This window comes from Heterodontus francisci, chromosome 27 (genome assembly GCF_036365525.1).
Source record: "Heterodontus francisci isolate sHetFra1 chromosome 27, sHetFra1.hap1, whole genome shotgun sequence".
In the NCBI taxonomy this organism is placed as follows: domain Eukaryota; kingdom Metazoa; phylum Chordata; class Chondrichthyes; order Heterodontiformes; family Heterodontidae; genus Heterodontus; species Heterodontus francisci.
This window is the reverse complement of record NC_090397.1, coordinates 41,755,567-41,899,745: the sequence shown is the minus strand read 5'-3', so window position 1 is coordinate 41,899,745 and position 144,179 is coordinate 41,755,567.

Below are 144,179 nucleotides of genomic sequence, written 5' to 3'. Positions count from 1 at the left end.
AATGAGGGATAGAAATGGCAAGATTAGGGAACCATGGATGACAGGTGAAATTGTGAAACTAGCTAAGAGGAAAAAGGAAGCATACATAAGGTGTAGGCGGCTGATGAAAGACGAAGCTTTGAAAGAATATCGGGAATGTAGGACCAATCTGAAACGAGGAATTAAGAGGGCTAAAAGGGGTCATGAAATATCTTTAGCAAACAGGGTTAAGGAAAATCCCAAAGCCTTTTATTCATATATAAGGAGAAAGAGGGTAACTAGAGAAAGGATTGGCCCACTAAAGGACAAAGGAGGAATGTTATGCTTGGACTCAGAGAAAATGGGTGAGATTCTAAACGAGTACTTTGCATCGGTATTCACCGAGGAGAGGGACATGACGGATGTTGAGGTTAGGAACAGATGTTTGATTACTCTAGGTCAAGTCGGCATAAGGAGGGAGGAAGTGTTGGGTATTCTAAAGGGCATTAAGGTGGACAAGTCCCCAGGTCCGGATGGGATCTATCCCAGGTTACTGAGGGAAGCGAGAGAGGAAATAGCTGGGGCCTTAACAGATATCTTTGCAGCATCCTTAAACACGGGTGAGGTCCCGGAGGACTGGAGAATTGCTAATGTTGTCCCCTTGTTTAAGAAGGGTAGCAGAGATAATCCAGGTAATTATAGACCGGTGAGCCTGACGTCAGTGGTAGGGAAGCTGCTGGAGAAGATACTGAGGGATAGGATCTATTCCCATTTGGAAGAAAATGGGCTCATCAGTGATAGGCAACATGGTTTTGTGCAGGGAAGGTCATGTCTTACCAACTTAATAGAATTCTTTGAGGAAGTGACAAAGTTGATTGATGAGGGAAGGGCTGTCGATGTCATATACATGGACTTCAGTAAGGCGTTTGATAAGGTTCCCCATGGCAGGCTGATGGAGAAAGTGAAAGCGCTTGGGGTCCAAGGTGTACTAGCTAGATGGATAAAGAACTGGCTGGGCAACAGGAGACAGAGAGTAGCAGTAGAGGGGAGTTTCTCAAAATGGAGACGTGTGACCAGTGGTGTTCCACAGGGATCCGTGCTGGGACCACTGTTGTTTGTGATATACATTAATGATTTGGAGGAAAGTATAGGTGGACTGATTAGCAAGTTTGCAGACGACACTAAGATTGGTGGAGTAGCAGATAGTGAAGGGGACTGTCAGAGAATACAGCAGAATATAGATAGATTAGAGAGTTGGGCAGAGAAATGGCAGATGGAGTTCAATCAGGGCAAATGCGAGGTGATGCATTTTGGAAGATCCAATTCAAGAGTGAACTATACAGTAAATGGAAAAGTCCTGGGGAAAATTGATGTCCAGAGAGATTTGGGTGTTCAGGTCCACTGTTCCCTGAAGGTGGCAACGCAGGTAAATAGAGTGGTCAAGAAGGCATACGGCATGCTTTCCTTCATCGGACGGGGCATTGAGTACAAGAGTTGGCAGGTCATGTTACAGTTGTATAGGACTTTGGTTCGGCCACATTTGGAATACTGCGTACAGTTCTGGTCGCCACATTATCAAAAGGATGTGGATGCTTTGGAGAGGGTGCAGAGGAGGTTCACCAGGATGTTGCCTGGTATGGAGGGCGCTAGCTATGAAGAGAGGTTGAGTAGATTAGGATTATTTTCATTAGAAAGACGGAGGTTGAGGGGGGACCTGATTGAGGTGTACAAAATCATGAGAGGTATAGACAGGGTGGACAGCAAGAGGCTTTTTCCCAGAGTGGGGGTTTCAATTACGAGAGGACACGAGTTCAAAGTGAAAGGGGAAATGTTTAGGGGGGATATGCGTGGAAAGTTCTTTACGCAGAGGGTGGTGGGCACCTGGAACGCGTTGCCAGCGGAGGTGGTAGACGCGGGCACGATGGAGTCTTTTAAGATGTATCTAGACAGATACATGAATGGGCAGGAAGAAAAGAGATACAGAACCTTAGAAAATAGGCGACATGTTTAGAGAGAGGATCTGGATCGGCGCAGGCTTGGAGGGCCGAAGGGCCTGTTCCTGTGCTGTAATTATCTTTGTTCTTTGTTCTTTGTTCTTTGAAATCTTGTGTGTGATTTTTGTGTCTGCTATATCATGTTTGTGTCAAGTTATTTTCTCTGTTTCTGTGCTCCGTTCATGTGTGTTCTTTGTCCTGTGCTGTGTTTCTCTTTGCTCTGGTGTTTGTTTCTGCATTTTGATCTGTGGATGCGATCTTATATTAATTTGTGTTGTTTGTTTATGTACATGATCTCTCTATTTGTCATAATATGGCTACTGTGTGCATGTCTGTTTATTTGGTAATTCGGTTTAGTGTAACTATGGATTTTTGTGCCAGATCTATGATGTTTTTCTCTGCTTTTGAGTTATATTTGTGTTTTTTGCACTGATTTTCCCTTATATTATTCTGTGTGGTAATGTATATTTGTATATATCATGTAGCTATCTTTATGTGCCGTCATTCTGCCATCTGAAGTAATGGTTTGTGTGCTTTTGCTCTAATATGAGTCAGAGAGGGAACCAGGTTAATTTTAATGTGCTACATGCAGCACGAAACTCTCCTTAGCAGGATGTTCTACAGACTAACATAGTGACTTAAAAAGATGAACTTCAACTACTTGCTCTGGGGGACAGCTGTGTCCACCCTGGCAAGAGAGATCGGTGCATCTATATTGTGCAACATTTCATTTCTCTTACAAGCTAGCCTTTATTCCCCGACACTATCTGTCCATTATTCCTCACTGCTCAGAACCTATAGACCAGTGCTACTAGCAGTTCCAAACCCTCATGTGATAATTTACAACAAAGAAGTAGTACTTACCTGAGCTTTGTTTGGTTGAAACACTTGCCTCTTTTGTCTTTCAGCTGGAAACACTGCAATAATCACCAATAAATTCCAGCTGGACTATGACAATGTGTCTGTTGCCAGGTTCTATACATTAAATGTAATAGTTACAGACCTGGGAGCTAATACAGCAATGTGTAACCTGAATGTATCATTGATTCCCATCAACGAAGATCCGATATGTGATGCTGTATTTGCAGCAGGGACAGGTGAAGATATTTAACTTGACCTATAGTTAAATACTGATTTCAATGAATTGGAATTTTCTCTGGAAATAAATTATGGCCGAATCATCAGTTTGACCCTCACGCACCAATTATCAGTCTAGAATGCATGTAAATCCATCCATTGGTGGGGTGGTGATGTGGCAGCCATTTTTGCACATAACACCTATTGTGTGTTTTTAAGTGGGTAGGTCCATAATCTGTACACATCATCAGATAGGATATGATGTTGACTGTCACATGACACAGTCGTTGGAATGTTTTAGTTGACCAAGCAAGACGTGCTAGTAAGAGCTCTCCAGAAATGTGTATATACTGCTGCAATCTTTGAATAAAGAAATTACAGTATAGTTTACCAGTCCTACTTGAATGATTGGTGAGTTTGCATTTGAAGGATAGCAGACAGTAGAAAATCTGCCACATTGGAATAATTGCAGTCTCTTTGTTGCAATCTCATGCTATGTTGATGCATAGCTAGAGTTCTATCCTATTGAGGTCAGGAGTCCAGTCATGTCCAAGAGGTCAGGGTCTTTAAAATAAATGGTGCCAGCATGTTCGGGTAAAAATATGAGTTAATTGTTTCCAGCAATGGTCTACACTCGAAAGGAACTCCAATCAAACTGACCCCGTACAGTTAATTTGTAAGAATGTGGGACCAGTAAATTTACCCTGATACTAACTGTTGGCCTACTATTTTAAAGCTTCATTTTTGGGAAATGAAAATGAATTCTGTACACCAATACTGATTCTTCTGTTTCAAATTTTACAAGCGACGGGGGAGGTGACAAACAGCCCACCCCAGGCCAATTAAGGCCCTAAAGTGGCCAATTAATTGCCACTTAAGGGCCTCCTCCTGCCACCATTGGTATATTACCAGCAGTGGATGGGTATTTTGCCAGCTGCGGAGGCCGTCCAGTAAAACTGGGCAGCTTCCTTGCAGGCTGAGGGCCACACAGAGGGCCCCCACCTTGGCACAACTGCCCCCACTGGAACACCTCCCCCCACCTCAATAGGGCCCAGCTGATTGTCCCCAGTGAGGCCAAACACACATACCTCTATTCTGGGGCTTCTTCATTGCTGCTGCTGTCGCTGGGTGCAGTCCCAGCAGTGGCCACCACTCTCGACACTGCTGGGACTAAAGAGCTGCCAGCCCTCTTGCTTCAGAGGGGTGGAAGTCCTGCCTGAGGCCAATTAAAGGCCTGGGCCAAGTAAAATCACGGCATAGTTTCCAGCACGGCAGAGGCAGGCTCACCCCCCGACTTTTTGTCCGGTGTGCGGGGCCCCGTCCCGACGTTGAATTCCAGCCAATGTATCTGCAGTCACCATTACCATCAAGTGCAAATTACTTTAAAGTAAACAAAATGACAAAATCAAAATCCCAGCCTCGGGTGGTTGAAATCCTGGTCTTTTGTTTAAAGCTGTTATTTTGTCTCATTAACATGATAAAAACAAAGATTTTGCACATGAAGTAATTAAACAAGAAGCACAGAAAACCTGCCTACTGTTGAAATTGCACATAGTAGATATTATTTGAGGTAAATTAAAACAGAACAGTCTGACACTGGATCACCATTAGTCCAGTTCTGACTGTTAATAATGTGTAACAGTTTTGTAAAATGCAATGTCTATTTTCCCTACTGTTGATTGTTAGAACTTTCATTAAATGATAGAAATTACTGTTTGCAATATGAATGCTCAGAGGAAATTACTTTGCCCCCTATTTTAACAAAGAGGTTAACTTGTTCACAGCATTAACAATTATAATTTAAAAATAAAGGAGTTTGTTTTTATTAGCTGCAACCCTGCACTGATAATCAATACTGTAGAACTATATTACTTTTTAATTACTGAAAATATTTAATAAAAAGTAGATAGTGGTAGTTATACAGTCCCTACTAGATCTGATGCTATTTTCAGTGGTCAAAGAGAAATAACACTGTTTGGAGTTGCATGCTGGGTCAACCATTTTCTCCCAAATGCTGCTTCTGTCCCAGCCTTGGTCTGATTCTGAGTTTCCTAAGCATGCACCAGTGTCCAGAGCTACAAACTTAAGTTTTTCAAACCTCAGCCACTTCACAGAGCTGAAGCAGGTTGCAGTCCGTATGACATCCAAACCTAGAAATCATGGAGCCGCCCCTGACAAATGGGAGAAATGGTCACCAAGAATCCTCAGTTAAATTTACAATTTTTTTTCATTTGTTTGTGGGACTTGGCCAGCATTTGTTGCTCATCCCTAATTGCCCTTTACAACTGAGTGGCTTGCTCGGCCATTTTGAGGGCACTTAAGGGTCAACCACATTGCTGTGGGTCCGGAGTCACATGTAGGCCAGACCAGGTAAGGATGGCAGATTTCCTTCCCTAAAGGACATTATTGAACCAGATAGGTTTTTACAACAATTGACAGTGATTTCATGGTCACCATTAGACTAGCTTTTAATTCTGGATCTATTAATTGAATTCAAATTTCACCATCTGCCGTGATGGGATTTGAACCCATATCCCTACAGCATTAGCCTGGGCTCTGGATTCCTACTCTAGTGACATCATCACCGCCTCCCCGCACTGCCAAAAGTGGCCCTCCTGTTGCATCCAACCAGTCTTCATGGCACCATGTAATGATACAAAGGACACTTGCTCAGAACCCTGATACTTGTATCACTGCTCCAACACACATCATTCCTTGTTGATGAAAAACTCTAGAGTAATTGATACAAACTTTCACATGTGGACAGTGAGGACAGACAGCTGAACATGTTTGAATCATGTGGACCAATAACAGAGATGTACTGACTTCTCTATTGTCACTGTTTTAGAGCCAAGGAAAGTAAGCACTGTATTTGAAGTGACACTCTGAGATACACACACATACAGAGGGGCCGATTGCATATTTTAGATGTAGAAATATCTTATGATCGAGCATTTTCCTACTCTTGTTTGTTCTTCAATTTCAGCATCAGTAGATATTAATGAGACGCACGATGTTCTAACAGCCATCTACAAAGTTCCTGCAATCGATCCAGATTTTGAGGACTCTTTGACAGTAAGGTTTTATTTCTATATTAGCTACATTAATTGTATACAAATTAATTTCATTTTTATATACCTTAAAGTAGCAAACTATATGAATAGGGTAACGAATGAGTCACAAAATAAAACCATTGGCCAGACATTTTAAGGAAAAGGAAGCATTTGTGCTTCACATTGAACCACATATTGCAAATATAGAAAACTCTAAAGCTATAAAATAAAGGAAGCCAAAGAAGTGTTATTAACTTAACTCTGTCATCTCTGAGATAAATATACTGCCTGTATGATAATGGACAATATCTGGTCTGTACTCATTTAACCAAATTCAGCCGTGACCAAAGTTGGTGCATTGCAATTTGTCTCATTGACCCCAGGCTAGAAGGAGTTAATAAAAAGAATCAGCCAGAGATGATTGATCACTATCTAAAGACCCTTCTGGAAAGTATGGGGGTTAATGTGATTCTTGGCGATAGTGTAAAAAGTGCAATATCAGACTGGCTGCTTGTAATAACCCCTCTTCCAATGTCAGTTGCCATTTAACTCAATGGAAATGAAAATTGGGAGAGGCATTTAATGGGAAGCTGATCCAATATTACTATCACCCTAAAATGATCCACTATGTAAGTGGATGTTGGATAAGTGTAGGATCAGTCTTCATAGCGAGTTGTAACACTCACATTACAGCTCACACATGATTCGGGCTGGATTTTGTGGTGCCGGGAACAAAAAGACAGGAGGAACTCCCACCTCCGACCCCGCCTCAGGGGATGCCCATAAAGTTCAGCCCTTCGAGTGGCTGCTTGGGTGAGTTACCAGGAGTTTCTGGCACCGATCCACTGTTCTGAGGTGAGGAAGGAGAGAGCTGGGTGTGAGAAGTTGATGGAACTCTAACATCCAATAACAGAAATGTCCTTGTGAAGTTTACATGAAAAAAATTAATGCTCTCCTTACCTTTATTTTCAGTTTGATATCATATCCCAGGTGTCTGGCCCAGCTACAGGAGGAAATTTCTTCAGTATTAGTTCAGCAACTGGCGTTGTCTACCGAAATTCTTCAACACCACTTGATTATGATTCTGGATATCATGTAAATTTCCATAATAGTGAATGCTATTAGAATAAATTGGAGGTGAAAGTCAGCCATTTTGTATTGGTGATATTCTAAACTATGAACACATGTTCAAAAGGGAATTGGGTGGAGGTGGGTCTAAATCGCTATCTAATCCACAAAATTATCCAAACTGTGATAGCCAATCATATCCAACTAGACAGCCTGTTTCTGTTTATTAATGAAGGAAGGATATGGGTAACTGTGCAAACTGAACATCTGACTCATTGTTTCATGAGGAGAAAAGGTTCCTGCTCAGAACTGGTTTATGGAATTTTTCTTTTCATTCTTTTCTCATAAATTGGTGCATTGCAGCAGTAGCTGCAGGTGAACTGAGTCAGTGCGCTTTCACCTCTCAATGTATTGATTCATTTATATCACAAATCAGGAATTCTGTTCACGTTGAATCCAGTAGTGAACAAATATTGGATTAGAGAGAACATAAGGCTTTCAGGAAAGCACTGCTGGAATAGTTATTTAGCAGCACATTATGGCAACCACAATACAATCAACAGTAAAGATAATGGCTTGGCTATTGTGATCAGCAATGAAGGAACAGTGCTCACCATTCTTTGCACTTACAGCTGACCATATACTTTTGTGTGGATTTTTGAGTGGCAACTTATGGTTACCACAGACCCTTTTCAGTACAGCATCTTCTACAGGGGATTTGTGGAGGCAGATTTGGAGAGGAATTTCCACATCTGTTGTTTTAAAGTCACAGCTTTATTTTTTTTAATAGGTTCCCCACCCACTAGGCAGCCTGATTGACATATTTGGCTCCTTGTCAGGCAAGGAATGCTCCAGAGGAGCAGGTCAGGAGTCTGTAGCTGGATTAGCAGCAGCATGATAAGTGGGGGGGTGGGGGGGTGGCTGGTGGGGTGGTCCAATGTCTGATCCCAGTGGGGGAAAGTGGCAGTCTTTTCACTGATCCCACAGGGAAGCTCTGATCCCAGTGAGCGATCTGGGGATCTTTGGATTGGTAAGGGTTGTATGATGGGCAGGGAAGCAGGTTATTATGGTGGACTGGGAGGAAACACACCTCCACCTCTTGGCCCACACGCTGTGCTATAAAAGTACTTACCTCTTGCACAAAGCAGTCCTCACCTTCCTTTTGCTTCCAGGTTTCCCCAAGGCATGGGAAACTTGGCTGGCCAGAGTTAAACCTGAAAGCTTGGTTAAATTTGAGGGTCTCAGCCTCATTATAACATTTAAATAGCCAACTCGCCTCCTAAGAGTTGGTTGCCATCGCTCCTGTTCCACCTCCATTAAAACTGGAAATGGGTTGGTTGGAGATGGTTGGGGTCAGATTTGAGATTTTCACATTTTAGCAAATCCAAATTCTTGTGTTCTGGGATTAAAATTCACCTGCAGAAACTAAACCAGGATGTATAACTTAGAATATTTAATTCAATATAAAATCATGTATAGAAAGCAAAATAAAAAGAATGGGAATGAAATATGGGATTAAGAAAGAGGAATAAAAGAAACAAAATAAAAGAGAAATAATTTTTAATTTTCTTGTAAGTCTCCAACAATAATTAAATTCTGAATGTAAGAAACTGCACTCTTATAATTGCCAGTAATTTAGACTGATCATAATATTAAAAATTCATTTACACTTGAATGCACCAACCCTAACTTTTTCTGTCATGTTTAGTGGGTGACCAGTGGGTAAGTACTCCAACATCACTCTGTTCCATGAATTTCAGTGCCGAATGTATTGGCTCAGTATCAGTATAGTGCAGATTGTGGAGGATCAAGGAAAAAAAAAATCAGACAACTTCCAGATTCCTGTGTTTAATAGTACATTTGCAGACTCCAGAAGTTGCAGTCCAATTTACTCCCTACTAATGGTGAGTACTGATAGCCTCACCATAAATTTTGATTGCAAATCTAGGGCCATTAAATTCTAGTTATGTTTAAATATCCATAATACCAAAATCTGACACTGAGGAAGACTTTTGGGTTGAGTGCCTAATGGGGGTGATATTGGTGGTGTACCCATGACAGTCAGGAGGCTCAAAGCACTTTTAACTTTAGGCCTCACCAATCTTTCCTTGACCAGCTGCAGGTGTCAGACAGGCAGTCTGTGGCAGGCTTTCACTCCAGTGAGGAGGAACATTGGCTGGCTACAACACACACTTGGTCGGCAGATAAGGAGGTTATGTGGGATGGGGTGCAGTCTTTGAGAATAGGTCAGTACTGAGCCAGAAGGTATTTGTACACTCTGCACTCTTCCCCATGAAAATATTCATGAAAACCAAAACTCTTGGGGGGAGGCCTCCAGCAGTCTTCTTCTGCACTTCTGGTTAGACCTCCTCACCTGGAGAAAGTGGGGTTGGCATGTGCCACAAATGCTTTGCTCATTTTTCCCTGAAAATTGCAATCGGGATCCTACAACAGGCATTGGACCCTGATTTGCATATTTAAACAGTCTCCGCCTGTTTTGCCTGCAATTCAGCTTGGCAAATTGTGTGCAGAAGGGATTGCGTTATGACAAAAGTAGTAGGCATTTACATTAGCAGAAAATATCAGCATTACCACCCATTTCTTTAACAATCCCCAGGCTTTAATCTTGACTCATTAGCAAGTGATTTTTTCAATACAGTATTTGCTTTCCACAAGACTCGTATTTGCAATATCCTAACCAGTGATTTAAAGGATGTGAAAGAAATATTATCTCCTAGCACATACAGTGTGCAGGGTGGGGTAAAATCACGGGAAGAAGTTCAATTACATGAAAGGTTAAACATGAGGCAGAAAACTGGAAGGTGTTATATTTGTCAAGTAGAATCAAAATTCAACAGATAAAATGGGATTATCACAGTCATTGTTTTGTAGCTGCTTTATTGATCATGTGGTTATGCGCAGGTTTTCACGTTGGACATCACAGTGAAAGACGCAGGGAACCCAGCACCGCAAAAGTCCTGTGGAGGAACTCTTACCATTAATATCATTGATGAGTATGACGAAGTCCCTGTTGTGAGGTAAGGTGGATATTGAGAGGCCAGCTTGAACATGCAAGATTTCTAGAAACTACTTGGTCTGAATTTTCACACTGGGGGGTTGGAAACGGAAGTCGGGACTGTTTCTGGGTCCCAAACCTGCCCCCAGAGGGAAACAGAAATAAGTCACGATTTTCAAGGGGGCAACCGCTTGATTGGTGCGGAGACGGGTTTGGCGGCCAATTAGTGGCTACAGGGGCAGGAACGGAAGTGGACCTGATTTGCGCTCACCACAGCAACCATTACTGAGGCTACCATGTGAGTGGTGAAGGAGCACAGAGAAGATTCCCACAGACTTGGATTGCTGTCCCAGGAAACTAGAGGCCTGATACCAGGGGCAGGGCAGCCACTCATCTTTCTAACAGCGACTTGGAGGTCATGCTGGGGGCCGTGGGGTCATGCCAGGGTCATTCTAACAGTGAGATACATGCCTGAATTTTACATTGCCACACCGTAAAACGGATCACTTGTCATGGAGCTGCCATGATATTAAACATGGCAGCTCATTTAAATGGTTGGGGCGGACCCCCCCCCCCCCACTCCCACTCCCACCCAATGACGTAGCGGGGCTGGCCGGTTCGCCCTCAGCAACGGCGTCTAGTACTACTGTGCAGGCACCAACGCCATTTGTAAAGGGCTCCGACCCCTTCAACTCAGTTTAAATATTTAAAGAAATAGCAATGTTGAATATATGGACAGTTCAAGTTGCAGGAGAGAGGACAGGCACAGCCCTGCTCTACTGGGCACAGATGCAGGGCCTCAGGAGCCACAGGAAAGAAGGTTCCACCTACACCAGCAGCAGGAGATGTGCGCCCACATGGCAGATTTCCCTGAGGCAGTGTGGGTTCATGGCAGAGAATGGGGGAGTCCATCCATCCAGCTCATGTGTGCCACATTGGCACATGGCTATGAGTGCATGAGTTCCTCCATTGAGAGTGTGGCTAACCTCATGGAGAGCCATATGCAACAACACCTGGAGTGCCTGCAGGAACTGTGCACTGACATCCACAGGATGCATACCACACTGTCTAGCCTGGACAGATCAGTGGGCTGGTGGTGCAGATATGTCTGGAGGGGATACCAGTTGCACCTCAGCTGGTGCTCCCCTCCAGCCATCTGGAGTGCCAGCCAAGGGCTGATGATGTCACCAAAGCGGATGAAGGTGCCACTCCTCACGGGACATCTCCATCATCCTCGGCCTCCTTGGCTCCTCCGTGCTGCAGGGCCAAGTGACAGAGGCTGCCCCAGCAATGATGCAAGTACAGCAGCCTCTCCGGGCAGCTCCACCATGAGGATGACCACCACGTGTATCTCAGCTACAAGCAGAGGCAAGTGAGCCAGCTGCCTCCACCTCCTCTGAGGCCACAAGGGTGCACCGCATCAAAGAGGCTGAGCATAGAAATGACCCCATCGTGAGGAGCAGTGAATGGTTGACTGGGGTGTCCTCTTACTGTACCTGTGCACTGTTTTCCTTTTTGAGCACTATGTTAATAATGACACATTAAACCATATGTCTGAGACTCCTTTTATTGATGATAGAGCAACAAAAGAGGTATGAGGTGGTGAAGGAGATCAAAGGTTCCTCAATGGTGAAGGGGAAGCCTTTGGGCAGATGTGGCTCCTTCTTTGATGCCAAGAATTTAGATATTCCAGGCTGCATTTCCCATCCATGTGTTTGCACAGGTACCTCAGAGTGACTTGCGTACCCTGTCCTTCATCTTGGAATCAGTTGATACCTTTCTGAATAAGATGATCCCTGACATTCATGGCACCCAGATTAAATCTTTGCGCCGCGCATGGTGCCCGTCTACCTCCCTGTGCAGCCGGCGTACCTCAATGCTCTGCATCCTTCTCTGCCACCTCCTCTTCCTCCTTCTGCTGTCCCACCTCCTGCCACTCCTCTTCCTCCAATGAGCTGTCACCTGCCAGGGACTCATTGACCTCAAGATCCACACACCTATCTGGAGGGCCATATTATGGGGTGCACAGTAGACTACAACAATGCACGAGACCCTTGCAGGAGTGTACTTCAGGGTGCCACATGACTGGTCCAGGCACTGGAATTGCATCTTCAGATGCCCGATGGCCTGTTCAATGGCTGTCCTAGTGAGCAGTGGCTTTAGTTGTATCACCTCTGGGCCTCTGTCTAGGGCTCTCGTACCCTAGAATCCATCTACTGACTTTGGGAGGGTGGAGTGAAGAGTTGTGGCAACCTGGACTGGCGGAGGATGATGGAGTCATGGCAGCTGCCAGGAAAGCAAGTGCACACATAGAGGAAGCTCTTGCTATGGTTGCAGATTAGTTGAATGTCGAGGTAGTGGAAGCCCTTCTTGTTGATTAATCTGAGTGGGTGGTCCACTGGGTGCCTTGATGGCTACATGGGTGCAATTCTTGATGTCCTGTACCTGGGAGAGTCCAGCAATTGCAGCAAAAACCCAATACCTCTGTGCCTGCGAGGTCTCATCTATCATGAAATGAATGTACTGTCCAGCCCGGGTAAAGAGGGCATCAGTGACCTGCAGGATGCAGTGGTGTGCAGCCATTTGTAAGATGCCACCAAGGTCTGCAGCTGATTCCTGAAAGTAGCCAGATGCGAAGAACATCAAGGCCACAATGATTTTGACAGCCACTGGAAAGGCATGGCAACTAGTGTTGTGAGGTGTGAGGTCTTCAGCGACAAAGGCACAGATGTCTGTGACCATCTGGCGGAGAGTTGTAATCTTCTTTGGCATTGGTTTTTGGTCATCTCAAGGTAGCTCCATCTTCGGCAGTAGATCCTATGCTGAGGGTTTGGCCTTTGTCTCCTTCCTGCCCTTCGTTCCTCTCCCCATGCTCCCCTGAAGCCCGAGACTCTGTTCTTCCTTTGGAGGATGTTGATCCTCATCGCCACTGGGCTCAAAATCTGACAGTCATGCTCCTATTGCCAGATGCTGCCTTCCTTGTGATCAGGTAGCCACCCCCCACAGTTGTCCTGGGCAGTCTTGCCTCCTGCCCTTCTGCCTCCACAATAGCAGGAGGGTGATGATTCCCTAGAATACCCAAGTGCTTACTGCCCATTCTCCCCATTCCCTGTGGCGAGCCAAGGACAACTGTTTCCCAATGGCCAAGGCCCCCACTGCATTGTGCACCCTTTTTGGGTCGGAGGTAATTCCCTGGAGCAGTCATGACTGGCTCCCCACTGTGTACCCACCTCCCTTACCTGGTAAGCCCCAGACAGTGTATGCAGCCCATTCAACCCCCATGGAAATCTCAACACCCCACCAGTGAATGAGCTCTTGACAAGCTCTTCAACCACCTTAATTGGCCTTAATAAGGGATTGAGCAGGATCCCCTGCCCAGGTGAAAATGGTGGGGGCCGAGAATAGCGTCAGGAAAACTAGCATGCCAGCTGGCACCAGAATTTTCAGGCCCCATCCGTCTCTGTTCCCGCCCCTCGCAGGACCCGAAAATTCAGCCCATTGAGTCATTTAGATAAGAAATAACCAAAGTTAAACCTTAAGGGTTGGATGTAAAATACTTATACTGAGAAGTTACTCTTTAGGGACAAGCATGTTACTGAAAACTCTCCTGTGGCAGAACCATGTGTATTATTAACCTCAGTGAGAGACCTTTAAAGACTTGATCCTTAATCTTAAGTTTCAGCCCTGAAAATCCAATTAATGTGACAGACGATCATCCAAATGGAACAGTGGTATTGCAGATGAATGCTACTGATAAGGATGCTGGTGATATCGTGTCCTTTAAGTTTGCTAGCGCTTCTGAAGATTTTTCCATTGATCCAGGTAAGGACATTGCTCATATAAATGTATTTAGCTAATTTGCAAAAACCAGATTATAGGTGGAACAGACTATGATGTGTTCCAATATATTCCCACAAATCTAGCCCTGTTCTCCATGTACACTCTCAATAACCTCCCTGAGGCTATCCCAGTTCTGTTACTCTCTATCACTGTTACTCTCCTCTTCTAATACCATTATCTTTCCCAAGGCTGAGATAGTTTCTCTCTCCAATTCACATGTTGCCTACTCGATATTGCTGCCACTCTTTCTAAAGCCAATCTAACCCTTCAGAGTAAACACAATGCATCGGTATTACAAGATATCTAAGGTCATGCCATGCTTAGGAAATAATGTATTAGTTTAGAGATACAGCACTGAAACAGGCCCTTCGGCCCACCGAGTCTGTGCCGACCATCAACCACCCATTTATACTAATCCTACACTAATCCCATATTCCTACCACATCCCCACCTGACCCTATATTTCCCTACCACCTACCTATACTAGGGACAATTTATAATGGCCAATTTACCTACCAACCTGCAAGTCTTTTGGCTTGTGGGAGGAAACCGGAGCACCCGGAGAAAACCCACGCAGACACAGGGAGAACTTGCAAACTCCACACAGGGAGTACCCAGAATTGGACCCGGGTCGCTGGAGCTGTGAGGCTGCGGTGCTAACCACTGCGCCACTGTGCCGCCCATTCTTCTATCCTTCAAACTATTCTTCTTATAGTTTTTAAAGATGCTGCAATTTCATCACTCTGCATTGTGCTTGCTTGCATAGGGGCCTTTGGTAAGAATGTGATTGAATCTGTAACACTGATATAAACCACAGCAATGCTTCGCTGCTTTTTAATTGTGTTTGTTTGGTTAGTTGAGATGTTTTATTGTGACAGTTCAGCTTGTAGATTTTTATGCAATTTGAAAATTAATTGATAACACTGGAAATTAATCTTTCCTTGTCTTTGTAGTTACAGGGATCATGACTACAACAAAAGTACTTGATTATGATAGCAGCACTGCAATAAGATCCTATATACTCCAAGTGTTTGCCATAGACAAGGGTTTCAACACTGTCACAGTGACCCTGACCATTTTACTGCAGCCAGTCAATGAACCTCCAGTGTGCTCTTCACAGTTTGAGCAAGGAACAGGTGAGTATGAGGATATCTCTTTTTAAACAGAAGCAAAATACTGCAGATGCTGGAAATCTGAAATAAAAACAGAAATACTGGAAATACTCAGCAGGTCTGGCAGCATCTGTGGAGAGAGAAACATAGTTAATATTTCAGGTCTGTTTGATGAAAGGTCACAGAGGCCAATGGTGGCTGAAACTCTCACTCTACTTCACTTCTAATGGCTCAATGAAGCCTCTGGAATTTCGGGTCCCTTTTGCCTGCATGGAAGTGATGAAGTGATGTAATGCTGTAGTGTTTTACAGCCTCTTTGACCAATCAGACTGCAAAGTCTTTTTAACATGTATCTTTTTCACTAATGACAACTAGACCTTAATTTGAAATTAACAAAGAATATTATAACCAGTGCTGCACTGTAGCCAACCGTTAAGAAGTATGTCAGTATGGCTGGGCTGAGTAAACTTTCAGTGGTCCTGTAGTGTTCCTCACAGCAGCATAACTGAGAACATGCCTTGTGGGGAACACTTGGCACAGCTAGATGATGGTGTCCTTCAGTGCTGATGTACACATCAGTTATAGTTGCTGGACATAAAGATAAGTGAGCAACTGACGAGGACGGTACCAAGGTCAAAAGTGAAGACGAAGAGAGCATTGGAGGCAAAGACCATGTGGGATCAATTTTGGTCATTGGGGTGGAAGAAAAACAGAAAGATGAAATTCACCATAACAGTTCAGGCCAATGGGAGGAGATGGTGAGAGGAATGAGGAGATGCTATCCATTTGATGTCCTGCAAAAATAGGAACTCTCTAGTATCAAATAAATTGTGTATTAGATCTATAGATGTCAAAAATTGTGTTTACCTTGCTATATTGCAGCCACTGTGTACATTGATGAGAACTACTCAAGCCTGGAATCCATCTATCAAGTTACTGCTACAGACCCTGATATCGGGGATTCAATGACAGTAAGTTATTTGTAATATTTGAATTACAAAAAGAGATATAGATGCAGGGCAATTTTAGACATGTGGCCTATAATGTTGCACACCTTGCCTTCCAAAAAATGTTTAACCAAATTCTACATGAAAAGCTATAATTTACAGAGAATTAGATACAATTTACAGCACAAAAACAGGCAATTTGGCACAACAGGTCAACGTTGATATTGATGCTCCACATGAACCTCCTCCTACTTTATTTCAGCTAATCTCATCAATAAATCTTTCTTTTCCTTTCTCCTTTAAAGTCAATGTGATGGGGAGTCAATTCAGCTTCCAGCTTTGTACTAACTACATATATATATGCACTCATCAGGACAGTTCGCAAGAATACCAATATAAGGGAAAGCAATTAATTTCTACTGTATGAGAAGAGAGTGCTGATTGGTTGGCAAGTGAACTCTGATTGGTAGAAGCGTTGCCATGGGGAATGCACCAGTTGATGGTTGTTACTGATTTTGAAATTTAAACCAGGCAGCTTGACACTGATTGGTCAACGCATTGCCCAGAGGAATGAACCAGTGTATGGTTGTAACTTACTTTGTTTTGTTGAAACAGGTGCAATGTGTGTACATGTTCTTTCCGTTTGCAAAGAACAGGGCCCTGTGTATTAAAATATGTAGCTTCCAGTATGCACAAATGCAGCACATTGAAAGCCCGACTGACAATCTTAAATTGGTTGTCAGTGTAATACTTAGAATACTGAGGATTATTTAGCAAATATTGTCCAATCGCAGAATTGTTCCTTATGTTAGACACTGTATTTTGAGTTTTGCAAGCACGGGCTGATTGGGTACAGTCTGTACTTTCCCCTTCTGCTGTTCACAACGGGCAAGGTACAGACCGTAGCCAACCAGCCCATGTTTTAACTGGCAGTTCACTGTCAGTCACCATAAACTGGTGCATTCTCCATGCAATGTCTCTACGAATCAGAGTCCACTTGCCAACCAATCAACACTCTCTTTTCATAAGGTCCCTTACATTGGTTATTCTTCTGATTCTTGTGATGCAAGAAGAAGAGCTGACAAAATGTCTCTTTTTTTCAACAATACTCAAATATATATATATAGTATAATGTCATCTGGACTAAATGCTAGTAACACTATTAATACTGAATAACAACAAATGAGAATCCATTTTTGCTTTTGTATCAGTTTAGCATTGTCTCCCAGGAATCTGGTCCAGTTACAGGAGGGAACTTGTTCAGCATTGATCCCGACACTGGAATTGTGTACAGAAACTCTACGACAGTATTAGACTATGACAACATGTATCATGTAAGACAATAACATATTAAGAGCGTACAAACAGTAAATGATTTTATTTTTCTGCGCAAAGCATTATTGTCATTTACTAAACTGAAAGGAAACATTTCTCCTGAAATGATCCACAGGGAGCCCTTATTTTTTGTGCATTAGTTAAAACTGAAGTGCACATATAGGATTGAGCAATCATTCACTTACTCAATCAGACTTAATATTTTATCCTCAAAACGGCGCAGACCTAACTAGGCCTGCACACACTTTTTATAAATAATTAATTGAATATAACTGCACAGTTTATGTAGATTCTGGCAGAGGCCCTGCCATGCATTTTCTGCCCATTGAAAGTGGGTATTAAAGGCCAGAAAAGTTATCCCATGTGGGCAAGGGAGCTCTGAACAACTATATTTCTGTAAAATTAGATTTCCTTTCAAAGCATCCCTCCCACACATTTTCATGCTAGCAGACATTGAAAAGCAAACGAGGGTGGCCAGGGAGATTACCTAGCACCACAGCTTGACAGTTCAAACCTCAGAATATTCTACCATCTACATCTGCAAGTTCAGCCCCTCAGGCTCTCAGTCCGCATGGATGCAGTGGCAGTCAAGGTAGTCTGGTCATCTCCCTCAGTTATTAAGCCTCTAATCCCCTGATGTATCATTCAAGTAACTGGTATTTTATTGAGCAAGGGCAGCATCTTCATTTCATTTTCTACTGAACAACAGCAGCAACATGTCAAATGTCACTGCACTGCTGCATTTGACAAAGCACAGTGGGGGACACTGTGTCCAACCTGTAATTCATCTGATGTATCAGGAGCTGAGAGAATATGGATCTTGCAGTTGGAATGCGAGGAATTTTTGTTTTGTGTGAAACTCTGATAATTTCAGAGTGACAACAGCTTTATTTATAATTCATATCTTGTTAGAATGCCATGTCATATATCTTCAATGCTATAAGGTTGTAAGGCTATTTGATGAATTTGAAGAAGTAGACATAATGATAATAGGTTATGATAGCAAACTTGATGTCATGCATATTTGAGACAAATACTCTTGGAGTGTGCTGCTTGGCAATATTCAACATCTTCCCTCAAGTGTGTTACCTTCTTCTATATTTGGGACGGCACAGTGGCGCAGTGGTTAGCACCACAGCCTCAAAGCTCCAGCGACCCAGGTTCAGTTCTGGTTACTGCCTGTGCGGAGTTTGCAAGTTCTCCCTGTGTGTGTGTGGGTTTTCGCCAGGTGCTCCGGTTTCCTCCCACAGCCACAGACTTGCAGGTTGATAGGTAAATTGGCCATTGTAAATTGCCCCTAGTGTAGGTAGGTGGAAGGAGAATGGTGGGGATGTAGTAGGGAATATGGGATTAATGTAGGATTAGTATAAATAGGTGGTTGTTGGTCGGCACAGACTCGGTGGGCCGAAGGGCCTGATTCAGTGCTGTATCTCTAAATAAATAAATATTTGCCACCAGGTCCTCTAGGTGAGGTGCAGAGCAATCACTTTCTCCGAAGTGTCTTGCATGAATCTTCTCTGGAGGTGGAGCCCCGGAATGCCAATTCACTCTCCTTTGCCTTATTGCATTCATAAGAACCACAAGTGTGCCAGCTAGAAACATGCGTTCCCTCCATAGGTGTGAAAAGGCGTCAATGCCTCATAACATTGGTGCATCCTTAATGGAAAATCAATTTCCTTCCATTATCTCGTCCGTCTGAAATATGAAGAATATTTCATGGAAATGACATGGTTGGGAATGAGATGGATTGCCTACTTATGGGGTCAATTCACCAATCCTGCAGTCCCCATGGGGAGCTGTCATCAATAGGTGTGCAAGTTGGCTAATCAGGTCTACAGTACTGTATCTGACCCACATTCCTACTGAACACATCAAAAGTGGAAACCTTCCTCTGCAGTACCTCCTGCTGCAGCATCTCCAGGGCATCATCCTCGAAGAATGAAGGAAATTGCTGGCACTCACCATCGTGCAAGAACAGGAAAAATAATTTTACCTGTGAAAAATACAAGCAACAACTCTTTAAGAGCTAGTGGCTGCCCCAGGCCAATCAGTGCACTTCCTGCAGACACAGGGCGTCTCATAAAAATAGTTTCATGAACTAACTTCACAAAGTCTAGCTCGGTCAGCATTGTCCTTCCAGCAGGATCGTGACCACGCTTCCAACAATCCCAGTAGCCATTTTGCCTAAATAGGGAAAAGGCACATTATTAAGGAAGCGAACAGGATATCTGAACTGGAAAATGTTTAATGCTAAACACAAAGTGCAGAAATCATCCATTCCCCAACAATGATGTCTGTTGACCACCAAAGTTCATCAAACACATATGATTTCTGTAAATTTAAAATATGTCTCATTAATCAGCACATCCGTTCTATCAAAGTCAGAAAAGCAGACTATAAAAAAATGCATTGCTTATTGTTTTATTATTGACTTGTGTAGCTTTTCACACTAAAGATTGTGGTGAATGATCAAGGAAATCCAGCTCCACAGCATTCTTGCAAAGGAACTCTCACCATAATGGTTAATAATTTGAATGATGAAGCACCCATATTTAAGTAAGTAAAGCAAACTTAATCTTCAAGTTGCCTACTTCAGATCATCATGAGGCCAGTCGACACAAATGGCTACACAGGCACTATTTAAATCTCCAAAGGATGATGTGTTTTTAGTATGGCAAAGCGTTTACAGGAACCAACATTTCAGTAACACGTACTGAACAGGAAAGAAGTGAATTTTCCATTGAAAAGCTAAATTGAAATATTTAATGAAACAATGGAATGTCAACACTAGAAATACTGTGAGGTCCAAGGTCTAATTGCATGCAGGACAGCAATCAATGAACAGAATGTGTCTTGCCAACGCAGCCAGCGCATGCACAGAGCGATCGCCGACATCATCCAAGTGCAACCGCAGCAAGAGCCGCCCCAACGCCGCTGCTGGAGGGGTTACCCCTCTGATCACCTGCCTGGCCCCAGCACACAAATAAAAGTTGCTGCTTACCTGTCAGGGTGCCTCAAGATGGAGGCACACTCTCTTTCCCCTTGCAGGTTCAGCAGCGGCCACCTCTCTCAGTGGCACGGCCGAGACAACAGAGCTGCCGGGCCTCTAATTGGACCAGCAGCTTGGAGTGGCAGGCTTCCATCCTGAACAAAAACAAGAAATGCTGGAATCACTCAGCAGGTCGGGCAGCATCTGTGGAAAGAGAAGCAGAGTTAACGTTTCAGGTCAGTGACCCTTCTTCGGAAGGGTTCCGAAGAAGGGTCACTGACCTGAAACGTTAACTCTGCTTCTCTTTCCACAGATGCTGCCAGACCTGCTGAGTGATTCCAGCATTTCTTGTTTTTGTTTCAGATTTCCAGCATCCGCAGTATTTTGCTTTTATTCCATCCTGAACAGTCCTGGCCGCAGCCTCTTAATTGGCCGCCGCAGGTAAAATAGCCTCCGCGGTCCTACTGCCCACTGGTGCAAGCACGGGACATGCATTTGGTCTCGACATAGGGAAAAACCCGGCTCCTGTGTGGAGCCAGGAGCAGCAGAAGAAGCATTATACTGCAGGTTTAAGACTGAAAGCTATTGAGATTGGCGAGGACTAGCAGATCCGAGGTTAACTGCTTGCGTCTGCAGTTCTCAATGGCAAGGGAAAACAAAGCTTAAAGATGGCTAAATGTTAGTGTTGGCAGTGAACTTACTATCCTGTTAGTTCTTGTTAAAATTAAAAAGATTCAAAGAGGAGGCTTAGAAGTTGTTAGATGCTGCAATGGTCGGTCTGTGAACTTTTTTCACACCATCCTGCAGCTAAGTTGCAGCAGGTGTAGATCTAGAGACAGCAAGTCATCCAAATTTGGTATCATACATTTTAACTAAGGGCTCCTTCAGGTCACCTCACACCTCCAATACACAGCTCGTGGCAATGCAAAACTGCTTTACGTTGCCATAAATCATACGGTACACCTACCCAATCTACAATGTGCAGAAATTGGAAAAAAGAACATAACTAAAAATCAGAAATTCATTTGATGGGGGTTTAATGCTATCTGTATAAAGTTTAATTTATTTCTAGCATACTATTGACATACTTTGAAGCTGTTTCTTTCTACAGTCCAGTCCCCTCAGATACAATTCATGCACAAGAGGAAATCATTATTGGAACTCTGTTGGTGAAGGTGAATGCGACTGACTTGGATGAGAATGATAATCTTTTCTTTGAGTTTATTGATACTCAGCCTCTTTTCTCCTTGGATACTGGTAAGTCTGAGCTTACAATGGAAAAATATGTACCAACAGATAGATCACATAAGCAAAGTAACTGAACTATGTTTCACCGCAGGGTCATGTAATTACAAAGTTAGAAGGTTAGACAATGGACCGAGGCTCCATCTACCCCTTCAGGTGGATGTAAAAGATCCCATGGCACTATACAAAGAAGAGCAGGGGAGATTTTCCAATGTCCCAGCCAATATTTATCCCTCAACCAACATCACTAAAACAGATTATATCTGGTTGTTATCTCCTTGCACTTTGTGGGATCTTTCTGTGTGCAAATTAATTGCCTGGTCCCACAAAAATAAAAAAACTGTTTAAGAAGGATACTTAGCTTGCTCTCTGAGAGGCCTTTAAAGACTGATGGTTAGACTGCTCAATACTGGTACAAATAGGCAGAGTATGCATGACACATGGTCCATCCATTTCTACCTAAAGGTACACAAGATCAGCAGTTTGATGTTCAACAAATATAACTTTTCTTTTGTCAGACTCTGGCGATATCATTCTACAGAAGCGACTGGACTACGACAGCCCTGATGTTGCAAAAGTCCATTTATTACCCATCAGAGCATATGATAATAATCGGACACACTCGTCCACTTACACCCTAACAGTATCTGTGGATAATGTGGATGAAGCACCAGTCTGTGATCCCGCATTCACAGTGGGAGCAGGTATTTATATCAAGACCCACCCAAGATTACTTCTTGTAAGGCATTGTAGATTTCAGTAATACAACAAAATGATCTGAATTTCAGCAATTGGTCCAAGAGAAAATCTGGAATTTCAGATTCGGGTCAGCATTGACCTGCAGAATCCAATCTGGGAAAATAAACCAGCACAGATTGTGCTTTTGTTTCAAACAGTTTGATTGAAGCTTTATGGGATTATCAATGGAATCTAAGTAATTAGAGGAAGAAGTTTTCTTCAAGACCGGAAGAGGTGGATTTACTTCTGGTAAAGATAGGGAGAAATCTTACTGCTGCTTAAAATTGAGATTTTGTCTGGTTGCACTGTGTGTCAATTGAAGCATTTCAATTTAGGCCAAGTATCCTTAACAGATCATGTGATACATCATGTACCATTGTACTTTGCTCTTCTCAGCCAGACTGCCTATTACTCTAGGAAGAACTAGCAATCAACCCCAGACTCTTTTCTTTATAACAAACCATCCCCAATTGGCCATAAATTCCAACTTGTCCAAACTCTGTTATCATAGAGTCATAGAGTTATACAGCACAGAAACAGGCCCTTCAGCCCATCGGGTCTGTGCCGGCCATCAAGCACCTACCTATTCTATTCCCATTTTCCAGCACTTGGCCCGTAGCCTTGTATGCTATGGCATTTCAAGTGCTCATCTAAATACTTCTTAAATGTTGTGAGGGTTCCTGCCTCCACCACTCCTTCAGGTAGTGTGTTCCAGATTCCAACCACCCTCTCGGTGAAAATTTTTTTCCTCAAATCCGCTCTAAACCTCCTGCCCCTTACCTTAAATCTATGCCCCCTAGTTATTGATCCCTACGCTAAGGGAAAAGTTTCTTCCTATCTATCCTATCAATGCCCCTCATAATTTTGTATACCTCAATCAGGTCCCCCCTCAGCCTTCTCTGCTCTACGGAAAACAACCCTAACCTCTCTTCATAGCTGAAATGCTCCAGCCCAGGCAACATCCTGGTGACTCTCCTCTGCATCCTCTCCAGTGCAATCACATCCTTCCTATAGTGTGGTGACCAGAACTGTACACAATACTCCAGCTGTGGCCTAACTAGTGTTTTATACAGCTCCATCGTAACCTACCTGCTCTTATACTCTATGCCTCGGCTAATAAAGGCAAGTATTCCATATGCCCTCCTAACCACCTTATCTACCTGTGCTGCTGCCTTCAATGATCTATGGACAAGTACACCAAGGTCCCTCTGACCTTCTGTACTTCCAAGGGTCCTACCATCCATTGTATATTCCCTTGCCTTATTAGTCCTTCCAAAATGTATAACCTCACACTTCTCAGGATTAAATTCCATTTGCCACAGCTCCGTCCATCTTACCAGCTTGTCTATATCGTCCTGTAATCTAAGGCTTTCCTCCTCACTATTTATGACACCACTAATTTTCATGTCATCTGCGAACTTACTGATCATACCTCCTATATTCACGTCTAAATCATTAATGTACACTACAAACAGCAAGGGTCCCAGCACCGATCCCTGCAGTACACCACTGGTCACAGGCTTCCACTCGCAAAAACAACCTTCGACCATCACCCTCTGCCTCCTGCCACTAAGCCAACTTTGGATCCAATTTGCCAAATTGCCCTGGGCTCTTACCTTCTTAACCAATCTCCCATGTGGGACTTTATCAAAAGCCTTACTGAAGTCCATGTAGACTACATCAACTGCTTTACCCTCATCTACACATCCAGTCACCTTCTCGAAAAATTCAATCAAGTTTGTTAGACATGATTTCCCCCTGACAAAGCCATGCTGACTATCCCCGATTAATCCCTGCCTCTCCAAATGGAGATTAATCCTGTCCGTCAGAATTTTTTCCAATAGTTTCCCTACCACTTATGTTAGACTCACTGGCCTGTAATTATCTGGTTTGTCCCTGTTACCCTTCTTGAATAACGGTACCACATTCGCTGTCCTCCAGTCCTCTGGGACCTCTCCTGTGGCCAGAGAGGATTTGAAAATTTGTGTCAGAACCCCTGTTATCTCCTCCCTTGCCTTACATAACAGCCTGGGATACATCTCATCTGGGCCTGGGGATTTATCCACTTTTAAGCCTGCTAAAACAGCTAATACTTCCTCCCTTTCAATGCTAATTTGTTCAAGATAGCACAATCCCCCTCCCTGAACTTTACATCTACATCGTCCTTCTCCATAGTGAACACAGATTGAAATCTCACCTTTGTCCTCCGGCTCCACACACAGATTGGCACTTTGGTCCTGAATGGGCCCTACTCTTTCCCTGGTTATCCTCTTGCCCTGAATATTCTTATAAAATGCCTTGGGATTTTCCTTTATCTTGCCCGCCAGTGTTTTCTCATGTCCCCTCTTCGCTCTCCTAATTACTTTTTTAAGTACCCCCCTACACTTTCTATACTCCTCTAGGGCCTCTGCTGTTTTCAGCACTTTGAATCTGCCATAAGCCCCCTTTTTTTACCTTATCCAATCCTCTATATCACTTGACATCCTGGGTTCCCTGGACTTCTTGTTCCTATCCTTCACCTTTATGGGAACATGTTGGCCCTGAACTCTCACTATTTCCTTTTTGAATGACTTCCACTGGTCTGATGTAGCCTTTCCTACAAGTAGCTGCTCCCAGTCCACTTTGGCCAGATCCTGTTTTATCATATTGAAATTGGCCTTCCCCCAATTCAGTACTTTTATTTCCTGTCCCTCTTTGTCCTTTTCCATAACTACCTTAAATCTTAGAGTTACAGGGCCCACATCAGAGACGCCATCTATGAGTCAGCTTTGACCACCTGCGGCAAAAGTGCGAAGAGAAATGCAGACTGGTTTCAATCTCATAATAAAGAGCTGGAACCTGTCATAGCCGCTAAGCGCATTGCACTGTTGAACTACAAGAAAGCCCCCAGCGATTTAACATCCGCAGCACTTAAAGCAGCCAGAAGTACTGCACAAAGAACAGCTAGGCGTTGCGCAAACGACTACTGGCAACACCTATGCAGTCATATTCAGCTGACCTCAGACACCGGAAACATCAGAGGAATGTATGATGGCATGAAGAGAGCTCTTGGGCCAACCATCAAGAAGATCGCCCCCCTCAAATCTAAATCAGGGGACATAATCACTGACCAACGCAAACAGATGGACTGCTGGGTTGAGCACTACCTAGAACTGTACTCCAGGGAGAATGCTGTCACTGAGACTGCCCTCAATGCAGCCCTGTCTCTGCCAGTCATGGATGAGCTGGACATACAGCCAACCAAATCGGAACTCAGTGATGCCATTGATTCTCCAGCAAGCGGAAAAGCCCCTGGGAAGGACAGCATTACCCCTGAAATAATCAAGAGTGCCAATCCTGCTATACTCTCAGCACTACATGAACTGCTATGCCTGTGCTGGGACGAGGGAGCAGTACCCCAGGACATGCGCGATGCCAATATCATCACCCTCTATAAAAACAAAGGTGACCGCAGTGACTGCAACAACTACCGTGGAATCTCCCTGCTCAGCATAGTGGGGAAAGTCTTTGCTCGAGTCGCTCTGAACAGGCTCCAGAAGCTGGCCGAGCGCGTCTACCCTGAGGCACAGTGTGGCTTTCGTGCAGAGAGATCGACCATTGACATGCTGTTCTCCCTTCGTCAGATACAGGAGAAATGCCGTGAACAACAGATGCCCCTCTACATTGCTTTCATTGATCTCACCAAAGCCTTTGACCTCGTCAGCAGACGTGGTCTCTTCAGACTACTAGAAAAGATCGGATGTCCACCAAAGCTACTAAGTATCATCACCTCATTCCATGACAATATGAAAGGCACAATTCAACATGGTGGCTCCTCATCAGAGCCCTTTCCTATCCTGAGTGTTGTGAAACAGGGCTGTGTTCTCGCACCCACACTTTTTGGGATTTTCTTCTCCCTGCTGCTTTCACATGCGTTCAAATCCTCTGAAGAAGGAATTTTCCTCCACACAAGATCAGGGGGCAGGTTGTTCAACCTTGCCCGTCTAAGAGCGAAGTCCAAAGTACGGAAAGTCCTCATCAGAGAACTCCTCTTTGCTGACGATGCTGCTTTAACATCTCACACTGAAGAGTGCCTGCAGAGTCTCATTGACAGGTTTGCGGCTGCCTGCAATGAATTTGGCCTAACCATCAGCCTCAAGAAAACGAACATCATGGGGCAGGACGTCAGAAATGCTCCATCTATCAATATTGGCGACCACGCTCTGGAAGTGGTTCAAGAGTTCACCTACCTAGGCTCAACTATCACCAGTAACCTGTCTCTAGATGCAGAAATCAACAAGTGCATGGGTAAGGCTTCCACTGCTATGTCCAGACTGGCCAAGAGAGTGTGGGAAAATGGCGCACTGACACGGAACACAAAAGTCCAAGTGTATCACGCCTGTGTCCTCAGTACCTTGCTCTACGGCAGCGAGGCCTGGACAACGTATGCCAGCCAAGAGCGACGTCTCAATTCATTCCATCTTCGCTGCCTCCGGAGAATACTTGGCATCAGGTGGCAGGACTATATCTCCAACACAGAAGTCCTTGAAGCGGCCAACACCCCCAGCTTATACACATGAGTCAGTGGCGCTTGAGATGGCTTGGCCATGTGAGCCGCATGGAAGATGGCAGGATCCCCAAAGACACATTGTACAGCGAGCTTGCCACTGGTATCAGACCCACCGGCCGTCCATGTCTCCGCTATAAAGACGTCTGCAAACGCGACATGAAATCGTGTGACATTGATCACAAGTCGTGGGAGTTAGTTGCCAGCATTCGCCAGAGCTGGCGGGCAGCCATAAAGACAGGGCTAAATTGTGGCGAGTCGAAGAGACTTAGTAGTTGGCAGGAAAAAAGACAGAGGCGCAAGGGGAGAGCCAACTGTGCAACAGCCCCGACAAACAAATTTCTCTGCAGCACCTGTGGAAGAGCCTGTCACTCCAGAATTGGCCTTTATAGCCACTCCAGGCGCTGCTTCACAAACCACTGACCACCTCCAGGCACGTATCCATTGTCTCTCGAGATAAGGAGGCCCAAAAGAAAGAATATGGTCACTATCCCTGAAATGCTCCCCAACTGACACTTCTACCATTTGTCCAGCTTCATTGCCTAGGATTCGGTCCAGTACCGCCCCTTCTCTTGGAGGACTTTCTACGTGCTGGCTCAAAAAGCTCTCCTGTTTGCATTTTAAGAATTCCACCCCCTTTAAGCCTTTTGCACTAAGACTATCCCAGTTGATATAGGGGAAGTTGAAATCCCCTACTATTATTATCCTATTATTTTTACACCTCTCTGAGATTTGCCTGCATGTCTGCTCCTCTATCCCTCCCTGACTGTTTGGAGGTCTGTAGCAGACTCCCAGCCAAGTGATTGCCCCCTTTTTGTTTTTAAGTTCTACCCATATGGCCTCATTTGAGTAACCTTCTAAGATATTATCCCTCCTTACTGCTGTAATTGACTCCTTGATCAACAGCGCAATGCCACCTCCTCTTTTGCACCCTCCCCTGTCAAGCCTGAAGATTCTATACCCTGGAATATTGAGCTGCCAGTCCTGCCCTTCCATCAACCATGTCTCTGTAATAGCAAAAATATCATATTCCCATGTATTAATCAATGCCCTGAATTCATCTGCCTTACTAGTAAGACTCTTTGCCTTAAAATAGATGTAGTCCAGCCTTGCATTGTTTGCTTGTGCCTTAACAGGTCTATATTTGCTCTGCCTTCCAGACTGACTCAGTTTCTCTTCTATATTTAACTGTGCATTACCACTTACTGTAGTTCCACTTTGTATCCCATCCCCCTGCCAAATTAGTTTAAACCGCCCCCCCTCCCCCACCAACGCCACTAGCAAACCTCCCAGCAAGGATGTTGGCCCCGTTCCGGTTCAGGTGCAACCCGTCCAACTTGTACGGTCCCACCTTCGCCAGAAACAGACCCAGTGATCCAGGAAACTAAAGCCCTCCCTCCTGCACCATCTCTTCAAATACGCATTCATCTGCTCTATCCTCCTATTCCTATACTCACTAGCGCGTGGCACCGGGGGTAATCCAGAGATTACAACCGTTGAGGTCGTGCTTTTTAATCTGCTACTGAGCTCCCTAAATTCATCCCTCTTTCTACCTATGTCGTTGGTACCAATGTGTACCATGACCTCTGACTGTTCACCCACACCCTTCAGAATATCCTGCAGCCATTCCATGACATCCTTGACCCTAGCACCAAGGAGGCACCATACTATCCTGGAGTCACGTTTACAGCCACAGAAATGCCTATCTGTACCCCTTATGATAGAGTCCCCTATCACTGTAGCCCTGTCACTCTTCTTCCTACCCTCCCGTGCAGCTGAGCCACCCATGGTGCCATGAACTTGGCTCTCGCTGCTTTCCCCTGAGCCATCTCCCCCAACAATATCCAAAGTGGTATATCTGTTAGAGAGGGGGATGGCCACAGGGGACTCCTGCACTACCTGCCTTCCTCTACTCTGCCTGGTGGTCACCCATTCCCTTCCTGCCTTTGCAGCATTTGCCTGCGGTGTGACCACCTTGCTAAACGTGCTATCCACGAAGATCTCAGCATCTTGGATGCTCCACAGTGAATCCACCCGCAGCTCCAGCTCCATAATGCAGGTAGCCAGTAGCTGCAGATGGATGCACTTCCTGCACAATTGGTCGTCAGGGACACTGGAAGCATCCCTGATTTCCCACATAGCGGAGGAGGAGTGTATCACGGGTGCGAGCTCTCCTGCCATGACTTACCTTTAGATTACTTAGTTACTCCCTTTAATTAAAAAATACTAATTGTGCTAGGGGCCTTGTTCTACTCCAAACACTACCCACTACAATCTACAATCCTGTTTACCCCTCCTCAGTGACCTACATTGATTTCTCTTATCCTCGACTTTAAATACTTTCTGGCTTTGCTCCATTCTATCTCTGCAAACTTCTCCAACTCTATACCTTCCTAGGGCCCTCACTTCTTTGAATACTGGCCTGCTTGGCATCCCTCCTGTCGTTTGACCCATCATTGTCAGCTGAGTCTTCAGCCATCTGGGTCGTGCTTTCTGGATCACACTCCTTAAACCTGGCTACCTCTGTTTCTTCCTTAAAAAAACCTCCTTAGGACCTGGCACTTTGACTAGTTTTTGGTATCTCTCCTAATCTATCCTCCCTTCTCCTGGCTCAGCGTCTGTTTCCTATACAATGATCTATGAAGCACCTTTGATATTGTCTCTAAATGCAAATTCATTCTCTGTTGTGGTGTCAATTTTCCTTGGCTTGTGTGTGTTCACCAATTGGCTGATCGCGTGGTTTGCTTTGTGGCTAAAATCGACATTCCGTTCATGTTTAGGAGTTTTTAAATAGATGCAGGGTGTGAAATTTTTCTTGTCAATAATTTTACTGAAAAGTTGGCTTGAGTGCAGCACAGGTAATTCCATCTTTGCTAAAATTATTAACATAAGAAATTTAACTGTAAAAAAGATTTACTGCCTTGAGTACAGTTTGTGCATTTAAGGATTCTAACTTAATCAATAAAATTAAATATCTAATTATCTATTTGTTAAAAAACTGAGTGGCCATAACATTAAAATAGAACTGATCTGCAGGTGGTACTATCCGGTTCATGTCATGTGATTCAATGGCCAGAATTTTTCGTTGGGCGGGTGCCGCATCCATCAGCCGAAAAGTTGGTGGTGAGCCCGCCTCTGCCGGGCCTGGGGAGCCAGAGTAGGGTTTTTTCGCTCCCCAGGCCCTTAATTGGTCTTGGGTGGGACTTCCACCTCCTTGAGACAGGAAGTCCCACCTAATGGAGCTGTCGACCAATCAGCGGGCTGGCAGCTCTTAGTCCCAGCAGCTCCATGGGAGCGGTGCCCACCGCTCAGACTACACCCAGCCATTAGAAGGAAGAGGAAGGACGGCCCCGGAACGAACGTAGACTTTTAGGGCCTCACCGGGGACATCAGTTGGGCCTTGGCAAGGCAAGGGGTGGTTGGTGGGAGTGTTGTGCATTGGGGGCAGTTGGGGCTTCAGAGGCGGTCCTCCGTGGGGCACAGGGTGCCTGATCAGGAGGGCCCCCCACCAGCACACAAGAAGGCTGCTTGGTTTCACCAGGTGGGGTTTTTAAGGGTTCTGCCACCTGGTTGCCAAGGGTAAAATACCTGTGGCGGTGGGAGCAGGCCCTTAAGTGCCAGTTAATTGGCCACTTAAGGGCCTTGATTGGCCTGGGGTGGGCAGGCCGTTTCTCACCGCCACCGTCCCCCGTAAAATTGCAGTGGGGGCGGGAGGGGTTTGGAAACGGCTCCACCTCCCACTCAATTTTCCACACCCCACCCCCCCCACCACCAGCCCACTCGTTTGGGGGGGGGGGGGGCATACAATTCCGACCATTAACTTAAGTAGGAATCTCCCGAACATTACTTCAAAAGACTCATTATTAGAGGAGAGAGAGCTCAGTGAAGACAGAACAGGATGAAATGTCAGTAGATTGCTATATAAAGCTTAATGTGTCACCATGAAATGTGTGTGTTTTCCATGTTCAAATCATCTGATGGTTCTTCTTCTAACCAGGTGTTTCTCTTCTTGTTCCTGAGAACTTGCCCACCTCTGTCTCAGTCTATCAAATCCTTGCTGCTGATCCAGATGCTAATGATTCTGTTCGAGTAAGTAAACACATAACATTTTTATTTGATCGATAGGAGATAGCAATTAATTCATTGTTAAAAAAAATCACTGAAGATTAATTCATTCTGAATAGAATTAGTGCAGTGTGCAGTAGAAAAATGTATGCATTCTGCACATGTGAATTGATCTCCATGGGCCCTATTTTCTAAATATAATTTTCTCTCCCTGGACTTCTCCATTTTCCCTCCTGTGAGACCCACCTTAAAACTTGATTATCTGTGTGCAGGGTCGTGAGAGATTTACAAGTGTTGTAGTAGATAGCCATACCCCTTCTGAGGGAATTCAAATATCCTTGAGATTCAGGTAGATTATTCCCTTTGCTTTTGAACAATACACCAATAAATTACAAACTGTCCTGAAAATTAATTTCAGACTCATTCGAGACTACATTCTGTATAATTCTGTATAGGAGGGCAAAAAGGGGCCATGAGATTTCCCTGGCAGATAAGATAAAGGAGAATCCTAAAAGATTCTATAAGTATTTTAAGAGTAAAAGGGTAGCTAGGGAGAGAGTAGGTCCCCTTAAGGACCTATGGAGATCTATGTGTGGAGCCACTGAAATGGGCAAGGTCTTAAATGAATATTTCTCATCCGTATTTACCGTGGAGAAAGTCATGGAAGCTAGTGAGTTCAAGGGAGGGAACAGCGATATCCTGGAGCATATCAACATTACAAAGGAGGAGGTGTTGGAGGTTTTGAAACGCATTAAGGTGGATAAATCCCCAGGGCCTGACCAGGTGTATCCTAGGATGCTATGGGAAGCAAGGGAGGAGATTGCTGGTGACTTGGCAGAGATTTTTGTATCATCATTAGCCACAGGTGAGGTACCTGAAGACTGGAGGTTAGCTAATGCTGTGCCTTTATTTAAGAAGGGCAACAGGGATAAGCCAGGGATCTACAGGCCGGTGAGCCTTACATCAGTGGTGGGAAAGTTATTGGAAGGGATTCTGAGAGACAGGATTTATATGCATCTGGAAAGGCATGGTCTGATTAGGGATAGTCAGCATGGCTTTGTGCGTGGGAAATCATGTTTCACGAATTTGATTGAGTTTTTTGAGGAGATGACCAAGAGGATTGACGAGGGCAGGGTGATGGACGTTTTCTACATGGACTTTAGCAAGGCCTTTGACAAGGTCCCGCATGGTAGGCTAGTCCGGAAGGTTCGAACACATGGGATCCAGGGTGAGCTAGCAAATTGGATGTAAAATTGGCTTGGTGATAGGAGGCAGAGGGTGGTAGTGGAGGGTTGTTTTTCAGATTGGAGGCCGGTGACCAGTGGTGTGCCACAGGGATCAGTGCTGGGCCCTCTGTTGTTTGTCATATATATTAATGACTTGGATGTGAATGTAAGGAGCATGATTAGTAAGTTTGCAGATGACACCAAAATTGGTGGTATAGTGGACAGTGAAGAAGGTTGTCTAAGGTTACAACAGGATATAGATCAACTGGGAAAGTGGGCAAGGGATTGGCAAATGGAATTTAATGCAGACAAGTGTGAAGTGATGCATTTTGGGAAGTTAAACCAGGGCAGGACATGTACAGTGAATGGAAGGGCCCTGGGGAGTGTTGTTGAGCAGAGAGACCTTGGGGTGCAAGTACATAGTTCCCTGAAAGTGGCAACACAGGTAGACAAGGTGGTGAAGAAGGCGTATGGCATGCTTGCCTTCATCAGCCAAGGACTTGAGTACAAGAGTTGGGACGTCATGTTACAGTTGTACATGACGTTGATTAGGCCGCATTTGGAGTACTGTGTGCAGTTCTGGTCGCCGCACTACAGGAAAGATGTGATTAAGCTAGAGAGGGTGCAGAAAAGATTCACAAGGATGTTGCCTGGTTTGGAGGGCTTGAGTTATAAAGAGAGATTGGACAGGCTGAGTCTGTTTTCCCTGGAGCGAAGGAGGCTGAGAGGGGACATGATAGAGGTATATAAAATTATGAGAGGCATAGATAGGGTAGATAGCCAGAGTCTGTTTCCCATGGTAGGGGTGATTAAAACTAGAGGGCATAGATTCAAGGTGAGAGGGAGGAGGTTTAAAGGGGATCAAAGGGGGTAAAATTTTCACACAAAGAATAATGGGTATCTGAAATGAGCTGGGAGAGGAGGTGGTGGAGGCAGGAACAGTAGCGACATTTAAGAGACATCTGGGCAGGTACTTGAATGAGCAAGGCATAGAGGGATATGGAATTAATGCAGGCAGATGGGATTAGTATAGATAGGTATTATGGTCGGCGTAGACGCGCTGGGCTGAAGGGCCTGTTTCTGTGCTGTACGACTCTATGACTATGACTCTATAATTTTTTTCTCGGTTTACTTATTTTATCTAATTTCACATCCCAGTACAGTATTACAAATGAAACGGCAGGAACTGCACTCTACTTCATGCTGGATTCCAACAGTGGACTGATTTCAAGAAGTTCCATTTCACCTTTAGATTATGAAGATGGTTTGACGGTAAATGGCTAGAATTTAACTATTTACTGATTTGCAAATATCCAGTGTATTCTAATAATGGTGCTCTGATAAAGCAAGTTTAGTTTTGCTTTATTGCCAGACTATTTGGGGTGCAAAGTTGCAGCAGTCTAAGTAAACAGCTGTCGAGTTATTGTCTGGTTACACTCCTGTGAAGTGCCTTAGAACATTTTATGATGTTAAAGGTGCTATATAAATGCACGTTGTTGTTGCTGGGTTTTCAATTGCAATCGTTACTTCTGTGTTTCTTTGTTAGATTGCACTCGGCTGTAGAAAGATGATTGGATGATTAATGTTTCACTTTCATAATTCCTTTTCCAACAGAGATTTCAGATGAAAGTAGTGGTAGCTGAGACTGGAAAAAGCAGCCCTAAATCTTGCACGGGTTCCATTACAATTAATCTTGAAAATGTCAATGATGAATCACCACAGTTCATGTAAGCAGTTTTGATTTTGTCTAATGGGTATATGACATTGATGGATTTGAAGCTGTAGATTTATTTAGCCTCCTTATTTTTACCTGCTGTAAGGATTTGTGCACATAAATAATTATTTGTAGAAACATGTTCTATCTTCTATCAAATGACACCTTTGTTTTAGGCTCTCTGCTAGTTAAAGAGACAGACAGAGACAGACAGACAATGAAGCACAATCTCTGCAGACCACTGCAAAGTTTCATTCCTTTCTAGCTATTTCTCATGACTGAATGCTTTGATGTTCGTGCTATGCCATTTACTTTCAAACGACATTTTCAACTGAGTAACTTTTATCCTTTATGTAGTAGACAGTGTACTATTTTTCACTTTTTATTTTGGTGATATTTCTGCAAGAGGTCAAGTTAATTCATTTTGGACGTAACCATAAACAAAGTAATTGAATCAGTACAAATTATCAAATAAAATGGAATGATCTTGTGAATGAACTGAGCATTCTCAGTTTTATTGCTGCCTTCAGCAAGCTTGCATTTCATTTTTTTATGTTTTTAATAAGTCACATCAATAATAACACCTGGGCATGCTTAGTCTAACTGGAGAAGCCCTATTTACTTAGGATTTTGGTCCTTATTTTGGTGGTTACTTTAACAATGTGCCAAAAGAATTGTCTCAAGGAGTGTTTAAGGATGATAATTTGATTGAAGGTTATGCTTTAACTGTGTAACTCCATGGATAAAACGGTTAAGCAACATCTTTATCTTTTCAAGGGCAGTATCACCGAACCCGTTAACTATTAATGAAAGTCTGCCCTGGGGAACATTATTAATAAAAGTTAATGCCACAGACAGGGATGTGGACGATATCATTTACTATGAGTTTGTGAAGACTTATGCTGGCTTCCTTATTGAAGAAGGTAAGATCTAACACACCTGTTCTAAATACATAGTATTAGGATACCGTGTCTTTTAAAAAGAATGTATGGCTGCACCATAAAACTATCAAACTGCACTTTGAATAATATATGATAGAAATCTAATAAACATTACTGAGACATCACCATCAATAGTTCATGAAATTAAAAGCAGGAAATGCTGGATATACACAGCAGTCTTTAGAAAGAGAAAGAAAGCTTAATGTTTTGGGCAAATAAAAGCCAAATACTGCAGATGCTGGAAATCTGAAATAAAAATGGAAAATGCTGGAGATACACAGCAGGTCTCGCAGCATCTGGAGAGAGATGGGCGGGGGTGGTGCATGGCAGTCAGGCACAGGGTGCCCAATTGAGGGCTGCCCCCTCCTCCCAACCAATCCCAGGACCCAAGATGCCCCCTCCTCCCCCCAAACTACCACTCCAGCCTCACCAGGGAAGGACCGATCCCCCTGGTGAGGCATGCCGAGCTCACTCACTCTCCAGGGTCCATGGTGTCAGCTGGGCTGCAGTCCCAGCAGTGGCCACCGCTCCCGGTGGCACTGCTGGGACTAAGAACTGCCAGCTCGCTGATTGGCCAACAGCTCACTGAGGCGGAACCTCTTCCCTCATGCGAGTGGAAGTCCCGCCTCGGGACAATTAAAGCCCGGGGACCTGTAAAATACAGGACGGATCCCCAGACTAGGCGGAAGCGGGTGTGCCACTGCCTTTCACGTCAATGGTGAATTCCTGTCCGCCCAAGCTAAACTTCAGCCTAACATTTCAGGTCTGTGACCTTTTTTAAATGTTTTGGGTGTTAGGTTTCTTCAGAACTAAAATTGAAAGACAATCCATTATCTGTTATAACCAACTCAGAAAATAGCAGCCAGGAATTTTCTGCAATTGCAGTATTGGTGACGAGTTCTATGAGTTGCATCGATGTTTGCCCCGATCCTCCAGTGATGAACTTACGCCATATTGTACTAATTTAAATATGTCACAATGAGGGTAGTGATGAATCAAAGGTGGTGCATTCAATGACATGTTTCAGGAACAGAGATCTCACTCTGTCCGTGTTTGTGCAGAAATGTAGTGTAGCAGTCATTGTTGTGATTTAACGGCCCGGATTTTGCAATCAACTGCAACTGAATTGCACCAAATGTTCATTACTCTTACATTTTCCTACAAACTTTCTCTGGGTTTTTGTGCTGGAACTTGCGTTGATTAGAAATCTATTTCAGTGTGGAGCCCGGTACAGGAGATCTGGGACCTGCGTGAACAGGGCAAGCAACTGTGCATCTCCTCAACCAATCATATTGAAGAATCATTACTGAGACACGCAGGGACTGATTTTAACTTGGTCAAAATCCACCACTTGCACAGAGTTAAAATTGGGCACACAGAGTTAGAATAGATAATTCAATGCCAAATCATGTACAGAAAGTGAAATAGAGAGGGGGGAAGAATGATGGGATTAAAAGAGAGATAAACGAGACAGAACAAAACAGTAAAATAAAAACTTTGATTTTTAAAAAAAATATCCAACAATAATTAAAATCTGAAAGATTGAGACTCCACAATTGTAGAAGATAATTTTCAAGGCCAGAAAGGTTGTTTGGCAGTAATTAAGACCAACGCACCATTAAATATTCACTTACACTTGAATGGACAAGACCTTACTTTTTCTGGCGTGTTTAGTGGGTATCTATCTTGTAAGTAAAATAACTTCACACTGTTCTATGTCTTTCAATACCAAGTCTGTCAGAGAGATACTGTTAAATTGCAGCTTCTGGAGGAACAGCTCCCCTCGAACTGCAACTTCTTGATTTCCATGATTAACTGCACACGTGTGATCACTGCAAGTTGCTGTCCGACTTACACTTTAACACTGGTGACCGCTGACATTATTACTATTATTTTCACCATAAAATTCAGGCCAAGGTTATTTGAGTAACAAGTTACTTACTGATGTGTGAGTTAATACTGCAGACATTTATAGGCATTGCCCTGTGCTGTACCTTCCTAAAGTAAGGTATAAATCAACTTTATAAAGCAGTTACAAGAAATGCCGGATTCACTCAGCAGGTCTGGCAGCATCTGTGGAAAGAGAAGCAGAGTTAACGTTTCGGGTCAGTGACCCTTCTTCGGAAGTTCCGAAGAAGGGTCACTGACCCGAAACGTTAACTCTGCTTCTCTTTCCACAGATGCTGCCAGACCTGCTGAGTGAATCCGGCATTTCTTGTTTTTGTTTCAGATTTCCAGCATCCGCAGTATTTTGCTTTTATTTATAAAGCAGTTAATTGATCACAAAGGGTTGGCAATTAAAATGAGGTGCTGGTATCTGATTATCTAAAGTTGTGCCTATATACAAGGGTTTATAAATTCTAAAAAATATTAGCTATTTACTTTACATTGTCCAGGCCTACCAATAAATCAAGAGGTTTTGGACATTTAATTTGAAGTTTAAATTCTTTCAAAGTGATCACACCATCAAGGAATGAATTTGATACTGTTTTATTGATATTAAGTAGTTTTTCTAACCACTCCTGAATTATTGAGGGCTTTTCCACATCTGCTCTCTGTAATTAATTTTTCATGTAACGCAATGCAGCGATCAGTAATTGCCGTTACGCAAAACTTATCAGCATGATATGCATCTTTTGGATGCAACTTGTTACGATCCTTATTGAATTCACTGTTTTATAAGCATAAAATTCCAGGGATTCATTTTTGTAAAATGTAATGTGTTAGATGAATTGCCTTGAGGATAAATTACTCGATGCAAGAGTCTGACCATGATATTTTTGAATTCTGGCTACTTTTGGTGCATGAGATTATGGCCCAGAAATACATGTTGTCAGTTTTATTTTATCATGTATCTACAGAGTATATTGTGAATTGTATTATATATTTAAATCAGATTGCCTTAGGTTTTGTTAGCTTACATTTTTTGAAACAATTGTCATATTCACGAAAGGAACAGTTATGAGTTAAAGTGAACTGGAGCAGTTATGAACTACAAAAATGAACTGCTGAATTAAACTCCAAAAAATTGACACATTTTGCTGCAGACAAGATGGAGTAAGAGGTCAGGTGACCCCTGTTGTACTGTAAATACACATCAAAACTGTTGGAGACTAAACTCATCATCATATCTGGACTAGTTCTGGGGAAGACACTTTACAATGTTCATCAGGCCATTCAATGCCAAATGGCTCTGATCTTCAAGAATTGGGTTGACAAAGACCTTCACAGACAGAGCAACTTCGGATGCAAACCCTAGATAATAGGTGAGAAAATGCACCACTTTGTCAAGATAAACCACATTCCAATTGCATTGTGTAATAATGGCCCCAAGCTAATGACCAAAAAACTAGCCTATCCAGACAAGAATAAGACCCTGCCTGTATCATTTATTAAACCATTGAGGCAGAGACTCCCAAGGTGACCTTCAAAACTCCCCATCTGTGAAATTTTAACAAGATTGTCCACTGACTCTGACTGAGTCTTAAACAAAGTAATCTAGAATATTTCAATGAACCAAGACAAAGAATATCAGGCTGGCAATTATGTTAAAAATTCCTCCTGGAAAATGAAGACAGTTTCAAAGTGAACTCTTTTTACAACAATTGGATTTAAATGTATGCTATCCTCTAATCTACCTTTGTTTGTGTGTGTGTGTGCGCGTGTGTGTGCGCGTGTGTGCGCGTGTGCATGTTGCGAACATTTTCAGCTGTTGTCTAATAAATAGTTATCTTTCTGTTTAAACCTATGAGAAAACTTGTCATTTGTCTGTTTATTTGACCCTTAAAACACTCAGACTAAAACACTATTTCTTTAAAAACACTCTCTGCAATCAGTTGAGAGGTGAAAAGTGGAAGTCACCCATATCATTTCCCATATGTCCATAACACAATTTTAATGAAGATTTTACTTAACTATACTTAAGTTTTGAGGGTTGTTTCATTTTTGGACTATAAACTATGAAGAAAGAGAAATAGAATAACAGAAGACTCAGCCAAACAACTGAAGAGAGACAACTGAATACATTTTCACATAGTTTTTCTTCAATATTTTGTTTACTGTGAATCCTACATGAACACCCAAGGCCCCATGTACAGGACACTATCTAATGTTGAAAAAAAGCAGAATAGAAGATGAAATAAATTAAGAGATAGTGGCCGAAATTTATGGTCCCGCCACCATAACCAGAGGCAGGTGAAAACAATGGTGACCCGTTGTGCAGGCCGCAAGTCATGGAGCCGCCATGCGGCGGCTCATTTAAATAGCCGGGGTGAACCACCCACCCCGATGATGTGGAGGTGGCAGGCTGTCCGTCCCTGGCATTGGCGTCAGCTGCCTTTGCGCAGGTGCTGACGCCGTCTTTAAAGGGCTTTGAACCCTACATTACAATTTAAATATTGAAAGACAAATTGATTTTAAAAAATTAAATAAACCGATCTTGCCCCTTTCCGACCCCCCCTCCCCTATAGCCATAGATTTAATTACCTGCCCTCTCCCCCCAAAACACTTACTTTATGCACCTGACCTTTCCCCCGCAAAGTACATCAACGTTTCACTTTACCCCTTCCCACTATCCTCAATGAGATGACTGTGACCCCGCTCCCCCTCTCCTCGCACAGAGAAACTTACCTGCTCCCCCCTCCCCACCAGTGATCCACCTTCGGTTCCCCGGACGGAGAGCCAAAAGTGTGGGTGTGCCGGCCACCGGCACCAATATTGGTCTGGGACGGATGGCAGGACTGTGAAGGTCATTAATTCACTTATGTAAAGTAATTAAAATATTTAAATTAGGCTCCCGTTGCTGAATGGTGGCAGTGGGGTGGGGGGGGGGGGTGGTGCGGTGCGGTGGGGGTGGTGGCAGCCGGCACGAGGCCTCGCCGCCGCCTGGCAATTTTGGGCTGGGCCTTCGCAGCATCGAGGCCTGTGGAGGGCCTCTCCCAGGGGCATTTTCCCCGATGCTGGGGGTCTGTAAAATTTGCCCCTGTGACTAATGTGTTTTAAAAGCCTACAGATTATTGGAGAAGTTGTCCTTTTTTGTTTATATATATATATATATATATATATATATTCTTTCTCTTTTGGGCCTCCTTATCTCGAGAGACAATGGATACGCGCCTGGAGGTAGTCAGTGGTTTGTGAAGCAGCGCCTGGAGTGGCTATAAAGGCCAATTCTGGAGTGACAGGCTCTTCATATATATATATCAATGAATGGATTGCTCTTTCCTGTGTATCAAAAGGGTTTCTGTGACAGCCTTTTCAGTCGAACAGATTTTCATAAAGCTGAGTAAGATTCAAACGGGATAAATGAATTTCCTTTTTGAAGTATTTTGGTCTCTACAGGCATAAGATGGTGAGAGCACTGTCTTGAATTTCAACACCAATAAAATAACATACGTTGAAATAATTTCATGGCAGCTTCAGTAAACTTTAGCAAGGACTGCAATGGAACTGAATATCAGACACTGCGTATAACAGGAGGCCAATCCCATATCACCCATTTGGCATCATCGCCCAAGATGAATTTTTACCCCAAAGTATCAAAATGCTTTTAGATTAAGTGACAATACAAATAAATAATAACAGCTATTCATATCTCTAACAAATCACTTGACTTACGTTTTCATTAGTATGGACACAGGTAAAGATGACAAAAAAAAACATCCAGTTCATCCATGCTCATCTTCTTTTCTGGAGAGTGCAACCTCATACCATCCCCTTCCCCACAATCACTAGTAATGTTAACACATAGAGAAGACAAAGAAAAGGGAAAACAACTGTGCCTAATTTCATGAAAGACTCTAGAACTCCAGCTTCCTATGGCAATCGAACAAGCTTCAGAAGACCATGGTTACCAAGACACATAATTATATGTATTAAAGTAACAACCACAATCCACCCCCCCACCCCAACCATCCCTACAAGTTCCACTTTATTTAGGTATATGGGACTGTACAGGATAAGAAAATGCTATTTCCATCCACTCAGTCAGCCACAAAGATGACAGACATCTTACTATACATTACCCTTTGCTAACTTATCATAGCTTATTGGCCAAAACTATATCTTTTAATCCTCTAAAATTTGTTATATTTTTCACTTGCACTACCTCCATAAGTATACTATTTCACATATTCACCACCCTGTGTGTATTAAAGTTGCATCTAACTTACTTTGTTACTTTTCCTCATCTACGCTTGAATCCATGTCCTCTAGTCCTAGAGTGAGCATTACTCCAAAATCCAGTTTATCAATTCCCACTGGGATCTAAAATACAAGGCCAATTCTAAGGTGCCTTTTTTCCAATGCAAAGATCCCTTCTACCGTTAGTCCTTACTCTTTGCAAATGTGCCTAATTCTATTCATCAACTTAATCACCTTTCATCATACACGCCTGTCCAATGGAGAAACCGTCCCCACCTGCCCTCACCCCAATCAATAGTACATCAAGCTTTGTATAGCAGACTCAAATAGGGGCAGAACAGTGTTTAGTACAACCTAATTACCACTTCTTGGGCCTCCAACAATTAAGTTAAACATCCTAAACCCTATTTGTCTTTTCCACAACAGTTGCACATTGTGCTAACAGTTTCAAGATGTTTTCCCACTAAAACCAACCCTCATGTTATATTCCAGAAAGTCAGTTGATGAAGGATTGTATAGGAGTCAATCTTTACTCAATCTAACATTTATTTAGTAAGTGAAATATTGCAAGCATACACTTCTTAACTCAACCAGATTTTCAGTTTCAGTAAGTGTCAGTTTATGTGTGTCAATTAATGCACTCCACCTGCACATAAACATAATTGATATACGATTAATACCCCAGGGCCTACTCCTGTGCTGTTTCCAGTACACTATTCCCATTTATCTCCCTTCCCTAGCTTCTTGATTCTTTATTCTTCTACAATAAATGGGGTGTCCCAATCTCCAATTTATCCAGGCCTCCAGGCAACTGGGTCACTTGCTCTCCATTATTTACAATGCCTCGCAAATTGGTACCATCAGCAAACTTAAACTTTTGTTGCCATCCCTTCCTTCAAGTCATTAATATACATCAAAGCAGATGTGGCCCTCACAGTGACCTCTGCCATACGCACAACTCACCACTGTCTATGTTGTTGCTGCTCCCGTAACAACTGTTCTTTATTTCTTTTAAATACCTTCCAGTATTCAATGAGGATTGATGATTTCATAAAGGATATTGGCTTAGAGGAGTTACCGAGCTAACAATGCAATCCAAGTTTACATTTGTTGATGCAAGCATTAACCCACGCTGTTCAACAATCTACTCCTTTCAACTGTGAATCTCTCTCATGCTGTTCAATTTGTTAGCTCCTGAGTCAGTTCAAGCAGAAATAGATGAAAAATGCATGTTAAAGTTTATTACTTTTCAAATTGCTTTTTTTAAACAGCAAGACATTGATGGTTTTTGTCCCTTGAGGGCTATATCAGTACTTTGCGACTGTAATCAATAATATTCAGCATTACAAATTATGGACAATTGTTTCAAGATTTGATATGAAAGGGAGGTGTACAATTTGAAATCTACCATTATTTTTAGTAGATTCACAACCGTCTCCTACTCAGCCCGAAGTTTCTAAAATCTTGTATCATGGAAAGGACCTAACACTGGATCAGAAGCACAATATTATTAATATTAACAATTCAATCATGTCATAAATCACCAGATGTAAATAGTATTCTGCATGAAGGCATTTGTCATGTGGTAAACAGAATGTAGACATTATACATTGCAGATAAATAACCCTGAACAGCTAATTTTGTGCAAATCTGTAACCTGTTTTCGAACTTGTTGTGAGGTCTGTATTGTTTCCATGTTGCAATGGCAATTTCAGTAAATATTCTGTATCCTTACCAGTTCTGGCACAATATGAGAAGCTACTCTTTAAATGTTTTTTGATGTTCAAGTGATGCTTCTATTACATAGAATAATTAAAGCTCATCTCTGGTCAAGGAAATACATTCTTTGATATTCCAAAGGCAATCATCTTTACTATTTTCACAATTCTTTCACAGACACTGGTGAGATCAAAATGGCCTACTCCTTGGATTATGATGATCCCAACACACTTACCACTCCAATACTGGAAATAAGAGCTTATGATTCGGATAGAGTTCATTCCTCGACAGCGACACTTACAGTCCATCTTGCGGACATTAATGATAATCCTCCTCAGTGCTCCAGGCACCTCTACATGTGAGTACCACTTTTAAGATTATGGAATTCTAAACTGGAGGTCTGTATTTCAATTCCAGTATTATCTGCCAATTGGACAATAAATCTTGTTAGTGTTGAAGGAGGCACTGTGGCATTGAGGGTGCAGAGGGAATTGCAGCTGGGTTGAGAAACAAGTACAACCATAACTTGTCAACAAGTGACATTAAGAATGTGCATGAGGTTTTCCACAGGGTGAATCATCCTACTCCTTACTGAGAATAAGGATGCACAGGCTAACTTAATGGGTATAGATAATGTAGGTAATATTGCCTGATTAATAGTTTTATATTCCTTAATACTTGCCAACATGCCAACACAGCTAAATTATGTTCTACCATGTTTCCTCTCCTATCATCATAACTGGCATAATGACATCATATAGCATCAATCCTGCCATAGCCACTCAAAGTACAGCAACACAATTAGAAATCAGTTCAAGTCACTCATCACCAAGATAATTTCTCGTTTCAAGTACGAATCCAACATTTCATTTTGTTGAATAACATATTTTACTTGACTACTGCCTATTCACATCTCTGCTTGATTTAGCCTGAAAATACTGAACAGTTGAGTTTCAAAGATACTAATAGTTCAGGTCATTAAGCAGAAGGTCTTCAATGCCTTGTGTCGTGAGCAATTAGCATAGGCATATTCAACATGGACTGGCAACCACAAATTCCTGGTGATATAATTGTCCACTTATATAATTCAAGAGTTAATATTGCCATTTTCATTTATCATAACAGTAGAAATACTGATTGGTTCAGTTTTGCACTGAGTGAGTTTGCTCTCTATGATGTTATTAGTTGTACCAGTAGAAACTTGGCTAATCGGGGCTCGCCTGCAGTAACACTCATTGCATTCTTCTCAAGCAACTTAACGTACCTACTAATATTGTCCAAGGCCATTAATCCAGCATGAGTGCAGCAACTGTAGGAAATTAAGCAGAGCTGCAATTTCTACATACCAATTCACTGACTGTGGCCATTTCCAGATTCTGGAAAACACGACAGAGCCATGATTTTCATGTTTGCCATCAATGTCCACACTTTGAAATCACAGATACAAATGTAATTCAAACTTTAAAAATTGTGCACATCATCAGTTTGTGTAGTTTGAAAATTATATTTAAATGACCTTGTAATTAATTCTGGCTGTCTTTGTCCTGACAATAATTTATTTATTTCCTGTGATGGAGTGAATATATAAATCCACTTGTGGATTTATGGCTGAACTGTCTAAAGTGCCTCTGAGCCCAGGTCTGCTCAGCTGATTATAGTGCACCACAGGAGTCTGTTTAAGCACCTGCTGGAAATTGGTATTTGGACCCTGTGGAGTCTTTGTTTTCCAACAGCAACACTGAACTAGCTAATGTGACAATTAGAGCAAATTCAAACAGTTCAGCTGGTGCATCATTGAATTAACTCCAGGTCAGCAAATGTTACCTGGTTATTTTAATTTCTCCCACCAGAAAACTGCTGCTTCGTTCACTGAAAGCTCGCTTACAAGGTATTAAGAGGATATTAAGAAGGCATTAACAAGAAATTAAGAAGGCATTAACAGGGCATTGACAAGCCTTTAACAAGGTGTTAACAATGAAGTAACAGGGTATTGACAAGGTATTAGCAAGGAATTAACAGGGTATTACCAATGTATTAACAATCATAGTCATTCTGTCCCTTTTAAAACACTGACACTCCTTTGTGATGGTTTCTACTCCATTGATGTAGGTTTCTCCTACATCATGGCGCTTGCTAATCTAGTGGCCATTGTCTATGGATGGAGCCACAACAGAACACTTAATGTTGTTTGTTACTTGGAAAAGTACAAATTCCAAACTGCTGGATAACCAGCTGTCGAGTGCAGGAGAGAGTGTGCTGTTCAATGTAATCTAATGGACTGTGCAACATTCCTAAAAGCATTGCAGATGTTCATCCATTTTTTAAATTCCCCTCCCCTATAAGTATTAGGAACTATTAGGAAGATGGCAATTTGTATAATTGTGGTGATGTGTTTATCCTGCGATCTTCCAGTGGGGAGGGTGTACAATGCTATGGATATTCATATATCTAACCCTTGAAAACTTTGAACAGAAAGTAATGTAATATTAGAAATAGCTCCACTTAATGTGGAAACCAAGAATCAGTGGTGACTACATTTGCTTTTAGAGTAAGAAAACAGACTTATATCCTCATGCCCATGATATTTTAGCTTTCCAGTCAATCACAGACACTTGCTCTGGATTCAATTTCAATGGGACAAAACTAAAACTAAATATGAACCTCAGTTCCAAATTAACCTGAACTTTCCAAACTAATGTGGGCATAAAGTCAAGAGTACTCGCTCCATTCAAATACTAAAGTGCATTGTACGGGGTGCTAATAAGCCCTATGTTCATAAAGATATCAGATAGATACATGTACATCTGAGTAAGTGCTAAAGGTCAACATCAACCAGTGAAGACGAATAGCAACTATTACAACATATTGCAAAGTATTTGCAGCACAGAAACAGGTCACTCTGCCCAACAGATCCATGTTGGTGTTTATGCTCCATCAAGACTCTTCCAATTTTTCTTCACCTAACCCCACCAACACATCCTCTATTTCTTTCTCCCTCATGTGCTTATTTAGCTCCCCCTTGAATACATCTATGCTATTCATCTCAACTAGCAATTTCCACATTCTAACCACACTCTCTCGGTAAAGAAATTTCTCCTGAATTCGCTTATGAATTTATTAATGAATATTTTATATTTATGGCCTCAGTTCTGGTCTTGACAGTAACTATGCAAACTTTTACATCTGACTTGCTTTTTCATATTTTCTGGTTCTGATATGTGTTTTTATTAATGTTTGAGTTGGATACAATATTGATCTTTCAATAAACATATTTATTAAGTGGCTTTAACTTTTATCCACATTTCATTTTCCAGCACCGAACTTGCTGAAACCTCCCCAGAAGGTACTCCAGTTGTGTCATTTAACTGCTGGGATAATGACAGAACTGCAGCTAATAATATCCTGAACTACACAATGGTTCTAGACACATATTCAACAGGAAGGTTTAACATTACTAACAATGAAATAACTGTAAGTGCAATTAAAGTTCATTGAAATGTTATAGAAATAAACTTCCCATGGGTCACTATAATATATGAGCTGAAAGCTATTTTTGGTTTGGGATGAAAGGCTACACGGTGTAATTTTATACTGAATGAGACTTTTCAGTGCTTCCGAATAAGGCTGGCTGACTTCTTCATTTCATGACACTTTCAATTGCCTCATTCTTAAAGACTTTGCAGGATTTCTGTCAATAGGAAGCTTGCTGTATTAAAGCAGCAAGTAAAGTCACAACAAAGTTTTCAATCCCATGAGAATGTTATAATCCAGTTTTTGAACTGATGAAAAACATGGACAATATGGATACAATCAGGCTGTTTAATTAATGATCACATAAAATTAACACCCATCACAAAAAACTAGAGACTAGAAAAATTGCTACTTCCCCTTCACAAAGTAACAGCTATGAGGAACAGATCCTTAACTTAATACTGGATACCATCTCGAAGGACAAAAGCAGCAAAATTGTACAGACACCATCAACTCCAAATTTCTCTCTGAGTCACACACCAACCATCATGTCTTGGATATTCATCAGTATCTCTTCGTCGTCACCAGGACTGGGTCAAGATCCTGGAATTCCTTACCTACCTCTATCGTGGGGGCACTATCAGCACCAGGACTACAATAGTCGAAGAGCAGGTCAACACCACTTTCACATGGTAACAAAAGATGGACAATAAATGTAACCTTTTCGGCATCACCCACACCCCAGAACAAAAAATATATAAATGGGTTCTGATTTTGTCGCAGATTGTGCGCAGAGAATATCTTCCACAGCTGTGTCAGTCAACTCCTTAAACAAAAAAACCTCAATGAATCATATAAGAAATTATGAATATGAACCAGACTGAGCCCATGAAATCCATACTCTCCAGACTTTGTACAATTTGCTGCATCACAGACCTGACCCAACTCATTTTGTCTCCTGAAGAAATGTTTACCATGTCTTTTCACCAAGGTCAATTGAGTAGATCTTCATAACCTGCCTCTTGCCTTCTTGGGTTTTACATTTCCAATGGCTCTAAAGATGTTCCAACAACATTCAACATACCTGTCCTTAAAACAATTGATCCTAAACCTAAACAACTTTGGAAAAATGAATCACTATGAATGACCACAGTGAGCAAATAGTTATATTTCTGATTCCTTTATATCACCTTCAAGCTAACTATCATTAATATTCAAGTGCAATATCAAAAATTATTATTTCATCTTTTATTCAATGAATGCTATGAATTAAGAATGTTATTGTGACTGCTCAATTCTCAAATTCTACTTCATCACAATCATTTTTTGAAGCTTTTATATAAAAACGCATGTGGTTTGAAAGTTGAAATGTTGTGCTGATTGTTCAACTCCTTTTGAATCGGGCATTAATCCCATAGCACAAAGACTGGAAGCAAAGGAATGTTGCCATTCCTCAGTGTATTTGTGCTATATTTTTAACAACTTACAGTCTGGATTCAAGTTCACTGGGATAAAGTCAGATTGTACTGAACTGAACCCAAAGTTTGAGACTCACTCAACACTTTGCTGAAATTAAAACTTATGGGATGGTCAAAAGAAACACAGTCATATCAGTGTAATCCCTTGCATAAAACATTGATTCACTGTCAGTAGACCACATAAATAAGTCGGCCTTCTGGCATTATTTATTTTACAGGTTGGGCCTTCACGTTTGCAATATGATGATAGCTCATTTGCTGCTGTTCATTTTCAACATGTAATATTTGTTAAGATAGAGGATAATGGCACGCCTCAATTGACAAGTAAGTGTGTGTCTAATTATACTTAATTGGAAGCTTGGGATTATTGATGCAGCCATGAAGATGTATTACTTTGAACTAACCAAATAACAATCTATTTACGCAGGCACCACCACAGTTATTGTGAAGGTCACACCTGTGAATGAGAGGAGCCCTTTCTCTGGATCAAGAATATTTAATATATTTGAAGACAGCCCTATTGGGGCTCTGGTTGGAACAGCAGCATTTACTGATGGTGACCTGCCAGAGAACAGTGTAAAATATTCTATTGTAGGAGGCAACAGTGATGTACCACCCAAGTTTTACATTGAATCTGACTCAGGTATTGTATGGCCCTTTCGATGTTTGTATTCATATTTCTCACTGAATTGAGCTTGGCATTCTTTCTTGCTGTAGGTGCCACTTAACAACCATTTCTAGTTAAATATAAAACGTACTGCATAACCCTAATTAGAAAGCAGGTTGTCTTTGGGACTAGATATACTCCGATTAGAAGATCTGTCATATTGTGATTTCCCTATTTTGGTGTCATTGCCAGAATAGCTAGTGACAGGTTGAAGACAGACTTCAAATGAAGTGGATTTAGCATAATTTCAATTGTAAATTTGGCTAAATTTAAAGGAATGGGAACAATGAAAGAGCTCTCTCCCAAAAGGAGAAGAACAATTCTGAGCACCATTACAGAGCCATTTGCAGCCTTTACTATAGCTAAGATGCAAAAATAAAAAACTGTATCTTTCAGAATCAGTAAATTTCAGAATATTTTTACATTGAGTCTATTCTTTCAATAAATATTCTATATTATAGCAATGAGTAAGGCAGGACTTTGATAAACATCAGAAACTGCATGGCAGATTCCAGACTACCTCAGTAACAACATGGATTTCTACTAATATATTTTGTAATATATTGGATGCATGGCAGTGAGATCAAAGCTCATAACTGGCAAGTTTTGTTTATTAATTTTTTCCTCTATTAGATGAATGGATTGGAATCAATGATAACAATAGCTCCTCATTTATATTACAGTTCTCCAGGCTAAATACTGAAATACCCAAGAGAAAATCATGTTTGTCTTTAGCAATATTCAGTCATATTTATTTCTATTTTGGTTTAAATTCTTTTGGTTACCAGAGAGGATCTGTCCTTTAAACCTTCACTAGCTCAGTGATGCTATTTCATTCTGACAGGTCGGATAAGGCTTCTAAATGTAGTGGATAGAGAAACGCAAGAGACTTATATACTCACTGTCAAAGCGGTGGACATGAATAATGATTTTCAAACCGATCCACTGAGGCAGAGAAGTGGTTCAGCTACAGTAACTGTTAATGTGATGGTAAGATATTACTCTGTCAAAACTGAACTCTAGATTCTAGTTTCCCAATGTAATTCATCATTTAAACTAAGGGGATTCATTGGATTGCTTACTTCTGAATAGCTCAATCTATTTTGTTCTTTTGTGACAATTAGTTATTATAAAGATTTTGTGTAATCCAATTGAATATTTTACCAGCACACAACATACGAACTGAGTATTGAGAAATAGAGCACCAAGAGACACAAACTGATCACCACTGTACAGCAACAGCATTAAACCTAGTTCAGAATCCAGGAGCATATTAGAGAAGCTAAAGGAGCTGGAGCACTGTTCTAATATAGAGGTTACCTATATGTTTTACTGGTGCTGCAAAGGCAAAATAACTGGATTTAGTATTCAGATAGTGACAGCTGAGTATATGATTGAGCATTGCCACTGATGAGGCAATCATGTAAATCTGCACACCAAGAACTGTCTTTGGATCCTGTGAGGGAAAGCTCTCTGTCTAACATGCTCTGCCATGTTTATGATTACAAATTATGTTATTACATCAAATACATGGAGCTTGTGGGCGGCACAGTGGCGCAATGGTTAGCACCGCAGCTTCACAGCTCCAGCGACCTGGGTTCAGCTCTGGGTACTGCCTGTGCGGAGTTTGCAAGTTCTCCCTGTGACCGTGTGGGTTTCCGCCGGGTGCTCTGGTTTCCTCCCACAGCCAAAGACTTGCAGGTTAATAGGTAAATTGGCCATTGTAAATGGCCCCTAGTGTAGGTAGGAGAATGGTGGGGATGTGATAGGGAATATGGGGTTAATGTAGGATTAGTATAAATGGGTGGTTGTTGGTCGGCACAGACTCAGTGGGCCAAAGGGCCTGTTTCAGTGCTGTATCTCTAAATAAATAAATGAAATAAATAAAATTAAGAACCTGGATGAGAGATAAGAGTATCAATAAATTACAATATCTGCTGATGAACCAGAGATTTGAATAGGGATAAAGGTAGAGGTGGACATCTCTTAAAATATGTGGTTTCCCTTCAAATATTATTCAATTAGTTAGCATTGCACAATCCTTAAAATATACAAGCTTCTGACTGCTCAATTGTCCAAATCTGTACCAAGTATGCTTAGAGTGCCATCTAGTGATAACTCAGGGCACCTACATGCCAACTGCTCAATAAACATGGCTTCAATATTAATGGCCAAGGAAACAGGATATAATAAGTTACCAAATGAAAATTAGTTATGATTAGAGTTTTTCTAAATGATTGACATCCGCATCTCTCTAGTTCCACTTAAAGGAGACCCAGGCCTCAAAATGGCACTGGCTTCTGCACCCTAGGACACATGGGCCGCAGACTTCACTGGTCAATTGCCAGAAGTGAAAATCAATCCCATTCTGCTTTTGAAGCTTGCTGTTTAGTGTTATTCCCTCGCACCACAACAACAATATCCTGAGAGATGCTAAAAGAAAGCTTATAAACAAATACCAAATTAAAGGAAAGTGTTCCTAATTCTGAAAGGATTTCAGAGAGTAAAGAGTGAAATATTATTTACCCTGGTGTGTTTACCCAAGAGTGCAGAAACTTATCAGCAGTGGCCGTCCAGAGATCATGCATTCAAAACCAGATTTGGTGTTATGTGAAATTACCAAATACCAGGCACAATATATGTGGAGGGAGAAACTTGGGTTAACGTTGCAGGTCAATGAACTTTCACTGGAATGCCCTCTGCCTTCCTCTCCATTGATGCCGTACCTGACCTGATGAGCATGCCCAGCATCATCTGACTGTATTTCAGATTTTCGGCATCTGCAGCATTTTGCCTTTTAACAGCAATTTATTAAACCGAATTCAGTAAATTTGTTCAGTTCTGGCTAGTGCCAGTAAAAAATGACACCCTGAAAGCTTTGTGCCTTGATATAAAAAAACCCAACTGGTTCACTAATGTCCTTCAGGGAAGGTTCCTGCCACCCCTTCCAGGTCTGGCCTACGAGAGACTCAAGTCCCACAATATGTGGTTGACTCTTAATGCTCTCAAGGAAACTAGGGATGGACCACTAAATACCATTCCAGTGTCACCCACAGACCAAGAACAAATACAAAACTACATGGAAGCATAAGGAAGATGATGAGAAGGAATCTTTGCCTGGAAAGGATTATTAGGATATGGAATGCTTCATCACCACTGGTCAAACACAGCATTTTAAAGGACGTTAGATACACATTTGAAGAAGAAAACTATCAAAGGCTATCGAGAAAGAGCAGAGAAATGGAGAAGGGAGCAGAATAGGAACTGCGATGGGGAGCTAGCACCAATACAGTGGGCCAAAAGGCCTCTTCCTGAAGCTTTATAGGGTTACTTCCATCTGCAATGAGCTCATTATTGAGTTAATGAACTTAGCTGTGGCATCATCGGAAGGCACTGAACTAAAGACAGAGGTTTACAAATGCTGAAAAGTGAAAATAAGACTTGGGGCTGGATTTTGCTCTGCTACCCCATCTGAAATTGGACAGGTTAGTGTCGGCAATGGAAGGGAAAATTAGATGGTGAGGCCTACTGCTACCGCCTCATCCCAAGCTGGAAATCCATTCTCCTGTACCCTGTTGAGACCTAAATAATGTTCCCCTCTTATCTCCAGAGCCCTTCTGCCACTTTACGGTCCCTTATTGCCTTTTTGGGTACTGCAGCAGAAACCCAGTATATCACTGACGGGCTTTCCTGGACAATAGGAATCCCAACAGGAGCACAATATGCATGGGAAATGAAGCCCGACGCAGGAAAATGGGTTGGGATTGCAATGGAATTGTAGGGCAGGTGATGTCCGTGGGAATCCGCCACAAAGAGGAGAATCTCAGCCATTGAATCTGCCTCCAACACATGAGTTATAAAGTATTGACAAAGGCCAGTGACCACCTCCTTATCTGGGGCAGTATATTGTACAGAGAATCTAAAGAAGTGAAAGGGAAGAAAAATAACAGAAAACTTTATTTATTCCCTCCCAAGATATTTTTCCCCTTCCTCTTCTAAAGAGGAATATAGGAGCAGGAGTAGGCCATTCAGCCCATCGCGCTTACTCCGCCATTCAATTAAATTATGGCTGATCATCTACCTCAACTCCACTTTCCTGTGCTATCCCCATATCCCTTGATGTCATTATTATCCAGATATTTATCGATTTCTGTCTAGAACATGTTCAATGATTGAGCTTCCACAGCCTTCTGGGGTAGAGAATTCCAAAGATTCACCACTCTCTGAGTAAAGAAATTCCTCCTCATCTCAGTCTAAATGGCCGACCCCTTATTCTGAGACTGTGTTCCCTGGTGCTGGACTAACCAGCCAGCAGAAACAGCCTATCTACATCCACCCTGTCACGCTCTGTAAAAATTTTGTAAGTTTCAATGAGCTCACCTCTGATTCTATGAAACGCTAGAGAATACATTTATATAGCACCTTTCACAACCTCAGGATGTTAAGTACGAAACACAGCAGCCAATTTGTACCAACAACCAGCAATATGAAGATGGTCAGATAATCTGTTTTTAGTGATTAAGAGTTTAATATGGGCTAGGACATCAGGGACAGTTCCCCTGCTCTTCTTCAAAATAGTGCCACTGGGACCTTTTACGTCCATCTGAGAGGGCAGACAGGGCCTCGGTTTAACTTCTCATCTGAAAGGCAGCATCTTTGACAATGCAGCACTCACTTAGTATATTAGGCTGAATTTTTGTGCTGAAGTCACTGGTCATGAATTTGAACCCACAACCTTCTAACTCAGAGGCAAAAGTGCTACCAACTGAGCAGCAGTTGGCACTTTAGTTTCAGGGCTTCCTTACCCAAGAGCCATAAAATCACGCTTAAACCACAGGAATGAAACTTGTTTCTAAATTTCTATCTCTGCAGTTGTGAACCAGTTTCTTGAAGTGACAACTAATCTGGTTATTTTCACATTCTCCTTGTGTAGGTCCGCCTAGCTTTCCTTCTGCATCTCTGACCATTTTTAGAGTTTGTGTCCAGAACTAATCTCACAGAATATCAAGAAACAGAGCCATATGCCTGTTTCTACCAGTATGTGTCACAGAACTTGGCAGCTCCAACAAACTGTGGCACTCTGCAATCCCATCTTCTAAAACCATTCTTGTCTAACTCTAATCCAATTTGTTTCAATGTACCAGTATAATTAATCCAGGGGAACTCACTCTTCTGTTAAAGTTCACTAATATTATTTACATTGGTTCAAATTCTAATTAAAGAGGCTTTTTAAGCTTGTCAGCAGAAAGTTATTCCTTCACAAAATCTGGTGCAAATTCTTACCAACATGATCCAGCTCCCTACAGTACTATACAGTGGTTAGCACCGCAGCTTCACAGCTCCAGCGACCTGGGTTCAGTTCTGGGTCCTGCCTGTGCGGAGTTTGCAAGTTCTCCCTGTAACAGCGTAGGTTTCTGCCAGGTGCTCCAGTTTCCTCCCACAGCCAAAGACTTGCAGGTTGATAGGTAAATTGGCCATTGTAAATTGCCCCTAGTGTAGGTAGGTGGGAGGAGAATGGGGGGGGGGGGGGGGATGTGGTAGGGAATATGGGATTAATGTAGGATTAGTATAAATGGGTGGTTGTTGGTCAGCACAGACTTGATGGGCCGAAGGGCCTGTTTCAGTACTGTATCTCTAAATAAATAAATAAATTCTGCACTTTGGATTGTGTCTGAATAAAAAGCACATGAAATATAGTTGTGTGTTTCAACCACAAATACTTTAATTTGTGCCATTAAAGAAATTATTTATATAAATGGAAATTATATCAACATATTTAAAAGAATTCTTATACCAAGTGAATAACAACAGCTATTCTGCAACACAGATTCTGACAGCGATGAGGAGGTTTAGTGATTAAACTGATACTTGAAATTCATGATCCATTATAGGATAAATTAGATTTTGAAAATCCAGTAACATCTTTAGCATAGACATGAAACTTGCAGGGTTATGGGGATAGAGCGGAGGGAATGGGACTGACTGGATTCCTCTGCAGAGAGCTGGCATGGACTCGGTGGGCTGAATGGCCCCCTTCTGTGCTGTAATATCTCTATGAGGTACTGTTCTGTAGACTGTGAGATTAGTTCTGTAATATGTGTTAATGAAATATTCTTTCCTTGATGAAGCTGTTATATTTGAATGGTTTGAAGCTGCTTTATTTACAAAGACACAGATACACTTTGTTTTTGGTTTGATCACTTGTCTTCACCCATATTGAAAATCAGTTCTGTTCTGTTGTTCACCAACCACATGCACCTCACTCATAGCTGCTATTGCTAATTCGCTGTTTGAATTCCAGAATGTGAATGATGAGCCTCCAGTGTGTGACCCAGCATATTACGAGAAAACCATCTACTCCACCATCACATCCCCCTTTATCCAATTGCAATGTTCTGACAAAGATTCTCCTGATCATGAACTCAGCTATTCAATCGTAGGAGGTGAGCCTGAAAATGCTTTTGTTTGGATGCACTTTGGAGATTGATGTTCCTTGTTTTAATAAATGTTTTCACTAAAAAAAAATTGAAGCTTAAAGACAAGAAGGGATCTATTTATAGAAATAGCCTGGAATTTCCTTGATCCACTTTACATCAAAATTTCCGTCTATGATCATCTAGCCGGGGACTATTCGTGCACATTTTCTGCAGAGCTCAGTTGCCTACGCCAGAACATAAAACCAGTGTAAACCAAATACAATTTTAAATGTTGTATCAGGGGCAAGGATGAGTGTACTGCTGCCTCCTGCTGTGGTGCTTCATTCTCAGTGACTCTTACCTCTGCTGCTCCTCTTACTCTTCCATTATTATGTAGAACAGGAGTGAAACTCATATCAGCAGCTTAAATCTTCCTGTGGGGCTGGGAGAAGGGGGGAGGGGCAAAGGAGGTGCAATGAGGCTGACAAAACTTTGGTTAAATATAGTGCAGGTGTCATGGTGAAGAATTCGAAAAATGTGAAGAAAGTCACTATCAAATTCCACAAATCAGTCATTCTGTTATCAAGTGACTTTGGGCTGTGCTGCACCTAAATTTTTGGACATAAATCTGTGCTAATGCATTGCTGGTGTTAATGCTGCAAACTTTACAAAGTTAGTCTTTTGCAATGGAGGGGCAATGCAATGTAATGTTTTGGTAACTGTACCTCAGAAGCATCACAAACATTCAAGCAAACTTGTGCTTATTGATATTTCAATGTAAAACCGACATAAATCAGGTACACACAAATTGTCTTATAAAAACCGGCACTATGCCACCATTACAACTCAATTACACTGACAAGTTCCAGGAAATTTCAGGTCAATGAGTCTTAGATCGTGGGGCGGCACAGTGGCGCAGTGGTTAGCACTGCAGCCTCACAGCTCCAGGGACCCGGGTTCGATTCTGGGTACTGCCTGTGTGGAGTTTGCAAGTTCTCCCTGTGTCTGCGTGGGTTTTCTCTGGGTGCTCCGGTTTCCTCCCACAAGCCAAAAGACTTGCAGGTTGGTAGGTAAATTGGCCATTATAAATTGTCACTAGTATAGGTAGGTGGTAGGGAAATATAGGGACAGGTGGGGATGTTTGGTAGGAATATGGGATTAGTGTAGGATTAGTATAAATGGGTGGTTGATGGTCGGCACAGACACGGTGGGCCGAAGGGCCTGTTTCAGTGCTGTATCTCTAATCTAATCTAATCTAAAAGTATATAATATTGGACATTGTTAGAATTTTGGTTAATTTCGCTAACGATCAAATAGGATTTCATAACAAATAGATAAGATACAGTTAAGGAGAGCTAACTTATTAAAACTATGACACCACTATAACGAATGGAGTGTTTTGCTGGGTCGGCTTCACTTCCAATAAAGTCCTTTTTGAGGGTGAAATGCAGAAAGAGCATGAGGAATAATTACAATGGCACTGACAAGTAGATGCCAATTTGAGAATGGAGTAAAGGTACAAAGGGCACTGCTGCCAGGATGGGAAATAGAAGGCATTGGAGTTGGAGATGGAGTAGGAGTACTAATCAACAGATTGAGCTTAGGGTGATGCAGGACATGGCTGGACAAGCCAGATCTGCTTAGTTTAAAACAAAGTGGGACCCTGGCTACATACTGACAAATTGGGGTAGATTTTCAACTTGGCACATGTCATGAAACCGTCATTATGGATCAGTCACCTGTTAAGGAAAATGCCCAGTTCAATGGAAATTGGGAGTCTTCCCTCACATGAAACCAGTTTACACCTGGGTAGCAAGTAGAAAACCCACCCCAAGAACTTTCTAAATCCATGATTTTCGAGTCTGTATAACATCTGGGTAAATATTCTGCAGAAAACACAGAAGATCTATTTGAGCTTCAGAGACCAGACAACAATCCTGCAAAGGTGGCCTCCACTCAGAAATTTCAGTTTAATGTCTTTCGAGGTATTGAACACTCCAGAGAGTACACACTACTGATCCAAGTGACTGATGAGTCTGGTAGGGATAAACATCAACAACTAACTTCAACAGTAACTGTGGTCATACATGTGGTGCCCTGGACAACCACCCAACCTACAACTGCCACCAGTACACAGGTAATGCCTTCTCCTTGCAGCAGTTTTAGAATTACTCCCCGTAATAAGCAGAGATAAAGAGTATTATTGTAGAGTGACCTGGTTGCTGCACGGAATTCAAAAATAGTTACACTATAACTTTGTTAGAGGCATGTTAGAATGGTTTTGCAGCATAATTTTATTGTGATAGCATGTGAACTATCACAGGGAGACGTGTACTATCAACTTTTAACTGCCTGCCTGCCTGGTTTGCACTGGGTGGGCTGTGTTAAAATTGCTCTGTAGTTTCTGAAATCCTCTCATTTTTCAGGGTGTGTCTTTTTCTCTAAATTGTTCTTTGGTTGTTGATAACAGTGACTGTCTTTATTGCCTGAACATGGTGATGAGCTTTTTTCGAACAATCTTTCTATACAACAGGTGGTTTGCGATGCCACTTCAGAGGGCATTAATTGGGAATCAATTTTAAAATTGTAGTTTAAAACCTAAATATAGCATTAACTGCTGGGTTCCTCAGGGGAGGTAGGGACAGGGTCCTATTCTATTTCATTTCTTTTACATTTAAGGAAAATGATTAAACTTAACTGAGCTGAGATAATTCCACATTAGTCGGAAGTTTGCCAAGAGTTAAAGCGTTGACCATATTTTGTGAGTTTGCGGGTTCCCTCACTATGATAACCAAGGATTCAGATTATTCAACTCAGTTTATTTGATTTTTACATTGGAATTTGAAAGCTTGGGAGAGATTGATAAACCTCATTTTGGTGAAGGATTTTATCAGTGATTCCTAATAGGCTTCAGGCTAATTTATACTTGTCCTCTTCTTCTCAGTTCACTACCAGTGTGTTAACATTAACCTCCTATTACTGGAGTCCAGAGGGATGGTTCGTTGTGGTGCTAACTCTTGCTATAGCTCTGACCGTGGTCGCTGTCTTTGGTATGGCATGGGCATGTTATCAAAGGTAAGTATTACACTGTCACAGTTTCTTCTAGGAATGCAACATTTTTGGAGTCTCTGGCCATTCCTAAACTTGAATTATATTGTAGCAATGATACAAATAAACTTGACAGGCTGGAATGAATGAAAATAGAGAATGCTAGAAACGCACAGCATCTGAAAGACAAAGATTGGTTAACTTTGTGGATGTAATCATTTGTTAGAACTGTTTATCTTTACAGAGAAAGTGTTATCAAACTAGCTCAATCAGTAGAAAGTCGTGTTAATCACCATTGTATTAACTTGACAAGATTCGCTTAACCCTGTTGTCAGTGACTGGAGTGTTTTCCTCTGCACCCTATGTGCTGACTTATACTCCATTGCATACAAGGATCCATTTTCTTTCCTTGACTCAATGCTAGTCAGACAGTGAGTAACCGAAGTACTCGTCACCTGACATGATCTGATCCTGCTTAGATTTTGACTGGGCTTAACAGGGTATACACGGAGAGGTTGTTTCCCCTGGCTGGGGAATCTAGAACGCGGGGGCACAGCCTCAGAATAAGGGATCGATCATTTGGGACTGAGATGAGGAGAAATTTTTCTCCTCAGAGGGTTGTGAACCTTTGGCGTTCCCTACTCCAGAGGGTTGTGAAAGCTTCATCGTTGAGTATATTTCGGACTGATATCAATAGATTTTTGACCTGTCAGGGAAACAAGGGATATGTGGAGCAGGCAGGAAAGTGGAGTTGAGGTAGAAAATGAGCCATGATTGTACTGAATGATGGAGCAGGCTTGAGGGAACGAATAGTCTACTCCTGCTCTCATTTTTTATGTTCCCATCTTCAGGTCATTTGAATAGGTTAGATGTTCCCCCAGTACAGACTGCCTTTTGGAAGGGCCTACCACCAAGAATCAGGGAAGCAAAGTCAGCCTCTGCTGCAGGTCAGAGAGGCCTCCTGGCTGGGAATAGCCTTCTGGCTGTTGTCCAAGAGCACAGATCTGTTGGAAAAGGGCACAGATCTTTTGGGTCCTCCATGTCCTTGCTGCTTGCCCCTTTCACTACTTACAATATAAGTGGGGCAGGGTGAAAGGCCTAAAGTCTTACTTCTTCTGGATGCACTTGCTAGTAGACATCTGCCCAGAATTATCAGAAAAATGAGGTGGCAGGCACTGTTACATGCCTCCTGCTTTATTCCTCCCTTAAGGGGTGGTGGTGGCGTAGTGGTATTGTCACAGGACTAGTAACTCAGAGACCCAGGGTATTGCTCTGGGGACATGGGTTCAAATCCCACCACAGCAGAAGTTGGAATTTGAATTCAATTAATAAATCTGGAATTAAAAAGCTAATCTAATGATGGCCATGAAACCATTGTCGATTGTTGTAAAAACCCATCTGGTTCACTAATGTCCTTTAGGGAAGGAAATGTGCTGTCCTTACCTGGTTTGGCCTACATGTGACTCCAGACCCACAGCAATGTGGTTGACTCTTACATGCCCTCTGAAGTGGCCTAGCAAGCCACTCGGTTGTATCTAACCCCTACAAAGTCATTAAAAAGGAATGAAACCAGACAGACCACCCGGCATCAACCTAGGCACCGGAAACGACAATGGCAAACCCAGCCCTGTTGACCCTGCAAAGTCCTCCTTACTAACATCTGGGGGCTAGTGCCAAAGTTGGGAGAGCTGTCCCACAGACTAGTCAAGCAACAGCCTGACATAGTCATACTCACAGAATTATACCTAACAGACAATGTCTCAGACACTGCCATCACCATCCCCGGGTATGTCCTGTCCCACCAGCAAGACAGACCCAGCAGAGGTGGCGGCACAGTGATATACAGTAGGGAGGGAGTTGCCCTGTGAGTCCTCAACATCGACTCTGGACCCCCTGAAGTCTCATGACATCAGGTCAAACATGGACAAGGAAACCTCCTGCTGATTACCACCTACCACCCTCCTTCAGCTGATGAGTCAGTACTCCTCCATGTTGAACAGCACTTGGAGGAACCACTGAGGGTGGCAAGGGCACAGAATGTACTCTGGGTGGGGGACTTCAATGTCCATCACCAAGAGTGGCGTGGTAGCACCACTACTGACTGAACTGGCCAAGTCCTAAATGCTAGACTGGGTGTGCAGCAGATTTTTTTTTTATTTCCAAAATACACTTTATTCATAAAAATCTGTAAAAATTACATTGCCAAACAGTTTCCAAACAGCACCAAAAAATACAAACATTGCAAGGGAGATCAGTTTCAGTCAATACTGTCATGAGTTTCTTCCCAACCCTTCCGTTTCACAATTGTCATGTCAATTACAGTTTTACATTTACAGCAATTGAGAATATTAACGATACAGTTCGAGGGGTTTCCCATGGATCCAGCCCCTCTGTCCAGCTTGGTGGGGGAACCTTACACTGTGGTCTTTCCCCATTGAGCCTTTGCTGCGGCTGCCCCAAGCTTTAGTGCGTCCCTCAGCACGTAGTCCTGGACCTTGGAATGTGCCAGTCTGCAACATTCGGTGGTGGACAACTCTTTGCGCTGGAAAACCAGCAAGTTTCGGGCAGACCAAAGGGCGCCTTTCACCGAATTGATAGTCCTCCAGCAGCAGTTGATGTTTGTCTCGGTGTGCGTCCCTGGGAACAGCCCGTAGATCACAGACTCCTGTGTTACAGAGCTGCTTGGGATGAACCTTGACAAAAACCACTGCATCTCTTTCCACACCTGCTTTGCAAAGGCACATTCCAGGAGGAGGTGGGCGACCGTCTCTTCCCCACCACAGCCAACGCGGGGGCACTGTGCGGAGGGGGCGAGACTTCGGGTGTGCATGAAGGATCTGACGGGGAGGGCCCTTCTCACCACCAGCCAAGCTACGTCTTGGTGCTTGTTTGAAAGTTCTGGTGATGAGGCATTCTGCCAAATGACTTTGACGGTCTGCTCGGGGAACCATGGGTGTGCAGCAGATGGTGAGGGAACCAACAAGAGGGGAAAATATACTTGACATCATCCTCATCAATCTACCTGCCGCAGATGCATCTGTCCATGACAGTATTGGTAGGAGTGACCACTGCACAGTCGTTGTGGAGACTAAGTCCCGCCTTCACATTGAGGATACCCTCCTTCGTGTTGTATGGCACTATCACCGTGCTAAATGGGATAGACTTCAAACAGACCTAGCAATGCAAAACTGGGCATCCATGAGGCGCTGTGGGCCATCAGCAGCAGCAGAATTGTACTCAACCACAATCTGTAACTTCATGGCCCGGCATATCCCCCACTCTACCAAAACCATCAAGCCAGGAGACCAACCCTGGTTCAATGAAGAGTGCAGGAGGGCATGCCAGGAGCAGAACCAGGCATACCTCAAAATGAGGTGTCAACCTGGTGAAGATACAACACAGAACTATCTGCGTGCCAAACTGCATAAGCAGCATGCAATAGACAGAGCTAAGCGATCCCATAACCAAAGGATCAGATCTAAGCTCTGCAGTCCTGCCACATCCAGCGTGAATGGTGGTGGACAATTAAACAACTAACTGGAGGAGGTGGCTCCACAAATATCCCCATCCTCAATGATGGGGGAGCCCAGCACATTAGTGCGAAAGATAAGGCTGAAGCATTTGCAACAATCTTCAGCCAGAAGTGCCGAGTTGATGATCCATCTCGGCCTCCTCCTGAAGTCCCCAGTATCACAGATGCCAGACTTCAGCCAATTTGATTCACTCCACGTGATATCAAGAAACAACTGGAGGCACTGGATACTGCAAAGGCTATGGGCCCTGACAATATTCTGACAATAGTACTGAAGATCTGTGTTCTAGAACTTGCCGTGCCCCTAGTCAAGCTGTTCCAGTATAGCTACAACACTGGCATCTACCCTGCAATGTGGAAAATTGCCCAGGACAAGTCCAACCCAGCCAATTACCGCCCTATCAGCCTACTCTCAATCATCAGTAAAGTGATGGAAGGCATCAGCAACAGTGCCATCAAGCAGCACTTGCTTAGCAATAACCTGCTCAGTGATGCTCAGTTTGGGTTCTGCCAGAGCCACTCAGCTCCTGACCTCATTACAGCCTTGGTTCAAACATGCACAAAAGAGCTGAACTCAAGAGGTGAGAGGAGAGTGACTGCCCTTGACATCAAGGTAGCATTTGACCGAGTATGGCATAAAGGAGCCCTAGCAAAACTGAGGTCAATGGGAATAAGGGGGAAAACCCTCCGCTGGCTGGAGTCATACCTAGCGCAAAGGAAGATGGTTGTGGTTGTTGGAGGTCAATCATCTGAGCTCCAGGACATCACTGCAGGAGTTCCTCAGGGTAGTGTCCTAGGCCCAACCATCTTCAGCTGCTTCATCAATGGCCTTCCTTCAATCATAAGGTCAGAACTGGGGATGTTTGCTGATGATTGCACAATGTTCAGCACCATTCGTCACTCCTCAGATACTGAAGCAGTCCGTGTAGAAATGCAGCAAGAACTGGACAATATCCAGGCTTGGGCTGATAAGTGGCAAGTAACATTCACGCCACACAAGTGCCAACAATAGAGAATCTAGCCATCTCCCCTTGACATTCATTGGCATTACCATTGCTGAATCCCCCACTATCAACATCCTAGGGGCTACCATTGACCAGAAACTGAACTGGAGTAGCCATATAAATACCGTGGCTACAAGAGCAGGTCAGAGACTAGGAATCCTGTGGTGAGTAACTCACCTCCTAACTCCCCAAAGCCTGTTCACCATCTACAAGGCACAAGTCAGGAGTGTGATGGAATACTCTCCACTTGCCTGAATGGGTGCAGGTCCAACAATACTCAAGAAGCTCGACACTGTCCAGGACAAAGCATCCCGCTTGATTGGCGCCCCATCTACAAACATTCACTCCCTCCACCACCGATGCACAGTGGCAGCAGTGTGTACCATCTACAAGATGCACTGCAGCAATGCACCAAGGCTCCTCAGACAGCACCTTCCAAACCCGTGAACTCTACCAACTAGAAGGACAAGGGCAGCAAATGCATGGGAACACCACCACCTGCAAGTTCCCCTCCAAGTCACACACCATCCTGACTCTATATCGCCGTTCCTACACTGTCGCTGGATCAAAATCCTGGAACTCGCTTCCTAACAGCACCGTGGGTGCACCTACCCCACATGGACTGCAGCGGTTCAAGAAGGCAGCTCACCACCACCTTCTCAAGGGCAATTAGGGATGGGCAATAAATGCTGGCCTAGCCAGTGACATCCACATCCCATTAATGAATAAAAAAAATTACATACTTTTTTCCATGGTTACACCTTGTGGAGGTGCAAGGACTCCACAACCCTTGAGGGATTCCAGGGAAATCATCAGGCACTGCAAAGAAGTGGAATACCTAGAATCACAGATCTCAACCAATTTTCCTTTGCTCTGCACTGAGGAAACGACGATTCTTCAGGCAGAAAGCAAAGAAAAATAGGCCTTGCTTGTATTTCATTCCCTTAATGAGCAACCTTTCTCTCCAGCTGCCTGGCTTCCCTATACTTGTGAATCAATGAGTGAGAAGAGAATTCAGAAATGCTATTATTCAAGCAGAGTAGGTGCTACATAATATTATCTTAATAATAACCTTACACCTGTCAGCACTTGCTTCTGCAAATATTACTTCCTTTTGTCACTCTTTTCTGTCATACTCATCAACTTGTAAGTAAACAATCTGGTCACCTGTTAACTTTTTCTCACAAATAACTCAAAATACCTTCAAATGAAAAATTTCAGAAGGTTTGTGAATCGCCATTTTATTCTCAGTATCTAAAATTTGGGCCTGGATTTTTCTCCCCCAAAACCTACCTCCCTTCAGGCAGTTCAGAGATGGTAAGATGCGATGCCTTTGTTCCTTAAAAATGCCCGTAAGAATTTTAGCAATTCCTGTTCTTCAAAATTATTGGAAGAAATGCTGGAGAACACATTTTGAAAGCTTTATTGATGTGCACTTTATATTTAGTCTTTTCTTTTAAAATAAAAATAGGCTGTATACATGTGTATGTGTGCGTAAACATGTTAATTTCATAGAAATTTGCTTCCATTAATATGCAGTCTGTTGTAGCATTGCATTGTCTCCACCAATAGAATAAAATATCTGCTCGCTTTGAGCCTTTGAACAATCAGCTCAGAATGAAAATGCTTTGGCAGATAGTTCTTCATGAATAATTATATAATAAAATCATAGGTACTAGAACAACATAATTCATGTATAATTGGGTACAGAGTTAAACTGTAACAAGAGATGAGGAATACTCAATACCTAGATTTAAACTGAAGTCACCCTATATGCCCACCAATACTCTTGCTCGTCCAATGTCCAGAATTCCTCCATTTTTATACAAGGATCATTACAAATTCTATTACCTGACCCTCCGACTGAATTTAGTTTGTTTATTATCCTCAGGTCAACAGAATTCATTGGATATAATGCTCCAGCTGAGACCTAACCAGTGCTTTATAAAGGTTTAGAATTTGTAATTTATGCTTTTATTTATAAAGTGGAAGATCCTGTATGCTTTTTAAAAAATCTTTTCATTTGGCCTGATACATTCAACGATTTATGTAAATGGCCTGTGATGTTTTAGATTTTTCAGTCTGAATTAAATTGTTGGATGGTGAAAGACCTTTCTATCTTTTACATGTTCTCCAAAACATTCATTCCGGCCTATAAAGCTTTTGCCAATGCTCATTCAATGAGGTTTTGTATTTCAGAACTCAATCAGCCACAAACCAGCCAAGATCTATCCTCAGACCATCGAAACCAGATGAGGTAATTCCATAAGCATTGTATCATTCAATGAACGCCCTACTATTGAGGAAGATGTCTCCTGTGTGCCAGGAATAGTTAAACTTTAAATGGGTTTATAAAGAATTATTATTTGATTTTGCAATGCTCAGTGCACAGAGGAAATCTCAGTTTATGCTGATTTCGGCATGAAGCACATCTAATATTAACTCTGCAGTTGAGTGCTTGTGATGAGAATCTATTCTATATTCCCCACTCTGAGAAAAAAGTTCTTCTGGTTTCATTTGAGGATTGTTTTTGTTGCAATTACATCCTCTAGTTCTTTGCTCACATTTGAACTCAAATAATCTGCTTACATCTGCATTATTGATACCTTTTCTTTCTGAATCTTGTTCACATCTTCTGTTAGCTAATAAAGTCTCTATTTTCTGAAGCCCTTTCTAACCCAAGGGCCATGGGGTGATAACATTAATAATATCTGGGTTGGCAGAGATAAATTTGGGGAAGGATCCAGTTACATTGAGCACCTGCTTCTTTTTCTGCTGTTCAAAATTGGAGTCAATGAGAGAGCAGCTCCCTGATACACCTCCCCACTAATGGGCCGACATATTGTGAAGTGATACGAATAAGGGAAATAGGTCACATGACATTTCCCATTGATTGTGTCCCAGTAAAGCTGGATGCAAGTGACACCTAGTAATTAGATTGCATAACAGAAACTGATCTGTAGGAAAATTGGGGATTTTTTTTTTACAGTTTATAATTGTCTCTCTGAACTTCATGGATCTGCATATGATTTGGAAAGACACTGCGCTGAATTTCCTTCATCCCCTAAAAATCCACTGAGTTAGTGTAGTTAAACTTTCATATAATACTCTTAATGCAGTCTTCGAAACTAGTTATTGAGAATTAAAATAATGTGTTTCAAGTTAATATGAAATACCCTTGAGATATACGGCAGAATCTCTTCACTGCAGCCACACCAGAACTGAATGCTTCCTTTAAATGATCAATACATTCAGTTAATGATCATTCTGTTTCCCATTGAACACCCACCCAGATATTCTGCAATTCATATGCCAAAGTAAAAACTTTCTAAGAGTGCCTCCCTCTTCCACTGAGTAGAACCATAGTGACAACTTGCATTTATATAGTGTCTTTGACAGAGTAAAACATCCCAAAGCACATCACTGGAGAGTTATCAAACAAAATTTAACAGAGTTACATATGGAGAACAGGTGATCAAAAGCTTGATCAAAGGGATAGGTTTTAGGAAGCATCTTAAGAGAGGAGCAAGAGGTAGAGAAGTTCAGGGAAGGAGAACTTAGGAAAGCATCGACCCAATGGTGGGCAAAGTAAGTGGGTAATGCACAAGAGGCCAGGGTTGGATAAACACAGAGTTCTCAGACGGTTGTAGTGCTGGAAAGGTTACAGATGTTATAAAACTTCTAAGCCTGATTTGTGGAGAAGACACTGAGACCAGGAAGCTTAGGTAGAGACTGTTTATTGCTACCACAGAACTTACTTCTCCACTCCTAACAGCCAGTGCTGGCTGGCTCTTTATATATACATATTTGAATACAACTAACTAATTAACACCCATTATCTTAAACTACCAGATATTTATCATCCATTAACAGAGCTTCAGACCCTGACAACAGATAAAGGGAAGGGTGAGGCCATAGAGGGATTTGAACATGAGGATGAGAATTTGAAACTGAGACATTGGGATTCGGAAACCAATGTCATCCATGGTAATGTTAGTTACAATTGAAAGTTGTGGAGCTTTTCTGGCCAGTCTGTCTCTTTAAAAAAAAATTATGTTTCTATTGATTACTGACAGCTTAACTGTTAGACTGATAGGGATGGGACATACAGCTGATAGGATTATGAAAGTCATTTATCCTCCAAAATTGAGTTGCAGTCTGTAAATCCGTTACTGCTGGAGAGGGGAATATACAATGCCAAATTAAAATTTCAACTCACTTTGGAAGAATTTGCTTGCAGTGACTGAAGAGAATGAGAGTTGGGAATATTATGGCATGTTTTAATGTTCCATGAAGTCTATTGGAATTATACTTGATCTGAACTAGGAATTGCATCTTTCATACCCCAACCCTATTCATATAAACATGAAGATACTCGGACTCTTTTTCATTCTTTTAGATTAAGCGCAGTTGCTATTTTTCATGATAATGTGTCATTTTATTGTATTGACTCAGAGTAACGAGTCAATTATCTCCCCATCTAGTCCTTATTTAGATTACAAGGATAGCTTGATAATTCTGTACAAGAAAGCTGAGAAGACCTTTCTCTAATTATGATTAAAAATTTTATTTTACGGAGATATCTAGAAAAATGATAGAGTGGCAAAAAGCATATAGATTACATTGTTGAGCAAGTCAGATATAGTTTATAATTCATATTTTGGATTTGTTTACAGGTACAATTTGATGGACGAGCAAGAGACCCAGGTAATTATTTTGTGCTGTATGAGCTGTCAACAACAACTGATGATTTTCTACACTAGTAACAATTCTATACATCATTTAGCTTGGAGGGTGAATATGGGATACTACTAACTTGTCTGTCTTAGTTTCAGGAAACTGGTACATGTACAACAGTGAGACTGGGCAGCGGAAATGGCTGAGTGATGGATAGATACCACTGGGAATTACTGGGTGACAGGAACATTTTCTTGGATGTTAAAATTAACATGAATTTACATGTTTTTTTAATGATGGATTATAGTTTAACTCATACAATATCTCAAGATTTGATGTAATATATATATAATAAACATGACAGGTTCATTTATACTCTGCTGCTCTATCAGGATTACCACATTTAATTTGACAACCTTCTCAAATTTGTCTGAACATCCACTCATATCTGACCATCTGATCATTCCTGTATGAAGCTGTTACACATCTTTCCATCTAGCTACCCAGCAATCATTTTACTACTGCTGTAATTTATCAATGTACAAATGGAATTAGATTTTCTATGGTGAAAGATTACAATCTGCATTGAGTTTTTTTGGATTAGCGATCATTGCCCTGTGATCTAAAACCCACCTGTTTTTCCAATCCATCAGACGGGACGTGTAATGGGTGGCCAGTCCCATATTGCCAGTTTCACAGCCCCACCACAGTTAAAGGTTGCATCCAGTGTCTCTGACATTCAATTATATGACAGTTCTAAAGCTAATGTAGCCTTGTGTGCTTTTTTTTCCATCTGATGTCTTTTCATGTAAATATATGATTGTTCCAGAAAATAAACTATAACAACCAAAAACAACACCTATTCAGAAGACACATTCAAAAGATCTTTGGAGGACAATTTATTTACTACAAGTAAGCAGATCTGATAACACACCAGTAACAATAGATTCTTGATTCAAACGTTCTAGCAATTAGAATGCAGTGTCTTGTCTTTCCAAGGAAACATGAAAATATAATAAATGGAAATTATATTGCTTCATACAGCACAATTACGGGAAAGAAGTGGAACAACAAAAGCAGTGTTTAAACCTTTCAAGAAACACATGAACCTATTATTAGATTACAGGGCACTATTCCTTAAGCATGCGAGAAGAGAATGCTGTCAGTTGCTGATGTGAAAGGAGCAAAACAGAGATGAGTGTGGATTTGTAATAAAGATGAGTGCAGCCTTGTGCTGGTGACGGGACTGATGGAGGGCAGGGAAGTACTTGGGGAAGCAGAGAAAGGACTGTTACATGTTCTCTTGAGAAATATGGAGAAATGAAGAGGTGCTACTCCTGTGAGGTCATGGAAGTGCTTCCTGCACTGTATTCAGCTCCTGCAGAGAACAATCTCAACAATGTCTCTCCATGCCTAGTGGGCTCGGTCCTTAGGGATGCTCCTCCCACTGGTTAGAAAGAGAATTTCTCTCCTCTCCCTGACCTCTTCCAGTGGGATCTTCAGCGAGTCTTTGGGAACCTGGGGAATTGTCTGTGACTGAGACTCAGTGCTGTTTCTATTTTCCATCACTTCAAAGCAAAACCAGCCAAAAAACAATACAACCTCAATGGAAATAGGCCTCTGGCTAACTACCATAAATACACTCTGAAAATGATCCGGGTTTGCGGTTGCATCAGTGGATCAGGAGGAAAACCACCCATAAGCTTATAATGAGGCTTGGGATTTAAAATATCCTGGACCTGTTGTTTGGTGTAGCAGCTGAGTTTCTAACTCACACCACTATCCACCTGGCCCCCAAAACCCTGGCCATAATTTATAATCAATTGTATTATGCTTATAATGCAGGACTATGACTATAATCTACTGGGATTGTTATATTGCAATGCTACTTCCTTTTTTTTACCTGGGAATACATTGCTTTGTAGAATATACTAACCTGAAAATATTTTTAAAGATGCCTCAAAGCTGCATGAACATCGTGTTCAGAAAATGCTGGAAATAGTCAGCAGGTCAGGCAGCATCTGTGGAGAGTTAATGTTTCAGGCAGAACTGGAAAATGTTACAGATATACCAGGCTTTAAACAAGTACAGGGGCAAAGAAAGGGAAAGTGGAAGGAAGGAGAGAACAAAAGGGAAGGTCTATGACAGGATGGGAAGAAGAAGTGATTAAATGAACAGTTGAATCATTACCAGCACCTATTCTGCAAAACAATGGGTGTTGTAGTTATGATCTGAAATTGTTGATCACACTGTTGAGTCTGGGAGATTGTAAAGGTGCCTAATCGAAGGAGGAGGTGCTGTTCCTGGAGATTCATTGAGCTTTATTGGAGCCAAGTTGGAGGCCAAGGAGAGAAAGGTCAGAGTGGGAGTGTGATGGAGAATTAAAATGCCAACCATTTCCAGCATTTTCTGATTATACTTTGATATCTAGCATTTGCGGTATTTTGTCAGCAAGTTAATAGCTTACAGGAGTTGCACCTCCCTGATGTTAATCCCTAGCTCTGTAACCCATGCTCAGCATTCAAATGTGTTATCTGCTATTTTGTGGAACCATCCTCTTTGTACAGCAAGGAAGTTCCACGCACCACAAAGCCCAACAAAGCTTCTAGCTCCCTTCATGCCTTTTTATGGTTTCCCTCCCGACACAGGAGTCCTGCTGGACCTCCTGCTGGCAAATTAAATTAATGTCTGCTCTCTTTTGGATATAGAACCCTTCCTGTTTGCTAGATAATATACTTAATGATAACACATCACCTTTTAAGAAGTCAGAGAAGGAAATTCAATAAAAAGTTAACCTTTGTGTATAAGTCTCTCATTACTTTTGTAATAATTTGCTCACACATTTTCTATGCTGTTCAGTCAACTATATTTACGCCACTTGACTAGTGAATAGCAAGTTGCCTAATGGTTACAATATTCACATTTATAGCAGGGAAAGAGAAAATCTGAAAAACAAATTAAATCGTTAGTTCCTGCAGAAACTAGCATCTAAGTAACACATACCTAAAATGCATTCCATATTTGTGTTTTTTGATCAGCTTTTGAAAATTGTGAAAAATTCGTCTCCGATAACACAAGACTAACACTCATGCCAATAACAGATTATTCATAATACAAAAGTAGAAACACAGACTTGCAAACAATTCACATTTGCCAGTAAGATGCAGATTCTGAAGCTGTATCTATAATTTGTAATGTATCAAATATGAGCTTCCATCAATCTGACTCTTCAGGAAGTGAATCCAGCAAACAGAAATGCAAAGGGTTGAAAGAATGTGAAAATACTGCCCCAAAATGCTTTTGATACAAAATCAGTTGAGGTACTTATAAGGGAATAGATATTTAGCTGGAAAGTTAGAACTTTAAGGGATATGGAGACAACAGGAAACTGGTATTAATAATGAAATGCAGTTATGGTAACAATTTGGCAGAGCAGGCCTGATGGATCAAATGGACTATTCCCCATTCCTATGGTGATCTGGACTTTCTTCCTGCTCAATTCTTTCCCAAACCCTACTATTTAAATTATTTTATCTGTAGGTGCCAATCAAATATATGGTTCAAATATTTGATCAATATACTGCCTTTCATTTTGACCAAATATGGAAGGTTTGCTAGTAAGTGAATAATTTTAGTAAGTTTACAATTTCTCCTTACAGAAAGGTCAAAAGCAAACAATTTGTTTAGTCATATGGGGATTCTTTCCTATTGAAAGTACTTAACCCCGCCCCCCAACCCCCCCCCCCCCCCCCCAAAAATGTTGGCATTCTCTCAAACACTTCCATGACTTGGAACTAAAGAATTTATCTTCATTTTATATATATGTGTATATATATTGCGACAGAAATCACACATGCCCAAATGGAATTAGTAATTTTGTCATGGGACACTGCTTGAAACTTTTACTGGACGTTGCAAATAACTTTTTAAAAAGCAGAACTGAGCAGTTTAAAAAATGGCCAAGCACATTTGCATTCTGAGAAGACAAAGGCTGGCTGAGAGAACAGAAGTAAAGTACCAGTCTGACTGGAACAATGGGGGTGCTCCTGATTCAATTAGCGAGATTGGTTTTGCCAATAGGGGTAATCAAAAGACAGCGACATCCCTTTGACTTTGTAAGAGCCAATCTCCGCCCCCCACCAAGTATGTCTGAAAGACTCTGAAATTCCAACAGACCTAAAGGAACTGTTGTTTCAAACAAAGGGATGGTCACATGACCTACCTGCTGGGGTAAGGCTGAGGTTTTTTGAATTGTGCCTCAGAGTGAACAAGAGACTGCAATTTTGATCTCCACGAGGAAGATATCTCTCCCTCTCTCTCTGTCTCCTTCTCCAGCAAAGTCTCAGGAAAACCAAGGCGGCAGCATCTACACCACAAGACTACAGAACTTTACACGTGACCACTAAAAAGAGAGACAAAACCTCTCTTCGACCATCTGGTACCAGAGAAGTAAGCCTGAAATTGTGCACGTGGCCCCAGTGAGGGGCTCCAAGACTTTAACTTCAATTAAGGACACTACATTAAGGACACTATTTGTATTCCATTTATTACCAACTCTACTTCAAACTCCCAACTCTATCTTCCCCTCTGTATCTATGTGAGTGTGGATGCATGTGAGTGTGGATGCATCACAAATTTTAGTAATTTTAACCAGTTAAGAGTGATAAGGTTAATAAACTTACATCTTTCTTGTTTAAACCCAAGAAAACCTGTTTGGTTGGTTCATTTGCAATTGTAATTAGAGTGCAGTGAGCAAGGGCTCACTGAGGTGGTAACCTAAAATCGCTGTGTAAAAAAAGATAAACCTTGTTATGGCCAAACCAGAGAGGGGGCAAGAGGGGCGCCTGAGACTCCTTCCTCACCTGGTCATAACTAATTATAAAATTTATTTCACGTATATGTGAAAATTCAATATGAAACATGCAAAGCAAACATTATTTACAATTATGAATAGTAGCAAATCAGTAATTTTGAGAAGATAAATGTGTGTGTAAAATGCCAGTGAAACTCTGTCTAATTACAGTCAATTTGATGCCCTCATCTAACAATAATGTATTATAATTATGCTAGAAGTGAATAATTTGTTATTGTTTTCCTAATTGTCTTGTCTTTTTTCTTAAATCTGATAATTCACAATTGGAGGCAGCTCCATGGATATTAGTAACCCTGTACTACCTCATTCAAGTGCTCATTCCTTATGTGAATTTAGACAGCTTATGTTGGCGGGCTCATTCAATTGCGGGGTCACCACACCAGAGACAGATACTGTCCTCACTCTTGTTCACACACATGTAGGGCTGGATTTTGTGCTGGAGGCGGGGCTCCCAGCATGGGCTGAAGAGGCGGCGGGAACCCCACCTCTGCCTTTTCGCACCACCCCCGGGGCGATCCTCTGTTTTTTTTTAAATCAAAGTTTCAGGAGGTGGGATTCCGGTGGCTTTAAAGATCGGGATTCTGTTTCCATGAGTTGCCAGCCAATCAGAGGGCTAGCAGCTTAGCAATATGAGCAGTGCCACCGGGAGTGGTGATCACTGTCAGTACTGCAGAGACCTCAGACCCAGGCCCAGCATTGGAACCCCAGAACAGAGGTAGGAGAGGCTGGGTCACCAGGACCAGTCCCGAAGGCCCTGGTGAGGGGGCCTGGGGGTTGGTCTTGCAGTCCAGGGGGAGGGAGTTCCCAGGGGGTGAATTGGATCCCTGTGGGTGTCCTCCGTGGGCCACAAATTGCCCACAGAAGAGGGACCCATCCCCACCAAGCCTGCAGGGAGCGTGCCTCATGTTACAAGGTGACCTCCCCGCGTGGCGGAAGCCGACCCCGCCGCTGTTAGTAAGATCCCAGCGGTGGCGGGAAGAGGCCCTTAATTGGCCGTTAATAGGCCACTTAACGACCCCAATTGGCCTCAGGGTGGGAAGGCCATTGTCAACATATCCCACCCCCAGGAGGATCACTTGGCAACAAGTCCTCCGCACTGCCCCCCCCCCCTCCACCTGTCGCGATACTCTGTGGCCTCCACCCACCCACCTCCAATCCCGCCTCATGGGGCCACACAAAATCTAGCCAGCAATTTCCAGCAGACATCACCAAAGAGTGAAACAGCTGAAACTTTGTTTGATTTCCTCCTGCTCCAACCCAGAATCCTGAGGCCAATTGTAGCACTGCAGGTGAGATCAGCAAGCTCAACTGAGACCAAGAATCAAACTCGGTTCATTCCTGGCTTTTAAAGCTCTGTATCACACTGCTGATGTATTTGCCCACTGAGTATTTAACAACAATGTGGAGCTGGACAATACCTTAACATACTCTGCTAATATTCCAAAAAACTTGGAAGGAAAATCTCAGGTGAATCTATCTCATTGTCTGCTCTCAAATTCTAGACATCTAGCAAGAATTAATTGCTCGCACAATGTTGTAAAATCAGCCCATAGCTCTACTTAAATATTATAAGCTGATGCGGTTTTAAATTTACTCACATCAGCAGTGAATTACCTACATACTTTGGCTGACTTTTGAAAGCAAATGTTTTAATACATTAGGGTCTCCAACATCATCTTATGAGTCTGTCATGTGAATTAATTGTGAGATCCTTGAGCTCATTGGGGAGGACAAATGATAAAAAAATCAGGGCTTATTGAAGGCAGATGCAAAATGTGATATTATTGTAGATTCGAGTTCTAGTTTATCCATCTCCTTTGTCCAGTCTGGCTGTTGAATAAATATGATTTTCCCGACACTAAACAAAACAGAAAGAATGAACTTTAATACTCATTACTTTTAGATTAATTGTGTTACATAATAGCATGAGCATAATGAGAGTTTACTTAATAGCATTGATATATTTAAGTGGAAGTTACAGAAATTCATGAGGAAGAAAGGAATAGAAGGTTATGTTGATTGGGTTAGATGAAGTAGGGTGAGATGAGGCTTGTATGGACCAGTGGGCTGAATGGCCTGTTTCTGTAATAAAAACAGTAAGTGCTGGAAATATTCAGCAGGTCTGGTAGCATCTGTGGAGAGAGAAACAGTTAAAAAAACGAGTGGAGTTTTATGCTCTGAGCGTGGTGGGTTTGGAGGCGGGGAGAGCATAAAATTGGGTGGGATGGTGGTGGGGGTGGGGGAGCTGGCACTTAGTGCCTGAATGAGGGACCTGGCATTGGGAAGTAAGGGGCCCGCTGAGGGCCACACTCCTGCCCTTGCTGCTGCTGCCCCGCACCCCCCGCAAGACCCCTCCCACCCTAACCTACCTTAAGCCCGGTTCCAGCACCGCTCCTCAGTTTCTAGTCACTGCAGTTACAGAAGCAGGCACCACCTCCATGGTGGCACTGCAGCTGCCAGCCTCTGATTGGCTGGCAGCTCGACAAGGCCGGGACTTCTGGCGACAGGGTCCTAAATCCTATGGAAGGCTCGCCGATGTCCACTTAAGTGCCTGATTAGCACTAAACTCAGTGGGCCTTCCAGATAAGAGGCAATGCAGGGATCACGGCGTTGGTTTCCCCTAACATCAAGACCCCGCCACCAGCATAAAATTCCCCCAAATGTTTCAGGTCTGTGACCTTTCATTAGAACTCAATAATGTTTTCCAGTCCATGGCGGGAGCTGGAAACTGCACTGATACAATGTCATCAATGTACCAGAAAAAGAGTTGGGGGAGAGGGCCTGAGTAGGACTGGAACAAGGAATGTTCGACATACCCCACAAAAAGACAGGCATAACGAGGGCCCATGTGGGTACCCGTTTTTGGAGGAAGTGAGTGGAGTTGAAAGTGAAGTTGTTTGATGTGAGAACAAGTTCAGTCAGAGGAGGGTGGTGGTGGGTGGGGTTGGTTGAGCCTCTGTTCAAGGAAGAAGGGGAGAGCCCTCAGACCATCCTGGTGGGGGATGGAGGTATGAAAAGAGATTGGCCTGTTTCTATGCTGTACATTCTATATAATTAAATAGAGAGAGAAATAACTGAAGCGGGAGTGAGAGCAGGAAAGGACTTTATGCAACTCTTTTTGATGTGTGGTACAGCCATAAGATCAGAGTGGACTAAATCATTTTAATTTGCTTCTTTGAAGGCCTTAGAAAATAAGCCCCTCATTATATTTCTGTTGCCAGCTAGTAGATGTAGCATTTATTGTTAATCTATTTCTTTCGGTGGGCTATTTAAAAAATGTGGGCATTGTTATTGAATTCAAATGGTTCCACCTGATGGTGGAATGTGGATTTTTATGTATCTTGTGCACTGATGTAAGGTAGGTCTGATTTGAATGTTCTCTTACTATTGTCAGAATAATAATACATTTTCATTGGGATCCATGGAAAATTGCTTCTTCAGCTTTGTTAACTGGTGACTGTTCAACTATCTCAGCTTAATTATTTGGAATGAAACAGAACTTGTGATTTCTAATATTGTCCAAGAGGGACAGAAGAATGTAGTTACAAAAAGGCCAAAGATAATTATTAGTAAAAAAATCATACAAGTATTTAAGAATTATATAATTAAAACCAGTATTTATTCCTTATATGAAAAATCATGTTTCCCCAGGGCATTTTTAGCTAATTGATAAGTCACAAGGTTAACTTGCTGCATTGAATTGTTCTGAGAAACATTAAAAGAAACCTCCTATTAAAAGTAAGAAGGAAACATGCAAAATTATTACCTAGATCTACAGCATGTCCATCGAATTGATCCAAAGGCTGAAATTGAAATTAATAATTTAATGAAGTGCTCATGGTAACCTTTTTGAAACGGAAAACATATTTAAAATGACAATACCCAATTTGCAAGTTAAAGGATTAGTAATACAGTTTACAATTTGAAAGTGACAAATAAAAATATAAGTATTCAGAATGCAGTCCCTCAACGTGATGGTCTGTCCTTCATATCCCAGACTGCACAGTGACTTTCGTTGGTGAAAGCATTGACTACAAAGACCATCATTCAAGATCAATTCTGTCTTCACTCAATACACACACCTAACAAACTTAAATGTTGCTCCAAAACAGTTCAATTCCTGCAGTCCAGTTCCTCCATGTTCAAACAAATATATTTTAAAAATAAACTAGCAAAATGTGGAAGAATGATACGGTGAAGACCTATAGAATATAATTTGTATTTAATGAGTTTTGAAGACACATCTGAATAAATGGGAGCTAAATATCCCACATGTCTTCATTCATGCACTGTTTACACCATATGTTAAGAGTTAGATAAATAATTAAGTTCAGATGTAAAGAAAGATGTGTTTACATGGGGCACTGTATCCCTTGGTGGTTAAGTACCAATTTAGCTGGAAGCAGTGTGAACGTTAATTAGTCTATTGTTCTGTGATGTGGATTTAGACTATTTTCACTTTGAACTTGTCCTTCAAATGAATTCCACACCACCCTCCACCCGGCAAAAAATTCAAACAATTAGACTGCAAGTAATGCAAAAAAAAATTAATGGCAATGTCTGTGTCACATATGGGATCAATTGAAGTTAATCAGTCCTGGTAACTGTTCAGTTTTTGAGAAGAGTACCAATGGAAGGTGAGATCTGTTTGCGGACTACATGCAGTGACATTGTAAACCTGTATATGAAGCACATTTACAATTTTGCTATGCTGATCACAAAGAAGAAATCTTTGTTTATGGTGAGAGTTACTCTTTAATTTTGTCATGCTGATACCGTTCTATACGGAGAACACGAGACATTAAACAGTCATCATTGGTAACAAATGATGTGCCTCCTATAAAACTGAACAGATACTGGGCAATAGATTTCATTTTCAAACTCTGCATCATTTGCTTTTACCACATGAATGTGGCCACAGGTGTACAGAAGACTTGAAGCAACAATCCTTGTTTAATCACTTATTATCAAACTTAGGGAACAATTTTAACTTAACCTGCCCGTTGACAAACTGGTGCGATCGGGTGTAACACTAGTTTTGCATCCTGCCTGATTATACTCTCCATTGAAGTTAACAGACAGTATTATTGGGTGAGGTTTAAAATCAGTGCTCCACCTCATCCTGTAGTCTTACTGCTCAGTCTGGTGATCTCGGTTAAAATTACCTCCCATAGTCTCTCATCTTGGTATAGCCTCCCATCTTAAATATGAGGTCAAAAGAAGATCAGTACAAGGAACTGTTGTTCTGGCAAAGCAGGAACCGAAAGAAAATGGAAAATTGCCAGGGTCAAACATCTTAAAGCCCAAGGTTTAATCTCCAGCAAATAAAATCACAGCAATTTGTGCCAGAGTGTACCAATCCCAAGAGCAGTGTCGGAAAGCTGTTCCATTCCAATAATATGTGAACAAACAAATAGATGGCAAAAATCTGACAGTTATTTCAAGCTTTTTGTTGTCATTGTTGAGTAGTAGTAGTAATGATGTATAACCCAATTAAACTGATCAGATATAAAGAAGAACAATGACTTGCAAGAACTGCCTAAACTTCATAAAAGATTTTTTAAAAATCTGCTTACAACTCGGCTTTTCACTTTGAGGAGGGGTGGGTGGATATTTTGTCGTCCATTTGCTAATATTAGCAAAATGTTTCAGTGAATATAAATCATTGCTCACAGGGAATGGTAGAAAATGCAGTCCCAGGAGCGTTACAATCATTATAACGGTTTTTCATTTTGATGGATCATCCTCCTAACAACATGTGATACAAGACGTTTGCTCTGTTAAGTACCTTACCAAAAGACATTTCCAGAAACTTCTAACAGACATGAGCACAGGAAAGAAATTACTTCCTGCTATATATTTTTGGTGATAAATCTTAATTTGTTTAAAATGATCGAGAATAGGCTTTACGCACTACATTAATGTAAAACAGTCAGTAAGGACAAGTGTGACAAGATAATCCTCCTAATGGCTTTTCCTGTTAAGGCAGTGAGTAATATGAAACTCTATTCCAGAAAGAAATCAATGGTAGGGTTGGGGGGTGGGGGTGACATTCCTTTCGGGTTTTAGGGCAGAACAAGTGATAGATAATCTGAAACCTGTTTCTTTCTTTTCCATTGAAATAAACGAGAAGGAAAATGTGACAGAATGTGAAACGAGCTACAGATTCACCAGCACCCCATCTGCACTAATGCCCAAGAGGAATTTCTCCCCCAACATGTTCAGGGGAGGACATGAGAAAGGAAAGAAATTGGCAGTAAAGGGAGAAAGGAATAAAAATGTGATCGGACTTTCATTTTTTTTTACAGCAATTAGTGACCCTTACAGGATAACATATCAGCAATAGTCCGATCACATTTTTAAAAAAATGGTAAACCTCTCTTAAAAAAAAAAGTCCTGTTCTCCGACTGCCTGGGCGTTAAACATCACAATAAATAAAATCTGGTCGGATGGAACAGGCAGATTTTTCCTCCACTAATTTCAACGGAGGGAAAATCAGATGGGTTCAGTTAGTGTTGTGCAATCGTCCCCAGTCAGATTTGTCCTTCTGTGCTCTGTCCAGGAAATGCTCAACACCCAGACAGTAAAGTCAAAAACCAAGACTGTGATAATATTTCACCGCCTTCTCTTAATACTTGCATAGAACAGACTTAACATTCATTGCACCTCTGAGGAGCCAATGAGAGTAACTTTCAATGCTTGCAATGTTGGCAGGGAGCCTTGTTTAGCGTGCTACCCTCTAGTTCCAGTAAATTAATTTTTATGGACATGGGCAGAGCACTCATGAGTTTGCACAATGCACTGCCAGCTCAGGGAGTTTCCTGCCCACAGGGCAAACTTGGGAAATTATCCTCAGTGGATCCACCCAAAAGAATGGAAATGCAGTTAGAGCAGATGCAGTATAAACTATGCAGGGTTCACTGTGAGATTACCATCTTCATCTTGTAAATAAATCACTTCAGCACAGATTCCCACAAGTATCAGATGTAAATCACATGGTTATTTGATGAATCAGTTACGTGACATATGACTCAATTAAATATCATCCATGTGTTTAGTTTCACTGATATTGGTTCAAGGCAGTGGCCACAGAGCAGCAGAGTGGAGACTGGGTACCAGAGAGCTTGTGTTAAAAGGCAGACCAGTTTCATTACATAAGAAGTTGAGTAAAATAGACTAAAGTGGCTTGACATTGCCAAAGAGATCCAAACCCCAATAAGAGACAAGTAATCTGGAAGGAGAAACTCAGAGCATCTCCCTGGTGAATAGGATAGAGAATGATTACAGATTGCAGATGTTGAAATCAAAAACTCACTGTAAAAAGGTCATGAAAGGAGATAGAAATGGATATCCTATATACAGACTGTTTTCACCAGCAAGATGGTCACCATACTAAGTGCTTGAATGATCAAAGCACAAATCAGCAGGAAAGTTCAATATAGATTCCAAAGGGAAAAGTCCAATATGATGCAAAATTTAGCACAATTGGAACCTACTTACCATTACTGAATTGCTAGGAAGCAGTGTTGAGTTGGCTTTTGATTTTGGTTCTTTACTAACTGGGGGTGAATTGCTACAAAAGAAAAACAAATATGTAATTCGGTATGTAATTCTAGCATTTATTACTTTTAAAGATCAATTAAAAGTGTTACCTTGGTTGGTTTTGTCCAGCTTTCGTGACATCAATCAAATGTGATTTTTCAGGTTTGGTACATTTGGGAAAGAATTGAGCACATTTGGGATGACTGTCAGAAAATAAAACATACAGTTAGTTAACAGATGGTCATAAACTGCATATTATCCTGAATATAATTCTTGCAGAATTTAAAGACAAATGAAGCTAAAGTTGGTGTTAGCAAAAAACAGATAACTCTTACTTTTTGAAGAGAACCCAAGCTAGTCCATAGAGTACTCCCAGTGCTGACACTCCTGTTAGACCCAACAGAGCAACAAACCATCCCTCTGGATTCCAGTAAGTCGAGGTCCATATTAACACAGCCGTTGTAAACTATTAAAAATAGATTGAGAATTTAAACATCACAATGTATTACAGCATTCCTACTCTTCCTAGCCCCGCAAAAATAAATGAAGGCTTAGCGGCTGGGCTCTTCTCCAGCCAGACGGCTAACTGATGCTGGGCAGATGATGCGCTGCACACACTCTACCTAGTACTGTCCTAAAATGGCAATCAAGCTCCTATGCAGGCCATTTGGTTGGACTGCCTGGCAAAAGCAGGCTCGCCTGCCACCCAGCAGCAGGCCCTGGGGAAAACAGAAATGGCCTCATTGTCAGAGGGAATGGGACTGTAAATTATTTCCCACTATTCTCAGGACATTACGGCCCCATTTCCACCAGCAAGAGGCTCAATATCACCCCATATCATTAATGTTTTAACATCAATACCTAGTGATTTTTCCATAATTATTGTAATTGTTAGCGCAACTGATAGATTAATAGATTGATAAGTTCTGGTTACAGAATACATTCCTCTCCTTATTATCTCAGATTTTTTTTCTTGAATATGAATTGTTCTTTTAAACAGAGAACTAATATTCACACGTTACAAACTGAAGTTTTAATTGTACTGCAACTGAGTTTTCTGTAAACCAACATCCCTTATTTCTATCTTTTGCACAGGGTTGTAATGTCTTTCTGAATAATTAAAACAATTTTGGCTTATTTAGGTGAAACAGAAAAGCACCTGAAGATCATTGCTTATTAGGCAGTCAAGGCCTCTGACAAGGCAACACTCCTTCAGTACTGCACTGAAGTGCCAACATAGATCTCAGGGCTGGATTTTATAGGGGCCTCGACATTGGGATCCGTGGTGGTTGGGGGGCATGAAGATTGCCCCGGATGAAGCCCACCACTGACCTCGATGCCGGCAGGGCCCGTCCCGATCTTGCCTGCGGCGGCGAGGACTCTTGGCAGCCCCCCACCCCGACTGCTCGACGTCGGGACCCAGTTTTGAATATTCAAATAAATTACTCAATTTGAATATTCAAATAATAGACTCAACTGCATTAATGACGTTCCTGTTGCCTCCTGAAGTGCCGCCGGGACTTTCATCCTGGCAGCCGGCACTGCCACGCCTTCGAATCCCTGTCCGGGGAATCGAGGCGCAACACCTGTGGGGAGGGGGGAGGTGGTAAGTTTCTCAGTGCGGGAGGGGGGAGCAGGGTCAAACTCTTTGGATTGGTAGGGGAGATGGTGGGAAGGGGTTGAGGGTTTAAGTTATTAAAGGTCAGGGGGAGAGGTCCCGATCTGAATCAAAGTGTTTTTGGGGGGAAATGGCCTATTAATGACTCGATTATTCTTTAGGGTTGTGGGTGAAGGGAGTGCAGATGTAATGTAATATGTCAATTAAATTTTAACACTTCTTTCCCTTTAAAAATTAAAATGTCTTCTAAGGGCTTGAAGCCCTTTAAAAATGGCGCGAGTGCCTGCGAAGTGGCACCAGATGCCGTTGCCGGGGACGGCTTGCCCACTCCTTCCATTTCATCGGGGCAGGTCAGTCCACCCTGGCCATGTTAATGCGCCGCTGCCTATAAGATCGTGGTGGCTCCGCGGAGTAAAACCCGCACAAGTGGGCTGCCATATTTTACGGTCGCACAATCCAGCCCTTAGGTTCAAGCCTCTGGACTGAGATTATGAACCCACAGCCTTCTGACACAGAAGCAGGAGTATGAGCAAGTCAGCCACAAAATCCTCCAAGAAGCTAATATTCAGCGTCAGAACTCTTTTACAATAAGATCCATGGTGATTCTGTAGTTACAAGCCATTTGAGCATAGAGTACATCTTAAATTGATCAGCCACCTCAATGTGATGCAGCCAAAGTTCCATGGAAAGATCATCACCTCTTTGTAATTTTTGTAAAGATAGATAATGTATTTGTTCCTGACAAAATTGTTTTGTTGATTAAGCCTCAATAACCTGATTTTTTCTGATTGTGAACATTGTGCTAGTTTCAACATAAAAAGGCTCATATTTTGTTACCGTTGAATTCACCATTTTTTGACTCAAATTCAGAAAACAAGGCTGAATCTGAACAGCAGGAAGTGCAGTGGTAAATTAGACATCAAACTGATGAATATTGTGACACTGTGACACACCATAATACACAATTTTGCTACTGTGAGGAAACTCAATGACATAGTCTCTTCATTAATTTTTATGCTGTACTGACCGGAGTGGTTGGTGTTATGGTGGTTGGCTGTGTAGTTGTCCACGGGATAACATGTATCACAACTGTAACCGTGGCGGTCAGCTGCCGTGTTTTGATTCCACCAAGCTCATCGGTGACTTGAACTAAAAGTTGATAGACCTTTGGATCCTGTGCACCTTTCAAGATGTCAAACTGGAAACTCTGAGTAGTAGCCACAGATGGCGGATTGAAATTTTTTCTCTGGAACACAAACCGATTGTTTGTATTGCCTAACAGCAAGGTCCCAAAAAAGGAAATGTTAATGTAATGTAAAATAAAATGTCAGATATTCCAATTCAGAAACTTTACATCTCTAGTGCATGTTACGAGGCGTAAAAGTTCAGCAGTCGAATGCCATATATAAAAATGCAAATCTGTACCTAAGCAGTCTGTATCTATATAGCCAAAAGATATATGACATATTTACAAATAGCAAAAGGCCACAACCTGCATACTATCCAGAGGCAGTAACTTTTCAATTTATGCTGTGGACTAGTCCACCAGAAACATTGTTATGGCATCATTTTGATTACTTCATATTGGTTTCCTGACCTGGTGAGGGATGTGGAGACCCTGGAGAAGGCCCAGAGGAGGGCCACAAGAATGATACCAAGCATCAGGGCTCTTAGATATCAGGCCTTAGAGAAATGGAGCTTTCTTCACTGAAGAAACATTGACAGCTCAAGGCTATAACTGAGATCTTTAAAATTAGAAGGATGCAGATTTCGAAAGAGAAGGTATTTGAGCTGCATGGTGGGGGGTGAGGGTTGTTTGGTTTTAATTGTTTATGGCATGTGAGCGTCTCTGCCAAGGCTAACATTTGTTGACTATCCTTAATTACCCTTGAGATGATGGTGGAGAGCTGCCTTCTTGAACTGCTGAAGTCCATCTTTTGCAGGTACACCACAGTGCTGTCAGGAAGGGAGTTCCAGGTTTTTGACCCAGTGACCGTGAAGGAACAGAGATATTGCTCCAAGTCAGGATGATGTGTAGCTTCGAAGGAAACTTGCAGGTGGTGGTAAGAACATGAGAAATAGGAACAGGATTAGACCATATGGCCCGTCGAGCCTGTTCCGCCGTTCAATATGATCATGGCTGACCTTGGGCTTCAACTCTACTTTCCTACCTGCTACCCATATCCCTTGATTTCCTGAGAGACCAAATATTTGTCTAACCCAGCCTTAAATATATTCAATAATGCAGCATCCACTTATCCTCTGGAGTAGAGAATTTCAAAGAGTCACAACACTTTGAGTGAAGAAATTTCTCCTCATCTCAGTCCTAAATGATCGGCCCCTTATCCTGAAACTGTGCCCCCATATTTTAGATTCCCCAGCCAGCAGAAACAACCTCTCTCAGTGTCTACCCTGTCAAGCACCTTCAGAATCTTGTACCTTTCAATGAGATCACCTCTCATTCTTCTCAGAGTTCCCGTACATCTTCTGCCCTTGTCCTTCTAGATGGTAGAGGTCATGGGTTTGAAAGGTGCTGTCGAAGGAGGCTTGATGAGTTGCTGCAGTGCATCTTGTAGATGGTATACACTGCTGTCACTGTGGACAAGTGGTGGAGGGTGGAGGAATGTTTAAAGTGGTGGATGGGGTGCCAATCAAACAGAGATGCTTTGTCCTGGATGGTGTTAAGCTTCTTGAGTGTTGTTGGAGCTGCACCCATCCAAGCAAGTGGAGAGTATTCCATCACACTCCTGACCTGTGCCTTGTAGAAGGTGGACAGGCTTTGGGGAGTAAAGAGGTGAGTTACCCACTGCAGAATTCCCAGCCTCTGACCTGCTCTTGTAGTGTTTATATGGCTGATCCAGTTAAATTTCTGGTCAATGGTAACCCCAGGATGTTGATAGTGGGGGATTCAGCCATGGTAATGTCATAGATTCTCTCTTGTTAGAGATGATCATTACCCTGGCATTTGTGTGGCATGACTGTTACTTGCCACTTATCAGACCAAGGCTGAATGTTGTCCAGATCTTGCTGCATGTGAGCAAGGACTGCTTCAGTATCTGAGGAGTCGCAAATGATGCTGAACATCATGATGCTGCAATCATCAGTGAACATCCTACATCTGACCTTATGATGGAGGAAAGGTCATTGATGAAGCAGCTGAAGATGGTTGGGTCAGCACAGTACGCTGAGGAACTCCTGCAGCAATGTCCTGGGGCTGAGATGATTGGCCCCCAACAACCATAACCATCTTCAGCTGCAGGGGGCCGAGGAGCCTGTGGGCTTCAGTACAAAGTAAGAAATCTTCAGAATAAATTGCCAAAATGTATGTATGTATGTATGAATTCATTTCAGTCCTTCAAAAGGGAGTTGGGTATGTTCCTGCAAGTGGAAGACTTCTCAAGTTATAGAAGCTTGGTGGAATCAGTAATGATTCATGTTATCAGTTCCTACTGGCTCCTGGAGCTTTATCGATAACTTTTGGTGGTTGGAGAGAAATTTTCTGGGAGTTTTGTTTTGTGTCTCTCCCTGGAAGTTGTGTGACCAGGGTTGAGATGGGGATGGGGGGAGGGGGTGCTATAAGGGCCAGAAAACTAGATAGGATAGTTACCACTTTGTAGATATTTAGTTAGGCACTGATTGTGATAAGGGATAAATTAGATTAAATCATACTCCGCAACACCGAACGATACAGACCCAAGTAGTTAGGCACTGGATAGCTTGAAAATGGCATTCTAACTGCTCTAAATAGGCCACTCAATAATAAATATCTAAACAGCTAACGGAGTGAAGATTCTGAAGGATATTGTGGTTATTCACGCATGTAGAATGTCCAGAGAACAATAAAATGATAATCTTACTAATGAACATACATGAGAGTCAGAGGAGCATGACTATTAATGTGCTTACGTATTAACATTACGTACTTACACATTAATCGTACATTTTAGGAACATGCTTATTCACTAACCACACATATCTTATGTAATTAACGATTGTAAAGGTACTGCACACTGGTACACTTTAGGAACTAAGTAATTTCGACGAGACCGCTTTTGGTCATCAGAGGTTCCCCTTCAACCTTCTAATCATCTCCCCAGGAATGTTCAATTCATAAAGCCCAATGAGTTATTTATGAGATATTTGATATTGATTTTATAAACACTGGGTGTAGTGGTTTGTATTAGTGTCTTTATAAATCAAGAATATTAATCAGATATCTCTCAAGTCTAGAAGGCTGTATTAAAATAAAGGATAAAGATTATCCTAGGGTTATGGTGCATATAGGCCGCATCATATCTGAATGGGATAGGCTGAATAGACCATTTGGAGTCAAACAGACACCTAAACTCACCTGCCAAAAACTTATCCATGTATAATTACCTGTTCCTTTGGTATGTGAACTACTGTAAGATTCACAGGAATACAAGTAATATTGAAAGAACATGTGTTTTTTATTATAACTTAAACAGGAACATATATACACGTAGCTACTACAGGAGCACACCTCCACATATCTCACTATGTCAGGCTACACCCACAACTCTCTGGTCATGTGAGGCATAACATCACTTCCTCCAGTGTGAAGTGAGTCTTCATTTACAGTCTCTTAAAGGGACCCCAAAACATCACCCCTTTTTTCCAAAGATAAAAACATATGTACAATATACAATGATGTTGCAGTTCAGACTAACTATACAGGAATAAAACAAAACATAATTTACAAGTAAGCAAGTTTAACACTTTCTAAAATGTAGAGGAGATTTGCTTATTCATCCTGATCTTGTTATCGCAAGAGGCTCTTCTCAGAGCCTCAACTCTTCTTGACGACTCCTGAGTCTCTGGTAACTCGGAGATCTAATTAGCATGCTCTTCCTCTGTGCTCGTAACTTCTGTACGTGCATCTTCAGACTTTGTATTTGAACATGTCCACAATACCACAGGGTTGTCAAATGTAGTATTGTCATACAGCTCTCTGAGTTGTCTTCGGTTTCATCTGAGAATTGCACCATTGGGTTTCTGGATCTCATACGATCTGGTCACATGTCCTAACAATCTCTGCAGGATACCAAGTTCCCGATGACCTTCTGTCCTACCTGCAATTGAGCTAATTCTGGTCCTTCTTGCCTGTCATACAATGCCTTCACCTTCCCTTGTTTAGAAAGAAGTATATCCTTTACTATGGAAAACTTAGAAAGATGATAATTGGCAGCATCACAAATCACCGGCAGTCTCTCTGGCCTCCGGGTACTTGCTGCAACGAACTGAGGCCCGAGGAGAGACTCCCGGTCATATCTCCTCAACTCCCTGCCTTTGTATCATCCTTTACATGGAAGTCCTGCGACAGCTGGTCCAGTTGTGTCTACAATATAAAATATTTGTGGTACCAATTTGGAGCTCCAATAGCTGCACTGCAAGGTTATTGTTCCAATGCACTTGATTGGAGAACCATGTGGGTCATACCACAGATTCCTATATCTTTGAATACATATCCTTCAGTATATGGACAGAATATTTGCACTTGCTCCAGCATTGATTTTCACTCTGAGCTTATGCTTGCCACTCTTCTGTGGACATATAATCCCAATCATGGCGAATGCCTCAGATTGCATAATGCATCGACATGTTGATCCAAGTTGACTATGTGAAATGCTTGCTCACTGTTTGTATGAGTGCATTCTTAATCTGTGCCCTCCTGGCCATCTGTCTCAGGACTGACCTGATGTACCTGCTTGGGCTTTTCTTGTGTGTTGGCATACCTTTCATTGCATTTGCCATCCTGTCCTCCAGACATTCTCTCTGTATGTGATCTGCCGCCATTCCTGTGTGCAGTATCTGAGCTCGGCTTTCTGCACTGATTTGCCCAATGTCCTCGCAGCCACAAGCTATGCAATGGTCCTGGTATGGTGGACAACTGTGAATTTGGTGAGTCAGGCCACATTTGCCACAAGGGTTAGCAAACTTCTGAGCCTTGGTTACCATTCCAACTGTCATAGCCATCCCCAATGCTTGTAACTGTTGGCGCCCAGCCATGATGGCTTCAAATTTCCTTCCATCGTTGAGTAATGCATCTATGGTGTGCCTTTTTTTTCTTTTCTAGCAGGTCTTTTTGAAAGGCCTCTACTGGGGTAGACGCGGTTTCCAGTTCTACAATCCATTCCGACAATTCAACATATGCAAAGTCACATCCTTGAGCTTTGTTTCGGCACCTTGCATCAAACTGGTCAATGGATTCATCTTACCTTTGCTGGTAGGTCAAAAGCTCAAGTTTATGTACTTGGAAATTGACCTTTACCTTGAGTTGATCTTCCAGGAATGCCCATAGCTTGCTCGGGTCCTTCTAATCCTCAGCTAACAATCCTCATGTATTGATCCGTGCAGGCCCTCATTGCCCAGAGCAATCATGATTTTTATAGCTTGTTTCTTTGGTTCACTCACTTCTTGATCTAGGAAACACAATTCTATCTGCTGGTGAAACAGTTTATATTCAGACGTTATATCTGAAGCCTTTTTCTAATTCGTAATTGGATACTTGAATGCCATTTTATTAATGAACTTGTTTCTCTACAAATATAAGACTGTTCACAGGTTTTCTTTTCGCCAGGCACATTTTTTTTCTTTTTTAGGCAGGTTCATTTTTTGTAGGACCGCCCTTTTAAGAGTGAGAGGCGACAGCTGATTTTTGTTTACACAGGCTTGTCTTTTTTAACTGTGAGATGACAGCTTTCTTTATTTACACGGTCTCTGTTTTTAAACTAAGAGAGCCTTTTTTATTCTGTGGCTGTGCACTTTCAGCAGCTGTAACAACCAGCCTTTTTTACTGTGCTGTGGACTTCCAGTGGTGCTGTTGAGCTCTTCCCGCTCTTTTGACTTAGGCCACATCCATGAAGCAAAAACACAGGACAACTACAGCAGCCATGTCTGCAGCTATTTATTTAAAAAAAAATTTTGACCCACTGACTCCAATCCTGTAGCAATTTGCCTGCTATACTCACAGACTTTCGACACCTCCCAGTGTCCTGTCTGCAGTTCCAATTCACTGCACTGTTGTGGGTTCTACTGCCAACTGCTTTCCTCCTGAATCAATTGGCTATTCTTTGTTCTCTGTTGGTGTGTTTCAGGATTTCCAAAATACTATCACTGTATTAATACAAATAATATCCAAAGAATACGTGGGCATTTATTATAACTTAAATTGGAACATATATACACAACGGGTACTATAGGAGCACACTTACACACATTTTACTCTGTCAGGCTACACCCACAACTCTCTGGTCATGTGAGGCATGACATCACTTCCTCTGGTGACTCTTCACTTACTGTCTCTTAAAGGGACCCCACAACAATCCGCAGTTAAAATTCGAGCCATTGAATCCGTACCTACCTCCCACAATCACATAGCTAAGTTGGTTGCTTGCAGAATCTTTGTCTGAACAGTGGAGCTGGAGAAAGGGAGTTTTAATTGTGGAGTATATGGTAGTTTCATAATAGGCTGGGTTACAGATTGGAGGTTCATCATTTACGTTCTATATAGAAACAGAAACAGAAGGATACGATTATTTTAAGTTTTACAAATCTCTGCGATGTGTAGACATTTAAAACCATTTTGGTTAGGGCTTTGTTAAAAAGATGTAGCACTAGATTTCAATATTCCACAATGCAAATTCTGTTTCTTAATTTTCTTTTTGCAAAATGAAGAGACATTGTTGATTTAAATCAATAAATCAACTAATTTTAACTTCAATATTCTTTTGTAGATATAGCTTAAAATATGCAGATTATTGCTTAAAATAAATTTACCAATTATACATTCTTACATGGTTATAAAAAGCATATATTAATCACTATTTTTTCCTGTACTATAATACTTATACAAACAAATAATTATACAAATAGTCATTTGGTAGTACAGAACTTGAGTATTGCTGAAAATAGAGACATGTTGTCCAAGCTTTTCATCTTGCACTCATCAGGACATTCCATAAGAATACCAATGTAAGGGAAAACAACAACAACTTTATACTGTATGAGAAGAGAGTGCTGATTGGTTGGCAAGTGAACTCTGACTGGTAGAGGCATTGCAATGGAGAATACACCAATTTATGGTGATTGACAGTTAACTGCCAAGCTTTGTTTGAAATTTAAATTAAAACCAGGCAGCTTGACTCTGATTGGTAAAGGCATTGCGATGAGGAATAAACCAGCGAATGGGTGTCATTTTTTTTTGTTTAGCTGAAACAGACGCAATGTTTGTACATGTTCTTTCTGTCTGCAAAGAACAGGGCCCTGTGTAATAATATATGTAGCTTCCAAAATGCACAAATGCGCCACACTGCGAGCCCTACTGACAATTTTAAATTGGTTGTCAGCGTAATTCTTAGCACACTGAGGATTATTTAGCAAATGTTGTCCAATCACGGAATCACATCTAAAGTTGGACACTGTGCTTTGCATGGGCAAGGTACAGGCTGTACCCAACCAGCCCGCGCTTGCAAAACGAAAAACACATTGTCCAATTTAAGATTGTCAGTAGGGCTCGCAGTGTGGTGCATTCGTGCATTTTGGAAGCTACATATATTATTACACAGGGCCCTGTTCTTTGCAGACAAAAAGAACATGTACAAACATTGCGCCTGTTTCAGCTAAACAAAATAAGTGACAGCCATTTGCTGGTTCATTCCTCAGGGCAATGCCTTGACCAGAGTCAAGCTGTCTGGTATAAATTTCAAACAAAGCTTGGCTGTTAATTGTCAGTCACCATAAACTGGTGCATTCTCCATGGCAACATCTCCACCAATCAGAGTTCACTTGCCAACCAATCAGCACTCTCTTCTCATACAGTATAAAATTGTTGTTTGCCCTTACATTGGTATTCTTGCGACTTGTCCTGATGAGTGCAAGACGAAAAGCTTCGACAACATGTCTCTATTTTCAGCAATACTCAAGTTCTGTACTACCAAATGACTATTTGTATAATAGGGAATAACAGAAAAATCAACAAAATATTAACTACACCTGTGTATAGAGAGATTGAAGGAGAAATTTACATTTATATGACACCTTATCACATCTGCAGAACATCCCAAAGTAGTTCATAATCAATGAATTACCTTTTTAAGTAAAGTCACTATTGTTATATGGGTAAATGTAGCAGCCAATTCTTTCCATAGCAAGGTTCCAAAAACAAATGAGATGAATGGATAATTCATCTGCTTTTGGAGGTGTTGTCTGTTGGAAAAATGTTGACCTGGACTTCAGGGGAACTTGGTGTTCTTCTTAGAATAGTGCTATGGCATCTTTAATGCCCACCTACCCTTTGTTTAATGTTTCACCTAAAACGCATTATACTGCCACTGACTCATGACATACTGTTGTGTAATTAAAGGTGATTCCAATGATAATTTAATGGTTTTGTTTCCATAACAACAGTGCATTTTAGAATGATCCATCGAATATATGCTTTAGATAAGACATCATAACAACAGGAGTAGGCTGTTCATTCTCTCAAATTTATTCTGCCAGTGAGATTGTAGCTGATCTATACCTTAAGTCTATTGACCCACCTTTAACCCACATCCCTTGATACTTTCTCATGGAATTCTACCGTCTCAGTCTTGAAATTTTTAATTGACTCAGCAACCACAGTCTTTTGGGAAAGAGAGTTCCTGATTTCACTCCTAAATAGCCTCACTCTAATTTTAAGATTGTGCCCTGTTGTTCTGGATTCTGGCTACCAGAGACAATAGTTCCTCTCTATCTACTCCATCAAATCACTTTATCATTTTAAACAATTCGATTAAAACATCCTACAATCTTCTAAACTCAAGGGAATATAAATCATGTTTATGCAACCTGTCCTCATAATTTAACTCTTTAAGCTCTGGTATCAATCTGGTGAATCTGCACTCTTCCCCCTCCCCAGATTTGACCGAGTAGGGCATCAAGGAGCCCGAGCAAAACTGAAAGCAATGGGAATCGGGGGGAAAACTCTCCGCTGGTTGGAGTCATACCTAGCACAAAGGAAGATGGTTGTGGTCATTGGAGGTCAATCATCTGAGCTCCAGGAAATCATTGCAGGAGTCCTCAGGGTAGTGCCCTAGCTGCTTCATCAATGACTTTCCTTCAATCATAAGGTCAGAAGTGGGGATGTTTGCTGATGATTGTGCAATGTTCAGCACCATTCACGACTCCTCAGATACTGAAGCAGTCCTTGTAGAAATACAACAAGACCTGGACAACATCCAAGCTTGGGCTGATAAGTGGCAAGTAACATTTGCACCACACAAGTGCCAGGTAATGACCATCTCAAACAAGAGAGAATCTAACCATCTCTCCTTGACATTCAATGGCAATATTATCGCTGAATCCCCCACTATCAACATCCTGGGTGTTACCATTGACCAGAAACTAAACTGGAGTAGCTATATAAATACCGTGGCTACAAAAGCAGGTCAGAGGCCAGGAATCCTGAGGCGAGTAACTCACCTCTTGACTCCCCAAAGCCTGTCCACCAACTACAAGGCACAAGTCAGGAGTGTGATAGAATACTCTCCACTTGCCTGGATGAGTGCAGCTCCAACAACACTCAAGAAGCTCAACATCATCCAGGTCAAAGCAGCCCGCTTGATTGGCACCCCATCCACAAACATTCACTCCCTCCACCGCCGATGCACAGTGGTAGCAGTGTGTACCATCTACAAGATGCACAAGAACCATATCGCCATTCCTTCACTGTCACTGGGTCAAAATCCTGGAACTCTCTTCCTAACAGCACTGTGGGTGTACCTACCTCACATGGACTGTAGCGGTTCAAGAAGGCAGCTCTCCACCACCTTCTCAAGGGCATTTAGGGATGGGCAACAAATGTTGACCTAGCCAGTGACGCCCACATCTCATGAATAAATAAAACATTTTTTTTAAAGTTGCAGTACTCAGAACTGAACACAGTACTCCAGACAGGGTCTGATTGACGCTCTGTGCAATTGAAACATCACTTCCTCTTTCTTTCTTGTAAGCCCTCGGAGACTACATGTGATGCTTCTAGTTATTAAATTTACGAGATACATCCCATTAAATCTAAATGCTAAAAATTAGGTATAGCAACAAGAGTGTTTTGGCAGTAGTTGGATTTCAGATATTTTACCAGAATGTTCACAGTGACAGTGGTGAAACTGGTTTTCTGTTTCAATGGATCAGACTGAATATCATTATTTAGATCAACTGCCTGCACAGTCAGTGAATAGCGGTCTATAATTTCTGCATCCAATAAGTTCAAGACCTTTAGTTGCCCTGGAAACCAGATACAAAAACATTGTTATTTCGTCAGAAAATGCAAAAAAAAATGTATTTTTATTTTTAAATGTCTCGACACGAATTGAATAGGAATCACTTTAAAAAGGTAGATTAAAAGATGCTGCAGTAGAAAAAATATTTTGGAACATTTCTAGGAGTTCAAAGCTAATAACGTTAATACAAGGTCTTGGATTCATTTAATGGGTTTAGATATAAAAGCTAAAATTGTCTCTGTACAATAGTGATTGTTGTCAGAGAACAACCTGCCATCCAATCTTGTGTGGAGGAAAATTCCTTAAGACTTAAATGCATGTGAGAGCAGCAGTGAGAAGAAGATCCCAAACAGTGTAGGTGCGAGAATACAGCCCAGTTTCACGCTGCTCAAGATAGGAAAGGGGTCTGATGAGGCGCCGCTATGCTGAATTATGCCTTTCATATTGTCATGGAATGAGGTAATGATACTTAGTAGCTTTGGTGGACATCCAATCTTTTCTAGTAGTCTGAAGAGACCACGTCTGTTGACGAGGTCAAAGGCTTTGGTGAGATCAATGAAAGCAATGTAGAGGGGCATCTGTTGTTCGCGGCATTTCTCCTGTATCTGACGAATGGAGAACAGCATGTCAACGGTCGATCTCTCTGCACGAAAGCCGCACTGTGCCTCAGGGTAGACGCGCTCGGCCAGCTTCTGGAGCCTGTTTAAAGCGACTCGAGCAAAGACTTTCCCCACTATGCTGAGCAAGGAGATTCCACGGCAGTTGTTGCAGTCACCGTGGTCACCTTTGTTTTTATAGAGGGTGATGATATTGGCATCGCGCATGTCCTGGGGTACTGCTCCTTCGTCCCAGCACAGGCAAAGCAGTTCATATAGTGCTGAGAGTATAGCAGGCTTGGCACTCTTGGTTATTTCAGGGGTAATGCTGTCCTTCCCAGGGGCTTTTCCGCTGGCTAGAGAATCAATGGCATCACTGAGTTCCGATTTTGTTGGCTGTACGTCCAGCTCATCCATGACTGGCAGAGACAGGGCTGCATTGAGGGCAGTCTCAGTGACAACATTCTCCCTGGAGTACAGTTCTAGGTAGTGCTCAACCCAGCGGTCCATTTGCTTGCGTTGGTCAGTGATTGTGTCCCCTGATTTAGATTTGAGGGGGGCAATCTTCTTGATGGTTGGCCCAAAAGCTCTCTTAATGCCATCATACATTCCTCTGATGTTTCCGGTGTCTGAGGCCAGCTGAATATGACTGCATAGGTGTTGCCAGTAGTCATTTGCGCAGCGCCTGGCTGTTCTTTGTGCAGTGCTTCTGGCTGCTTTAAGTGCTACGGATGTTAACTCGCTGGGGGCTTTCTTGTACTTCAACAGTGCAATGCGCTTAGCGGCTATGACAGGTTCCAGCTCTTCAATATGAGATTGAAACCAGTCTGCATTCCTCATCGCACGTTTGCCGTAGGTGGTCAAAGCTGACTCATAGATGGCGTCTCTGATGTGGGCCCACTTGGTCTCAGCATCCCCTGTGGGAGTGTTTCGAAGGGCTGTTACAAGTGAATTTAGAAATTTTTGTAACAGCTGTGGATGAGAAATTCTGCTCGTGTTGATGCGTGGGTGGCCCTTCTGCTTGGAATGATGCAACTTCTTTGGTCTGAGTCTAACCTTGCTGCACAACAGGGAGTGGTCGGTGTCGCAGTCCACACTGTGGAAGCTGCGTGTGATTTGAACATGGTTTAAGGAGGCTCGCCTTGTGACGATGAGGTCTAGCTGGTGCCAATGATGCGATCTCGGGTGCCTCCATGAAACCTGGTGACAGGGTTTAGTATGAAAGAACGAGTTGGTGATACAGAGGTTATGATAGGTACACAACTCAAGCAGTCTCTGCCCATTCTCCTTCATCCTTCCAATGCCATAGCGCCCAAGGCAGGAGGGCCATGAGTCATGGTCGGCCCCAACCCTGGCATTAAAGTCCCCCAGCAGGAACAGGTGTTCGGTGTTGGGGATGCTACTAATGATATTATGGAGTTCCTCGCAGAACTGGTCTTTAGCTTCAGGTGGGTAGCAGAGTGTTGGAGCATAGATGCTGAGTAGGTGTACTGGACCAGAGGTGGTGAGCAGTCGGATGGACAGTATGCGTTCCTAGCCATTTGAGGGAGGCTCTATCATGCTGAGCAAGGAGTTTCTGATGGCGAAGCCCACTCCATGCTGTCTTGGTTCTTCAGGATCCCTGCCCTGCCAGAAGAAGGTGTAGTCTTGCTCTGCTAGAGATCCACTTGCGGGGAAGCGTGTCTCCTGAAGTGCTGCAATGTCTACATTGAGTCTACTGAGCTCGTTGTTAATGATGGCGGTCTTCCGAGAATCGTTGATTTGTGTCAGGTCATCCGACAGGCCAGGACAGATAGTTCTGACGTTCCGGCTTGCAAAGCGAAGGGCTGGTACCTTCTGTCCTTTTTTCATGTTGTTTGGTGCGATGTTGCAGTCCACTTTTCGGGCAATGACCCTGAGCTCCAAGCACCCATTCAACCAGGTGGACTGTGGTGGGACAGAACCTTACTGACCGGGGGCTGCCCGGTTTGAGGCAGGCGGTAGCTGTCCAGTGAGGTGCGATGACCTCTCCCACCGACAAAGGCAACCCGTGGCGCCCAATCTCTACGCCAATTTAGCTGGACTTATAACCCGTAACTGCTGCCTTCCATGTTGTTTCAGTCGCTGTGAGGCGACTATGGAGTGACCTCTCCATGGCGCATGCCTGGGCGAATGTATAGAGGTTGAGAGTTGCCCAAGCGTCAAAACCCCCCTCTCGGCCTTTCTGGTGGGGTCCAAAGGAGTGCAGAGCACGACGTTTGGCACCGGTATGGCTGCAGGAACTGCCGGAAACATGCCAAAGGTGACACATGACCGCCTACGGGGTTCCGCTCCGGATTTTCTGTCAGGGTTTACTCCCTTAGCCTTTGTCTCTCCCGAGACGCCCACAAGGCAGTGGGGTTGTTAGAGCCCCTACACAGGTGTAGGAAGATGCCGGTGGGAGGAGGGGGTGCGAGGGGGAGGGGTGGAGAGAAGGGGGTGCAAGGGGGAGCTGGGAAGGGGGCTGTAAGGGGGTGGGGGGGGGAAGGGGTTGCAGGGGGAAGATGGTGCGAGGGGGGGCTGGGAAGGGGTTGTGAGGGGGGAGGGGGGGGAGGGGGGTGGTTGAGCTGAGAAAGTGGAGCTGGGAAGGGGATGGGGGGGGGTGGAAGGGGAAGTGGGGGAAAGGGGATGCAGGTAATAAGCCATTTCCTCCGTTCCCACCATCGACGCCTGGAAAGCTCATCCGCGTCCTTCGGGAGGTGAGCGACATCCTCGGGCGCCGGTACCAGCATTGCTGACAGTGCGCTGCAGATGCTCTCCGAGACATCTCCCACGGGCGCTTTGAAGTTGCGGCCGAGGAGCCGTTCGTGGCTTTTTGCATGTTCGGGGCTTCCCCTCTGTGATAGACTTATTTTGCTAGGGTCCCACTGCTCCTTCTTCTCTTCAATGGACTTACCGCACGCCGTGGCCGCGGACACTCTGGACGGTGTAGACAGCAGGATCAGAGATCAAAGTATCACCAGCTGCACTTTTCAGTTTCGTCTGGATTACGTTTAATTTCATTGAGAAAACAAAGAGCAGGTATGGCTGGGGGAGGGCAGTGGGCTAACTGTTAACTAACTGTTAGCTTGTAGTTAGGGTTAAAATGAACTGATTAAAGAGCCAGGGGAGTTTAAACAGTTTAAGAGGGTAGATTGGGGGAGAAAACACTAAGAATGGGAGCAGATGGCCATGGATAGAGTTGAACAGCAAGGGAGCTTCCTAGGGAGCTTACAGCCCAGGAGCCATCTTGCAATAATCTAAAGCTGTTCTTTCCTCTGATTACCAATGAACAGAACTTATTAGACACTAACAATTGTGACTGGAGCTTTTGTCGAAGGGCTGGCCACAACTTATTTCAGCATACATGCCTAAGGTGACATTCACTGATTGAAGAATGAGGAACCCAAAGTAAAAGTTAACTGATGGTCTGTTATAAAAATTCAATTATCTTCTAACTAAGCCAGTTCTAAAGAAGAGTCTCATCTGCAACCTGTCTTTCTGACCAATCTGCTGCGCATTAAGAGCTTTTTCTGTTTTCAATTTAATTTGCAACATCACAGTAAAGGTTGGCCAAACATTTTGGGATTATTCGATATGCTCTGAAAGCACCAAAATCCCGACAGAATGTGAATCCTAACATAAATTTACTACATTTACACTTACAGGTAAGCAATCTTTTCAGTGAATGAATCACTCAGCATACAAATGGCCCCAAACTGCTTGTAAAACATATCATTTTCTTCAGCTATCAGGAAGTATTTCGTAAAAGGAAGATACATATTACCTGAATTGGACTCCATGTAAAACTTGGAAGGGATATCATTGTTTCCACCTACAATGCTATACTTAACATTGTCAAATGGGAGGTCAGCATCAGTGAACTTTACAAATCCTACAATTGTTCCAATTGGGCTATTTTCTGGAACAGTGAACGTATCGTCCAGTGATTTGGGATTCCATTCATTTTTACGTGTCACTTGTACAATCAAAGTAACTGTGCCTGTGCAAATCAGACCGTGTAACATCAGGTTAATATAAAAGGACTCCAGCAAATTTTACAAGAAATCATTGACATTTTGTAATAAATACAGATTACCACCTACTTACTTGTTAAGGAGGGAGTTCCATCATCTGAAATCTTGATTAATATTGTATGTTTGAATTGTAGACTTTCGAAAGTTAAATTATCATAATCCAAACCTTTAGGACCAACCTGTATATATTTACAACACAGATAAAAACATTATTTCTTAAATATCTTTTAATGCAAAATGCTGTCAAAGCTACTTTTCATCTTATATTTTCTTATATATTTCTACTACAATGTTTTCCATTGAGTCGCGACAGTTCCCTAACACAGATTCAAAACTGGGTTATCCATTTGCTGTGGGTGGCATTAAATCACCACAAGACAAAGGTTGCACTGTAAATATGTGAGGAAAGTTACATCGGGCAAAACAATGATGCCAAACCCAAGACTGCATTACAGCCTGAACACAAATAAATATGGAATATTTATAGTTTTATATTGGTCCCTCTCATAGCTTTCCCATTAAACTTGCAGATAACAATGCATATTGTTTTCTGTGGGAGATATTCAAGAGTTTGCAAGAGTTACAGGAAACTGTATGCATACTTGAAGTCAAAGTCATAGAATGATTATGGAACAAAAGGAGGCCATTCGACCCATCGAGTCCATACTGATTCCCTGTAGAGCAATCCCAATCACCTTCTTTGTCCCCGTAGCCTTGCAAGTTTATTTCCCTCAAGTGCCCAAGTTTCCAATTTGATCATCTCTGCTTCCACCACCCTCGTAGGCAGCGAGTTTCAGGTCATTACCACTTGCTGCGTAAAAAAAAGTTCTTCCTCATATTCTCTACATCTCCTGCCTAAACCTTAAATCTGTGACTCCCTCATCTTTGTACAATCAGCTAATGGGAACAGCTTTTCTTTGTCTTTGTCTAACTTATCTAAACCTGTCATAATCTTGTGCATCTCAATCTTCTTTGCTCCAAACTAACTTCCAACTAACCTTGTAGCTAAAATCCCTCATCCCTGGAATCATTCTGGTAAATTTCCTCTGCACCCTCTCAGGGACCCTCACATCCTTCCTAAAGTGTGGTGACCAGAACTGGACAAAATACTCTAGTTGTGGCCTAATCACAGCTTTATAAAGGTTCTGCATAACTTCTCTGTTTTTGTACTGTATGCATCTATTTATGAAGCTCAAGATCTCATATGGTTTGCTAATTATTCTCATAGTATTTCCTGCCACTTTCAAAGATCTATGCACATGAACCCCCAGGTTCCTCTGGCCCTGCACTCTCTTTAGAATTGTGCCATTAAGTCTATATTTCCTCTCCCTACCCCTCCTGCCAAAATGCATCACCTCACACGTCTCTGTATTAAATTCCATCTGCCACTTGTCTGCCCATTCTGCGAGCCTATCTATGTCCTGTTGCAGTCAATTGGTATCATCCTCCTTGTCTGCCACACCTTCAAGTTTGGTTTCATCATGTAACATCATGAAGTATTGTTTTATTTTTATATTGTTATGAGAGTGCTTTTTTAAAATATGTTTTTAAGGACTCATATTTAAATTGTGGAAATGGATTCATTTGGACGTCTGAAAAAATGCTGGACTTTGTATTTTTAACTGGGGTGGTTGAAAGGACATGAGTGTGAAAACAAATACTGGAAGAATCAAGGAGTGCTAAAACAACCTTTACTAGAGATCACCTGGCTTAAGATAAATGAACAACTGGAACCTTGGACGAAGGGGAAATGTTTACAGAGAAGCCACATGTCAAGGTCTATGGAGGTCAAGAGGTTGCATTCTGTTTGGGGTTTGGATATTGTTTTCAGTTTAGTTGGGGTGTGAACTGTTTTGAAGACAGTTAAAGATCAGCTTGCCAAGGAAAAAACACCCAACTCATCTCTTTCCTCCTGTCGCTGAAAAATCCTGCATATTCAGTGTGATAACCGAAACCCTTGATGCCACATTTCTCCTGAGAAGCTGGAAAAAACCTGTCAGATTAATTCTTGACACCGCCTGAAAAGAACTGCACCAGAAAAGATCCCAGTGACCCGGCTATGTATACTTGGATGCCAGACCAAAAGGGACAACTGACATATTTCCATATCTTCTTTTTATCTCTTCAAGAATTAGCAAGTATTTGGCCAAAGTATTCTTTTTTGTCTTTTTTTGTAACAAAGCTCTGCAGAGAGAATTTCTTTATTCTTTTCAGTGTGTGTGAGCTTGTGTGTGGGGGATTTAAAAGAGGAACTTTCATATTTCAATCTGTGTGTTAATGCTTTGCTTCATTACTGGATAAGTCTTATTTTTATAATAAATTGATAATTTTGTTGTTTATTAAAGAAACCTAGTTGGCGTATTTTATTCTGGGATAAGCAGGAGAGTATATGATCGACCGTATCGGTAATGGGGTAAACAATTTAGAAATATATGTTGTGACCTGTGGAGAAGTAGAACTAGAAAAGACAGTGCACTCCTCCCACCTCGGTCGTAACAATATAAACAGCAATCTTATTTCTTTATATGAATCATTGCATATACGGAGTCTGAAAGAATATAAAGCATAACAATTTTGAAGAGTCCTTGGTGAATTCCGATGAGTAAGAATAAAATTTAAACAAACCCATGCTGGAGAAAGGAAGAGAGAAGGGAGAAGGAGGGAAAGGAAGAGAAAGGTGTGATAACCACACCAGTGGACACTGTTGTCTGAAGTAAAAGGGGCCTTTCAAATACAACAGGATAAGCTGTGAAAAGGGCAATTAACCTCTCACGCATATTGCTCTCCAATTTTCTGCATAACATTTATTGTTCAGTACTTGCTGAATTTATGCACTTCAGTTGTTTTCGTTTAATTTTAAAATAAATTTAGCCTGTAAATTTTCTGGTTGGTGTTTGATACTGAAGTGATTGATAGTACAGCATGGGACAACAGATATTCTGGATTATTGTAAATAAAATCATTGTTAATTCTTTGGGTCACACTTTATCTGGAAAGGGAGACTGTAAAAAGGCACAGCTTCTGCATTGTGGGGAAATAAGGTTCACTTGAAAGAATGGGTTTGAAACCATCGGGAAAAATATGATCTTTTGTAATAGCTGAATATAAGAAATAGGAGCTGCAGATGGCCATCTGCCCCTAGAGTCTGCTCCACCATTCAACACGATCACAGCTGATCTTCTACCTCAACTTCTATTCCCTCTTTATCCACATATCCTTTGATTCCCTTAGCGTCCAAAGGAATATCAACCTCAGACTTGATTATACTCAATAACTGAGCACCTCTCACCTCTGGGGAAGAGCATTCTAAAGATTCCCAATGCCCTGAGTGAAGAAATTGCTCCCTATCTCAATCCTAAACGGCCAGCCTTTATCCTGTGACTATGAGCTCTAGTTTTAGACTCTTCAGCCAGGGGAAACAGCGAGTTGAATTTTCATGTCGGGGTTGGGTAACGTGGACAGGGATGGTTTCTGGGTCGCAAACCTGTCCCCGGTGAGAAATGGAAATGATGCACGATTTTCACAGTTCAACCCCTTAACTGATATAGAGATGGGTTCACTATCCAATGAGCAGCCATGGGGTCGAGAATGGAGGTGGGACTTTTAAAGTGCTGGCCCAATTTAAGAAGACCACAATAGCCATAACTGTGGCTGCTGTTTAATTGAATCTGCTGTTGTCTCCAAGGTGTCCCAGGAGAGCAGAAGGCCTGGAACCTGGGAGAGGGCTGCCCCTCATTTCTCTGATGCAGACCTTGAGGCTATGTTGGAGGCTGTGAGGGAAAGGAGGGAGGTCCTCTTCTTGGAGGGTGGCAGGAGCAGGCAGCTCACACAGCTAAAACAGGCCTGGCAGGACATCACAGCGATTGTGAGCAGCAGAAGTGCCACCTAGAGATCCTGGATCCAGTGTCGGAAATGGTTCAATGACCTCAAACATTCTGACAAAGTGAGTGCTACCCCCAACCCGCAGGACAGGCCTCTGGGTATTCACCCTCCAGCAGATATACCACTTGAGGAGCTCAGGATGCATGCTGCTTCTGAGTATGGGAGGGGTGTGTGCCCAAGACACTTACTGACCTCTCAGAATGGCTTTTAGATTCATAGAGTCATTTACAGCACAGAAGGAGGCCATTCGGTCCATCGAGCCTATGCAAGCTTAGAGTCATAGTGTTGCTAAGAACCTGTCACCACTGAGACATGCAGCTGCTAATGAATAACAGCAGATGACATTGGTCATACAGGACAGCAGTGATTATCTCACTCTCTTTTGTCCTTGCAGGAGAAATGGGCACGCAGTACATGGGAGAGAGCCCAAATGGGACTAGGTGTCCGCTACATTCAGGTAATAACACCCATGAAGGATCGAGTGATGGAAATAACCAGGATTGTTGGCCAGGAGGAGGCCGACCCTGACGAAATGGGCAGTAATGGTGGAAATGATGATTCCACAGGGTAATGGGCTCATTGAGGGGGTGCAATGCATTTCACATTGTCCGGCAGTAGGCTGAATACTGATTAGCATTGGAAAGCCTCAGCACTGCAGAGGTTTCTCCTCTCCAAGGCTAGCTCTCATGCTCTTCTCTTGTCTCTCCCACAGGTGCACATGACCATCCACGGAGCCACTCTCTCTTCCAATCAGCAGCCCTAGAGCAGCAGCAAGAAACAGAAGAAGCACAGTCACACTTTACATGTGCATCATCCACCAGCACAGATACTCTCACCTCAGTGGGTCCTCACATGCGGTTAGAGAGTGTCACTGGGTGAGAACCATGGTACTAGTAGGCAGGAGGAGGTGCCAGCGGCAGAGGGATCTGTAGACAGAATCGTCGGAGGATGGAGGGTAGACACAACTTGCTCAGCTGGGCACAGATGTAGGGCCACAAGAGTCACAAGAATGGAGGCTGTATCTAGAAAAGTAGCAGGAGATGCGCTGTTACATGTTGGAGTTCCCTGAGGCAGTGCGGGGTCATGGGCAGAGGATGGAGGAGTCCATCCAGCTCATGTGCGCCACCATGGCTCAGGGTTATGATTGCGTGAGCTCCTCCATTGTCGGAGTGGCCATCTTTGTGGAGAGCCATATGCGGCAGCACTTGGACTGCATGCAGGAACTGTGCAATGACGTCCACATGATACATGCCACACTGTGTAGCCTGGACTGCTCAGTGGTGCTGGTGGCACAGGGATGTTTGGAGTGGATGCCAATTGTGCCGCAGCTGGTGCCCTCCTCCAGGCATCCGGCACGCCAAGGGGTGAGGATGTCACGATGAGGATGAGGCTGCCACCCCTCCCAGGGTGCCTTTATCGTTCTCAGCCTCCTTGGCTCCTCTGATAGTGGGAGCCGCTGTACAGCAGGGCTAATTGACAGAGGCCACCCAAACAATGATGAAGGTTCAGCAGCCTCTGGAGATGTCCCCATGGGCACCTCCACATGCATCTCAGCCACAAGCAGGGACAAGAAAGCAGGCTGCCTCCACCTCCTACAAGGGACCACCATGTAGAAATGGCCAACAGCAGAAGCCAACGTGTAAAGCAGAGCACTGAGTGGGTCACTGGGGTATCTTCTTGCTTGCACTATTTCCCTTTCTCATCACTGTCTTAATAGCACGTCAGAGACTGCTTTTATTGCTGGCATGACAAGAATATTGTATGAGGTGGTGAAGCAGATCAAGGGTTGCTCCACGGTGAGGGCAAAGCCTCTGGGCAGATGTGCATCCTTCACTGGCAGTAAGTGTTTAGCTGTTTCAGGCTGCATCTTCAATGTGTGCGTTAGCACAGGTAACTAACACTGACTTCCCTACCATGCCTTTTATCCTGGGTTCGAGGGACTCAGTTGAAACATTCCTGAATCAAATGATCACTGATATTCATGGAATCCTGACGAGACCTTTGCACCCCACGCGGTGCCCCGCCACCTCCTTGGGCAACTGGGGCACCACGTTGTTCAGTATCCTCCCCCTCTGCCCCCACTTCCTCCTCCTCTCTCACATCCTGCTCCTCCTGTTCCTCCAATGAGCTGTCTCCTTCCAGGGCCTCAACATCCTTAAGGTCCACACCTCTCTGGAGAATGCAGAAGATGATCACAATGACCAACACTCCTGCAGGAGGATATGGAAGGGTGCCACTGACCAGTCCAGGCACTGGAATCACATCTTTAGAAGCCCGATGGCCTGGCGATGGTCGTCCTAGTGAGAAGGTGGCTTTGGTTGGAGCACCTCAGTGCCTCTGTCTGGGGCTCTCATAGAGGGGTGAGAAACCATGTATTCCCCTAGGATCCATCCACATACTTTGGGGGTTGGAGTGAAGAGCTGGGACAGCTTGAACTGCTGGGGGATGAAGATGGAGTCATGGCAGCTGCCAGGAAAGTGAGTGCATAGATGGAGGAAGCTCTTGTTTTGTGGTTACAGAGTGGCTGAACATTGAGGAAGTGGAAGCCCTTTCTGTTGATGAATCTCACTGGCTGGTCAATGGGTGCCTTGGCAGCAACATAGGTGCAATCGATGATGCTCTGCATCTGGGGGAATATAGCAATAGTGGCAAAACCCAATACCGTCAGTGCCTGTGAGGGCTCATCTGTCTGGAATTGAATGTACTGCCCAGGTTTGGCATATAGGGTATCAGTGATCTGCGAGTTGCAGTGGTGTACAACGGTCTGAAAGATGCCGCTAAGGTCTGCAGCTGATCCTTGGAAGGAGACAGAAATGAACAAGTTCAAGGCCGCAGTGACTTCGACGGCTACTGGCAGGACATGGCAAACAGTGCTATGAGGTGCGAGGTTTTCGGCAATGAGGTCACAGTGACCATCTGCCTGGAGAGTCTCAGTCTCCTGTGGCACTGGGTCTTGGTCATCTCCAGTTAGCTTCTTCTTTGGTGCTAGATCCTCTGCAGAGGGTACATGTTCAGTGTCCTTCCTGCCCCTCGTTCCTCTCCCACGCCGTCCTGAAGCCTGTCACTCAGTCCTTAGTGTGGCAGGAAGTGGGGTGGGGGGGGGGGGGGGGTTGCTGCTCCTCATCACCACTGGGCCCAAAATCTGAGAGTTTTATCCTTATTGCCAGCTGTTGCCTTCCTTGCAGTCAGCTGGTTGCCCAATTGTCCTTGGCAGCTTTGCCCCCTGCTCTTCTGCCCTCGCGATGCCAGGAGCATGACAACTTCCTGCACCGCCCCAGTGCTTGCTGCCAACTCACATGGCACGTGTGCAGCACCAAAGGCACCTGTTTGTCAATGGCCGAGTTCCCCTCTAAGCTGTTTAATCTTTGAGTCCGGGGTAATTCCTTGGGTCGGCCATGACAGGCTCCTCACTCTGTACCTGCTTCCCTTCACCTGGTCTGTCCAAGACAGCACATGTAGTCTGTTCTGTCCCATGAAACTCTCAACACCCCACGCCAACAAGCTCTTAATGAACTCTCCAAGCAACTTAATTGGTCTGAATGGGAGATGTGGTAAGATCGCAATCCCGCCCTCCCACTGGTGAACATAGCCAATGCCAGGATCGGCATCAGGAAATCTGCATGCCGGCCGGTCCCAGTACCTTTGGGCCCTGTCCATCTCTGTTCCTGCCTCAGCCTCTCAGCATTTAACCAGTCAAGCCCTCCAAAACTTTTATGGGCTGGATTTTACCTTAAGCGGACAGGAATTTGCCACTGACTTAAAAGTTGGTGGCAAACCCGCTTCCGCCTAGCCCGGGGATCCGTCCCTCATTTTACAGGTCCCTGGGCTTTAATTGTCCCGAGTTGGGACTTCCACCCGCATGAGAGAGGAGGTCCCGCCTCAGTGAGCTGCCAGCCAATCAGTGGGTCGGCAGCTCTTAGTCCCAGCAGCACCACCGGGAGTGGTGGCCACTACTGGGACTGCAGCCCAGCGGACGCCATGGAGCCAGGAGGGAAGATAAGTTGGGCATGCCTCACCAGTGAGATCGGTCGTGACCTGGTGAGGCTAGAGTGATGGTTTGTGGGGGGGGCGTCTTGGCTCCCGGGGAGGGGGTGGGGTTGGCAGGCGGGGGCAGCCCTCATTCGGGCACTCTGTGCCCGACTGCCATGACCCCTCCACCCCAGCGCACAGAAAGGCTGGCAGCTATCGCTGGGCGGCCTTTCACATCCCCATCATGCCCGCTTGCCACGGGTAAAATACATGTGGAGGTGGATGAGGGCCCTTAAGTCCTTAAGTGGCCATTAAATGGCCTGCCAGAGCCTCCCACTCAATTTCACGCCACCCCCATCCTCCCCCACGCCACTATCCGACCTGCTGGGGTGACGTAAAATTCAGCCCTGTATGTTTGAATGAGATCACCTTACCTTCTTCGAAGACTGAAATTTGTTTTTCAACAACAAGATAAAAAAACAACTTGTATTTATAACATGTCCCAAGACACTTCACAGAAGCATTATAAAACAAAGTTTGACACCAAACCAGATAAAGAGATATTAGGGCAGATGACAAAAAGCTTCATCAAAGATGTACGTTTTAAGTGCTGTCTTAAAAGCAGAGTTTTGGATGACCCCAAGTTTCTGGAGGGTAGAAGGTGGGATGCCAGCCAGGGGTGCATTGGAATAATCAAGTCTTGAGGTGAAAAAGGCATAGATAACTAACGGAAGTTAACTTACGTATTTAAACTTCCCAAGGCAGCTCACAGGTATATTATGAAACAAGATCTGATACCGAGCCACACCACCCATACCAGAAATGTTGGAGAACACAGGGCTTAGTGAGAGAGGAACTGAAGGAAATCAGTATAAGTAGAGAAATGGTGTTGGGGAAATTGATGGGATTGAAGGCCGATAAATCCCCAGGGCCTGATGGTCTGCATCCCAGAGTACTTAAGGAAGTGGCCCTAGAAATAGTGGATGCATTGGTGGTCATCTTCCAAGATTCTATAGACTCTGGAACAGTTACTACAGATTGGAGGGTAGCTAATATAACCCCACTATTTAAAAAGGGAGAGAGAAAGCAGGGAATTATAGATCAGTCAGCCTGATGTCGGTAGTGGGGAAAATTCCGGAGTCCATTATCAAAGATTTTATAGCAGAGGACTTAGAGAAGTGGTAGAATCGGGCAGAGTCAGCATGAATTTACAAAAGGGAAATCATGCTTGACAAATCTACTAGAATTCTTCAAGGATGTGACTAGTAGAGTTGATGAGGGGGAGCCAGTGGATGTGGTTTATTTGGACTTTCAGAAGGCTTTCGACAAAGTCCCACATAAGAGATTAGCATGTAAAATTCAAGCGCATGGGATTGGGGGTAGTGTATTGTGATAGATAGAAAATTGGTTGGCAGACAGGAAACAAAGAGTAGGGATAAATGGGTCTTTTTCCGAATGGCAGGCAGTGGCTAGTGGGGTACTGCAGGGATCCGTGCTAGGATTCCAGCTATTCACAATATATATTAATGATTTAGATGAAGGAACTAAATGTAATATCTCCAAATTTGCAGATGACACAAAACTGGGTGGGAGGGCGAGTTGTGAGGAGGATGCAGAGAGGCTTCAGGGTGATTTGGACAAGTTGAGTGAGTGGGCTAATGCATGACAGATGCAGTGTAATGTGGATAAATGTGAGGTTATCCACTTTGGTAGCAAAAACAGGAAGGCAGATTATCTGAACGGCTATAAACTGAGAGAGGGGAATATGCAGCGAGACCTGGGTGTTCTCGTACACCAGTCACTGAAGGTAAGCATGCAAGTCCAACAGGCGGTAAAAAAGGCAAATGGTATATTGGCCTTCATAGCGAGAGGATTCGAATACAGAAGCAGGGATGTCTTGCTGAAATTATACAGGGCCTTGGTGAGGCCACACCTGGAATATTGTATACAGTTTCGGTCTCCTTATCTGAGGAAGGATGTTCTTGCTATAGAGGGAGTGCAGCGAAGGTTTACCAGACTGATTCCTGGGATGGTGGGACTGACGTATGAGGACAGATTGAGTCGGTTAGGATTATATTCGCTGGAGTTTAGAAGAGTGAGGGGGGATCTCATAGAAACCTATAAAATTCTAACAGGACTTGGCAGGGTAGATGCAGGATGTTCCGGATGGTGGGGGAGTCCAGACCAGGGGTCATAGTCTCAGCGTACAGGGTAAACTCTTCAGGACTGAGATAAAGAGAAATTTCTTCATCCAGAGTGTGGTGAACCTGTGGAATTCGCTACCACAGAAAGCAGTTGAGGCCAAAACATTGTATGTTTTCAAGAAGGAGTTAGATATAGCTCTTGGGTCTAAAGGGATGAAAGGGTATAGGACGAAAGTGGGAACAGGATACTGAGTTGGATGATCAGCCATGATCATAATGAATGGCGGAGTAGGTTTGAAGGGCCGAATGGCCTACTCCTGCTCCTATTTTCAGTGTCTATGTTAAGAAAATATTCGGACAAGTGACTAAATGTTTGATCAAAGAGGTAGGTTTTCAGGAGCGTCTTGAAGGAAGAAAGAGGTAGAGAGGCGGAGAGGTTTAGGGAGGGAATTTCACAACATGCTAGATTGAGGGGAGGTTATGAGGAAATTATAAACCATGATTTGCAGGTATGATGTGCAATATTGTTGGAAGAAATATCACTATTCCATCCAAGAACTTTGTTATCAAAGTAAATAAAATGTAATAATTTCACTCTGAATATCAAACTCTCCTGAAACTTTTAATCAGAAAATTTAGCACCCATCAGTTCAAGATGAATTTATGAGTTTAGCTTGATTTGGATTTTTTTCCCTGTGCCCAACAGGTTATTGCAATTTATTTTTGACACTTGGTTTTCCAGTACAATTGAAAATATTATTATCGATAAATTGTTTATCTCTTTCACAAACCTCAATTTTCAATAGAAATCTACAGATAGCCAATCTCTGTCCTACCAGGAGACCAATCTCTGCACTTCGTGACATAATTCTGTAGTTGCCTTTACTAGCTTGGACCTATGTCAATGTCTTTATCTTGTGGTATATTTTAATAAGTGCTCATAATTTTTTTCTATTCCACTTAATATCTGTACACGTCACTCTCCTGTACTCATTTACTTGCCTCATCTGGCTTGACTGTTGTCCTTAGTTTAGTATCAGCTAACAATTTGGTCATTTCTGCAGCTTTGTGCTTCCAGTCCTTTAATCTACAGTAAGGGTGTTGTTATAGTACAGGCAAGGCACTTGTCTCAAATGAATTATTACAGTGTACAATTGCAAAATTCAGCTACACCCTTGGGTCCATGTGACCTTCTATTCATGAAATGTTTCCAACCTTGCTGCACAGTGCTGTGCTGAACCATTGGTTAAACATTGATTTTAACAGATTGCGGTTAGGAGTTATGCAACTACTGTGGAACCCCAGTGGTAAGAGACTGTCTCCTGCAGATAGTTTTGTACCTTTTTTCTTTGGTGGTTCCAGGAGTCAGTGTGAAAGTGGGATGGAACTGCATCATAATGTATTCCTGATCATTCCAATTCTTTAGTATTGACTGCATACTTACTAATATTTCATTATTCTGATTAACAAATCTGTCTATCGAAAAAGTATCCAAAGCCATTGTATAGGTGAGAAGATTGTTAGGTGTTCTTAAATCATCATCCCAACAGTTAAGGGAAGCAACAATGGTGTCAGGTGGATCTGTTTCAGCGAGCACAACACTTAAAAGGAGAAAAACACAGTAATATTTGTCATAATAGAAAATATTTCCTGTCATTATTAGATCAAAATTGTGTGATTCTCTGAGAGACTCTAATTATTTCATGACTTGCTCAATTTTGATTTTTTTTAAAAACAGAGTATTGTAAGATGTGTCTCTTCCTTCTTCAGAGTCACCTATTGATGTATTGGGCCCGAAGGTCAAAGACCACACTCAAAAACACACTCAAACAGAGAGAAAGCTGCCTCGATTTTATTTAAATATCCATTTATATATATAATATCCCTCGAAGCTACAACACAATATACCCTCTCTATTCTATTTCATCTGTGAAGTAATGTTTACAGTAATCTAGCATTGCACTTATTATTAAAAATGGATAGATCTATCACATTTGTTTTCTGACTATATTTCAATTAATTGCCAGAATGTGGGATGTTTCTGATTTGGTCTCAGTGGATAGGGAAAGGGAAAGTCTGAGATAGATGTCATAGGAAGAAGGGCCTAATGTTACTTTAAAAGGAAGAACTATTGAAGCGAAAGTCTATCAGAAAAAATAGTTTCAGTGGTGTAATTCAGGCAGTAGCTATGCTGGAACATGTACCCCTCCCTGCTTGGAATCTGGAGTTCATGGGCTCTGCACTTGAAACAAAAGGCTTTTAGTATTTCAGGGCTGAGTGCAGCTCGAAGTTAGTATATTTTTAATTTCTTCTAAATACTTTGGTTCTGACCTTAATTTGCTCAGAACTCAATCACCTCAAGGATGCTACCTTCCATTTTTCTAATGTTTTTATTGGACAGTTTATTGATATTTAGAAATGAGTGCAATGAGCTGATTGGTACTATATATTTGAAGACTTTCTGTAAAATCACAATACTATCCCTAGTTGAATTAAGGTGGTATTCGGATGGCTGTTTTCACACAGTAGTTATTTTAGGAAATGCAATTGTTCACATTTTAGATACAATATTAAGTACTTACTTATAAAGTGTTGGAAGGCATTGGGGGGCATTGTCATTGATATCAATTATATTAATGGCTACTACTGTTGTGACAGAATGGACTCGCCCTGTGTCATAAGCTCTTATCTCCAATATCTGTGCACGAGGGAAGTTGGTGTCTTCATAATCTGAAGGATAAGCCAGTCTAAGTTCACCTGTTTCTGTGAAAACCGAAATAGCAAAACAAGCCATTTAAATTGTTTCGTTAGAAAAGTACAATCATCCTTCCAGTGATGATGAACTTAACACTTTGCAATTTGTAAGTATTATATGGATATATAAGTAAAAGTATGGGGAAATTTGGAAGTAGAGACCACAATATAATTAGATTTGGTACAGGAATAGAAAAATTCAAAAACAAGGATAATCGACGGGATAAAAACAAGTTTTCATCAGACAAAAGGAGACCATGCCGAGATTGAATGAAAGGAAAAATTGCAAAAACATTTAAACAGGAGATAGAGATGAAAAGAGTACAAAACAAATACATTCCAGCAACAAAAGACAGAGTAACAAAGGTTTGGATTCCATAGATGAATAAGTTAGATCAAATCTAAAAATTAGAAGAGGCTCCAGGGAAAATAATAATAAAGAAAGCTACAGCAGATATAAAAATTTAGGAAAGCTGCTAATAAGGCAATTAGAAAGGAAATGAGAAAAAAAAAAGCAAAAATACAAAGGGGAAGAAAAGGGTTTCAATAGAACATTAACAAGAAAAAAAAGTCAAGAAAAGAATAGCCAAGGTAAGGGTTAGGCCCTTTATAGGTAATGAGGACAAGCTTGCAGTGGAGAGAGAAGGAATAGCAGAGATGCTATTTTACCTTAGATGTCACAAAGGCGATTGTTAAAATTATAGAAACACTAGAGGGGGGTGTACAATAGTTTTGGAGGTTATTATTGAAAGAGAAATGGTATCAAAGAGGTTGTTCAACATTACACCCAAAAATCCTGAAGAAAGAAGGGGAAGAAAAGCAGAGACTCTGATAAACCTTCCATGATTCTGTGCAAAGAAAAAAATGTGGGATGGCATGTGCAATGCCCTCTTCAACAAGGGATACAGGGATGAAGCATGAAATTATGGACTGGTTGGTTTTACTTCAATTGTTGGCAAGCTATGGGAGTCTATAATATGGAATAAACTGACGGAACAATTACAGAAACATGTGCTAATCAGAACCAGTCAGCACACATTTCTAAAATGCAGGATTTGATCGATCTGGTAGAATTCTTGGATGAAATTACAGAGAGAACAGGTAAAGGATGGGTTCATATAGATTTTCAAATAACATTCCATAAGGTCTCACATACAGAAAAAAGTGCAGCAGAGATTCAATATGACGTTACTAGGGATGAAGAGCCACAATAATGAAGAGGTGCTAGAGAAGTAAAAGTTTTATCACTAGAACTAGCAATGTTAATAAGTGGCTTGATACCGATCTTCAAGATTATCAAAGGTTGTGATAAAATAAAGAGTAAAAGATTGTTTCCATGGGCATGGAGATGTTAAAGAGAGGGCCAAAGATTATCACAAAAAGCACTAACGGGGAAGTTAGAAAAATAAATTCTTTAACCAGAGGCACCCAGAACTTTCACATTAGTTCTCCAGATCTACTGCCCTAACTTCAGTGGAAGATCAGCAGAACCCTTGGAAAAATGATTTAAACAACTAAAAACGGTTGTTTTCACCATTTTTTTTAAAGTTTCTCTCAATTGCTATGGCAGATCCCCAGAGAAAGTCTTCAACAACGTGTTCAGAATTTGGAATTCGCTGTTGCTGAATTTCATGAATTCTTTTAACAGGGGCACGAGATGGTTATTTGAAAAAGTATGGTGTACAGGATAGTAGAATTGCACTAGGGATCATGTGCAGGAAAACACTAGTGTAACACTCAATCACTGTAAACAATCTTAAAATAAGAGCAACTGTCCAAATCACACATATAAAAATATAAATTGTAAAACCTACCTTCATCAAGGCTGAAACCGTTGTGGTTACTGGCAAACTCATAAAAAATTTTGTCATCGACATCACGGTCAGTAGCTGTGAACTTTGCAATAATAGTCCCCGCAGCCTGGTTATCAAGAACGTTTACAACACCAGGAGAATTTCTTAGTAAAACAAACAGAATAGTTCCATAAATTGTCAACTATCAAGCAATCAAAGTACATTTGATGATTTAATTATTAGCATAAGTATCTTGACAACTCTGCTTTTGAGAATGGACACAGGTACATGATTAAATAGCGAAAGATGACTAGCTACACTGTTTCACAGAATTGAAGATAATGGGCTGCATTTTGAAAGCCCGCTGCTGAAATAGGCAGTGGGCCGCAGCGATTCCAAACGCAGCGGCTTATTAGCATGGCAGGGGCGGCTACCCCTACCCCCGACGACGTGGAGGGGGCGGACGAGCCGTCTTCAGCAACGGCATCCGGCACCAATGCGCAAGTGCCAGCACCATTTTTAAAGGGCTTACAGCCTTAAATGATCATTTACATTTTTAAAGGTAAACAGCATGTTCAAAATGTGGAATTATTAATTAAAAATTATTATAAATGATTTAAAAAATCTTTCCATGCCCTCTCCCGCCCCTCAATGGCATTACACATCATGCCTGACTTCCCCCCCACCCCACCACCTACCCCGAATGCCTACCGTGAATATATGACCTTCCCCCTCCCCAAAGTTCAGAACCTTTGTCCTTTACTCCTTCCCATCACCCCCTCCACCCAATCCGAAGAGTTTGACCCCACTTCCCTCACCCCCTTACACTGAGAGAAATACCTCCTCCCCTCTCCCCAGAGGATTCACACCTCGTTTCCCTGGACAGCATTACTAGCTGCCAGGATGAAGATTGGTGTGGCAAATAAGGAGGCAACAGGTCCTTCATTAATTCAGGTAGGTTAAGTTATTTACACATGGAAATTGTGGTCCCGTCGTCAAGTGGCGCGGTGGGGGGTGGGGGGAGTGCTGCCACGAGGCCACTCCGCCTCCATTGAGATCGGGCCATGCCCTGCCGGCATCGGGGTGGGTGACTGACCCCATCAAGAAGATGGGACTGCTGCTCATGGCTTCCAATATGCCCTATTTCCTTGATTCTTCTTCACAGGGACCTCTATTACTTCATGGTGCTACTATCTGAACTACTATCTTTATTGTCTCACCCTTTTCAATCTTGAATAATTGGCACTTGGGCATAATTCTCCATTGATATTAATGTGCTGAGATGATGCATTCTGTCATGCATGATATTCTTTAGTCATATGTCACTGTCCTGTTATCGTCGCTGGGCCAAAATTCCGGAACTCCTTACCTAAGAGTGCTGTGGGAATACCTTTACCATATGGGCTAAAGTAGTTCAAGAAGAAGGCTCACCACCACCTTCTGAAGGGCTACCATGGATAGGCAATAAATTTGGGCCTTGACAGTGATGCCCATATACTGAGAATGAATTTTTTAAGAAAGGAAGGAAAAACCACCTGGGACAAGTACCATCATGAAGGCAGACACAGAGGCTTGGCATATTGTGATTTAGCACTACATAGTGGTACCGCTAAATCTTGTTATAAACATGTGGCTCAATATTGAGGTCTGTGGTGTTCTACTAAGTACAGTGAAGCTATGATTGAAAACAGACAATAAAAATAGTAAATACAATGCTGTAATAAGATCCAACTGCAGGGGTTTAAATAAAAATTTGCTATTCAAGTCAAAAATATGAACTTTAAACCACTGAGAGTGGATGTGGAGAAGTTGTTTCCAATTGCGGGTGAGTTCAGAAGATGGGGACATAGATATAAGACAGCTACTAAGAGATCAAACATTAGGAGTGTGGAATATGCTGCCACGTTGAGTGATTGAAGGCAATAGCGTTCACATTTAAAGAGAGCCTTGATGCATATACAAGGGAGAAGTGAAAAGAGGGATACAGTGTCGGGTTAGGAAGAGGTCATTAGAATGAGAAGAGGCCCGTGAGGAGTATAAACACTGGCAAAGAGCAGTTGGGCTGACTGGCTTGTTTCTGTGCTGTAGATTCTATGTAATCGGCAGGAAACAGTTCTTTAAATAGTTCAGTTTTGTCTCTGAATTAAGTTCTTTTGTTTGTTGTGCAAAACCCAACGACAAACCGGGCTACATTTGTTCATTCCTTTGAACTCACCACCACATGAAAATTTAACTGAATGAATATGCTGTGACTTTCTAAATGTGAAATGTCACTCACATGTAGATTGGGGATTCATCATTGATGTTCTGGATATTAATGCTGATGGTACCTGTGCAGGATTTTGGAGGAACCTTTCCCACTTCAGTGGCAGAAATTATTATCTTGTATTGCTGTTGTGAAGAAAATTCACAGGTTGGTTACTCTGAGAACAGACACGTTTGAGATCATTTTGTTAATCTTCAAACACATCTAATATCTGTACACACCTTCATTCCATTGTCATAATCAAGTGACTGATTGGTCCTGGCGATGATTCCGCTGTTAGTGTCCAATTGAAAATACTTTGTAGCTTCATTTTGATCACTTATTACAGCAAACTGGAAACAAAGTACTGTTAATGAACTCAACTCTTACTTAATAGATTCCAAATGTAAAACCAATGTGCGGTAATGCAAGCATGGATTTGCCAAGCAGCTCTTTACCCACATTTCTATTGCATTCTATTTGGTTATAAATGATAACATAGAAAATTTATACACATGCACACGTCAATCTCCTGTGGCATTGCACTTGTAAAATCAAAACCACGATCTGTATGCAGCTCAAGCAAGTTTGACGGAGAGGGTAGATGGGATAATGGGACTTAAGCAGAGGGGGGAAGGAGAGAAAGAGTGAGGAGGGAAATGGACAATAAGTAGGGGAGAGTGAGATGAGGGAGAGCCAGATGGATGGGGGCTGTCCTTCTCTCTGCCAGTGTCAGTGTTCTTTCTTAGCAGAGCAAATGATGTCGGATGCTAATGTTCCTTCCATCCATTTTGTAATTCCCAGGTTTACTTCTCAAGGCAGGGCTGGGCAGGGGTTCAGGGGAAGTAGGGAGAGGGGGTCAGGGGTCACTAAGCTGTCTTTCCATCCAACCTTGCATTACACTTGTTCTCAGCGATAGGTGAGTGGACAGACGTGTGGAGGCAACTTCAAAATGAAATTCAACTTTTGGGGGAAGTGAAGGTGTCTACAACAGTGAATGAGGGGGAGGGGTGAGGGGGTGGAAATAGCAGCATATAAAAAAACAAGTTCATTGTGAAGGGCCCAGCAGAAGGACAAATGTTTTAGTGGGGGAGCTGCCATTATATGACTAAATGTAGGGTGCTGGTTAAACGCCCAAGGTTGACCAGGGCTATCAAATTCATTCAGGAGGTGGGTCTGGTTACAAAACTTACTCAGATGTGGAGCAAATGGAAATGGAGAGGGAGTCACAGAAGAGGACATCTACTGGAGGACCATAGGCCATAACATTGGACACACTGGAGTGTGAGTTGGGGAAAGAAGTCAAACAGCAGAGTGATTATTAAGGGTATGTCACGCAATAAATGAACTCCAGGACATCACTGCAGGAATTCCTCAGGATAGTGTTCTAGGCCCAACCATCTTCAGCTGTTTCATCAATGACCTTCCTTCAATCATAAGGTCAGAAGTGGGGATGTTCGCTGATTGCACAATGTTCAGCACCATTCGTGACTCCTCAGATACTGAAGCAGTCCGTGTAGAAATGCAGCAAGACTTGGACAATATCCAGGCTTGGGCTGATAAGTGGCAAGTAACATTCACGCCACACAAGTGCCAGGCAATGACCATCTCCAACAAGAGTGAATCTAACTATCTTCCCTTGACATTCAATGGCATTACCATCACTGAATCCCCCACTATCAACATCCTAGGGGCTACCATTGACCAGAAACTGAACTGGAGTAGCCATATAAATACCATGGCTACAAGAGCAGGTCAGAGGCTAGGAATCCTGAGGCGGGTAACTCACCTCCTGACTCCCCAAAGTCTATCCACCAACTACAAGGCACAAGTCAGGAGTGTGATGGAATACTCTCCACTTGCCTGGATGGGTGCAGCTCTAACAACACTCAAGAAGCTCGACACCATCCAGGACAAAGCAGCCCGCTTGATTGGCACCCCATCTACAAACATTCACTCCCTCCACCACCGATGCACAGTGGCAGCAGTGTGTACCATCTACAAGATGCACTGCAGCAATGCACCAAGGCTCCTTAGACAGCACCTTCCAAAGTCATGACCTATGCCAACTAGAAGAACAAGGGCAGCAAATGCATGGGAACACCACCGCCTGCAAGTTCCCCTCCAAGTCACACACCATCCTGACTTGGAACTATATCGCCGTTCCTTCACTGTTGCTGGGTCAAACTCCTGGAACTCCCTTCCTAACAGCACTGTAGGTGTACCTACCCCAAATGGACTTCAGCAGTTCAAGAAGGCAGCTGCCCACCACCTTCTCAAGGGCAATTAGGGATGGGCAATAAATGCTGGCCTGGCCAGTGACGCCCACATCCCATGAATGAATTTTTAAAAAATGTAGAAAAAGGCAATCTCCAAGGTAAACTCCGCTGTGGAAATCCAAAATCACAAAAAAAGTCCCTTTAAATATTGCTTCCAATCATCTGTTGGAAACAATTCCACTAGGTTTTTCTCAGTAAGTTCAGTGCTGAGTGGGTCTTCTATTTTTGCATGCTAAAATTGCACTGGGGTCTTCATGAAATTATAGGACTCTGATAGATTCACAAAGCTCCTGCCTGCTTTCAACAGGCTGCTCAGACGCTGCACAATGAAAATGGTGGCAGGTGGGAATTTCGCAGAAATTGGGCTGTAAGTCCATAACTGCAATTTTAACTCTGTTACTGTTCCATTCTCACTGGGTGGGGGAGGTGAAATCGCCTGTTAAGCTGTCACAGGATTTACCTGTTCTGGTGACCAAACTGCTGGCATAATTTCACAATTTGTCTAAGTCCCACAATCACTTGCAATCTGAGGTTGAGAGAAAATTCTGTATCTATGTTAGTAAAAAGGCAATGAATTCACATTTACAGAGCTTCTATACCAATGCTATCACATATTATAACTGGACTAATCTTGAAAAACCCAAGAACACAGAAATGGAGAAAAGTACCAGTGGTGCATTGGCCTTGTGAGGTAATCCTTGTATAACTTTTCAGTTGCATTTAGTTCTTTAAATCAATAAGAGGCTGTATTATTTCTAAATCCAACTAATCACCAGAATATATTTTAGTATTAAAAACAGAAAATGTTGGAAGCACACCGCAGGTTCGGCAGCATCTGTGGGGAGTGTTGTGTTATTGCTTTCTTCAGCAATAAGGTATCAAACAATCTTGAACTGAATGATAATTAAATGGTGGGTTCTTTATTGTTAAGTAATAGGTTTACATGAACACTATAATACACGTGTGACTAGATAACTAACACAACTCCAACTGAACTGTTATGTGTTGGTTGATGTCACTTCCTGTGATGATGTGTGAAGTACTCAAACTGTTAAAGTGATATCACAACATCCCTCTTTCTTAAAATGGAAATACACAAAAGATAAACTATGTACACAATGAAAGAGAAGAGTTTTGAACAATATTTACATATGCATTGCCTCTCATGTCCTTTAGTCAAGTGTCTCGAAAACATACAGGCAGTCTACTGACTCAATCTGATCTTGTCACTGTGTAGCTCGGTTGAGAAATGGACCTGTCAACTTTTTTTCCTTCTTGATCTGTATGTGTGTTCTGATAGTCATCCTGTGCTTGAGCATTACACTTGCCTTTTCTCTTCACTCCATTCTATAGATTGGAATATGAACGTGTTCTCAAAGCAATAGGGTTTTCAGGCACAATGTTGTTAGCTAGTTCCCTAAGCTGATGTCTGTGTTTTTTAGTACTCCTCTGTTAGGGGTGGTAACTTCATATGACCTTGTTTTATTGCAGATTTTGGACACCTCCATGGGAAACCATGTTCTCTCTAGCGGATGGATCACTCTGGCCTTCTGTTCAATCTGTAACGGTGGTATTTCCACACCTGCTTGTTTGTCGTGCACAGCTTTCACCTTTTCTTGTTTTGCTAATGGTTTGACCTGTATTGATGAAGATTTTATGAAATGATAACTTGGGAGAGTCATCTCAATTACTTTTCCAAATATAATTTTCGCAGGTGATGGTGATCCTGTGCCAATTGGTGTCGGCCTTAGGTGCAACATGGCTATATGCAGAGCTTGTTTGGTTTCTCGACACTTCACAACCAGTGATTTGAGTGTGTGTACCATTCTTTCAGTTAGGTCATTCGACCTGGGGTAATGCGATTGCTTCAGCAAATCAAGTGCATGCTGGTGGTCCTCGTGCCACAGGTAAGGCGTATCCTTTTTAAGGAGTTCCCATAGAGGTGACGACTTCTCTGAAAAGTTTGAGATGTAGGGAGCTAGGAAATTAAGTAGACCAAGCCATCTCCAAAAGTCTTCTTTGTCTTGTGGACTGGGCATTGACTGGATACTCTCTACCTTGCTGAGATCCGGTCTTATGCCTGTATCTGTGTAGATTGAGCCAAAGAAGTTGATGTGACTCATGTTTATGGCACACTTTTTGCTGTTGAATACAAGACCTTCTTTCTGACAGTTTGCATTAGGATGATACAAATTATGGACTAACTCTTAGTCTTTTAAAAAGTGAACAATGGTCCAAAATGTCTGCTGAAGAAAAAAAGGGATGGGCCTTTGTGTATTCAAACTGTCTGTCAAGGACAAAGGACAGATCTTCAAAACTAAGAGGTGTTAACTGAACCCATGCTGAAACATTCCAGAATTGAATGTCTTCTTCAGAAACAAAGAAGGTGTGAAGTAATCACATGCTGGGCTATTGTGCAATCATCCTATGGAAGAAACCAGAGTGTCTCCGATCAGGAGGTGAGAAGTAACACAGCTTTACCTTAAAAAAAAGACAGCCTGGAGAGAGAGACTCCAGAGAGAAAAAGGGAGAAGAGAAGCAACATCCAGCAACTTGTTCTCCAGCAAGTCAGAATGAACATGCCCTGCTGTAGAGTCCTACATCTACACTGGACAGCAATGAACTAGAAGTGATCCACCGTCTTCAACTGAACTTTCAGTCAAGAGAGAAATCTACAATTGTCTCAGGCCTGCACCCATTGAGAACTTGATTTCTAAGAGAATTCAACAGGTTTATCATGACCTCCCCCTACTAAAATTCATTTTCCCTTTTTTTCCTCTCTATCTGTCTCTTCGTGTGTGTGTGTGTGTGTGTGTGTGTGCGTGCGTGCGTGAATGCATTAGTGGGTGCAGTTGCGACAATTTTGGGATAAGGCATACTGATCAATAAAGAGTTGATTTTCCGTTTCATAACCCAACAAGAAAACCTGTCACAGTCTGTTTATTTGAAAGATAAAACACCAAGGGATTAAACCCTCATAAAAAAAAACACACTTGCTGCGGTCTGGTAGGGAGGTGAACAGTGGGAAACACCCACATTGCATCACATGGCCGTAACACTGTCGTGCTCCTCTTTTGTGCTGCCCATTAATGCTATATTGTCTGCAATACAGACACACCCGGGAACATTTGCCGTGATATGATCCATATGCTGTTGAAATAAACCCTGGCTTACTGATAAACAAAATAGTAGGCGCAAAAAACAATATCATTCAAACGGAGTTCTGAAAGTCGTTAATTCCTGTGAACTTTCAGAGAGATGGACTGACCAGTATCCGTACTTTGCATCAAGCTTAGAAAAGAACCTAGCTCATGCGATCTTTGGATTCAGTTCTTCCAAAGTGGGGATTTTATAAGGACATTGTTTTAACGCCCAATTCAGCCTTCTCGGGTCCAAACATACCCTGATGTTGCCGGGTTTTTTTATCACCGCTGTTATGGAACTGCACCAATCTGTGTGCTGCTGAACAGGCTGAATAATTCCTCGCGTCTCCATAGTATCAATCTCAGCTTTGAGTTTGCCCTTGATGTGGACGCTACATTTCCTTGGCGGATTTATAGAAGGAATGGCATCATCTCTCGCATGTAGAGTAGCATCTCCTTTGAAACTTCCCACTGTATCAAAATTATCTGGGTAAACTTGTTGTAAGTCTTGGATGGATTCAATGGGATCATACCTGTTTTGGACATCTATCCTTGGCACACTGCTGATCTCATGGATTGTGACAATTCGCAGCTTGCTACATGCCAGTAATCCTGCAAATGCTGGACCATTAGTGTTGAAAATGTAGAATGTTTGCTGTGACCATGAAGAGTTACCATGCCTACATTCCAGCTTTAGTGCTCCCATACAGTTAATCAGAGGGCCCTTGTACGCAGTGAATCTTGCATCACGGCTTCTTCAGTATTCTCAGTGGCAAAATACCTGCCCCTGTGTTGACCTTGAGTCGCAGTTTGTGCTGTCCAGTCTTCTCTGGACAAATGCTGTCAATGATGGGGAATGCTTCCTGCTGAGTAACCGAGTCCATCTGGTGGGCAATTGTTACTTTGTGAAAAGGTTGCTCACCATCATTGCTCTCTTTGTTGCTGACATCTGTGTCTACCTTGTGAACATATCTGTGTTTCAATTGGCCTCTTATGAATGCATCCCTGTTTCTCTCACAAGGTGGTGTTTGTTTCTTGTCAAGTCATCACCTGTGATTTCTGGCCAATTTTCCAAGTGCCCTTTCTTACCACATACCTTGTAGTTATCCATGTAAGTGGGACAATTTCTCAGTTGGTGCATCAGATCACACTTGCCACATATCTTGCCTTGGTGAGGTGATCTGATTACCTCGCCAATGATTGTTGTTCCAAGTGTTCGTATGCACTGCCTGCTTGGAACTAAAGCCTTGAACTTCCTGCCTTCTCTGAGGAGACTTTCAATGTCATACCCGTTCTCTTTGTCTAACAGCTCTTTCTGAAAAGCTTCTATCGGGATAGAAACAATAATCAATTCCTTGATCCTTTCGGATAACCACTTCTGAGAAATCACAGGCTTTTCCTTTCTTGCCGCATCTGCTTATAAATTAATCAATGGTCTCTGTGGACTGCTGTTTGTACGTCATCAGTTCCAGATGATGGAGTCTAAAAATAATCTTGACCTTCAGTTGGTCCTCTAATGTAATCCAGAGTCTTTCTGCGTCCTTCTGGTCCACTTCAGATAATCCTGAGGTGTTGATACGGTGCAACCCTGTGTTGGCGATCACGATTTTTATTTTGATCACTTGTTTGTCCAGCTCCGAGACAGCAAGATCCAAAAAATACAATATCATGCGTTGCTTGAAGGGTTGGAATTCCTGGAGGAGATCTTGGGCTTTCCAATTCGTTGACAGATATTTGGTAGTCATGGTACCAAATTTCTTATTTGCAAAAATCCTTAGCGGGAACTTTCCCTTTTCTTCTTACTGAGGCTTTCCCTGAAGGGAAAGAAATTGCAGGTCTGCTGCGTTTAGAGTGTCGGACTTCAGCCACGCCCTGTGCTCAGAGTCTGCAGCGTAGGTTTTCAGCCTGCGATAGGGGAGACTCCACCCATGAAGCAGCTATGGCGAGAAAACACACAGCGCACAATGATGGTGCCATTCCACAGCCCCAACATGAACCGACTCTGCTCACTTTTCCTGAACCTGATTCTCCCTGATTCCTGCCTTTTCCTGTCGGCCACCAAAATAACAAACCCCTTTCGTGTACTCACACACACCTGAGCACCAAATTCAGGTCGTCGAACCTGACAGTGACGTGCCATGCCACCACCGCTACCTCTGACGATGCACCGCATTTTCCTGTCTTTGATGGACTCCAATGGGAGAGATCGCTGTTCCCAATGTCTCGCTTGAGATCGCTGTTCCCATTGAACATCATTGCTGAGCCTTTCTGTGGTATTGCTACTTTGATGCATTCTTCTACCTTCTCCCTGTGGTCTTCAAATATACCTCAACACCACCAGGTTGTGGATGGTGTGCTCAGAGTTTTAGAAACCACAAGCTGCCACCACATTTTGTCTTTGCTTTCTTCAGTAATAAGGAACCAAACAATCTTGAGCTGCATGGTAATTAAATTGTGGTTCTTTATTGATAAGTAACAGGTTTACAAGAGAGCTCTATCATACACATGTGACTAACACAACTCCAACCGAACTGTTACTTGTTGGTTGACATCATTTCCTGTGATGATGTGTGAAGTACTCAAACTGTTAAAGTGATATTACAACAGAGAGGGAAACTGACTCAATGGGCTGAATGTTAACTCCCAAAAATAGATGGGTTGGGGTCGGGTCAGAAGTTAAAATTAAAAAATTCTGGAACATGAACCTAACCCATCTTGAACTCACTCATTTCCAGTTTTAATGGATATGGGATATCGGGCTGGCAACCAATCCAATCACAGGAGGCAGGTTAGTCATTTAAATATTATAATGAGGTTGCATGCCTTCATTTTAACATTAATTCTACTTTTAACTCATGTTGACCCTGTTTCTCAAGCCTCGTGCAACCTAACAGGTAAAAGGAGGTGAGAAAGGCTGACACCATGCAGTAAATGTCTTTACAGCACTGCTTGTGGGCCAAGAAGAGCAGAAATGTTTCCTCCAGGCCCAACACGCTACCAAGTAAACACCCAACGTCACCTTGCCATCCCCACAATCAGTTTGCATCCCCCATACCATCAGACCCCCTCCAACACCATCTTCCCCCACCCAACACCATCACACCACCCCAGCCATCATCTGCCCCCACCCATCACAATCTGAACCCCTCCCCCAACCACCACTCCCCCCTCACCTACACCGCCACGATATCTCCCGCGTGTGACTAGACCTACCTTCTCTTAGGCCGGCTCGGCCATAGCCTTGCGCTGCAATATTGCCTGCTCAACAGGCCTCCAGCCTGTCAATCAGGCTTGCTTTGGGCAGGAAACCTATAGAAAAGGTTTAAAACTGCAGGACGATTGTGAAATCCGTACTTCCATGTTTCCCAGCCTCAAACCAGCCTCCCCAGTACTACATAGAACATGCCTCCAAGTTAAAATCTGGGCCAAAGTTTCAGTTTGATGGCCTCCTAACAGAACTGATGCTAGATATGAACAGCTTTTAAGCAAATACAGAGCCAGGGAAATTACAAAAGTGATGATGGTGCAAATCAAAAGGAGGTGATAATGGGACATGTCAACAACAGATGAGGAGATATAAGTAGTTATGGAATGTCCAAGAGAAATTGAGAGTTGTTGAACTCAGTGTTAAGTCCAGAAGGTTGTAAAGTTTCTAGAAGGAAATGAGGTACTGTTCTTCAAGTCTGTGTTTCACTTCATTGGAACAGTTTATGAGGCTAAGGACAGAGATGTCAGAGTAGCAGCGCAGTGGAGAATTAAAGTGGCAAACAACTGGAAGCTCAGGGTTATGCTTGCAAACTGATATTATAGCAAAGTCATTTAAACTACAGTTCATTTTTCTTTTGAACTTGATATGATTATCAAGGTTACCAGCTCCACTGTATAAATAGGTTGAAGAATTGATCATTTGTTGTTTTCTTACTTTAATAGCTCCATTAGGGTCAGGATCTTTTGCGATAATCCTATAGACGGTCTCAGAGGCAGGGAAGTCTTCTGGAATAGTTGTTGAGGCACCTGCCCAAAACGCAAAGTCACAGTTAACTCCAGGATACCATAATGTGCACAGCAACTGTAAGATCAGAATTGAGATTTATAAAGACATTTTTATTTCTTATATTTTAACACATTATTCATATCCAGTATCAATGCAGGTCGCACTTAATCAAGTCCTACAAAATGCCAAAATAGCAAACACACAAGAATTAGAAATCAAGAATTTAAAATTTGTAAAATAATAAATTCTGCATAAAATGTAACTACATTTTAAAATATAGTAAAATAATTATCATGACTTTATCAGAGAATATCAGTTTTTATAATTACATGAATAGTTAAATAGAACTGGTTTGAAAAGATAGATTTTTCATAGTACCTAGGATGAGGGAAGTGTTCAATAGGTTTGCTTATTTGACTTTGTGATGGAGTTAGCGGTTTGCAGGACCAGTGGGAAAGCGTGTGCGAAATGTTGTCTGAACAGATGACTTGTTGAACGTTCAGCTAGGTGCACTGACCCTGGTTTCAAAGCTTTTTTTTTGAGACACACCCTAACTGAAAGGGAAACTAAAACTTCAGGGACTGAATTTTGTTGAGCTCCTGACATTGGGCTCTGTGGCAGGGGTGGAGGGGGGAGGCCGGAAGATCAGAGTGGCCCAACACGGAGCCCCACACTGGGAATACCGGGCCTGATCTTCCCGGTGGCAGTAAGGCTCCATGGTGGCTCCCCACCACTCAATGATGGGACCCAACTTTAAATATTGAAATAATGGACAGAAATAAATTAACATACCATTCCCTGTGATCTTATTGGCTGTCTGCAATCTTCCATGCGACTGCCAGCACTCACTCTCCTTCACTTTTCTGTCCAGGGAAAGCTGGTGCCACCAAGGCAGAGAAGGGGGGAACTTAGGACATTTAGTGTAATTGGGGGGGGGGGGGGGCGGGGTCAACTCTGCATTTCTAGGGTAAGGGGGAAGGGGTGACCTCTGCACTTTGTGTAGTTTTGGGGGTGGGGGGTGAAGAACTGAACTATTCAGTTTAAGTGTTTTGGGAGGGGAATGGGGCTACCATTTATTTTCTGTGTATTGGGGAGAATGGGTCACACATTTATGTACAGTGTAGTGGGGGGCGGGTGGTTCTGGTGTTGAACTTTGTACTCACTGTGCAGGTCTGGCATCCCTTTAAAAATGGTACCAGCACCTGTACAGAGGCAGCCGACGCCATTGTCGGCATAGCAGAGCCCGCCCCGGCTATGTAATTGGGGCGGGGGAGGGGGGGACCGCCCTGCGCAAGGAAATGAGTCACTGTGCAGTAGATCACAGCAGCCTGGTGGCACGCGGCCCATGCATGCTTGCCACCATTTCTTTCACCCGCCGCCGCTCCCGCTAGTGGGAGAATACAATTCAGCCCCAGGTTTCTGGGAAAACAGAAACTGAAACCAAAACTTCAGGTTTCTGGGAAAACAGAAACTGTTACAACCAGATCACAAAAAAGACAAGAGCCATCCAAACCCAAATCACACAGGAGTGGAATGCAGGCAGGCTGACGAAAGTGAAGGCTGGATCCGGGAGCTGTTTCTGTTACTTAAAATAACTTATTAACAAGACTCAGCCATACAACGCACAGGGTGTCATTGAAGGGCTCAGATAAAAGTAATACTGGTGGATCCATGCCATCAAGACTGCCATGACCAGAGCTGAGGTAGTTCTGAAGAAGGGTACAGTTTTTGGTGAAGACTGTAGCCATGGAGTTCGGGCTGAAGGGGAACTGCTGTTGAATGAGAATCAGTGGCTGCATTTCGGAAAAAAGGAGCTGGAGATCTACCTGAGGAAGTTCAGAGCTTTGAAAAACTTGTGACTGCATTTAGTGCCATATATCTGGAGTGGATTGCCAAATAAATCTGTGAGATCTTTCTTTGTTGTATCTGATCGTTAATGTGTAATTTATAACGAAGTGGGACCAGTAGGGCAACATGAGTAGATTATTTAGCATTAGGATACGTTAACAGTCTTAGAGGAAATATGGAAACATTGTAGTTGTAGGGAACCAGGGCATGATGGGATGCATGGCTATGGTTATGGGAAAAGTTGTACAACCCAGAGCCTAATTGCCTCTACGTCTGTGTAAACATGCTGTCCTTGCTTCACTAATCAAAGAGATAAGGATGCGACTGTAGGAGGGACAGGATGCCATAAGCTATGGGAAATGCCAGCTTCAAGGCTGGGGAGGAGACGGCAGGGGAATGATTAGTGGGGCAATACAATCCAGTTTATTGATCAATCTGCAGACTTGGAATGTGTGAACAAATGAGTAATGGTGATTGTATCCTATAAATGTGAGTTTTAAATTCTATTTCACTGAGAGGCTGTTTGGGTAACCAAAGAGCTTCTCCCTTACACCGTGCTTGAATAAACCTTTATTTACTTTAATCCCATGGACTCGAGGGTGTGATTAGTCTGTTAATTCATATTTAATTTATGTTGATTTTGTTTTGATTGTTAAAGTGAAAACTATAGAAGTGAAATCTTGGCCATGGTTTGTTGATCTTCATGGGGATCATACCAACTTGTACTGAGTTTTTAATCATATTTGTGGCAAGAGGGAAATATACCTGCATGCATTGTCAGTCATTTCTTGACACAAAAAGATAACATATTTTATAAAGACAGTGTATCTTTTATCCACAGGTAAATTACTCACTAAAAAGACAGTTGTAATTCAGTTTGTAACTTTCAGTATTTTCTGAACTGAAATAGTTCAGATTCAACTATTTTTTTAAAGCATTGAATCCATTGTTGCTAACTCACTGGGATTTTTCTGACTATATGCTCCCGGGAGAGGGAGCTTCATCCTCTGAGGCTATATATCAGGGATTTAGGTGCATGTTGCACATAATTCTTCAAACTATTTAGAATCATGGAAAACCCTCAGCAGCTGAGGCTCCTCATCGAGAGAGTGAAGTTGGAATATTATTAATACCCCAATTACATCATTTTATTAAACATTTTCCTGTTCCCTGAAGATTTTCTTAGATTTGATGCATTTATGCTCTTGGTTTTATACTCCAGGAGTACGCAACCTGATTTTGGACAAGGAGGCCAGGGCTTCCTTAGGGATTTTCCACCCATTAGCTTTTAATGAATGGAAAAATCTTATGGTACCCATTGGCTTCTGTGCCTGAATTCTCAATACATGCTCAATTAAACTTTGTCCCAGAGCATGAATTTTCAAATTCTACCATATCCCGTGTGCTCACTACAGTTGGCACTTCTTTGAAAATGTATCTCAGGAAAATGCTCAAAATATAAGCCCAGCCCAGATAACAATAGACGAAGTGCCAGTCATATCATGTCCAGCCAGACTGGAACCAAGCTACAAAGGATTAAATTGGTTCATTAAACTCATTTCAAAACCTCTTCATTTAACAACTTTGGGGTATCATTTTCAAGCATGCACTGTAAACAAAATACAGCCTAAAGACTCATTGAAATCTCATTTGTGGTGCTGGCTGTAATTTACTCATAACCTTTTCTCTTGAGAATTATTAGTCCAGACCATAGATGGGAATAAGAGCAGATCCCCTGAATCTCCATAACAGATCCATTCTCAGTAGTTTGATTGGAGTCTAAGTTCTGATGTTATACTCAAATTTATCATTTTTCCAGAGGACGTAATACAGTGTTAACATTTTCCACCCTATAACTTATGTGACATATGGCATTAAAAAAATGACACGAAACAGCTCCAAGTTTCCAAGTATTGTCCACTATTCCATAACCAGATGCTTGATGTTGCGACACTGGATGTAACATAGCAAATTAATTATACGGTTCAAAAAACAGCTGGTCAAGAATAAGACACAGCATGTAATTGGTTATCAGCAGTATCATAACACATTATTTGAGATTGCTTCATTTCAAATGAAGCAAATGGATAACATTCTGTGGAAGTTAACTGGTAAAATAAGAATACAATTGTTCTGAACTTTCCTGATAGTTTATTTGGTAAGGTAGCGAACAGCTGATCCATACAAACCAGGAGGGTCCAAATTTTGATCCCCACTCTATGCGGTTAGCTGATCTGTGCCAAGGCACCAAATGAGACACCACAGTTGGCACCCAGTGCCCCTGGAACAGGGAGGTGAAAATCAACCAAAGTTACTGATCCTGATTGTTGCTCAACAATGTCCGCTGTACTTGGGCATCAAATTTTTATGATCCGATAACACTCTTGAGAAGTGCCTTGGGATGTTTTTACCATATTAAAGGTGTTACATAAATGCAGGCTGTTATTGTTGTGCATAAATACAAGATAAGGACAGGAACAGGTTCGAATGTGATTCTATCTGAAGCCTGAGAGATTGTCAATCTCGGATGAAACATGAAGAATGATCACTTGGGCTAGGTATGAAGTGACAGCAGCCATCCATGGAACCTATCCCGAGTGTGGAGTCAATGTCTTCAGGAGAGGAAGTAGAGAGAGAAGAAAGAGCGAACATTTTTATTGATATTTTCTTTAATTATCGTTTTCAAATGTGGACTGATATTTGATGCACCGTTACAATAAAGTTAGTGAGTGTTCAATCTGGATTTTGTTAGAATCAGATTAAAGGGTCAAAAGAACACAATATAGGAGAAGGCTCACCTGCTCCCTGTGTAAAGGCAGGATCACAGATTGGTGCTTCATCCACATTATCTACAGAGACTGTCAGGGTGTAGGTGGTTATATGTTTGAGATCTTTGTCAGATGCCAATATGGGTAACAGGTAAACCTTCCGCAAATCAGGATTGTCGTAATCCAAAGGCTTCACCAACTTTATGTCACCAGAATCTGAGTGAGTAAACATATCTGCCACATGAAATTCATTCTGTAGATATATTGGTCCATTCTGCTTCATGATAAAAAAACTCTTTGCCACAAGAGCTCAATCCGCAATCTCATTTTCCTAACTTGGAGGATGCCCTGTGTCATTGCTCTTCGGTAGGTTGGAACATGGAGCAAAGTTGTTATATTCAGCTGTTAAAACAGAGCTGCGTTTAACCTTACCTGCTCATTGGTGTCGCTGCTCAAATACTGCATGTGAGGAAGGGAAATGCAGGTAATTAAAACTGCTTGTTAAGCTCTAACAAAATCAGAGGGCAATTGCAGTGACATGTAAATTTCTGGTTCCCAGTTATAAGAATCCAGCATGAAATGATTGGTTTGTTATCTGTTTTGTTAAGATTGTTTTGATTCTGCAATCAAGTGGAACACTGTAAAGTATGATATCTGGAATATAGCAAGCACCTTTTACATCAGACAGTCCAAGTACTCAACTGCATGGGTGATGGTGATTGCACGCAATCCACTATGGTATAAACGCACCTTCCTCCTTTCATCATCTTCCTCCAGCTCCAAAAAGCTCAAGTACAGAGGGAAGCTAATCATAAAACCCTTTCTAGCAATTAGCAATCAAAAATACTTGCCTTTCCTTTAAGAAGACACTTCCTGATCTGTGCTTAAACATTTTTGCCCTTTGCAGCCATTATATATGCACAGTGAAATCCAACGCAAAGATTAGGATTTAATTCTCATTTAAATCCTCATTTAAATCATCCTCATTTAAATGCAATTAACATCAAATTGCATATTTGTACTTGCCTATTCTGGGCTGGACCTTATGCTCGGCTGGAAGGCGTGTTTCCTGGGGGAGGTGGGCGTGTGGGGGGCGCGGAGAATTGGAGCAGAATCGCCTGCCACGGAACCCGATGCCGTAATGCCAGATTGCGATTTTCCTGGATACAGCCAAGTTCCATGGCGGTACCTCCCCTGCTCTGTGACAGGACTGTAATTTAAATATGTAAAATACCTTTTTCCATTAATTACAATGCAATCCGCCACGATCCTACCAACTGTTCGCAATCTTCAGCTTGACGTGTGGCGCTCAGGTGCCTTCACTTTCCCATCCTTGAGAAACTGGTGCCACCGAGGGGAGAGTCCTTGATGCCTGCAAAGGTTAGGTAAGTTTGGCCTTGCTATCCTTCGGATTTGTTGCAACATTGGACACTACCGCCAAGGTTAATCCCCAGAAGTGAGGAGAGGTTGGAATTCTGCAACTGTGTATTGTTGTGGTGGGTGGGGTGAGGGGGACGGGGTGAGGGGGACGTGGAGGGGGGGGGAGCTCTGCAACAGTGTATTGTTATGGGGTGGAAGGAGGAACTCTGCAAGTGTGTATCATAAAGGGGGGGGAGGGGGAACTCTGCGAAGTGTATACTGTGGGGGGTGGGGAAGGGAGGATCTCTGCAAACAACATCAGGAGATGCTGTAAATGGCATTGTTAATGCCACCACCACCACTTGATTGGGGGAGGGAGGTGGGGGGACGGCCACCGTCATTATCCTAAGTGGTCGCCTGCCGTGTAAGCGCGGCGGTGCAGTCATGAACATCACAGAAAGGACGGCTGCCAGTTCATTCACCAGCTGCCACTCTCGGTGGCGTGACTACTAAATCCAGCCCTCTGTAGATATGCAATTTACAAATGGCGAAATGTATCTCCCCCAAATTTTGGATTAGTGTACATATTTGAACTGGTCTGAATTTCTACTTTATTCTCTGTCCAAAATATATCCTAGCCTACATTTATTCCTTCCATCTTTTCACGCCAATTATCTCCTGTCCTCTTCAAGAAAGGCATTGACTTCTTCTTGGGACATGAATGATGATAGCACAATCCAGTTGGAAACAGGGCTAGTAGGCATCACAGTGCAGACAGGCATCCAACTTACATGGAGACAAAATGACAGTATGCATGTCCTGAGACACAGGAACAGGAGTAGGCCATTAAACCCTCGTGTCCATTCTGTAACACTCCTCGCAGGATCACCCCAGTGTTTCAATGAGCTGTGACATCTATCCTGCACCTATCTCACATTCGTTGCATTTGCCTGAGCCTAGACAAGGAATGATGGAAGGTTGGAGTCATAGAGAGATACAGCACCAAAACAGGTCATTCAGCCCACCAAGTCTGCGCTGACCATCAACCACCCATTTGTACTAATTCTACATTAATCCCTTTTTTCTCTCTCACATCCCCACCTTCCCTCAATTCTCCTACCACCTATCTACACTAGGGGAAATTTTTTTAAATGCCAATTTACTTATCAACCCAGAAGTCTTTGGCATGTGGGAGGAAACCAGAGCACCCTGAGGAAATCCACATGATCACAGAGAGAACTTGCAAACTCCACTCAGGCAGTACCCAAACTGAACCTGGGTTGCTGGAGCTGTGAGGCTGTGGTGCTAGCCACTGTGCCACCCAGTTGTTTGATGCCAAAGGGCACCACAGACGGGCTTGATCCTATCCTCACCTGAAGTCTGCAAACATACACATTTCCAATAGTTGTCGCTGCTTGGCAATCAGGAAGAGGAAGACTGTTCTCTGGGTTCTGCAGGAAGAAAATGTGGCCAAATGCAATGCTTCTACTGCCATTTCAGTGAGATCAGCTAACTCAGCACAGACCTTCTGAGTCTACATAGTTCAGGTCCTTACTGGCTTATCTGGCTGAAGAACTGAGGAGGTAACTCCAGATGTAATCTAATTTCTTCACCATCCTAAACAGAAATGTTGATCAACATTCCCAACTCAGTTTACTTTCATGAAACAATGCAGTAATCTGATGAATTGCAATGACGTTGAGGTACATGTTTCTTAGCAATCCTTCGAATATTGAGTAAGATAGTTTCTCAACGTTCAAAAAAAAAGAAACCAAGTAACACTGGAAGCATTTTTCAAAAGTTTTCCATCTGATCAGGTACCAGCATCGCAAATGTGACACAAATCACTTTTGCAACATCTTTTCCACTGTGAGTAATTTTCAAAGGTTAGATTATGAGCTGGTGAGAGTTTGCAACATTTCAGGGAAGTTAAGACTTAGTCATGCATCTCTGGGAATCGAATTCAGCGTTATTCTAAGAGTGTCGCTGTAAACACAGATTTAATTTGTCATACAATAAATATTTTTATAGAATCACAGGGCTGGATTTTCAGGCCTGCTGCCTGGTAGAACCAGGCTAGTAGAGACCTGCAAAGCCCTGAAGGGGGTTTCCAATTGATTTAAATATTTAAACTGGGGGTCTAAGTCATAAATAGGAGTTTGGCGGAGCATACACTGTGCACTCTCCAGCAAGTGTTAGATGGTGGCTCAGCTACAGAGCACCCAAATGATGAATGCCTAGCTCTTCATTCTTGTGGGCTAGGGAGGAACAGGAGTGCTCCTCTTGGCTCCACAAACCCAGCTTGGGCCAGTTTGGCTCTGGCTGCCCTCCCTTCACCAATCGAGGCCCATACACTCCTTTGGCCCGGATGCCCGTAAGGCTGCCTAAGATTTCTACAGTTCAGAGTTAGCAGCCATCCCTGGGGAGCTTTCTTTCCGACTAGAGCCTGCCAGCCCAGTGCAAATGAGGTTTTGTCCTCAGAATAGATGGGGCCTCCTGGAAGGAATACCAGATGATCAGTCAGTACATTCCATCGACCTGTCACATGATGGATACCACTCTGGAGAAAAATCTACCGCATCGTCTATTACATCACAAAACGGGCCATTTGGGCCATTAAATATGCAGTGGTGTTTATCTGAACATGGTCCACTTTGCTTAATTCTGCTCTCCTGCTGTATCCCCAAACACTCAACATTCTCAGCTCGTGTGAAAAAAGTCCAAATTTCTTGAATAAAAGCAAAATACTGCAGATACTGGAAATTTGAAATAAAAACAGAAAGTGCTGGAAAGACTCTGCAGGTCTGGCAGCATCTGTGGAGAGAGAAACAGAGTTAAAGTTTCAGGTTGCTGACTTTTCATCACAACTGGCAAGGGGTGAGATTAAAAGTAGGGATGGGGGTCAGCGGGAAGTGAAAGGGAAGAATGATCTAGAGGAGCATCGGTACTCATGAGTTGTTGGAGCGTGCGTTCCTTAACACTTGAAAGGAAGAGATAAAGTTTTTGTCTGACTATGTTGGATAAGATGAAGGATAAAATGAAACTGTAGAGCAGGACAGCTTTGCGCGAGGGTGAGTCAGCGCTGTTGGAGAGAGAGGTTGAGTGTGTATGTGTGGCGGTGCATGGCACTGAGTGTGATACTCAGGATGCGGCAAGAACAGCAGCCCGAGGAACGTTGTATGTTTCAGAGATACCTGTAATCCTGGTGGATTCGAAACATGAAGGATGGAACATCAATTGGAATCCACATGGAATAAGTTGGAGCTGGAAACAGTCGCTGAGGAAGGAGAAGTTTTGGTAGACACCTTATTGAACACCAGGAGGGAAATGGAAAGCAATGAAGGTGAACAAGGTAAAAGAGACAAACAGAAATCCTGTCAGAGAGAAGAACTTCTTCAAGGTAAGTATTCCTGGAAGAGAGATGGCAGTGAATTAAACACTAAAATATAAGCAAAATACTGCAGATGCAGGAAATCTGAAATAAAAACAGAAAGTGCTGAAAGGTCATCAACCTGAAAGGTTAACTCTGTTTCTCTCTCCACAGATGTTGCCAGACCTGCTGAGTATTTCCAGCACTTTCTGTTTTTATCCCAAACTTCTTGAGACTCTCTTCATAATGGCAATCTTTCTTCCTTCGTATCATCCTCATGAATTCATGGTGCACTTTTTTGTCATTTTTATATTTTTCCAATAATGACAGTGCCAGAACTCTGTGCAATACTCCAACTCTAACCTAACTAAGATTCGAAATAAGTTTAAAATCATTGCTAAGCTTCTAGATACAAACCCAAAGATACTATTTTCCTGTTTATGACCTTATTTACTTGTGCTGCCACCTTTAGTGACCGGTACATCTGTGTGCTCTGATCCTTTCGCTCATTCATTTCAAATCCTTCTGTTTAAAATTTAAGTACTTTCCTTATTCTTACTTCTGAAATGTATTACTTCACATTTTTCTACACTGCCACCTATTTGACCATTAGTCATGTCTGCTCAAGTGTGGTTTTTCACAATTTTCATCATTATTTGCCACATACCTCAATTTGGAATCGAGTTTTTTTATTTTGTTCCCCCATTTTCTGTCCGGATTATTTCTGCACTAACTAACTAAAAGCAACCCCAATATAAGCCCCTGCGAAGTACCACTTACCACGCCATTCCATTGCAAAAAAAACTCCTTTGTTTTCCACCCTCCAACCGCCACTCTCTTCATGTGGCCACAGTCCTCTGCATCCAATATGCTACTTTACTTGCCATGAAACTCAAGTGTGGTATCTGAATGAATATTTTTTGAAAACCCACATGAACACGATCCACTGTTTTTCTTTATTTTTGCTCTTAGTTATTTCTTCAAAGATTTTCTAGAAGGTTGGCTGGCTCTGATTAGTTCAATTTTCTCCAAATGTTGAGTAAGTTCATCCCCTATTATAAATGTTACTGACAAAGTAAGTCTAACTAACTTACAACTTCCTGGCACCATTATGATGAAGGGAATGAAATCTGGCACAATTTTTTTTTCATTTCTTCACAATTGGAGGCTTCGCTACCTCTTTTCTAGCATCTGTCACTATCCTCAGATGATAACCGTCTGGCTCTGGTGACTTGTCCTGCTTTAGTTTGAATAGGTTTTGGAATAATAGCCTTCACTCACTGTTCTACACTTAATTCTGGTTTCAAAATACAAGTTAAAAATTCACTTGTAAATACTGAAGCAGGTACTTACTGAGTATCTTTCCCTTTAACTCAGTCTCCACTCCATTCTTTATGTCCTTCGTTTCTTAATGACCTTATTCCTGCCTTGACCATCCTCTTACGATTGAAGTAGTTACAGAAAAGGCCTTTTTAAAATCTCCCTTGTTATTTGCTAATTTTCTCCCATATAACCTCTTAGCTTTTTAATTCCCCTTTTTGTTGCTTTCCTATATCCTTTCTATTTGTCCAGAAGGCTGTTAAGTGACCAGTCGAAAGATGAGGTGCTGCTCAGTTCAGTGGTGCAGGAACAGACTGAAATGATGGGTCTACTAGGGCAATCCTTTTTGTGGACTTTGGGAAGGAGGTAGGAGTTGGATTTTCTGTCCTTGGCCTACTGCAGTATTCCAATGAAGCTTAATGCAAGCTTGAGGAACAGCACCACATCTTTCAACTGGGCACTTTACAACCATTTGGACTCAACATTGGGTTCAATAAGTTTAGACCATAATCTCTGCCCGCATTTTGTTTCATTTTTCTTTGCTGGTTTGGTTTTTTCTTTCTAGTTTTTCTCTTTTTTTGCTTTCGGACAGCAGTTATTCAGGATCCTATCATTCACACTTCCTCTAGACACATCTTTTGTTTCTTTACTTGTCCCATTACCACTCCTTTTGGCCTTACACCATTAGACCTTTTATCATTTAATCTCTCCTGCCCTCCACCTTATCACAGAATTTTACTTTTGTTCTTGTTTCACCCTCCCCTCTTTCACTTGCTCAAAACCTATTATATTTCTAACTTTTCCCAGTTCTGATGAAAGGTCACAGACCTGAAATATTAACTCTGTTTCTCTCTCCACAGATGCTGCCAGACCTGCTGAGTATTTCCAGCATTTTCTGTTTTTAGTTCAGATTTCCAGCATCTGCAGTACTTTGCTTTTGTCCCATTTTTATCAGGCTATGTTGCTTTTCCCAATTAAGTACCCTTGCCTTCAACTTTTCTGTTTTGATTTTCTATTTTCCTTCTTATGCTGGTCCTAATTATATCATGCTCACCACTTTCTAAATGTTTCTTTATTTGTAAGTTACCGTCTTACTCTGCTTCATTAGCCAGTTATAGTTTTTGGCTGGATTTTCAGCCGCAGTTACATTGCTTCTCCATGATCCAGTTGAATTCGGTGGGAAATTCTTTGACAGCCACTCATTTGACTCCCCGCTGTCCTGCACCATTTGCAGGATGTTTCACTGGACATGATGAGGGACAGAAAATATAGCCTCCCAAATATGTAACAACATCCAGTTGACATGAATATATAATCTAAAATATTTCCTATCATTTATGCCAGCCACTGGCCTGATGTACTTTTTACATAATTAGGCTGCCAGTCACACCACACTGCAGCAGACACTCAAGGTCTGCTGCATCCGTTCTTCACAAAGTGTCAACTCTCACCTCCAAAATAGAAGGTTTTAGTGAACTCCCACCCCAAACAAGATGCCCTAACAGTTTGTCAAAACAGAAATCCCTGAACTTCATATCTGAAGCAAAAGCACGTAACATTACAAAAACAAGTTACTTAGTTTTACTTACTTTCATCCAAGTCAAATGTATCTTCTGGCTTAGCAAAGTTATAAGTAACAATATCATTTTCATCTCTGTCAGGAGCTTCCACTTTCGCAATGATTGTGCCAACAGCCTCACTTTCAGAAATGTGGACTGTATCTGTAAGAAATTTTCTGCAGAAAAAGTGAAAATGATTACCTTATTCATGTATTTTATTGAAGCAATCTTTAACCCTAGTGTCTCAGTGCAAGTGCTTCTAATGTTTTATCATTAATATTTTCTGTTATGCTTCTTGTTCTTGCACTTACACTGTAGGTAATGCCATCTTTCATACAAACATCTCTGAGAATGATGAGGGCATAGTATTAAGATCATTCTGTCTCACTGGTAAAGGGGAGAAAAATTAATTACTTCCAATAAGCAATCATTGGCATTTTTATCACTTGGTACCCAAAATTAAAATTCTGAATGTAACGTTACATGCATGGGTGAAGTCAGAAAGCATTTCTTCACACAGAGGGGAGTGGAAATATGCAACTTTCTCCCCCAAAGACCTGTTTAGGCAAGGTCAGTTGAAAATTTCAAATCTGAGATGGATTGAATTCGTTAGCAAAGTTTATTAAGGGATATGGAACCAAAGCAGGTAAATGGATTTAAGATACAGATCAGCTATGATCTAATTGAATGGCGGAACAAACTCGAGGGGTTGAATGGCCTGTTCCTCTTTCTTTGTTACTATAAAATACCGTATGTTGAAAGCATGCACTAAAAGGCTACGAATAACAGACACCCTCTTCACTGCTGAGCAAGGAATAATATCGGGGTTAATAATGCTGGAAAATCATTCTTAACTGAACAAGGAATATGCAAACTTGTGAACAGCTACTAAACTTCTGTCACTGGAAAAATGGAATTTAAAAACTATTTCAGTTTCTATTAAGCATTAAGAATACATAAAAAAGCATAGTTAGCGAGCTGATCATCTCATCTTACTTAAACACAGGAGGCTCATCATTCAGATCTTGAACATTGATGGTGAGAACTCCTCGGCAGAATAGCTTTTGTTGGTCTTCAACTTGAATAGCGAGCCTGCATTTCTATAAATTGAGACATAAATTTTGGTTTCCGTTGGCCACATGAAGCAGTTGAAAGAAATGTATGTGTAAAACTTAGACCAATAGCTTTACATAAGACAATGTTGTGAGAAACATCTCCAAGGGTTGCCTTTATCCCACGGGCAAAGCCATTAATCCACTGTAGTGCATTTGTGGAGAAAAATGTAACATAAAGAGAATTTTATACTAATTTTATGAATTGGCACTTGTTTGTGATGGTAATACTCACAGAGTGGGATGATGTAGAATTGTGCCTCTGATTCATATCCTTCAATCTAAGTAACTGAGTTGCGTCATTCAGTAAGATTTGTCAAATGGCAAAAACCAGTTGGCTGACTTTCCACTGCCACATGTGCCTGGGGCAACTAAAAACAGAGGTGCCTAGAAATTCAAGGGTGCCATGCCCATTTCTGTGCACTAAGTCGGTGTCTAAGCCTCTAATATGGCAGGCAGAAAGTGCATACTCATTATGAATCAAAAATGCGCCGGCCATAACATCGATATAGGAAAAAAATAGTTGCCATCCTTGAAAAGGATGTTATACCCTTTTGATATGCAAGTATAGGGCCTGTGTAATTCCTTTGTAAGGCCGCGCTGCAATATTGGCTTCCACTGAAGCAGCCAGTGTGGCTTCATTCAGGAAAACCCAGGTCTACTTGTGGCAATTTTCAAGGGACTGCTGCATGCTGCTACGAAAAAGTTAAGTTTGACAAAAATAGTTACCTGAAGGTAGAGATTAAGACATTAAAACTGTGAGCTGCTACAGACTACTCTCGCTGTCCACCCCATAATTATGATCTCAACTCCACCCCAAACTCTGCTCATCACTATCCTCCCTCCTGATTCCTCCCCACAACCCCACCCCACTCTCCGAGTCCACTTTAACAACTCAGAGCCACTGTAGGCGAGACAGTGGCTGGATCCTCAAGGCCTCTTCTCTGGAGAGCTGCCTAGGGGCAACTATTCGGTGTACATCACTTGCCTGTTTGTTAAAATGGGGCCCAATTTTTGGTGTGCCTTGGGTCTATCCATTCATGCACATGGATCGTTCCTTGTGAGCCGATTTTGGGCACAAACAAAATTTTCCTCCATGGGTTCTTTAAAAGCTAAATGTGCCCAGAATAAGACAAATAATAGCTCTAGACTTAAACATCAAAGGATTTTCTTCTATATTGGAAACTAATGGGTCCACTCTTAAAATAGGAAAGCACTAACAAAGCAGAAAGTAAGGAAAATAATTGATTAGAATAATAGACTAATATTATTTACAAACTTTGATGATCCACTACTTGTTATGCCTTTATAATTGTACATATTAGATGAGCTTAAGTGAACCATCAAACTTCCTGATTTAGTGAATAATGTATCCACTAATTTTAAAGGAGAAATTAATACATTCACTGATGCAAATTTTAAAAACTTCCTTTTTATTAGAAATTGTTGACAGAAGTACTGAGTAAATGCCAATGATTCTTAACATTGTTCCTACGGGCATTAGCTGGAAGATATGTTGTCTTTTAACTACAAGAGTGTTAAACTATAAAATATACCATGTATTATTGTATAATAAAAACAGGAGTGTTAATGCCTTGATAAACTTCACCTAAAGACATAAAGGGATTGATACCCTCTGGACAGTTGTCTACTGATAAGGTTCAGTTCTCTTCAATGTGGCCTGCCCTTGAAGAGCATAAAACTTCAACCGGCTCAACTGCTCTCCATGGAAATGTGTTCTAAATAGGAACACCTCTGAGTTCAGTTAGAGACTAAATTGCTACGGCAAGAATGTTTCAAGAGTTGCAGCTGCTTATAAATCCTGAGCCACATCCCATGGGGCGAGGCCAGGTTATCAAAGTCAACAGAACTCCACAAGCAATGCCTGTCTCACTTGCTCTTTTTATTAGTTTTTGAAAGATCATTAAATTGTGATTTGTTACTATTTGAGCCAATCAGGTGTGTGATGTGTGCCTGGAATGCATGATACTTTTGACCTTGACACTTTGACATACAACTGACATTCTCAATGTAACACTTCAATCTAGGTAAAGAGAGGTAGATGAAGATTTTACATGATATCCTGCATCGTAGTCCAGTGTGGAAGTAATAAAGACAACACCAGATGTTTGATCAATGCTGAAAACATTTCCACAATCAGTTGGGAATGTATCCTTGCTTTCGATCTTGTACTAGTATTTGAAAGAATCAAACGATTAGTTTCAAATGCAACATAATACAATGCAACCATGAAAACAAACAGACATATTCAACCCTTAGAACATTTGTCTCATTATAATTCTGATATATAATGAATTATGAAAACCCACATAACTTTGTCTCCCACATAGAAAACAAATGGAAACATCCCATGGTAGACATTCAGCTTGGGTGATAGTGATCAGACAGTATTCCATGAACCACCCAGTGATGTGCCTTGTCTGATATTCAATTCCATTAACTGAAGTAGAACTGAATATTGGGCAGTATGTATCATAGGCAGCCGATGCAATATCACCCCTTTAGCGTTGCTGCCCAAGAGATATTTCTACCCTCCCTCATTCCACAACAAATCAAAGAATAATAGGCAACTTTGATTGCATTAGCAAGGCAACGCACCATTCAAGAAGGAGTAAAGTCTCCATCTCTGAGACCCGCAGACCAGGAAAGCCCCACGTTTAATCTCGGATTTGTACTGAGCCAGCTGACCTTGGCCAGGGCAGCATCTGGATGCCACACTGGCTACAGAGCCCCTGGGTTAAGGATGGGATGGGACAGGTTTTCTGTCAGGCGGAGGTAGTTAGTGCTCAAATTTCTCTTTGACCTCCACATTTATAACAACATCGGTTAACAAAATAAATAGTTTTCATTTGACTTCAAATTAACAAGAACGAAACATATGACAAAAAAAATCATTCCAGTGTGCAGCCTTGACTACATAATTTTGGATGCAGTTGTCCCCAAATGTTTACAGGTCTCCAGCTAACAAGCAACACATGCCCATATACTACCTCATAAGCTATACAAGACTGACTTAATTACGAGACCAAAGAAGAGCCTTCTTGTTCTCCCAGGTAGATCATGTTAGATAGTTTGGGTATTACGGAAAATATTACTTATTTTAACCTTAAGTACTTATAAAATAAATACACAGCTAGATGTATTATTAACTTTCACTCCAAGGTTTAACAATACAGAACACATTGACAATGAAACTATCCTTCACAGTTATGCACCAGAAATTGACACCTTGGAAATTACTAAAGGGTCACCTCAATCCAAGAATTTAATTGGAATTCGTTCTCTGTAATTATAATGACATTTTGTCTCATTGCAATGTGAAAGTGTTGTTGCATCAACCCACACAACTGCAGTGTACTCAACCATTATATTTGTAAAATTGTGTTAATTTCAAGATTTATTGCAAAGTTCTTAAAGAGAATAGTTGCTGATCTATTAGATGTTTTTGCCCTTCAAAGCCTTAGGCAGAAAATGCCAATGTCTGTTCTGTATTTCCAATATATGTATTGTTTGGCCCGATTATATGATTATTCCGATAATGACATAATGCACATTAAAACCACATTTCACATTAAAACTAAATTGGAAAAAAGTACCTACTGTGAGACTATCTCCAACATCAACATCATCAGCATGGACACTGTAGATAAAGGTGCCGTTGGTAATATTCTCAGCAATTTCCACAGACTCTAATGAAATAATTAATTTTTTTTCAGAGATACAGTGGCAATAAATGTAAAACTTTTGCTTCAACCAAGTACCAAAATGATAACTTTGAACTGCCTCATTCATGCCCTTAAGTTAGCAATGAAGATCAACCGTGTAGGATTTACTCCACTTTTATTCAGACAATTAATGAGATTAAAGTGGCATTTTGTGACACGAGTAATGAACACAGTAACAACTGCATTCTGCTCCTGGGCTGAATTTTACTCTGTAACCCTAATTCAGTTTTGGGTGAGATAATGGCAGATTACTAGAGAAAAACAGATGTTGAGGCCAACCGCTGTTTTTTCACTCTGATGACTATTTCCCTCTCCCCATCCCCACTGGAGTAGTCTCTGGCCACTGCATCACCACCACCATCCCCCAACTCACATTAATTATGCCAGGAAAAGGGACACAACAAGCCAGCCTATTTCCCTCCCCTCCCCCCTCACTCCCCTACCCCCTCACCCCTCGACCACCCCACCCCCCACCCTCTGTTGTCTGCAGCAACCCGAAGGATTAACAGGTAAGGGATAGCAGTGATCTGTAGACCAGCATGGAAGGCCCACTGATGCCCTCTTTGGAGGGAGAAGACTCAGTAGTGGTCACCTCTCCTTCCCATTAGGCCTAGGCCTCAGGCCTATACCTTCTTTAGGCTTCAGCCAGGCTCAAGGCCAAAAATCTGCAAATCTCTTCTGCACTACTGGAACATTTCTGCCCCCATTAAATATTGCCTGCCTCTTTGGGTGGGCTGCAGCGGTGCTGGACTTTTCCCAGCAACAGTATCTTTGGGCAAAGTACCCTTCCCTGAATAACTAATAACTCCTGATTGAGGAAAATGGGTTGGGGTCATGCCAGGCTTCACCCAGCAGGGAGATGTCCCATCCAAACCTTACTGGGTCTGATTAAGGAAAATGTAGCCCCTTTAGTCTACATAGCAAAGTGGATTTTCCTATACTGCTAGTACCAACATGTAAAGGGTTAACACACAAAGCAGTTTGCCAGCAGAAGCTGTCAACTTAAAAGAGGCGTTTTCCTGAGATAGGTCTTCATAAGAAGTAAATTCGCTTCAGCCAATACGATGGGATCGATGCTGTTAATTAGACAATCATCCCGAGAGGCACTGTTATTCATAACTATTCACTGGAAGGTTCATTTGACTGATTCCGGGGATGAGAAGGCTGCCCTTTGAGGAGAGTTTGACTAGAATGGGTTTATAATCTCTGGAGTTCCCAAGAATGAGAAGAGATCTCATTGAAATGTAAAAATTCTTAGAGGCATGACAGGGTAGATGCTAAGAGGCTGTTTCCCCTGGCTGGAGTATCTAAACCTAGAGGGCATAATCTCAGGATAAGGGGGCAGCTATTTACAACTGAGATGTTGGCTGGAAATTTATGCTCCCGAAATGAGTGGGCTGGTGGCTGGGGGGGCCCGGGGGTGGGGGGGGGGGGTGGTGGGGTGGGCATAAAATTGAGTGGAAGGCAGAGGAGCCATTCCCGATCCCCTCCCGTCCCCGTTGCCAATTTATGCGGGGGGCAGCGGGGAGTGGGGGGGGTTGGCAGTGAGAAACGGCCCACCCACCCCAGGCCAATCAAGGCCCTTAAGTGGCCAATTAACTTTTTTTTTATTCATTCATGGGATGTGGGCGTCGCTGGCCAGGCCAGCATTTATTGCCCATCCCTAATTGCCCTTGAGAAGGTGGTGGTGAACTGCCTTCTTGAACTGCTGCAGTCCATGTGGGGTAGGTACAACCACAGTGCTGTTAGGAAGGAAGTTCCAGTATTTTGACCCAGTGACAGTGAAGGAACGGCGATATAGTTCCAAGTCAGGATGGTGTGTGACTTGGAGGGGAACTTGCAGGTGGTGGTGTTCCCATGTATTTGCTGCCCTTGTCCTTCTAGTTGGTAGAGGTCGCGGGTTTGGAAGGTGCTGTCTAAGGAGCCTTGGTGCATTGCTGCAGTGCATCTTGTAGATGGTACACACTGCTGCCACTGTGCGTCAGTGGTGGAGGGAGTGAATGTTTGTAGATGGGGTGCCAATCAAGCGGGCTGGATGGTGTCGAGCTTCTTGAGTGTTGTTGGAGCTGCACCCATCCAGGCAAGTGGAGAGTATTCCATCACACTCCTGACCTGTGCCTTGTAGATGGTGGACAGGCTTTGGGGAGTCAGGAGGTGAGTTACCCGCCTCGGGATTCCTAGCCTCTGACCTGCTCTTGTAGCCACGGTATTTATATGGCTACTCCAGTTCAGTTTCTGGTCAATGGTAACCCCTAGGATGTTGATAGTGGAGGATTCAACGATGGTAATGCCGTTGAATGTCAAGGGGACATGGTTAGATTCTCTCTTGTTGGAGATGGTCATTGCCTGGCACTTGTGTGGCGCGAATGTTACTTGCCACTTATCAGCCCAAGCCTGGATATTGTCCAGGTCTTGCTGCATTTCTACACGGACTGCTTCAGTATCTGAGGAGTCACGAATGGTGCTGAACGTTGTGCAATCATCCGCGAACATCCCCATTTCTGACCTTATGATTGAAGGAAGGTCATTGATGAAGCAGCTGAAGATGGTTGGGCCTAGGACACTACCCTGAGGAATTCCTGCAGTGATGTCCTGGAGCTCAGATGATTGACCTCCAACAACCACAACCATCTTCCTTTGCGCGTGGTATGACTCCAACCAGCGGAGGGTTTTCCCCCAGATTCCCATTGACCTCAGTTTTGCTAGGGCTCCTTGATGCCATACTCGGTCAAATGCTGCCTTGATGTCAAGAGCAGTCACTCTCACCTCACCTCTTGAGTTCAGCCCTTTTGTGCATGTTTGAACCAAGGCTGTCATGAGGTCAGGAGCTGAGTGGCCCTGGTGGAACCCAAACTGAGCGTCACTGAGCAGGTTATTGCTAAGCAAGTGCTGCTTGATGGCACTGTTGATGACACCTTCCATCGCTTTACTGATGATAGAGAGTAGGCTGATGGGGCGGTAATTGGCCGGGTTGGATTTGTCCTGCTTTTTGTGTACAGGACATACCTGGGCAATTTTCCACATTGCAGGGTAGATGCCAGTGTTGTAGCTGCACTGGAACAGCTTGGCTAGGGGCGCGGCAAGTTCTGGAGCACAGGTCTTCAGTACTATTGCCGGAATATTGTCAGGGCCCATAGCTTTTGCAGTATCCAATGCTTTCAGTCATTTCTTGATATCACGCGGATATCAACTGGCATTTAACGGCCTCCATCTGCCGTCATGGGTATTTTACCCTTGGCTGGCGGGCGGCTGAAGCCTCAAAATGCCCACCTGATGAAACTCGGCGGCCTTCTTGTGGGCTGGGGTAGCTGGGGGGGCCCTTCTGGTCGGGCAACTTGTGCCCCACAGAGGGCCACCCCTGAAGCCCCAGCTGCCCCCAACGCAAAACACTTCCCCTCTCCCCCCCCGCAACCGACCCCCTTGCCTCACCAGGACCCAACCGATTGTCCCCAACAAGGCCCCAAAAACGTACCTTATTTCCGGGGCTGTCCTTCATCTTCTTCCGATGGCTGAGTGTAGTCCCAGCAGTGGCCAGCGCTCCCGGTGGTGCTGCTGGGATGAAGAGCTGCCAGCCCACTCAGTGACCAGCAGCTCCATTGGGCAGGACTTCCTGCCTCCAGGAGGTGGAAGTCCCGTCCACAAACAACTATGGGCCTGAGGAGCAAAAAATCCCAGTCTATCTCCCCAGGCTTGGCGGAGGTGGGCTCACCACCGACCTCCCGGCTGGTGGACGGGGCCTCCTGCCCAAAGATAAATTCCGGCCCTTGAGAAATGTCTTCACTCAGAGGGTTGTGAATCTTTATGATTCTCTACCCCAGAAGGCAGTGGATGCTCAGTTGGGAAAATAACTGTGACAGCTGGTGCTCGAGATGTTGTTCTGTTCAATTTGCTTCTGGAAGCTCCAATCACACATCAAAAGATTTTCAACA